The sequence below is a fragment of the Triturus cristatus genome, chromosome 11 (assembly GCF_964204655.1).
Source record: "Triturus cristatus chromosome 11, aTriCri1.1, whole genome shotgun sequence".
NCBI classification, from domain to species: Eukaryota; Metazoa; Chordata; class Amphibia; order Caudata; family Salamandridae; genus Triturus; species Triturus cristatus.
The window spans coordinates 351,070,924-351,215,102 of NC_140594.1; positions in this window are offsets into that span (position 1 = coordinate 351,070,924).

The following is a 144,179-nucleotide window of genomic DNA, read 5'->3' on the forward strand; positions in this document are numbered from 1 at the left end:
CTTCTACATGTTGGTCCTGTCCCTGCTCTAATGCCGATTTAAATCACATGTTATTTGTGTGCCTCCCCATCCATCAGTTTTGGCAGTTGGTTTGGATCCAAATGCGGAAGATTTGCAAATTTAATTTACCCTTTTTTCTAACCAATATATTCCTAGGCACCTTGTCACCCCAATGGCCATAGTCATCATTGAGTTTTAAGCTGTTCGATCTATTTTTAGCTGTTGCTTTTCATTTATTAACCTCCAATTGGTATAAGCTGATAAAGTCACTTTTAGATCTTGGTGGAATGCTGTAATGTTTCCATCATAGATTAGACCCTAATTATGTTTCCCCTATATCTCTAGCAATTAAAAGAGATCTCTCATGGCTTCCATTAACTATGTACTTATCTTTAGCTGCCTCTTGTGCTGTTGAAGTCATTACAGTAGCAGATGAAGTACGGAAACCACCTTAACTCCATCCTTTGTCTCTCTATCAAATGATTAGTAGATATGTTTACCATGCTATTTAGTTTTTATTATCGTTCTGCTTACAGTGTTAAATTATTTATTATGTATGTTTCTTATTCTTAATGTCATAAAGTATTATATATTGTTTTTTTCCCCTTATCCCTTTTCTTTATATTTCTTTTAGTGTGCATTCTTTCTGTAGCTACAGCTTGATAGTTATAACCTTCATATATTCTTGTTTCCCTTATAATAATTATGTTAAATAGGACTTGCTGTATTCATTGCTTTGCTGTTCTTTTTCTTGATGTTCTCAATAAAATAAAAAAATGTTTAAAAAAAGATATAAGGATTCCTAGACTATCTCCTGAGGTCAAGTCAACGTTAGACACTAACATCAAAACTGAAGACATAGCGACAACAATACGTGAAATGAAGTCGGGCAAGTCGGCGGTCCAACTGGTCTGCCAATAGAAATATACAAGACCATGGCCAGTAGGCTAGAGGAATCTATGCTAAATATGTTTAAAGATGCAGGAGACAGGGGAAATCTATCATGCGACCTGAGGCTGGCCACGATCGGGTCATACCTAAGGAGAGTAAACAACCTGATAAGTGTACCTCATCATTACTAACCGTGGAAGTAAAGGTCCTGGCCAAGGTGCTGGTGACGAGGTTAAGCCGTGTGATTAAAACCTTAATTCTGCCCAATAGGGGAATGTGATTCATCCTATAGTAACTCTATGCGCATATGGAATGTACACGGATGGTCCAGGAGCCGGTCATGGTGATGTCTCTAGATGCCAAAATGGTATTCAACACGCTACAATTGACTTATTTATTTGAGGTACTGGAGAGAATGGGGTTTAGGCCAGAGTTCAGAAAGCAAGAAGAATTTCTCAATAACACACCAATGGCAAGGGTGCAGGGGAATGGTACCTTGTGGTCCCCATTGTAGCTGGGGAGAGGGAGTGGGCAGGGGTGCCCACTGTTGACCCTGCTGTTGCTGTTGACATTAAAGCCTCAAGCGTCATAGGTGAGGGTTCAAGGTCTCCACTAAAAAAGCTCTTAGGAAGAAATAATGTAATTATATGCTGGCATATTACTATATGTGGCCAAGTCTGAATGCACCTTTCCAAGAATTTCCCATATTTTTTATGTCTTCTGGAAATACTCCAGCTACACCATAAAGTGGGGCAAATCAGTTTTATATGCATTGACAGGGGTGCTACTGAGTTTACCGATCACCTGCATGCTACAGGTTGTGACTGAAGGCTGCCACTGCCTAGGTATTTTTGTAACAAGGAACACTGATGCTTTTCTCGCTAGTAACCATTACACCTTCCTGGTCTCATTTAGATTGGATATGAATCATTGGAGGACTCTGTCACTCTGATTCATGGGAAGGGCGGCCATATTCAAAATGATGCCCCTTCCTAAGCTCCTTTACGCACTGCAGGACACTCCTGGTAGGATGCCCAAGGGGTTATTCATGAAAGTGGAGGCACTGTTGCTCTGGAATTGGAAAGCGCCCCATGTCACCCTTAACAAGTTGACATGGGGGTGTACGATGGAGGCATAGCACTACCAGACATAACAAAATACTATTGGGCTGCTCAGCTGCAGGCTGTTAATGACTTGGTGTTCGCACCACAAGGCGAGCCCTATTTACGAATTGGTAGACACGTCATGGGCAGCAAAGAGTACCGATCTGCACTGCACAGAAATACCCTACCAAAACCACTGCCAGTACACCGCAACACAGTGGTGGCCATATGAAGGGTGGCCACAAAATTTCTAGGCTGGAAGGGGCAACTCATGGAGAAGACACCCCTGTTGGATAGTGACTCCCTATCCAAATTGGTGAAACTGAAAGGTTTCAGGAGTTGGGATCTTATTGGTATAGAAATCTGGGAGATAAATGGCCTGGGGAGGAAATGGTCACACTAGACACACTACCGAGGGAAACCGCATGGCAGACACTTAGGCACTTAAGCATGCCCTGGCAACCCACATCACACAGGGCACAGTGCTCCCACAGTCCTCTCCATTGAAAGACAGAATCTTATTTGAGCCATACCACAAGAAAGCAGGATCTCTAATATATAAAAAGAAAAAAAAATACTCCCTGGACACTATGATCAATTGAAAAAAACATGGAAGGCAGAATTGGGGGTCTTGGTGGGCAATGAATGGTAGGAGGCATTACAAGCCCCTCAAGGTGTGATGGTAAGATCTGGCTTTTAGCTAATCCAACTGCGTATTTTACACAGGTCCTACTACAGTCGAGTGCTTTTACACCACCGCATTTTCATTTTTTTTTATTTATCGATGCATTTCACAGATTACAAGGTGGAGCAGCTTCCAATATACACTGGTCAACTGTGAATCCAATCTTGGATAACAATAATGACTCTTCTCAATTTTCCAGAACTATAGTGGACAGACACAAGCTACTCCAAGCTCCATTCTTATGTGAGGAGGTGATTTCATCTTCCTGAATCACACATATTATGCAGATTCTTGCTATTACCCAGCAGGGACTCGCAATTAATTTTAATGTGGGAGGAAGTTAAACTATTGTGGAGACATGAATTTGTACCAAAACGAATGGCAGTAATTCAAGGAAAGAACACAAAAATGACTAGATGTATTAAACGACAGTGGATTTGCACAAACTTTACAAGGAGTAATAAGGAATCAGGGGCCATATGTACAGAATTTAGGGATTGTGAATTCCTAATTGGAATTCTTACTGAATATCAATTAGAAAATCGCAATTCCTAATGTACAAAAATGTACACCTTTAAAATATTGATTCCTAGTTGGTCGAAAATCAGCCTACCTCACGAATATTATTGAGGTAGGTTGCAGTTTGAGATCCATTAAGAATTGCAGCCATCACAGGGATGGTGACCTGCTGGGGTCAGCAGACCACAATGTCTGTGATTGCATTCTGGCAGGCCAGTCCGTGGCCTGAAAAAGATGACACTGCCCAAAGGAAGGCAAAAAGCATGGCATTTGCGGACACCAGCAACACACTAAATTTGTTTTTTTATCACCCATCATCCGCACAGCCAGAAGCACTCTAGGCCCAGGAATAGCATCTGATTAGCCAGAGATCATCTACTGTGAATGGAATTTCACAGAGAATATCACAAGATATCTCCCATCATCATGAATTCTGTAACAATGAACATTTTATGTGATTCCTCAACCACATGCAACTTGATGCAACACAAAGACCGTGGGACTTGGATTTGGTTCATGTTTATGTGCAGCTTAGTCACTGAGTGTCTGTTTTGCCAGACCAACTCACCCACAACTTTTGGACATAAGATGTTGATTGAGACTTGCACATCAGTTCCCTTTTGACTCCTTTGGAATTCTGAAAACCAGCAGAATTTGACGAAGACAAACCTTAGGAGAAGTGAATGCTGCAATCTAAAGTCATATCCAGCAATACCCTATTGAAGGTAAGATGCTTTGTTATTTGAGAAGTGCAATGTTTTGGGGTCCTCTATCTACCCTTACTCTGTGTCTTCATCTCCATTCCCTAAATCAGTTTCCATCTCACTGTTGCGGCAATCCAAAGAAGGCATGACCACAACCAACTACACTGATTTCCACTTGCACAGGCCTACGCGCAATTATCTTCTATCACCGCAAACCCTGTCACACACTAATCTCCATTTAGAGCCACAAGACTCACACAACAAGCCCAAGTAAGAGTATATCAACAGCCTAATTCTACTCATATCCTACTCACTCACTTGACATTCAAACAAGAAATGCATGCAAAAGACAAGCAAAGCAGCTCTCCCACTCAGGTTTTATGCACAAAGAAGAAGAAAGAGCATACAAAACTTCTGGACCTTCTCATCCCTAAATACCCTAGGTCCCAAAATATCACTCTCATACTTTACTTCCAAACCCAGTTGTACATTAAAGTTGTATCCCTCTCAAAATAAAAAGCAATGACTTGATAGTCAAGTTATATGGCATTAGATATGTCTCAGATGTATTTCAGATTCTAACTGTGCATCCTTCTTCAGGAGAACGTCTTAGTTCATTGACCTTGCAACCCTCTTTCAGAGTGAAACCTCATTATGAAGGTTCTTGGGATGTCAGGGAGGTGGTCATCAATATTTATCCTCTAGGGAGCTTCTCTGTGTCCTAAGTCATGGAGAGCTACAGCCCCAGACTGACCTTTTATTCCATCAGGCAGTTTCCCAGTGGAATGGATCCATTGGAGGCTGGTTCTGAAAGACCATGGCTGCTCCAGGTGCTCTATCCCTTTTACCAAATGCAAAAAGAACGGTTGATGGACATAATGCAAAACAAATGTCATGCATTCACCCCAGTACAGAGATCTGGGCCTAAATCCATCATTTTTTTGCTCACCGTTCCATTCCAGTTTGGACCCAGCCATATGCAAATCAGTCTTGCCCCTGTGCCCAATGGGACCAGTCCAGCCCGAACTGCCAGGCCAGGTCCTCCCTGGACGGGAAACAAGCATCCTAGGACCGGTTTCGGGGTTTCACCCCTCTTCAGCCAGGATAGCTTGATTCCAGTGGCATGGAGAGCCCGGGACTCACATCTGAGCATACACGTCCCACTCGGGGTGACAAATGCAAAAAGAACGGTTGATGAACAGAATGCAGAACAATGTCATACATTCACCCCAGTACAGAGATCTGGGCCTAAATCCATCATTTTTTTGCTCGACATGTTTCGCGCTTTGTGTGGGTCCCTACCCGTTCTCCAAGTCCACCGGCGGACTTGGAGAACGGGTAGGTTTCCCGTACATGAAGGAAGGGTGACAATAGCCTCCTTTTGCCCACGGTACCGCTGAAGAAGTCCATCTTCATTGTGGGGAGGGCTGTGAACAGGACATAAGTATAAGAATGTGTCCCGAAGACAGTACTTGTCTCTTAGAACCTATAAGAAGGTTACATGGGAATATAGGGCGTCTTTTCCCTGATTCCCATATTTTTAGTTTCTCTTATTGGTCCTGATGAAGCGCTCTAGGATCCACTAGGGACCCACACAAAGCGCGAAACATGTCGACCCCTTCGTACACCTAACACTTTAGATACTCACTACACGGGTTGAGAGCAGCGGGATCTTATTTGTTTGATTTCCCCTCTCATTGTGGCATTATTGTGCGTCTCCATCCCCGTGATATTTTTATTCTGATCCAGAGGACCTCCCAATAAAATTGTCTAGGCCCCCTGGGTTATTTTATCTCTCACTCACTATCACTTCCCATCCCACACACCCTCATGCACAAATGCGGCAACTCCTAGAAGATCTCCGCCAGAGAGCCCTCGAATAGGGCCCGTGAGGGACTGCAGCGCCACCCCAACGAGGAGCTTTTGCCCAATGATGATGCTATACACTCGCAAGGGTGTGTGAGGGCACCACGAGTTACATATAGGAGTACCCTCTCTCCTCTCTGCACACTCATATCTACCTTGGAGACATCGTACGTCGCCTACAGCTTACTTGGTTGCTGTATATTTCCCCCCTCCTTTTTGAGGAACTGATACCACCCACATTGGTTATGTACTACCTTTAGGAGCATTGGTTCAGGACCTGTCTCAAATTAGCTCCTTCTCCCCCCTCTCACATTTTGGTCTATGAAGGAAATTAGCCATCATCCAGGAGGCATTCTTTATCATGCAGTTCCTAAATTTGTGTCTAGTGGATTCTGGGATTGGCCCCAGGGTGATGACAAGTTGTGTGTCATCTGCATCTGAAAGTACATCAAAGCCACATGACCTAATAAACTTCCCCAGGGAAGCCACATAAACATTGAAAAGGGTGGGACTCAAGATGGATGCCAGCAGAACCCCTTTATCTAAGTCCATAGTTCTGGAATTGTAGAGGTCCATCTGTACCATATGTGTCCATGCCGACAGAAAGTTCCTGCCATCCTAGTGCTTCATCTCTGGCACCAATCTCCCCCAATCTCTGGATTAGGGTTACATGCGAGATGGTATTGAAAGCTGGCGATAGTTCCATGAGAACCAGCATCGATGAGTCCCCCTGGTCTAAGGAAACCCTGTTTGTGTCTGTGGCTTCCACCACGGCTGTCTCCGGGTTATAGGATGCTTGGAAGCCTGACTGGGAGGGGTCTAATAGGGAATGGGTTTCTAAAACAGAGACTAGTTGTTGATTAACTAGGGTCTCTGTGACCTTTCCAAGAAAGGGAAGCAATGATATAGGTCTGTAATTGACTAGATCTATAGGGTCAGCCATAGGTTTTTTGAGAATCGGTCTGACCAATGCAGCTTTCCATTTAGTTGGAAGAGCTTCCAAATTTAGACAGAAGTTACACAAGTCCTTGATTGGAGCAAGAAGTACTGGAACCAGAGTAGCCATAATGTGAGGAGGGGGGGCAGGATCCTCTGGTGATCCAGATTTTATCCTGTTGAGCCAGACCAGCACTTACTCAGGAGTAACAGGATTAAACATTTCAAGAGATGTAGAAAGGAATATGGATGAGGATTTAGATGGAGATTACCTTACCGGTACTGCATTTTTTGGAAAGGATTGGTAAATTTTAACGATTTTATGTTCAAAATGAACTGCAAGATCATCACAGAATGCCTGGGATGCTGGAATGGTAGATGGACGTGTAGCAGGTTTGGCAAATTATTTTAGGATTCTGAAGAGCTCTTTAAAGGGATTACCCGCATTATTTAATCTTTCGGCAATTTGATTCATTCTCGCCCTTTTAATGTTTCTATGATACTTTCTAATACAGATTTATAGATGAGTTTGTTTTCAGTGGATTTAGAAGTCCTCCACCTTCTCTCAAGCTGTTGCTAGTTGGTAGGTAAACAGAACACATTGAACTAGAAGGCCAGAGATAAATAGATGCAAAAATCAATATTACATGTAGAAGAGGATAAAGTAAGAAGGAAAAAAACAGGAAAGGCGAGGCAGTCCTGAGGGTGTTGATCAAGGAAAAACGTAGGGCCTAATTCACAAGGAAAGGTGTAAACGTGTGCATGGAGTCCAACCGCTCCGCCTGACTGTACTGTTCCACATTTTTGTCCACAAAACAGGTGTAAGTACGTTCAGGAAGCATCGCCAGGCAGAAGGTTTCCAGGGATACTATTGCCTCTGTAATGTGACTTAAATAGTTGTTTATTCCTCCTGCGCAGCCCTGTATGCAGTGAACAATTCCATATAGTGGGGAGTGTAGCCAAACGGGTAAAAACACTTTTATTCCTTTTGTTTTCTTTCTTTTTTCCCTCATGGGGAAACTTTTTTCTCAATGCAATAAGCCCTTCCCCTCCACTTCAACTTAATCTGTGGGGGACCTTTCCCATTTCCCATCCTGAAAGAGGGGTTATTCCAGCCAATTTGGTGGAGTAAATTCCAAACATTTTGGAGGTGTGAAAGGATCGTATTTCAGTTAGTGAATGCCCACAAAGATATACATGAGTGAGCATTCACAAACTTACAAGGCTAACCGCACCTTACTCTGCCCACTTTCCTCCTGTTGCATAGGGCTTACTTCACACATAAATCTGTAGTGGTAACAGCATTTACACCTAACATTATTCCTTTTTTGGTCTCGCCTGGCATGGGCTGCGCACATGCACAGTCATGCTGGTGAGATTTAACGTTTTGTGGTATTTTCTGTAAAGGGCTTTAAGCCCCGCCCCTCTTTTCCATTGGCTGGCGTCACCGTTTATGCTAAACGGTGGCCAGCCATTGGAAAAGAGCTGTTCATGACGTTTTCGTTTGGCTTTTTTAGCCATCCCATTTGGACGGGCACGTCTGCCTTCCGTGCGTCGCGAAAGGTTTCTTATCTTTATGGGGCCATGTGTTTCAAACACATGGCCCCATAAAGACAATAAAGCTTTCACAACGGACGAAAGTGAAAGCGAACTGTGCTTGCTGTTTTTGTTGATACGCTTGTTCCATTTCCAGCACTGCCCTGGGATAGTCCCTTGACTGAACACTCCCTTCTGAGGATCTCTTGTACAGTGTCAAGAACGAAACATATGGGCGCTCTCTGAATGCAATTGTATTTATTTATGTATTATTATTTTATGCAGTTTTATGTAGCGGGGATCAGGCCTGAGGGCAAGAAAAAAGAACCAGATTATGTTAAACATGTTTTAAGGCGTGGTGAGATTCAGCGATTTGTCAAGAGTCACGGGATGCTGAGCCGACTCCGGGATTCAAGTCTGGCCTCCTCCTTCCAAAAAGGCAGCTCAGGCAGTAGGGCCACATCTCCTCCCAACAGCTGCGTGATTTGAATGAAGGAATGCACACGGCACCAAGACCAATCTGAGGGAAGCGCACACGCTAACGCTGCCCACGAGGGATATTCTAAAATGAGCCGAATAGGCAGAGAGCTTGGAGGGCCACTTGTATCTCCAAGCTCCTCTCAGAGAGGAAGTCATTAGCTCTCCGCTGAACCATAACTCATCAGAATAATGAAAAAGCGCTCACGAGAGTCCCTCTCTGGCGCACGGCGGAGAGGGCCCAGGTTCCTCCCCCGCGCACATGCACCCAGAAGGCCACCTTATGCGGGCGACAGAGCCGTGCTTCTCGGAGCGAAAGCACATCCTCATTGGCAATTACAGCACTTGGCCGTAAATGGCAGCCTCGTTAGGAGTGCCATCTCGTCAGCCCCGTTCTCTGTACCCCATTATGCCGATGGCGGCGCCGCACTGACCCGTTCCACATGGAGCGTCGACGCAGGAGCACCTTCCCACGCTCGACAGCTTAATGGCGTGCCATCATCCAGGACCTCCCATCCCTGATATGGGAGAGATGTACGAGTGTGGAAGGCAACAGAAGAGATGTGTGTATGTGTGTGTGAGAGAAATAAGTGGAGAGAGAGATGAGAACCTATGAAAAAAGCGAGAAAGAGAGCGTCAGTGGAAGAGCGGGGTGAGAAATGAAGGAACGAGGACCGTGTGAGGAGAGGGCACATTTGGAATTGCCTGAGAAAGAGAGCAGTGGGTCAGCAATGTGAATCACCAGAGAGATGTGTGAGAAAGAGCTGTGGAGGAGTGGCAAGAAATAGGGAGATTGAGACACTTCGAGAACCCCCCCCCAAAAAAAAAACTCACTAGAGTCCTGTGTGAGAAAGAAAGCAGCACGGAGCTGTGTGAGAAAAAAAGAATGAAAACCCTTTTTATGAAAAAAACAAGCATTGAAAATGCAATAGGTCTCGCCTTTGATTAAGTTAAAGCCATTTCCTTTGCTAATGGTATTGTAGAGCAAAGCAAATGGCTTTGACTTAATTAAATGAGAGACCTATTGCATTGTCAATGCTTGTTTAAAATCGTGACAGGCATAAATGATGCTAATTCTGGCCACAAACGTACATTTACAGCCAGAAATACCTTTGTGGACCGGCCATTACTTTCCATCTTGGTGGATTTAAGCTGGAGATTGAGAATATATCCAAAGAGTTGCTCAAGTGTTTTTCAAACTGTATTTTGACCAATACCACTGCATGTGATTCATTTCAAGAATGGTACATATCTAGAGCCCCCAAGGATGCAGCATTCATCCACATCAAAAAGGGCCAGTGTATCAGTGAAACAATTTTTTGGTGGTGTTTTTTGGCTTTGCACAGAGCACTTTTTAAGATAACTTGATTTATGCATTCTCACATCCCTATCACAGAAACATGTTTTTTGCTGATTATTGACATCAGCCTACCTAGGTTGCATCTGTTCTGAGCATTTCTACTTGCTACATCTTGCTTGGCCCTCCTCCTTAGACACCAGTTTCACAATAAAGAAATAAAGGGACCAGCACTGCCATAGGGCCCTTCATATCACATTCTCTCAGATAACTTGATCATCCGTGAACATCATCACACGGGTATCAACTTTACAACCTTTACAGAGTCCTTGACTTTCTTGACATCAACAATACATTTCCAGCCACATTGGTGAACATCAACCCGCTATGACACTGACCTAACTACTTTACTATTCTCTAACTCCAGTCTCTGCATTTGGTCGAGGCCACGGTAGTATGGAAAATTAATATTTCGGCTTTGGATGATGTCATGGATGTCGAAGTGAAGGATGTTTGCGGACAAGTGTTGCGCCATCCGGCATCCTCCTTCCACTACAGATGGGTCGCGCCTGACCCACTGAGCACTGTGAGAATCAATCCTTTTTTTCTGTTGCTCCAGGTTTAAAAGATACATATTTTCTAGTAATTTGCAACAGTAGTCAGTTTATTCTCACTTTTCAATATAATGCTATTTGGTCTCCAGCTGGTTACCTGACCAGGTGATGAAACTCCACTGGCACCAATTGCAGGCTTAAACCATCTTCAAAACCATCTGTCTCCTCTACAAAGCCACCAACCCTCACATTTATCTGGCAGACAAACTAACCATCACAAGCGAACACAATGCCCAAAGGCTTAACATTGCTAGACTCGAGACAAAGAAATGTAAGAAATTAGTAATTAGGAAACAGCCCTTTTATATTTACACACCTACGATCTAGACATGGGTACTCACAAACATTTTCCAGGGCTGAAAAGTTTGATCTTTGGTGTGACTGAGCACCGCATTGATGCCAGCAGGGTGGTGGTGCGGCAACAAGTGGATGTAGGGGAAGCATGTACATCTAATGGCTGAACTTAATTGCACAGTTTGGAATAAATCCAGAATTCCCCACCTGACCAGATTGTGTGATCCTGGGCAATCATTTTATTTCAATTTTCATCCTTTTAAGGTCGAGCCTAGGCAGTGCATGCGCAGTCTATCGTCATGTGGTTATCTGCTCTGGGGGATTTTACCAGGTCTATTTGTTTTCATTGGTTCCTAAGTCTGCCTTTCAAAACTCTTTCTGTTCCTTTGGTGAATAGTTCACATTTGTCCCACCTTTTGGCTGTTTTGTTCCGCCCTAGAGACTGACCCTGTTACATAAATCAATTCCCTTCTGGCCATTTATTGTGGGTTTAGTCACTACTTTTTCTTTGGCCTTGGCTTGCAGTGATGTCCTCCCACCACCTTTCATGATGGATGCTTCATCCAACACATCCCTTTTTGAACTTCCTATACAGTGCTGTGAAGAGGATTGGGTATTCACACGCAGATCGAGAACAGCCAGCAGGAGCAGAGTTTCAGAGTGCTGCTGTCCTGCAGTCAAATTGAGTGGTTTGAAAACCAACCTTGAGGGAGCACATTGTCAGCTGGCATTTTCTTTCTTTTAAGTGGTCCTATGACAGATTGATTCAAAAGTAAATTTTTTGTAAGGAGTGATACGAAAAAGGTGCATCTCCACCCAGCTCTTCAAAGTAGGAAATGAATGAACTGTTAGCAGAGTAAAACTCTTTTCATTTTGAAAAATTAGTATTTTGGATGAAAACGCCCATTCTTTTGCATGTACTAAGCCCACAAGCAAAACATGTTTTCATTATTATACAGTCTACCCAGGTTACAGCCAGGGAAGAAGTATTGGAGAGCCCTCTGGTGCTGTTAATACTATTTATACTAAAAACATAACAGAGACACAGTTTTGCAGTCAGGGCACTGCCCTGTTAACCCTCATTTTTTTTGAAGAAGACCGAACACTGCCTAATTTTTGGGAATGAATACATATTAGAACAAACGCCCTTTAGGCAAGTTGCTCCTGGTGTTCTATCCCATTTTACGAGAAGTAATTTTGTTTTACACTCTCCGTAGATGATTAGGACCTGGCTTCAAACTTTATGAGACTTACATCCCGGCTCCTCACTTTACCAAATAGTGTGATTGTGAGTAAATCACACATTTTCTTTTTGTTCCTCTGTACATTTACTTAATAAATTTTATTTTGAAGCTCTTGAAATGAGCCAACCCAAAGTATAGGATTAATATAATATAGTCGACATGTATAGTACAGACAACACATCTTTGGTGATGTGACCACACTGGTCCTCTCTTGTCATGTGTTATTAATTCCTCACAGTGCATGCTGGGATTCAGCTCCATGTTTTTGTTTGAGCACACAACAGACCTGCCTCTTTTTTTGGGGGGTGGGAGAGGGTGTAAGAGGATGCCTCTTGGTGCCAGTGCACCTGGGCTCCTTGGTGGAAATTCCAGTTCACCAGTCACAAGTAGTTTCAACGGGGTTCAGTTGCTGGCATATAGGTTTTGTTCCATCGCACACAATGAACAAACGTGAATAAATTAGTTCCTTCTAGTTAACGACTGGAACTAGTTATTGACACCCAAGGTGTCGGTTGATTCAGTAGGTGTTTTCTTGTACCCTTTCAGCTTAAATACAGGTGTCACACCCTCCAGTGTCCAAAAACAAATGTCCTGCAAATGCATGCAATAGAAACGGTTTGCAATGGTTTAATAGGTGCTATACTGGCGCTACAGCCCACCAGGCATGCACACAGGCACAATGCTCCCCCTGCAGCAACAACAGCACTATGTTCACCCATGCATTGACACAAGTAAAATGCTCACTCTGCTCTCATACAGGCACAATGCTCACCTATGCATTCGCACAGGTACAATGCTCACGCTACACTTACACTCCACATACAACCACCCAGCACCACATAATTCAACTCCACCTAATTACGCGCTACTCAATAACACACAAATACACCCCACATAAATCTACTCTATGCCACATAATAATCCACACAAATACACTCCACACCACCATGCCATATTATTACACTCCACATAATTTCACTCAATGCCATCCTGTTCCATGCCACACTATTCAACTCCACACAAATCGATTTCACATCACATAATTCCACACCAAACCACATAATTCCACAACACAATTCCACTACACACCACATAGATCCAAAGCACAACACAACATTAATCATACCACAAAATGTAACAGCACACCACATAATTAAACTCCACTACATAATCAATCAATCAATCAATCAATCAGGGGCTTGTAAAGGGTGGCTACTCACCCATGAGGGTCTCAAGGTGCTGAGGGTTAGGGGGACTGCTGGACGTACTGTAAGGCGGATCTTTCGAAGAGCCAGGTCTTGATGTCTTTCCTGAATTGGGTCGGTGACACTGATTGCCTGAGGTGCAAGGCCACGGAGTTCAATGTCTTGGCGGTGAGGAAGGAGAATGATCTTCCTCCGCTACTGGTCTTGTGGATCCTGGGGATCGAGACGAGGGTGGGATGTACGGATCGGAGTTTTCTGGTGGGTACGTGGAATGTAAGGAGGTGGTTCAGGTAAGCTGGTCCTTCGTTGTGTCGGGCTTTGTAGGCGTGAGTGAGGAGCTTGAAAGTGACTCTTTTGTTGACTGGGAGCCAGTGGAGTTATCAGAGTTGTTGTATGATGTGGCTGGGGCGGGGGATGGGACCAGTCTGCCAGCGGTGTTTTGGACGTACTGTAGTTTATTGAGCTGTTTCTGGGTGGCACTGGCGTAGAGTGCATTGCCATAGTCGAGTCTGCTGGTGATGAATACGTGGGTGACTGTCCTTCTGGACTCCATAGGGATCCATCTGAAAGTCTTTCAGAGCAGGTTGAGTGTGTGGAATCAGATTGAGAAAAATGCTTTGATTTGGCGGTACATCATTAGCGCAGAGTCCAGTATGATGCCAAGGTTCCGTGCGTGGTCCGTCGGGATGAGGGGGAGCACCCAGATCAGCTGGCCACCAGGAGTCGTCCAGGCTAACACGGTGGGTCTTAGTATGAGGACTTCGGTCTTGTCCGAGTTGAGCTTGATCTGTGGGACCTGAGTGGAGAAGAGATCGGATTGGTCAAAGGTGTAGATCCAGTGAAGATACAGGTCAAGCCGAATGTAGAATTCCCTAGGACGCCCCAGTACAATTTGTCACCTGAGACAATTGCAGGGATCAAACCTGTAATTGAGTCTATGATCAAGCAGGGAATTCTGAACGAGATCATGGGTAGCCTATGTAATTCACCTATCATGGGACTACAGAAACCGAGTGGGAAATTCAGGATTGTGCAAGACCTGTGAAAATCGATGATATAGTTGTTCCATGTGGTCCAGTGGTACCGAATCCATCTGTGATCCTGTTTCAAATCCCAGGTGAAGCTGAATGGTTTACCGTGATTGACCTGTGTCAAGCATTCTTCTCGATCCCACTCCATGAGGAAAGCCAATTTCTTTTTGCTTTCCGGCAGGAGAATCGTGTGTTAACATGGTGTCGTATCCCACAGGGGTACACAGAGAGACCATCGATCTTTAATCAGATCTTGAAGAAGAATCTTGAAAGTCTTGTGTTACCGCAAAACTCCGTTCTGGTGCAATACATTGATGACCTGCTCATTGCTTCAGAAACTGAAGACTCTTGCAGGACCGATACCATTGCCTTACTGAATCATTTGGCAGAAAATGGACACAAGGTGTCTCCGAACAAATTGCAGTACTGTCTGAGTGAAGTGCAGTATTTGGGTCACAGGATTGAGAAGGGCAAGAGAAAGGTGCCACCAGATCACATTGAGGCCATTATGAATATGCCTGTGCCCACCACTCAAAGGGAAGTCAGGATGTTCTTGGGGATGGTTGGTTACTGTCACCAATGGATTCCTAACTTCTCCTTTGAAGCGAAGCCTTTGCAACGGCTGACGCATAAGGATGTGAATGATCTGGTACCATGGGACAATGACTGTTTGATGTCATTTTTGAGGCTGAGAGAAGCCCTGTGTCGTGCTTCAGCTTTGGGGATGCCTGATTACAACAAGGCATTCACATTGTTCTGTTGCGAGAGAGAAGGTTGTGCATTGTCGGTCCTGACTCAGAATCATGGAGGTGTCCATAGACCTGTTGCCTACTTTTCAGCTACTTTAGATCCAGTAGCTTCTGCGTTGCCCGGAAGTCTTAAATCCGTTGCTGCAACAGGTGTCATTATTGAAAGATGTGAGAGCATTGTAATGGGACATCCACTTATAGTTTATGTGCCACACTCTGTTGAACTGTTGATGACTAGGACTAAAACACAGCACCTCACAAACAACATGTTGACACGTTACGAGCAAGTTATACTTGCTGCAGAAAATGTAACATTGAAGAGGTGTTCTGTTTTAAATCCGGCAACATTGATGCCTATTCCAAATGTAGATGTAGAATATTGTGAGGATCACGACTGTCTCGATGTGACTGAACTGTGCACCATACCGAGACCAGACATTGTTGATGAACCGCTCTTTGACCCTGATGAAATTTTCTTTGTGGACGGTTCATGTCTAAGAGACGATGTTGGTCGATTGAGAGCAGCATTTGCTGTATGTACCATCACAGGGATGGTTGAAGCTGCTTGTTTAGAGGGAGTACACTCCGCACAGGTAGCTGAAATCATTGCTGTGACCCGTGCCTGTTTGGCTGCTGATCAGATTTGGATAACGATTTATACCGATAGTCAGTACGAGTTTTGTGTTGTTCATGATTTCGGACAGTTATGGTCACATCTTCAGGTTCGCCCATCAGAAATGGGGAATATGTGAGACAGTTGTTGGAAGCATTACAATGTCCGAAAGAGATTGCTGTTGTCAAATGTTCTGCCCATTCTAAAGGAAGTGACTTTGGGTCTATGGGGAACAACTATGCCGACGAAGTTGCCCGATTCTGTGCAGAACAAGGATGCATATTTACTGGAGCGTATACTGGAGAAAGCCAAGAAAGAACCGATCTCAGCATGATGTTAGCCATGGCCGACACATGGGAGGAATTAAAATGATTACAGGATGAGGTTCCTGAGCAAGAAAGGGATGGCTGGATAAGATTGGGATGTGAAAAGGGAGATGTGGATGTGTGGGTTTCGAGTGATGGACGAGCTGTGCTACCAGAATGTCTGCTGAGTCCAATGGCAAGATTGATACATGGTGCAGTACATCTTGGCAGAGATGCGATGGTGCGAGCGTTCAGACAGACATGGTACAATCCGAAGTTTCATGCAGTTGCCGAAGCTGTATGTCAGAGGTGTGTTACATGTCAGCAGATGAATGCAGAAAAGAGAACTGCCGTGACTTTAAGTCACATTGGGAGGTCGGGAGGGCCTTTCAATAGGATGCAGTTGGACTTTATTGAGATGCCGAAGTGTAATGGGTTGAGGTACATCTTAGTTGTGGTATGTGTCTTTTCAAGATGGGTGGAGGCTTACCCAACACATAGATGTGACACACTCACTGTAGCTAAACTGTTGCTGAGAGAGCTTATCCCGAGGTTCGGTTTTCCGACCTCTTTGGAGTCAGACAGAGGGACACACTTCAATAGCAAAATCATGAAATTGCTCTGTGCTGCCTTGAATGTGGATCAGAGATTGCATTGCAGTTATTGACCAGAGGCTTCTGGGATTGTGGAACAAGTTAATGGGACTTTGAAAGCGCGGATGGCAAAAGTGTGTTCTTCGACAACCCTGAAATGGTCTGACGCACTGCCCTTGGTCCTCATGAGCCTTCGTAGTGTTCCTGATAGGAGAACGGGGTTGTCACCACATGAGATCTTAATGGGGAGGGCAATGCGAGTACCAGCGATACCTGCCACTGCTTTGATTAACATCACCGATGACTTGATTCTCGACTACTGTAAGGGACTGGCTGACTTCGTCCATTCTGTGTCCCAGCAGGTGCAAGCAGCAACTGTTCCAGCCGCAAGTGACCTGTGCCACGACTTGTGCCCGGGAGCCTGGGTGCTTGTGCGTAAACACGTGAGGAAGAGTTGCCTGGATGTTCGTTGGCCTGGTCCGTACCAGGTAATACTGGTCACGAACACGGCAGTGAAGTGTGGAGTGTTGCCGAACTGGATGCATGGCTCCCATACCCGCAGAGTTCCAGCACCCTTGGAAGATACAGCCCCTCTCGTAAATGAAAATCCAGCTGAGGTGGCAGGGTCATATGAGAGGGCAAGCCAAGCTGTGAGGGTTGCTGATGCAGTTGGTTGTGCACTAGATCGAGCTGAAAGAGGTTGTGCAAATCAAAGCCCCGAATTTGACTCAGACGGAGAAAGTGTTGCTGTGGGTGGAGTAGAGTCAAATTCTGCTGAAGAAGGAAGTAGTGCACAGGGTACCCGAAGGGAGAGCAGAAGTGACACAGAAGCAGAGAGAGTTTGGCCCGTGAGTCAGAGGTGGCTGAACTTGAGATTGGCACCTGAAAGAGATCTTGCCCCAGTTTCTGAAACGTCTGAATCTGAACAAAGTGACGAAGAGCAAGCTCAAGCTAATCTGAGATGGTGAAGGAGAACAAGAGTGCTGTGTCAAAGGTACGCCTCACCAGAGTGGACATACGCCAGGTGTATTGAGCACGGGGAGGCTGAGGTCCTTGACGCTGGTCAGCAATTCTCCGATCCTGAAAATAGACATGCTGTTACTGGTTCCAGGGGTGGAAATCGAAGGAATACTGACTCTCAATATTCCGAATCCACCACTTCTGAGCAAGATTTGTGAATTGATTCTGGAGACGCTGGTTTTTCCGACTTTTGGTATTGTACCACCGCATCAAGAGTTAGTGGTGCTTCATCTTGAACTTTTGCAAGGTGTCTTAGAGATTTTGGGAGCTGATCTTGTTCTGGACTGAAGGTAAAAACTTTGTTGTATATAAAAGTCCAAAGAAGAAGATAACCTAGGCCCGAGTGGAAGAAGAATAAAGTTAGGGACTTTCCGTCAAAACGACGAAAGAGGGCTAGGGAAATCTTTTTGTGGACTGTGTAAATAAGGAACTGAAAATTGCAAGGGGATTTCCAGCTTTTGAAGTGTTGTCTGAACTGGTTGACAAGTGATATCTGGAGGAGAAAGAGACTCTCACTTGTTGCTGTCGAGCCAAGAACTTTGAGAACTTTGCAAAGATGGCAGATGCTGGAAATACTCACCGTAGGGCTAAATTAGTGATAGGTACACTCTTAGGGTTGGTGATAGTCTCTATAGTTGTAATAGTTGTAGCCGCATATATCGTTTCACATGAGCAGGAGGGGGAGGTACAGGGGACACCTACACCTACCACCTCTAGCCAGAAGGAGGTTACTATAGAAGCTAAAAGAGCTTTGCTACTCGAAGAGAGTCGTAGATTTCACATAGATATATCTTGAAGTGATTTTAAGCTTAATGCGTATGCAAAATTGTTGTACGAATATGTGAATGTGATGGATGCAAAGGACTGCTATGTGTGCATGCAGTTACCTTCTTCTGTAGATGAGGGTATTAGATACCATCACCTTCCACTACCATATGGAATTTCTTGTAGTTCGTTGCTTAGTATCTTTTATGAGAGAAAACAGTTTGAGTATTTCTTTTCCAATTACGATGCAGTACTTCCTGAAGTCCCAGCTTATAAGCATTTGAATAAATACGATTATTACAAGTCAGAGGACAGACTCCGGAAGTATTTCATACCGTCTTTGGAACTGGATACGGCTTATGCTCACCGACATAATTTGACATGTTCATTGTCAGATACAGAGAAGAAGCTTGTAGGTCAAGTAGAGGATAAATATAGAAAACTAACACAGACACGAAACACAGGAGATAGTCCAGTAGATTGGACTGATTAGGAGAGATTACACAGATCTAAGGAGAGTTATGGTCCCATAGCATTGGACCAGGTGCAAAAGGGGAAGTTGTGTGTGAGAGTGACGTCCTCAGACCTACTATGAAAAGGTTTCGGTAGGACAAAGTACGTGTGACCATATCTTTACAATGGAAGATTCTGCTAAGAACTTTTTGCAAGGTTCGGTGCAAGTGATTCCAACTGTTTATTATGTGTGTGGAAGGAATGCCTATGTGAGGTTGCCTGCAAATTGGTATGGTACATGTTACTTGGCTATTATCTTTCCGAAAATCTATCATACGGAAGATTTGGAGCTTTTGGAGACTGGACATCATTCTAACGTACGGAGAGCTGTGAGTGCGGGAGCAGTGATTGGTGATGTTTTTGGAGCAATGATACCAAGTTTGGGTGTGGTTCTGAATGATGTGAAGATAAGAAGGTTGGCAACTGTGGTTGATGAGTTGTCAATGAATACCGCGAGGTCATTGATATTGGTGGATGGAGAGATGTTATCGATAAGGACAATGGTTTTGCAGAATCGCCTTGCTTTAAACGTATTATTGGCAAAAGAGGGAGGAGTCTGTAAATTATTGAAAGTTCAGGAATGTTGTACGTATATTCCAGACAATAGCAAGGATCTGGAGAGATATATAGACAACATTACCACGATTCATCAAGAGATTGAGGATTTGACTGAAGAAGGTGCGTGGGAAAAGGTTGGTAAAGGATTTGGTCGTGTGGGAAGTTGGTTTGTGAATTTGGGAAAAGGTTTTTTTGGATTTGTGCTCAAGCCTCTCATCATTGTTTTGGTTTGTTTGATCTGCTTGTGGGGTCTCATCAGAGCTTATAAGTGGTACAGAGGAAACAGAATTGAAAGAGCTCTCAGAGCGAGTGAAGTGCGGATGGCTAGACTGCAGGACAGTCAATATCAGAATATCAAGAATATGGAGAGGTTCCGACAGGGGAGGATGGCAACAAGTACTGTTTAGGTCGGTTCTTTCTCCAAGGGAATTAATTTTGTGTTGGTGTGATGACATTTGTCATCAAAGGGGGGAACTGATAGAGCGTCATGTTGTTCTAAAATTTGTAGGGGTGCATCATATTCACCGTTAGTCAGCACCCGCATATTAATCGATGTAGGTTAAGTGTGCCTAGAATCGTTTAATGTAGAGGTGATTAGAAATGTAATAATGCTTTTCGTGAAGAGTAACGCTGCAGATTATCGTGAATGTATTTAGTAAACGCATAATGTTTGATTTTATGTACTGCAATGTATTAGGTTAAACGCGTGCCATGTTAAAGTTACACGCGCAAGTTGCTTATTCACGTATACAAGAATATTGAACTAATGCTTAGAGTGTGATTTAGTAATGTGTTTAACAGTGTAAAGGCCTGATCGCATATACGTTTTAAGAGAAAGGCCTGTTTATTTTCTTATGTTAGCTAAACGTTGTAGGCCGAAAATGATTTCCCTTGATAAAGGCTTTGGGTTGCAGAACAATACAAAATCTTAGAGAAGAGAGAACGCTTTCGTTCCCATGTTTCTGTTGCAGGTGCAAGGACATTTAGCTCGTTAGTGAGACTAGGTCTTTGTTTTAGGAGTTAGGATGCTACTAGAAGCCAACAGGGGAGTACCTTGGAATGTGAGGATGATACTTTCAGTGGAGAAGGTGCCTGGGGCCCAAGGTCAAGCTAACCGTCATTGGATGAGAGACAATTTTCGCTGGAAAAGTCCTGGAAGAAGACCTGGCTGAAGAGGTGTGCCGAAGGGCGTGTTCTAAGTTTTTGGGGTTTTGTATTAGGGACAGTGCCCCGTGGGTTGAGCAGTTGAGGTTTAGACGGGAAGCTAGAAAGAACATCTAAGAACGAGCTCTGACTAAGTGAATGTACTGCTTAGGAAGTCTTCACTTCTAACACCTTATATTCTCTTGCCTGGGAAGGGAATTGTTAAGTAGGGATGTCACCTTAGAGATAGAGTAGGGAAAGACTAACTATTTTCTTTTAGACTAATGGTTCCTAATGTAGACATTGGATTGACCATTGCATTTCTTATGCTTTTAGAGCTTGTCATTCTTTTTGTTCTAAGTCGTATGAGACTCTTGCGTAGACTTGCGTTTGTGTTAGTGCCCATTTATCTTCTTCACCTTGTGCTAAGGTGTTTGTATGTGCAGTTATTTTTGGTTGTAATAAAATCCTACAAATTTGAGATTCAGAGTCAGTGGTTCTTCCTAAATGAGATTTGATTCTGGTGATTATGTTTAATAATTAGATTTCCTCCCCTCTACACTGTTTAGCAGAGAAAAAGATCCTGGCGACCTGAGAGGATTCTTGGAGAGAATCAGGTAAACAAGAATCCGGTCCTATTAGAACCACCTCCCTCGATGCACACAAGTGTCTATTTTGCACCAGTCAAGTGGGGTCAAAGGTTGGTTCTGACTCCCTGATTAAATAGATTGTTGGACTTTCTCTTGAGACAGGTAGAAATGACAGCCATTATTATGGTCTTTTGAGTGAAGTGGTCAACTTACAAAAGAAACTGTACTAACCCTAAAACTCATTTCAGATAAAGCACGTTTGTGCGAATGGAACTCTGTGATCCTAAGACAGATTTGAACAAAAGGGTTTGCAAAGGTTGTAGATGTGATTTACTCACTACAAAGTGTGTTTTAGACACATACCCAGTCAATCGACCCCCCCCTCCCTTCGCAGGTCATTATGCAAGAGCATCCACTTTTAAAGAAGCGTACACTTTGGGGTGTATTTACAAGTGGATATCGCTACCAGAATGTCACTTTTAACGACATTCTGGTGGGGATATCCCCTTCTTGATATTTACCAATAAGGCCCCTTTTCATGCTTCACTTAGCGTGAAAGGGGTGCTCAATGGGTGTTGCAATGGGCGTTCCGCCGCAACACCCTTTGCTTTTTGTCACTGCCCCATATTTATAAGGCTGGGGCAGCACCAAAAACAAAGACTACAGAAATACCTGGTCTTAGAAGTGCAATACGAGGATAAATTATTTATTTCTCCTCGTTTTTTGCTCTTTCTGCAGCACACATGGAAAGAGCAAATCACCTTTCAAGATTGTTTATGTGCAGGAAGATGTCCCTTTCTGCACATAAACAATTGCCCCTGCAGCGCAGGCACTCTTGCAACATGGTGCAAGGGTGCCTGCCCTGGCGCTAGGCAGCTTCATCAGCGCCAGCGCTAGGGGAAACACAGGGGTGCGCCATATTTTTGTAAATACTGCTCATCCCTGCATTTTAAAAATGTCATAAAACGGCGTTACCTATTTTGGCGTAACACCGCGCTCCTTCATTTTGTTGTATATATCCCCCTAAGGGTCTATTTGAATAGGTCCTCAACCATTCCTTTGCGTTTCGGTTTAATGTATCTAAACTTTTTGGGCACATGTATGCCACAATAGAAAGTGACAAAATATTAACCAGCAACAATACTGACAGTAGAATATTGACTAGTGTAGTTTACAATTATTAACTCCACATCTTTTTACGTTGAAGATCTAGGTATATTGTTAAGGTGCATAGATGTGAAGGTAAAAATTGTAAAAGTATACTATAGCCTTACAGCCTGTTGTCGAGGGCTAATCTGGTTGTTAATGGCCCTGAACCTGCGTTATTGGCTGAGCCATAGAAGAGGGCCAACAGCAAGAGAGAGGTCCTTTAGGAATCAGTATAGCCAAGGCACAAGAGCAGTAAGGCTATTAGAACACTCCACCTGCAGCGGTTAGAATGTTCTAAATTAAAAAGCGAGAAACAGAAAGCCCCATATTGGAATGTTAGAGCCTTTATTTGCATGGGACCCTTCATTTTCTTTAGTGGAGGTCCCAGCATTACAAAATCTTCTATTTGCATATATATACACACTGGCAATTTAGTTCTAGCCACTATTCTGGAATGAATATTGTGGAAGATCAATATTTAGCACTTGACACTGTGGTAGAACACCTCAGCAAGGTCATTCATGTCAAACCACCCAACCCCAAGCCTTGGTCAAGGGGTATTTCAGGGAGGACAACCAGTCCTTCTAAAAAACACAGTTATAAGACTTATGCAACTTTAAATGCTGTATTTCACTTATGTAACCACTTGTTATTTAATTGTGTATTTCATATCGAGATCCACATCTCAGCGCTTAGCTTCACACATTATAACTGGGTCATCACCGTGTTAGAGGTGCCCGCAGCAGTTTATGGAACTGGCAGGGGGATTCAAAAGATAATTTGCATGGACAGAAATTGCGTTCTGCAGACACCAGGGACTGCTGAAGGCACCAGCTACCCAGAGCTGCTTTTCTGCAAATCCAGTGACCTGGTAAATGCAAGAGGGTAAGGAAAGACTTATAGGCACTTGCATTGTCATTGAATAGTAAAGGGATTATGAATGTTGCAATATTTAATTTTACTCCTCATGATCCCTCATGAAGCGGTGCTGAATGGAAGAGTGGGTAATCTGGATAACGCGCAGTCTCTGGTGACCAATCGCGCAGAACTTCAGCTCCTATCATGCTTCATGGGCTGCGGACTCAGCAGCATGCTGAAGTTACAGGCTCTAGTCCTTCCTCAGGCAAATTTCCCCTGGATAGTCTGTTGGCAATTGACAGGCGAAGCAATTTATTTAATGAGCGGCCCAGCTTCCAGTGGTGCATGTGATAGGTGAAAATGGACTACACAGAAGAAATACAGCTGATTAGCCATAATATAATGCACAGCACAGGAGGTCCTCGTGCCCAGATTTCCCACAGTTCACGAAGTGAAGGGGGTTAAGGTTGCAGGAGCCCCCTCACGAAAGCATGAGCCTTGCTACAGGCTTACATCCCACTCTTTTAAATGGGACTGGACCTCGGGTGAAGACGATTGGGTGGAGCTCCCCTTCATTTCTCCCTGGACTTCATTTAGGGGTCGTTAGGGTCACAGCTGTGACCCCTGGCTTGCCCGTTGCAACCCCTGGCACTGCCTGTGACCCCTGACCTCAGATGCGGCAAAGTCAGCGCCAGGAACACTGGGGCAGCTCGTCCTTATGGGCGTTGGTTGGGGCACCACTTTTATTCATTTTAGTCCGTTTTCTTTATTACACTAACAGTGAATAATATCAGATTATTCACTATAAGTTCAGTTAGCTGGAATATGACCCTATCTGGCAGCTGAGATAAGTAAAAATGCTTTGAAATGTATGTTCTGTGCGTGCTTGCAGGTAAGAGGGTGTTTATGTAAGAAAGAGTGGGTATAAGTGAATGTGTGTGTAAGCATGTGTGTTTGAGCAAAAGTAAAGGTCAAATGATGTTTGATGTCACTTCTGCTACCTCAAGACATTTTGGTGGATTGATGCCCATGCATTTCTGCTCTTCTCCCTTTCTTCTGGCTGCATTACTTCCCCCTTCACAACATCTGACAGAAATGACTGGAAGAGGTATGCCCTGGCGGCCCAATGTGCAGAGTATTGGTTTACACCCACACTCAGATGAGTAGCTACCTGTGGTGCAGCTGCAGCTTAGGCACCGAGGGCCAAAATGAGAGAGGGCCCCAGCCAGCCCTGCATCAGCTACAGTTATGTTAGAGGCTGCCCTTTTACATGTCTTGCACACAGAGCCCACCTAAGCCTGCCTTTTGTTTATTCTTTGAGGAGTATGGGAGGGGATCAGAGGTAGTAGAAGATGAGGGGGAAATAGAGGAGATGAAAGGCATTAAAGAAGATGAGAGGTTGAAAGAAAGGGGCAGACAGGAGGGAAACCTAAAAGAATGGGACAAGGAGTTGAGGATCAGAGACAGAGAGAAAGGAGGTAAGAACGAGCAAAAGGGGCTAGGGAAGAGTAAAAGAAAGGTGCCAGACACAAGATGTTGATATAGATAAGGAGGTGTAAGAGACAGAAGAGGGGGGGGGGGAACGAAGGAATGCAATTAGGATGAGAGCATGAAAGGGAAGAAGGATATGCAAGTTAGGATGGAAATAGGGAGGAGAGACGAAAATAGAGGTAGAATGGGAATCTTGGAGACCTATAAGTAGAGAGACAGCTATCATTATTGCAGCAGGTGCAGTCATACTGGCCACCGCATCCCAATTATACTTTATTTTAATACCGACCCTTTGTCCATTTTCCTTACTTGCATTAAGACCCAAAGCACTCATGCTATGTCACTGCCTTCTCTCCCAACCAGAATCCCTATTGGCTAAACATGATACTGTGTTTATCTAAGTGTTGCATGGAAAGTGTCCTTGGTGAAATTCCTCCACTACATAGGATGGGTAGAAGGGGCAGAAGCAGTTCAAGTACCCTCATCCATACAAAGGAATTACATGGAAGATTGTAGTTGAATGTCACATATTTTATTTATTTGTATTTGTTTGGGGGATTTATATAGTACAGTGGAGCAGTGGAGCAGTGGAGAAACAAATGGCCTGATTTAGTGTTTGGCAGAGGGGGTGCTCCATCACAAGCGTGAAGGAGTACCCTGTCGCCAAACTTTCGGTCCTCCCACTCTATTTTAACTCGAGAGGACTGCCGGTGTTTTGGAGGCGGTTCCCCATTTGGCCGCATCATCAGCAAACTTACTCTGACAGCAAACGGAGTAGGATCCTCTGAGTAAGGGCACCAGACCAGCTGCTCTAACTAGAAAGGTCAGTCTGATGCCCTTTTTTTGTCTGTCTAGCAAATCCTGGTGATCATGAACAGAAACAAATAATTACCCCCCACAACCAGTGTGTGCGGGGACCATTCGCTTTTTTATTTTTCTTGCGACCATGCACCAACCTTTCAGTGCCCTCACAGATGCAGTCATGACAGTGGCTCCTATATATGCAGAGATCACAGCCGATCTGCAGTTTCTGTATATCTGGGTGGTGGACGTATTGTCCTGTGCCACCCTGAGGGACAGAGTAAAGGCCGCCAAGGGTTAAATCAGCCCCAAAGACTGGATATCAAAATCAACCTTTGCACCAATATTCAAACCAGCCTCTTGGTCCATGGAGTCACTGTTGCATGGTTGGGTCATTGCAGTCTATCCAATTCTGAAAGCCACTACTCTGCAGCCTACGGGGGAAATCACAGAGTGACAGAATGGCAAGTCTGGTCATGTCTATTGAGATGATAAATCAGTTGATAGAAATGTAGGCATTGGTACAGTATGCCCACTTACAATATGTCGCGAGCTGAACAAACACAATTGGGATAAATTAATTTCTCAAAAAAGTATGGTTTGGCTAAATTATCAGAGTGTTCAGTTTTCTGCTGCACTAGGTGATAATGCTTCTGCAATTCATGTCTGATTCGGGCATGACTGCTGCTGGTAAAAACTGTTGGTGGTAAATACCCCAAGAGAAAAATATACCACCAGTGAAGCAAATTGTTTTCTGTCTTTTACCAGGTAAGGCAGCAGAGTTTTTATTTCCAGTGGGAAATGCTTTTCTTGCCTGAAACAATTCCACAACCCAGAAATATAAGTTTAGAGCGGTTATTACTTTGGTGATAAGCAGGAATTCTAGTAAGTTTTATTTTTTTTGTCAGAAATCTGGTGGCAATTCACTTACCTTGAGAGGTAATCCATCAAGTTAGTTTTTGGTGGTGGTGGAATGGCATACATATCTGTCTGCATAGACCCACATTTACATTGTTGTGAAAAGTACCAGCTTTTGAAGAATGAGGCCTGTGAAAAAATACAGAATGGCCGGTATGAGCATTCCCCTTACGTACATGCACAAGACTACATGTTATACCTGGGTAAATATTTTATTATGGTAGTGAAATACCCAAAATGTGCAAATTTTGAGTTAGGCAAAATTTGTGAAATATTTTGAAATTGCATATTATAATATTTTGAAAAATATTTGCACAGGAAATATATCTATGAGAGCCATTTGCTACTCTAATCTTTAACCTGTTGGAATCTTGAAAGACTTATGACCTGATTAAGAGTTTGGCGGTGTGGGAGTAGGCAGCCATGCCACCGCCCCGCACCTACACCACCAAATGTGACCGCCGACCACCCACCTGCCAGATTACGAGTTAATTCGTGGTCTGGCGGGCAGGTGGCATGGCGGTCCCGCGGAGGCGCAGTTTAAAGGCTCATAAGTGAGCCTTAGAACTGCACCGCCATGGGGTCGCCAATGCATGTTCCTGTATGGCATGAACAGAGCAGTCCATGCCATGCAGGAACAGGGGTGCATACACACAGGGGTGACACAGCATGTGCCCCATTGCATACACCCCCATGCACAGGGGCAACAGTGTTGTCTCACCTCCAGCAGTTTCATGGCGTGAGAACCGCCATGGGGCTGGTGGTGGTGAGGAAAGTCCTAATATGCTTGGCAGTGTCGCTGCAGCATCACCAAGCATATTGCAGCCTCAAGACCGCTGCGCAAACACCAGGGATTGAAGATCTCTGGCGGTTAGGGGGGTCCCATGGAGGTCTGACCGCTGTACTCGTAATACAGCGGTCAGACGGTTGATGCGGTGGTTCCTTACCGCCACTGCAAGTATGGGTTTCCTATGGACCACCAAACTCGTAATTAGGCCCTTAGTCCTCATGTAAAAAAGTTCAAGCAAGATACTGGTAAACCATATTGTGCATAGAATGCCAAATTTGCATTTTTTTCACAAAATTACACACAGAATTTAACGGTACTCTGTAGACACCATATTCAGGAATAGAAAGAAAAGTCCTCTTCATACATGATAAAACTACCAACGGAGTGAGAGTTGGAAGATGCTGTCTTTGTAATGTGGATGGTGATATGCTCGAAATGAATGCCCCCTCCCGCAAATCATGTTAGCCTTGAAAATGAATAGGCATGTGATAATCACGTCCCTGCACAAGGGAAAAAACAATAATCTAGATGAACGGTTCTTCATCTATTCTCTGGTCTAATCAACCAACTCAATTAGCCCCAAAGTCACAAAGTCAGAGTGCAAACGTGACCCTTTTTTGTAAGTGACTCTGTTAACAATGTATCGTGCTAATTAAAAGATGCCTTTAAACACATTAAAATGCACAACCCACTCTAATATCTGTTGTAGCATCATTCCTATTATGAGAACATATTGCTCGAGGTACCTTTGCCTTGGCTGGTGGATTAGCAGGTTAGAAGTAAATCCCTTTAAAAGAATCAGTACCACACGTCCCTTTGTGGTCCACTCCATCAGGATCACTGTCACTAATATAGAGACACTGGAATCCTAATAATATTCTTCATAAGCTGTAGCATGCCTATTTAGTAAAGTACAGATTATGACATTAATTTACAATATGATATATATCTATATACATATATATATATATATATATATATATATATATATATATATATATATATATATATATATATATATATATGACAAAACGTCGATCAGAAGAAAGACCAGAGGACACAGCGGGGTACTCAGTGGCAGACCTTTATTCACCGTGGCTTGCTGGCATAATGCATTTCGGCTACATGCCTTCCTCAGATGCCTTTTTCCACAGGGAATCACTTAGTCCCACCTTTATAATTCATGCTGCGTTTCTATTGGCTGGAACGACGCAGGCTCCGCTTCGCAGCTGTTGTCCGATTTTGAGGACTTCGAATTCCAGCATGCATCTGTCAGGTAAGTGTCCTGGGCGGAGCTGCGTTGAAGATGTGCCAATTAAGGGAGGGAAGGGGTAAATACGTGCCAAGTTGATCCCCCAATTCATGTGCTGAAGGCTGCCTCGGGTCCCCAACGCCACAACCACCAGAGCCAGAACCAAACCGGGTCGTGACATGCAGGTACAATGATCCTGCGTCCCCATACAATGACGGACTGCGGCTTGCAGCGGCCCCTTGCTCAGTCAAGTTCTGGGGCGGGCCCTTGAAAATCCAATACCTTGGAGCATCTACAAGTTTTGCCAATTTTATCTTGGGCCACTTGTATGGCGGGTCCTCTGTGAACGCGCTACTGGCCAGCACGTGAAGAAATGCGAAAACGTCGATCAGAAGAAAGAGCTGAGGACACAGCGGGGTACTCAGTGGCAGAACTTTATTCACCGTGGCTTGCTGGCATAATGCATTTCGGCCATATGCCTTCCTCAGATGCCTTTTTCCACAGGGAATCACTTAGTCCCACCTTTATAATTCATGCTAAGTTCCTATTGGCTGGAACGACGCAGGCTCCGCTTCGCAGCTGTTGTCCGATTTTGAGGACTTCGAATCCCAGCATGCATCAGTCAAGTAAGTGTCCTGGGGGCCCACTGGGGTGGCGGTGCGTGTATGGAAGATGGCGACTGACTCTCTGGGCTGGAAGGATAGGCTCACCCTAGCAGCCCCGTTGTTCGAATCTGAAAGGTTGGGTAGGCTTTGGCATACGAAAGGGTTTGACAAATGGGACTTGATCGGCATCTCCAGGGTTGGAGATATGCTGATTAAGGGTAGGGTGAAGTCCTTTGAAGAGTTGCAGAAGGAGTACGAGTTGGGGGCGTCTGAGTTTTTCCGATATGTTCAGGTGCGTCATGCCCTGCGGTCAGTCCTCGTGGAGGGTGAGAAGGTGCCTGAGTCCTCTCCTTTGGAGGACCGGATCCTTGATGGCCATATACCGGAGAGCACGATCTCGCTCATCTACAAGAAACTGATAAATGTTCGGGCTGATTTGCTACTGGGGCTGCGGGACCAGTGGACTAGGGACGGACTCGAGTTGGATGATGAGGACTGGCAGTCTGCTGTTTCCTCTCCTAAGGAGGTTGCGATCCTGTCGCGTCTGAGGCTGGTGCAGCTCAAGATCCTGCATCGAGTGTATGTGACGGGGCCGCGACTGGTCCATATGGGATACTCTGAGGAAGGCCTATGTAGGAGGGGATGCGGTATGGTGGGTACTTTCCCACATATCATCTGGGAATGTGGTGTCATCACGGAATTTTGGAGGCGAGTCCATGCGGTGATGGGGGAGGTGACGGGCATTGCTATGCAGCCGGAAGCGCGGTGTTGTCTCCTGAATGTCTGGGGGCCTACTGACCATGATGAGGCACAGACCCAGTGGGTGACCCTGGGTAACATGGTTGCTAAGAGGGACATCGCGCGCTTGTGGGGTTCCGGGGGGCCCTCCACGTTAACTGCGTGGAAAGAAAATATGGACTGGAGTATGCTCAGGGAGAAGACAGTCTATTGCGCCAGAGGCCGCCCTCGGAAGTGGCATGCCATCTGGGGGCGGTGGAATCAATACAGGGGGGGAATATGTCTTGCCCCTGACCTGGATCCTCCCGAGGAATAGCTTTCTTCTTGACCTTTCCAGCTCAGTATGCAGATGTGATGGTTAATTGACTTCTTGGGCTTCTGCTTTTCCCCCTTTTTCCTCTTATTATAGTACTGTGACTGTTAGACGATTGGGGTCCGGCTCCCCCTGAGGGGCTACCACCGTGGGCATTCAGTGTTGTTGCCTTGCTGGGGTTTGTTGTGTGTTTGTAATTATTAAAAATGGAACCTTCTCACTGCTCCGTCAATGTACTGTGGACGATTCTTTGTATTCTCCTATCGAAGCTGCCGAACCTCCGGGTTGTCGGCTGAATAGCTGTGTCCAGACTCTTGAAGAAATAAAGGTTTTAAAAAAAAAAAAAAAAAAAAAGAAAAAAAAAAAAAGAAAATGTTTTAAGTGCTATTGACTTTTAAGCACAATATTGCAGTTTATTCTTTAAAAATTAATCTCTCTACTTCTACTGATTCGATTTTTGTCATTTTGTTCTTGTTTTCCGCAGATAAATAATCTCAATTTAAAAAAAAAAAAAAAAAAAAAAAAGTAAGTGTCCTGGGCGGAGCTGCGTTGAAGATGTGCCAATTAAGGGAGGGAAGGGGCAAATACGTGCCAAGTTGATCCCCCAATTCATGTGCTGAAGGCTGCCTCAGGTCCCCAACTCCACAACCACCAGAGCGAGAACCAAACCGGGTCGTGACATGCAGGTACAATGATCCTGCGTTCCCATACAATGACGGACTGCGGCTTGCAGCGGCCCCTTGCTCGGTCAAGTTCTGGGGCGGGCCCTTGAAAATCCAATACCTTGGAGCATCTACGAGTTTTGGCAATTTTATCTTGGGCCACTTGTATGGCGGGTCCTCTGTGAACACGCTACTGGCCAGCACGTGAAGAAATGCGAAAACGTCGATCAGAAGAAAGACCAGAGGACACAGCGGGTACTCAGTGTCAGACCTTTATTCACCGTGGCTTGCTGGCATAATGCATTTCGGCTACATGCCTTCCTCAGATGCCTTTTTCCACAGGGAATCACTTAGTCCCACCTTTATAATTCATGCTGCGTTCCTATTGGCTGGAACGACGCAGGCTCCACTTCGCAGCTGTTGTCCGATTTTGAGGACTTCGAAACCCAGCATGCATCTGTCAGGTAAGTGTCCTGGGCGGAGCTGCATTGAAGATGTGCCAATTAAGGGTGGGAAGGGGCAAATACGTGCCAAGTTGATCCCCCAATTCATGTGCTGAAGGCTGCCTTGGGTCCCCAACGCCACAACCACCAGAGCGAGAACCAAACCGGGTCGTGACATGCAGGTACAATGATCCTGCGTCCCCATACAATGACGGACTGCGGCTTGCAGCGGCCCCTTGCTCGCTCAAGTTCTGGGGCAGGCCCTTGAAAATCCAATACCTTGGAGCATCTACGAGTTTTGCCAATTTTATCTTGGGCCACTTGTATGGCAGGTCCTCTGTGAACGCGCTACTGGCCAGCACGTGAAGAAATGCGAAAACGTCGATCAGAAGAAAGACCTGAGGACACAGCGGGGTACTCAGTGGCAGACCTTTATTCACCGTGGCTTGCTGGCATAATGCATTTCGGCTACATGCCTTCCTCAGATGCCTTTTTCCACAGGGAATCACTTAGTCCCACCTTTATAATTCATGCTGCGTTCCTATTGGCTGGAACGACGCAGGCTCCGCTTCGCAGCTGTTGTCCAATTTTGAGGACTTTGAGTCCCAGCATGCATCTGTCAGGTAAGTGTCCTGCTCCATAGGTTTTCCACCTGGTGAGTAGCACTCGATCAGTGGCTTTATTTATGATAGACAGGGACGAGGATCCGCTCTTCAGCAGAATATATATATATATATATTCACTGAAAAAAACCATAGGTTTCAGTCACGTTATAGTTAAGAATTAGCATTTAAAAAACCTTAGAAATTCACTGAAAAAACCATAGGTTTCAGGGGCGTTATATTTAGCTGGACTTTTCACTCGTACAAAACCATTGAAATTCCCCCGTTATAGTTAGTTCAGCTAACTATAACTCTCGTGCCCGCAATGCACTGCTGATGACGTCACATATTACATCACTAATGACATGGTCAGTGACATCACTCATGACATCACTGGTGATATCTCAAATGACATCACTGATGAAATGACTGATGACATCATCCAGTGAATGTGTGTTTTTCTGAAAATTACATATGTTTTATATATGTATATCTCAAGGTCGATGGAAGAATAAATGGGTATATAAGTGTCTAAATGGATGATTTGTTTCTGAAAAATTGATTGTATAACTGACTTATTAAGTGTATCTTAGTTAATACATGGCTTAGTGAGTAATGTTTAAATATGTAAATATCTGTATCAGTCTCTCACTTTGTGTATAAGTGGCTGCATGGGTTGGTGAGTAGCTACTTGAGTGTCTATATAGGTTATTAGTTGTTTTTCTGAGTATCAGTATGAGTGTCTGAGTGTCTGTACGGTTCGGTGGGAGGTATTACGTAGTGCATAGGTGCATGAATGAATGACTCACTGTTTGTATGTTTTGAAGACAGCATGTGTGCATGACTGTATGGATGGATGAGTGTGTGCATGGGTGTGTTAGTGAGTGAATGACTGTCTCAATAGTGTCTTTATGAGTAACTACATATGTTTTAAACAAGTATATGTGACTATTGGTGTATATAAGTGAGTATATGTGAGAGTGAGGTATTGAAAGAGTTTCTGTATGAATAAGAATGTGTTTCTATACGTGATTGTTTAAAAGACTAAGTATGTGTAAGTTTCTGCAGAAGTAAGTGTGGTGGTGTGTATATAAGTGTCTATGCAAGTAAATGGATGTTTGATTCTTTATTAGCATGAGTGACTATGTGTGTGAGTAACTCTATGGATGAGTGGTGTTGTGTAACAGGATGTATAGGTGTATGAGTACATATGATGAGTGAGTACATGTATGAGTGACTGTATAGCACTGTTGGTGAATGAGTGGATGTGTATGTGGATCTTAGAATTACTGAATAGGTTGTTGTAGCTGGTATTGGTATGACCATTGTTTTGAAAATTTTAGTTTCTATTTTTGAATGTGTGTATCAAATGTTATATTAGTGGGAGAGGAGGTCTGCCACTCTATCACAAGGATGATGTCATCAGTGATGTCATCAATGATGTCATTTGAGATGTCATCAGTGATGTCATGAGTGATGTCACTGACCATGTCATGAGTGATGTAATATGTGACGTCATAAGCAGTGCATTGCGGGCGCGCGAGTTATAGTTAGATGAACTAACTATAACGGGGGAATTTCAATGGTTTTGTACGAGTGAAAAGTCCAGCTAAATATAACCCCCCTGAAACCTATGGTTTTTTCAGTAAATTTCTAAGGTTTTTAAATGCTAATTTCTAACTATGTCTACAGGGATAGGACATGTGAAGAAAGAAGAAAAAACGCACAGAAAGAAACAAAAGAAATGCAGAAAGAAGCAACAGAAGTCCTCAAAGACGAAGAAAAGTGCAGGAAGAAGGATAACGTGCAGAAAGAACAAACAGAAGAGCGGAAAGAAGCCTTGTTGCAAAATCAACCTGTACCCTTAACTTTTTCAGACATATACTGGTGGTAACTGAGTCTGACTAACCAGTCCTAGAGCCAGTGCAATGTTAAAAGACACTCAGAATACAGTGGAAACACCTACATACATTAGGGAACACTATGCGTTGGGGTCCCCCTGTGATTAGCATGACCTCCTCTGTAAGCCCCTAGTATATAATAGGGCAGGGGATTAAAACTACCTCTTAAAACGAGCCACAGGGTGTGTTTGCACACGTCACCTCAGGCCCCGCCCCTCCCTTCCCCACTGTGTGAACACGCCCTGTGGCCGTTTTAAGTTGGGAGATTAAGTCCCCTTGAATCCTGAGGGTCCCTAGGGTCCAACTAGACCACTAGGTACCTCCAGTAAGCGCCACAGAGCTGCGTTGCAGAGAGATGTAAAAAGGGGCACAGCCTAGAGCACCTCTCTGCAACGCAGCGCAGTGGTGCTTACTGGAAGCACCTGGTGGGCTAGTTGGCCCCCAGGGGCCCTCAGGCTTGAAGGGGAATTATTTCCCCAACTTAAAACGCGCCATAGGGCGTGTTTGCACACGTCACCTCAGGTCCCGTCCCCTCCCTTCCCCACTGTGTAAACATGCCCTGTGGCCGTTTTTTAAGTAGGGAGATTAAGTCCCTTTGAATCCTGAGGGTCCCTAGGGGCAAAATAGCCCACTAGGTACGTCCAGTAAGCGCCATTGCAGAGAGGTGTAAAAAGGGGCATGGCCTGCACCACCTCTCTGCAACGCAGAGCAGTGGCGCTTACTGAAAGCACCTGGTGGGCTAGTTGGCCCCCAGGATCCCTCAGGATTGAAAGGGAATTATTTCCCCAACTTAAAACGCGCCACAGGGCGTGTTTGCACACGTCACCTCAGGCCCCGTCCTCTCCCTTCACCACTGTGTAAACGCACCCTGTGGCCGTTCTAAGTTGAGAGATTAAGTCCCCTTGAATCCTTGGGGTTCCTAGGGTCAAACTAGCCCACTAGGTACCTCCAGTAAGCGCTACAGAGCTGCGTTGCATAGAGGTGTAAAAAGGGGTGTGGCCTCAGAACACCTGTCTGCAACGCAGCTCCCTGGCACATACTGGAGATACCTGTTGGGCTAGTTGGCCATCAGGGATCCTCAGTATTGAAGAGGAATTAATTCCCCAACTTACAACTTGCCAGGGGGCGCGTTTGCAGAGTGTTGCAATGAGGGGGCATGGCTTCTGGCGCGATGCCGGTCTTTTATTTATTTTATTTTTTTAAGAAGGAGGGCTGTGTGGCCCCCCTTCTTTTTCTAATTTATTGGCCCTGGGGTCCCCATCCCCCAAGGCCTGCACCCTCATTTTTTTTGTTGAAAAAAATTAATTTGGCCCTCCCAAGGCCTTAATCGGCCCCGGGGACCCCAACCCCCGGGTGATGGCCTTTTTTAAAAAAAAAATCTTTAAAGGGGGGCTGCGTTGCCCCCCTCCTCAGGCACTTATGGACCAGGGGACCCCTTTCCCCGGAGCCGGCCTTTGTTTTTTATTATTTAAAAAAAATATATATTTATAGAAACACCTAGGACATGCTGGACAAACCGTATGTACCTATCACCATGACGATTTGCATGATATTCATTAAAAGGTGACTATGCATACAATGAATCCACGTGGAATGTATTTACACCGCTAGTGAAGCTCTGACGTGTCTGACGCCCTAACGTGCTTAATCCCGGCACCCCCGCTGGTGGGTACTCTCCAAGTAGACACCCTTGTCGTTTATTTATACAAACATGGGTAGCTATTGACGGGCACATTTAATACACACGCACACCAAGCCATTCAAAGGGGATTCGACAAAAATTCGACCAAACTATGCAAGAAACCCCCCTCACGGTTAATAAAACACACATCCACCGCCGGATGTATAATACTTTTTATATTACTCTCTGGAAAGGAGACGAACCTCACTTGAGAGCCACAGCGTGCTCCTGGCTGAGCCCAATGCTGTGTTACACCCATCAGTGCCCGCCGAGTGCCACACACCTCTGTGTTGGATTCCACCAGCTAGTGTGTATGCTATGACACTCTCTAGACCATGTGCACTGTAACACCACCCCGTGAATATGTCATGCCACACTTGCCTTCGCACGGGTTATATTGCCCCATCTAACGTGCCTTCCTCGATGCCTATGTTATAACGCACAGCGCTATGCCATACATATTACAATCTGGGATCCATATCTTTGTCACAGTGCATATGCAACGTTACACTCCCCAGCACATATTTTATATTACAACTTTAGAGACTAGTTAGGTTACACAACACTGCCCTGTGCATATTACACTCCAAGGCGCAAATTGCATAGCACGCGCTAGTGCCTGTGCTATCTCGCGCTCTCCAATGAATCTGTCATTGCGCACAATGTATTGCATATTATATTTTACGACCCGGTTCATCTTATATCACACTTTTTGGTGCATAGTTTATGCCATATACTATATCTAGTTTTCATTTTCAATCGTGCTCTCAGGACTATGTTCTATATAACACTGTGTCCACCTACCCTTTTCACGGGCATTACATTTTGCGATGGGGGGTGGAGGGTCAGGGGGTGTTTCTGCCAAGTGAGCCAGGAGTCACAGTTACAAACGTCCTCTTCTTCCTGAATAAAAGTGAGATTATGCTGCATACTTGTTCATATTTTAAGTAGTTCGCACAGACACACATTTTAAAAACATTAAAGTTCCTAATACCCACCTTCTCTGAACAGTTAGCTTGCTGCCCATCCACCTCCTCCCTATCCTCTGTTGTCTGAATCCATGGACTAGCCTCCTCCCTCCTGCCATGCATGGTCTGATGTGCTGTCACTGCCCTCCATTTAGCATGATGTAGCAGTCCACTCCTCCTGCCCTCCATTTCCCAATTCTATGGCCCATCATTGACCTCCTGCTTAGCCTCTGTGCTTAGCTTGCTGCCCCTATTCTCCTTCCCCCTGCCCTCCGATGTCTTTGTGCATGCCCCTGCTCCATCATTTTTGCCCACCATGTTCCATGGACCTGCCACTCCTATCTACTCTGAGTGTTCTGTTGAGCTGCCACTCCCCTCCCACCTGCCTAGCATTGTCAGATGACTGTAACCTGTCCCTGCCACCTCCACCCTGTCTGTCCACATGCCATGCCCCTATCCCCTTCCTCCTGACCTCCAAGGTCCATTTTACTGCCACAACCTTCTGCCCTCCCTGGTCTGTTGTGCTGCAACTGCTCCTCCTGCCTGCCCCATGCGGTCTGTTGTGAGGCCCCTTCCCCTGAACTCTCTTGTCTGTGCCCAGGTCCTGACCCTCCCTTCTATCCTCCATGGTCCATTGTGCATGCCCCTGTACCCTCCTTCTTGCCCATCATAGCCATTGTGCTGCCAATAACCCTCCTGCTTGCCATGCATGGTCTTCTGTGCTGCCATGGCCCCTCCCACCTTCCCTGTGTGGTCTGCTAGCTGCCACTGACCCCCTCCCACCTTCCCTCCATGGTCTGTGTGTATGCCATCATAGTCTCATTGTTGCTCTCCATGGTGTCTTGTTTCTAGTGCCCATCCTGCCTGGCCTCCATGGTCATCTTGCTGCTCCTGCACTGCCCCCTTGCCCCCAGCCCTCTGTTTCCATGTGCAGACCCCTATTCCCTCCCTCCTGGCTTGTCTGTTCCATTGCAATGCCCCTGATCCGTCCCTCCTGCCCTTTATGGTCTGTTATGCTGCAACTTTCTCTCCTGTCTGTCCATTATGGTCAGCTAGCTACCATTGCCTCTTTCCCCTCTGTTCTCTGTTGTCCATGTGCATGGTCCTGTCCCCTCCCTATTGCTTTCTATGGATTGTTGTGCTGCACTCTCGTCCCACATGCCCTGTGTGGTGTATTGTGTTGCTGCAAACCCTGATGCCTGCCCTGTAGGGTCAGTTTGGTGCACCTCTCCATGTCCCTCCTGTCCTCTGTTATCCGAGTTAATGTCCCTACCCCAATTTCTCCTGCCTACCATGATCCAATGTACCATACTTGCGAACATTTTGAACTTGGTAAGAGGGAGATTTTGAAAAAAAACTGGGGTATTGATTTTCCCCTTTGAGTTACATTGACAAAGAGGAGATTGTAGACAGGAGACAGATCAAAGAAAGCCCATTTGAGCTTAAAAACATTGGACGTTTCCTGGCTGAAACGGGTCTGTTGGCATGTATGGTTGTACTACCACTGCCTCTTCCTTCTGCACACAATGGTCTATTATATTGCCACAGCCTCTCTTGCCAGTCCTGTATTGTTGGTTTGTTGCCCCTGCCCCCCTTTCCACTGCCCTCCATAGTCTGTTTTGCTGCCACTGCCCTTCCTGCCTGCCCAGTGTGGTCAAATTGTTGCTTCTGCACTCTCCTACCTGCCTTAAATTTTCAGAGTCCATGCCCCTGGCCTCTGCCTCTCAACAGTGTACCCAATAAACAACTAGATTGCTAACATTCTATATTTATTACAAAAGTGTGTAACACCTGACGTCATCTTGATGTAATCAAAATTGTAATACCTAGAGCATTTCCTTTAGAAATTACATATATGAGAGGGTCTTATTTGCATCAAAAGTATGGTTAGTGCTCTAAAAAACTAAAATGAGGACATATTTTCTGAGTTGTTTTTTATCCAGTTGACCACTTGATTAAATGTTGCACCTAGGGGAGAGGATGTGGTGTTACTTCCAGAGCTGCAGACTTTGCAACTGGGGAACCAGGTTGGAGTTTCAGCTTCAGCTCAACATTCTGTGATTCTGGTCAAATCACTTAATCTCCCCATGTCTACAACCAAAATGAATTTGATCTTGTGTGATGTAACAAATGCTCATGTAAAGCACTGCAATACCTGACAAGTCAGCACTATATAAAACTGCAAATACACAAAAATAAGTGTTTTGCACACTTCTGTCATTGGGCTACATGTGGGCTACATTATTTGTGCTGCATTTGGCTTTTTTGTTGGCCATCTTGGGAGATTTATTTGTTAAGAAGTTTCCTAATTTCCTCATCTACTGCAGTCTCCTCAGTAGGAAATGCTTTCAGTTTTTTACTTTGATTCCATCAAGAAGGTATTCAGATATGTCACACATTTGCCATAAATTCTGAATGTTAGCACTCTAGTTGCTCATTAGATCACTGTAGTAAAGCTACTGCTCACCACGGAAGTCTGCTGCTGGTATTAAAAGTGCATGTTTCAGTCTGCATATCAGAATATTTTAATGAAATAGAAGAGGATTTGAGAAGTCATTCAAAATGTGCCCTAATTTTTCTTTCTTCGTCACTAATCATAATTTCTATGGCAAAATGAAACCCCTCATTGTGTTCCTTTTTAAATTAAATGTTTTAAGTGTTACCAGTTTATTCCAATCAAGATGGCTTCAGGTGTGCCATACTTTTGTCATAAGTAAGACAGTAAGCGCTCTAGTTGTTCTTAAGAACACTCTGGGACATTTTGTCATTGGGCTATACTTGGGCTATATCTGGGTGATATTTGGGCTACATTTGGGCTCTTTTGTCTCTGGTGGCCATCTTGGGAGATTTATTTGTTATGAAGTTTCCTAATTTCCTCATTTACTGCAGTCTCCTCAGTAGGAAATACTTTCAGTTTATTATTTTGGTTCCAAGAAGAAGGCATTCAGATGTGTCACACATTTGCCATAAATTCTGAATGTTAGCACTCTAGTTGCTCATTAGATCACTGTAATAAAGCTACTGCTCACCAGGGAAGTCTGCTGCTGGTATTCAAAGTGCATGTTTCAGTCTTCATGTCAGATTTTTTTTATGAAATCGAAGAGGATTTGAGAAGTCAAAATGTGTCCTAATTTTTCTTTCTGCAGCACTAATCATAATTTCTATGGCAAAATGAACACCCTCATTTTGTTCCTTTGTAAATTAAATGTTTTAAGTGTTACCACTTTATTCCAATCAAGATGTCATCAGGTGTGCCATACTTTTGTCATAAGTAAGACTGTTAGCACTCTAGTTGTTCTTTAGAACACTCTGGGAAGCTGCAGTAGAACACAAAGGAATAACCTGACAGTCTCTGCCCTTGTTGGATGTGCATGTTTTACTGAGAATGTCAGACTTCATTCTCACATGACTGAGGAAGATAATGTGAATTTACAGAAAATATGCTCTCAGTTTAGCTTATAGACCACCTTCCAAACCTCCGTGGGAAAAGCATGAGAAAATAGTTTTCTCTCAAACATGATTCATGATATCACAGCAGAAGGCTTTTTCACATGGTAAAATCACCTTAGAACACACCACAATTCCTAAAATGAGTATGGTACCATCAACAAATGATTTATAATGTAACTAAAGTCTTAAAACCGTCTATTAACTGCAATGCTTTTTAATGAGGTGCTATCATGTATATTGGTCCCAAGTTGGCTGCCAACACTTCTTGGATGAAGTACTGACAGCCAATCAGATCTCACGATGAGATGTGTGGTTAGTCTCCGCCCAGATATATCTATCTTTTTAACTGTAATTTTCTCAGGAACTACTGAACGGATTTACACCATTTCAGCAAAAGGCACGAGTCTGAACTGAGGACTACCTCTTTGCCAAATTTGGTGTAATTCCATTCAGCAGTTCAGGCTGTATCTGCGTCAACAGGTCCTATGGGAAATGCATGGGGAAAACGTGTTTTGGGACCCCCCTTTTTTCTCGGCCCCCGCTTGACGAATCACCGTGACGTTTTCAGGATAGGAGCGGACCGGAGCTCGCCAAAAGTTTGGAAAATTTCACGAAGATTCGTCAATCGGCGCCAACGTTATTCCAAATAGAATGTTGCGGATTTCCTATGGCAAATAGGTCCTAACTATAACTACCGGCGACTGCCAGTAGGTAGTATATATATATATATCCCCAAACAAATCGTAATTTACTCGTTCCTGAAAAAACGATGCCACAGCCACAGATCCCTATCACAGCGTGTTTAATTAATTTTTAGTTGGCCAGTCACTCGACGCATTTCGGAGTACAACTCCTTTGTCACAAGCAAGATTACATTGCAAATCATCGTATTTAAACAAATTCAAAGTGTCACACCCATTTACAAATGAACACTGAAAACAGACCTCGCGGCATATCATGGTGCAAGGAGCTAAAGAAAAACAGACTTTTTTTCATATTAAATAAAATTCATTTAACCTTTCCTTAGCATTTGTATATCAAAAGTAATTCATTTTGACCGGCATCATATGATTAATATATATTATATCAACAGACATTCTTAATTCGTTTTTTTTCTTTTTCTTGTCAAAATGAATTACTTTTGATTTACAAATGCTAAGGAAAGGTTAAATGAATTTTATTTAATATGAAAAAAAGTCTGTTTTTCTTTAGCTCCTTGCACCATGATATGCCGCGAGGTCTGTTTTCAGTGTTCATTTGTAAATGGGTGTGACACTTTGAATTTGTTTAAATACAATGATTTGCAATGTAATCTTGCTCGTGACAAAGGAGTTGTACTCCGAAACGCGTTGAGTGACTGGCCAACTAAAAATTAATTAAACACGCTGTGATAAGGATCTGTGGCATCGTTTTTTCAGGAACGAGTAAATTACGATTTGTTTGGAGATTTGGGGTTCGCGTCCCCGCCACAGCCCACCGCTGTAAGAGGCTCGGGTTTCTTCGCGAAAGCTGTTTTGGATATATATATATATATATATATATATATATATATATATATATATATATATATATATATATATATCCTCCCAGGTGGTTCCGTTTTACTTTGCTTCGGGCGCTGCTCGGCGGGTGCGTTGCCTCGCGGTTGAACCAAACCGCCAATATTGAAACAAATTCTCCTTGCGGAAGAAGTAGGTCGCACTCCAACAGCTTTCCAATTACTTGTCTTTATTTTCAAAATTCCATAGATTTAGCAAAACCAATAGATTGACCAACGCGTTTCGGTAAACTCCGCTACCTTGCTCACGGTCGTCGTTTTAACCAATGTTACACAAACTATTTTAAATAAAGATATTTGAAGGAAGTCCTTTGACACCAATTTCCTGTTCCCACCCTAATGATGCCCCACAGGTTTATGGATCTTGTAGTTAGCATTAGAACATTCAATGAAGGTACATTTTTACATTTAATTATTGTAAAAATGTAAATATATGCATATCGAACGTGTATTTCCATAAATCACAAACAATTGTGGTGTCTATTGAGCTATTTGCTAAACAAATGAAGTATGACTATAATCTGTAAAATTTAAAAACGTTGATTTTGGACTTTCCAATATGTCTGCCGCACTAAAACATCCGAATTGACTAACTAAAGGGATAGTCCCATTTCTATTACCATACTTTGGGTGAATTCACTTCAAAGAACTTTATTTAAATCTATTCAAAATGTTCGTAGATTCGTGTGATCAAGACACTCTCTGTGTCGAAACGCGTAGCGAAGAATAAACTACTGCCACTTTGGAATACCCGTGACTCTGAGTGTGCTTTGTTTACGTGCAATTGGATTGATATTGATTTGCCGGTTTTCTGGTTTACCGGCATCTGTGCACCAACTGACAACGGGCTCGGATCCTAAACAAACCCGTCTGAAGAAAGTAATATATATATATATATATATATAAAAAAATATAAGTATATAAATATTATTTATTAAATTGATGTTAGTATTTAATATATTTTATTTTTAATATTTTAATCTTTACAAATTTAAAAATTGATATCTAATACAACTATATTATTGTAAGCTATATATATTTTTTTATATTTTTGTACTTCCCTTTTTAAGTATAGGTACTTGATATTTTTGTAGTCAACATTCTTGTCTCAATATTTTTGTAGGTCGATGTTTTACTTGTTGTTACTTTGTAAGTCAACCGGTAGACGGCAAGAAACAGCATACAATCCCTGTGTTTGCATTCCCAAATGCCTTTTTTTTATAAAGCAGCCCTTGTTCTTTAAAGGAACCAGTGATGCTTTAAAATAAAACACAATCTTGTTTGGAAAAACATCATTGGGAGCAGGCCGTGGTCCCCTGGACCATGCTTATTTCCACAAAGGTAAACCTGACTGCATTTGCAAAGGAAAAGGTGTCCTAAGGGGACACCATCCTTTTCCAAGTCACTTACCATCACCTTTGAGGGGCTGGTAAGGGATCAATAGTTTATGACACAATTGTGCTTAGAAATCATTGATGCATAACATTACAAAATTGCAATTAGGAGAGGACTCCCCTTTCACGCCCCTTCCTGTTTGTAAGCTAGTATTTGTCACTAAACCCCGTTATGAAAGATGGAAAGGCTTTTCTCACTCACAAATGTGGTGTAATATATACCTATAAGTAGAATCACAGGGTTTGTGAATATGAAATGCCTTCTTTGTACATCTGACCCTAAGTCCCATTTTATGCTGAGCTCTCTTGATTATATAATCACCCTTAAGGGAACTCCCATTTCGCTTATATACGTAGCCACCTTCTAAATCCTATGCATTATCCAAAATTATGATATTCAATGTATATTTATCTTAATAGTTCTGCTGTGCAATGCACCGCTCTCCTCTGGGGTTAATGAGCTTACTTACTTACGTATGCCTCCTACCCCTCCTGGGTTATAGGCCATTGACCAGGAATCTGCATCCATCTCTGTCCTGAGCTTTTCTTTCAATTTAAAACAAGGTGGATCAGCTTTGTGGCTTCCAGGGATTTCTGGCTTTCAACACAAGGTGTAACAACACAAAAAAGACGATGGACGGAATGCTGAACATTGTCAAACATTCACCCCCCGTACTGAGAATTGGGTATCAATCCATGTTTTTTCCTCTCACCATGCCATTGAGTTAGGACCCAGCCATATGCAAATCATTCTTGACCCTGCTTCTCATGGGAACAGTCCCTGTCAGGCAAGGTTCTCCATGGACCAGAAACAAGCATCCTGGGACTGGTTTCGGGGTATCACTCCCCATCAGCCATGTTAGCTTGAATCCAGTGGCACTGTGAGTACGGGACCCACGTCTCGGCATACCCTTCCCGTTTTAGGTGACTATAGCAACACAAAAAGATGACGGAAGGAGAGCTAAACATTGTCGACCATTTACCCCAGTACAGAGATCTGGGCCTAAATCTTTAATGTTTTGCTAGCCATGCCATTCCAGTTGGGACCCAGCCAAATGGAAATCAGCCTCGACTCTGCTTCCCATGGGAACAGTTCAGCCCAAACTGCCGAGCCAGGTCTTCCCTGGACCAGAAACAAGCATCATGGGACCGGTTTCGGGTACCACCCCTCATCAACCAGGCTCGATTGAATCCAAGGGCTTAGTGTGCACAGGACTCACGTCTGGGCATACCCTTCGCACTTTTGGTGACTATAGCAACACAAAAATATGATAGACAGAATGATAAACATTGTCAAACATTCATTCCCAGTACAGAGATCTGGCCCTATATCCCTCATTTTTGTGCTTTCAATGCCATTCCAGTTTGGACCTAGCCGTATGCAAATCAGTCTTGCCCCTACCCCTTATGGGAACAGTCTAGTCCGAACTGCCAAGGCAGGTCCTGCCTGGACCAGAAACAAGCATTCTGGGACCTTTTTTGGGGTATCACCCATCATCAGCCAGGGTGTCATAGCTCTCTGTGAAGGATTTATAACTTAGTGAGGCAGCTAACCCCACGCACAACCCTCCTCCTTTTGCAGTTGGCTCAGGATCGGCCATGGCGGAGTTAATGAGCACTTAAAATGTAATATAAATAAATTAATACATAAGTAAATTGTACAGCACAGCACAGCTGTGAGGCCATGTCAGAATGCTGAAGGTGAGGACAGATGGAAGTTGAAATCAAATACTGAGTATCTGTTTCATAAAACATATCACAAATGCCTACACTTAAAGTTTTTCTACGGCACATGGGTGCAGATTTTCAATTATTTTGGAATGAACAAATATTTCCCAGGTCAGTCCTGGAAATCAGCAGCAGTCACCTGTTCCAAGGCTTACTTCTTCAACACTTTACTGAATCTATATTTTTTTACTTGCTGAGGCATTTCCACAAGCACGAGTGTGCATAGTGTACAACTGTGCATAAGGAAATGCCTTCCAATGTGTGACACATGTTTTTGCTTTTGCTATAGAATTTTTTTTACCTCCGCCCTTGGCTTAATTAAATATCTCACTAACAAAGGTGTACATTTGCGGTTGTGGTCATTCTTTCATGTTATCTTAGCCCCAGAGCACTCGTTCCCCATCCACCCAGTCTCAGTCTCAGAGAGTATATCACCTCCCACGATAATCTCAGCATTTTATGAGTGTACAGTTAACTTTTGTAAATTGCAAAAGTGGTTTCACGTTTGTAAAAAATTCCATTTGTGCTTGTAAGCTAAACTTTTATGTGAAAATCATTGTATAAATCGGTAGACAAGATTGGGGTTTATTGAGGTTAACAGGGCGAGTATAATTTACGCTGAATGAGAGCTAAAAGGCAATTCAAAAGTGTGAGGTCTTGGGTGCAAAAGGATCGTTTCCTATAATGCATCTACCTTATTCTACCTGTGAACTGAATGTTCAAGGACAATGATATTAAATTTATGGTCAACTGGAATTATAGGCGCACTTTGGAGAGATAGGGCTAGTTTATGGTCTGCTTGTTGCTCATGCGCGTCACTATAAAATCTTATTTTTTTAATTAATAAACAGTGCAGGCAGTTTGTGTGAATGGGGCTTTTCTCATGAGGATTATATAAACAACAATGTTTGGACCTTATCGAGTTTTGAGGAGGAACTTAATAGACGATGTTGAAGTAATTGATATTGGAGGTCATTACTCCATAGATCAGTGCAAACCTTTGCTTAGGAGTAGCAGGAAAGTCATACAAGAACATGCAGGACTTAAAAGGTACATGATTTTATAAGGTCAAAGATGTTTTTCAGCCTGTGGTCCTTCTACAACAGTGATGGTGGAGTTCTCAAGGAGGATGGACAGCAGAACGGGAATGTGGGATGATCCACTGGGCCAAGGATTTGGGTCTCCATCTTGAATGGGGGAGGCACAACTAGTTCAACTACAACTAGCTCCAGAAGTGCTTTTGATTCTTTTTAGGTGCTTAGAGTCGTTCAGCGGTTTCCACCAAGGACTCATCTCTACGACATCTTATTTATATATATATATATATATATATATATATATATATATATATATATATATATATATATATATATATATATATATATATATATATATATATATATATATATATATATTGAAACAAATTCTCCTTGCGGAAGAAGTAGGTCGCACTCCAACAGCTTTCCAATTACTTGTCTTTATTTTCAAAATTCCATAGTTTTAGCAAAACCAATAGATTGACCAACGCGTTTCGGTAAACTCCGCTACCTTGCTCACGGTCGTCGTTTTAACCAATGTTACACAAACTATTTTAAATAAAGATATTTGAAGGAAGTCCTTTGACACCAATTTCCTGTTCCCACCCTAATGATGCCCCACAGGTTTATGGGTCTTGTAGTTAGCATTAGAACATTCAATGAAGGTACATTTTTACATTTAATTATTGTCCATCTGTTTCTTTTGCCAGTTGAAAGATGTTACTCGTTGTTTACAACGGATTTTCTCTAGCCCAATGGTGGGCATTGCAACAATTCTTTTTCGTATTTTCAGTGCTTAATTCACTTGATTAACGAGCCCTCCAGTGGGCTTTCCAGTTCACCGTGTTTTCGGTGTTCAATTAACTTTATTGACAAGCCCTCCAGTGGGCCATCCTGTACAAACATATTCCGTTGTTGCAACCGTGTTTAACATGCTCCATGTCTAGGAACTCCACTTCCCTTTCACTTTCAAATTCGATCAAATCCATCCCTCACGAAATATTTTGAGTCAGTGGCAGTATGGCTCAGGTATATCGACGATTTATTTATTGTCTGGAGTGGTGACAAACAAGAAGCTGTCGAGTTCATCAATGAACTCAACACAAATCCATACAATATTAGACTGACATCTACCATCAGTGAAAGGGAAGTGGAGTTCCTAGACACCCATATTGAGGTCATTGATGGGAAACTTGTTACAAGTTTATATAGGAAAGACACAGCTGGGAATAGCCTGCTCCATGCCCTGAGTGGCCACCCAGAACCTCTGAAGTGGAGTATTCCATATGGGGAACTACTCAGGGCAAGGAGAAATTGCAGCACAGACCACAAATTTTCGGAAGAAAAAAATAACATGCTTGAAAGATTTCGCCAGAGAGGCTACCCTGAATGGGTCCTCAATAATGCAGTACATAAAATTGAAGGTGTAAGTAGAACTAAGGCACTGGAACAAAAAACTAATGACCCTGAAAACACAGATAGCCACATCAGACTTGTGACTACATACACCAACAGATCAGGAAAAGTGTGTAAATTGCTTACCGAGAATTGGAAAATTCTCCAGACTGATGCCATTATAGGGAAAGATATAGGAAAAAGACCCCTGATCACCTATAAGAGGGGCAAAAGTCTGAAAGATATATTGGTAAGAGGGGATATCACTGAACACAAAAGCCATCATTTCCATGATCTTAAAGGGTTTTTCCCTTGCGGGCATTGCAGAGCCTGCAAATTTAGTCACTCTGTGAAAGAATTTGACATCCCGGGAAGAAACAAAAAGTGGAAAATTAACCAGTTTCTAACATGTAGCAGTAATTGTATTGTATATGTACTTGAATGTCCCTGCAAACGCAGGTATGTGGGGAGTACAATTTGCATGGTTAAGAAACGTGTGATGGAACATCTCCGTGCAATTACCAACGTAAATGTCCAATACCCAATCGCTAGGCATTTTTTGGATTTTCATCAATCCAATAACTCCTTGTTACGGTACTTTGCCATCGAACAAATAGTCTCTAATCCACGAGGTGGCAATAGAGACCTCAGATTGAGACAACAGGAGTCCAAATGGATACTTGAGTTGGAGACTAGATTCCCTGGAGGGCATAATCTGGATGAGGAACTAGCCTCTCATCTTCATATAGATTAAACAACAATCTAATATTACAACTGCATTATGAGAAATCTAATGAATATGCTGTTTTCGTTTCTCTTTTGGATACTTTTGTCCCCTTGTTTCTCTTCGAGAATGTAATGGCTATATATCTCTTATTTGTGTTTTTTACAGGAGGAAAGGAAGGGGCCCACTACGTGTCTGACTTCTCACGGGTTCCCTAACCTTTTCTTCCCCGGGCTCGGAACTGCACTGTACACAGATAAGAGAATTTTATGAATTTCTATCTATTTTGGAAATAGAATTGGTTATGTTGTTTTGTTTTGGTTTCCTTTGTTTATTTTGCACATTGGACGGTGTCATGGATTGAGTTGGGACAGTAACCTGCAATCTATTTTTAGTCTTGTATGATGTTGCAAATAATATTTGATTAATGCCAAATCAATGTCACGTTTAGATACATAGTCTCCTTTCGGCACTAGACCGACAGAATGCATGATCAATAGACCCTTCATTTACTTTGTTTGCCACTAGAGCGATTGAATATAAATGCGTGTAAAGGACACACTGCAAATTAACACTTGTACCATAATGTGTCGATTGCATATTGTCAAATGGAATGATTACTATATCAACAATGGCTATTCAGCCTTGAAATAGGATATAAACAAAATTGAAACTAATATACGGCAATGTATTCGCTAATGTAAATATTGTAAAAATGTAAATATATGCATATCGAACGTGTATTTCCATAAATCACAAACAATTGTGGTGTCTATTGAGCTATTTGCTAAACAAATGAAGTATGACTATAATCTGTAAAATTTAAAAACGTTGATTTTGGACTTTCCAATATGTCTGCCGCACTAAAACATCCGAATTGACTAACTAAAGGGATAGTCCCATTTCTATTACCATACTTTGGGTGAATTCACTTCAATGAACTTTATTTAAATCTATTCAAAATGTTCGTAGATTCGTGTGATCAAGACACTCTGTGTGTCGAAACGCGTAGCGAAGAATAAACTACTGCCACTTTGGAATACCCGTGACTCTGAGTGTGCTTTGTTTACGTGCAATTGTATTGATATATATATATATATATATATATTTTCACAGAAAAAAACATAGGTTTCAGGCACGTTATAGTTAGAAATTAGCATTTAAAAAACCTTAGCAATTCACTGAAAAAAACACAGGTTTCAGGGACGTCATAGTTAGTTGGACATTTCACTCGTCCAAAACCAGAGAAATCCCCCCGTTATAGTTAGTTCAGCTAACAATAACTCGCTCCCCTGCAATGCACTGCTGATAACATCACATATTACATCATTCATGACATGGTCAGTGACATCACTGATGACATCATTGATGACATCTCAAATGACATCACTGATGAAATCATCCAGTGACTGTGTTTTTCTTTAAAGTTTAAATATTTATTATGTATATGCCATGGTGTATTGAAGAATGAGTGGGTGTATAAGTGTCTGAATGGAGGATTTAGTAGGTGCGTGACTGACTGTTTAAGTGAGTGATCAAACGTGTCTTACTAAATGTATGGGTTAGTGACTAAACTGCGTGAATGTCTGCACCAGTCTGTCTGTTGTTGTATAAGCTGCTGCATGGGTTGGTCAGTAGCTACATGAGTGTCTATATGGGTTATCGATTAGTTGCCTGAGTATTTGTATGGGTGCCTGGGTGTATGTGTGGGTGGGCGGGAAGTGTGTGAGTCTGTGCATAGATGTTTGAGTGTTTGATTCACTGTGTGCATGGGTTCAAGAGTGCATGTGGAAACCACTGTATGGGTGGGTAAGAGTGTGTATGGGTGTGTTGGTGAGTGAATGGATGTCTCCATGGTACATGTCCAAGTAACTACAAATGTAAGAGGCAGTGTATGTGAAAGTTGAAGTATATAAATGACTATACGCGAGAGTCAGTGATTGTGAGAGTGGCTGTATGGTTAAGTGTGTACATGTATCAGTGATTGTAGAAGAGAGTAAGTATGCATTTGTTTCTGTTTTAATAAGTGATGTGGTGTGTGTATAATTGTTTAGGTCAGTAAATGGAAGTGTGATTGATTCTTTGCATGACTGACTAGGTGTGAGAGTAACTCTGGATGGGTGGTGGTGTGTGAGTGTCTGTATAGGTTTATGAGTGCATATGATAGTGTTCTATTGATGAGTAACTGCATGTTTGAGTGATTGTATGGGTGAATGAATGGATATGTTTGGCGACCTAGGAATCAGTGAGTGCGTATGTAGTAACTGGTATTGGTGTGTTGATGCTTTCGAAAATGGTAGCCTGTATTTTACAGTGGGTGTATCAAAGGTTATATTAGAGTGTGAGGAGGTGGATCAGATTTTCACGTGGATGATGTCATCAGTGATTTCATAAGTGATGTCATTTGAGATGTCATCAGTGATGTCACTGACCATGTCATGAATGATGTCATATGTGACGTCATCAGCAGTGCATTGCGGGGCGCGAGTTATAGTTTGCAGAACTAACTATAACAGGGGAATTTCTCTGGTTTTGTACGAGTGAAATGTCCAACTAACTATAACGTCCCTGAAACCTGTGTTTTTTTCAGTGAATCCTAAGGTTTTTTAAATGCTAATTTCTAACTATAATGTGCGTGAAACCTATAGTTTTTTCACTGAATTTCAAAGGTTTTTTAAATGCTAATTTCAAATTATAATGTTCATTAAAGCTATGGTTTTTACAGTAATTTTGAAAAAGAAATTGGTGATATTTTGTAACTTTAATATCCAAAAAATAGTTTTTGCATTTTTTTTGTTTGTTATTAAAATAATATAATGTCTTCTGTTTTCTTAAATATTAATATATATATATATATATATATATATATATATATATATATATATATATATATATATATATATATTTATTTTTTTTTTCTTAAAAAAAGTGGAGTTGCGCACCCATCTTGTACCTATCTCGCTGGGTGTGCGGATTCAAACCGCCATATTGGTAAAGCCGTGAAGGATGTGCGTTTCAGGCAGCCCACGCCGCTTACGCTTACAGGGAGGGAACTACAACGTTACATGTCCCAGGTCTTCCCTGTAGTGATCTGCTGATCACAGGTCTAGTTGTCAGCATGCCACAGCCACTCCCTCATGGCTACTTTACACCCACACCACACCCATGCAGCACTGGCGTCACAGGACATGTGACCCAGCCAATGAAAAGGACCGGGCGCACGTCCTCGATTCCATTTCCACTCTCTATATGGGTGTATCTGTGTGCTTATTATGTTGGTGGCAGTCGAGGCACTTTGACCGACACGGGCCTGCCACAACGTTGCGATGAGTTGAGGTGCACAGAGATGGTGGCAGCCAAAGCACTTTGCTGGACACTGGCCTCCAGCCACGTGATGATGACTTGAGGTACACAGAGTTGGTGGCAGCAGAGGCATTTTGGCCGACACGGGCCTCCTGCCAAGTGGCAATGACTTGAGCCGCACTGAGTTAGTGCCACTAGAGCTGAGCGGGTGTGCAGCCTGCAATGATGCGTAGCCTCGATACGCTATCCTGGCAATCAAGACCCAATTTGAATTGTGAGCTCGGCTGGATCGCGTGTACGCCAAAAGCAGCTGTCTGTACAGACATGACTCCTCGGTCCAGTGCAGCAGGATGCGCTGGGGGCCTGTGCTGCTGAATTCAGTGATGGCTGAGGAGGTTGCTCCGGCAAGTGGTGGGCCCTCTTGGAGACACGCCGGTGGCGGTAGGTGAGCATTGAGGTCTGGGTGCTTAGGGTCGGGCAATCATGCACACTGCCTGAAAAGTTTGCGACGACATTACTATACAGGCCCCGGTGGCCCAGTTTTGCCTGCACATTGTTGGAATGCATGTGGTTTCTGTTGCGGTGATTGGATGCAGTGTCGGCAGGGGGCACACATAGTACATGTGTGCAGTCAGTTGCCCCCAACACATGCAGGAAGGCTGCTATGGCGTGGTTCCCTTGCTTGGTCTCCAGTTGTTTCTGCGCAGTTTAGGTGACGTGAACATGCATGTGTATCAAGCTGAAACGAACCCGGATGCTTACAGGTGTGATAAATCCATAATGAGACCGTAACAGAAGTTCGTGTGGCTGTAACATTCCTTTTCTTTCCTACGAAGGTTACGACCACACAAACTTCTGTAGCGGTCTTTTTGTGCAGGATTGATCATACCTGTAAGCATTCCGGTTTGTCCAAATGCAATACATTGTACCATATTACGTTTGTGACCATACTAATGCTTGACCATTATCTTAATTTATCCAACAGGTTTCTGAATACGAACTTTTGGGATTTCCAGGACGATCTGCAGTTATTTCGATCCACAAGTTGATATTCCCCATTGGCAATGTCACTTGTTGTTTGATGTTTTTGTGTTGTTAATTTATGTTTTTCTAATAAAGTACTGTTTTTCCACTACTGTTGACTACTAGACTTCATGACCTGGCGCCCCCACCTTTTTAGTGACTACAATCTTGGATCTGGAGCACAGAGGCGTCAAGCAATGGCTGGGGTTGGGGTTGGTTGTGCAGAAATACTATGAATTGGGACGAGCGGGTGGTGCGGATGCAGGGGCCCTAAGTTGCTTTTGTAGACATGCATCCAAGACGTGTGAGGAAGTTTAATAGGGCTGGCTGTGAGATTCCTCCGACTCTCGCAGTTGTTAGTTGGACGATACCAGAGGCCAACAGGTGCAGCACAGCCAGCAGCTTTGTCTGCGTAACGATGTTGATTGTCTGCTATGTTGGTACTGTCAGCCTGTGGGCAATGTGGCAGTGTGCACCAACTTGAGAATGGAGCGATAATTCTTTCTCCATTTTTGCTGCGCTAAACTGCAGATAACTTAGCAATAAGTCCCAAGTGTTGGGTTATAGGGTGACTCTAAAATGAGCCCTGGTGTTTATTACGACTTTGTTGTAGCTACATGCGAATCACAAGAAAAAAGATGAAAAAACAAGAAAAGTAGGCAGGGTACAAACAACCTGACCCCTAAGCCTGCTCAGGGGATCCCACAAAAAGCCCCAGAGCCCAAAAATTCTTTCTTTTTTTTTTAAACAAAGAGGCTGGGTGCACGAATCCAGACGATAAAATAAAAAAAAAACGATGGGGTGTATTCTCAAGAACTTATCGCTGAGTTATCGGCACTTAACCGCAGCAAAATAATTATCATCCCATTCTCAACCTGGAGAAAACTGCCGATATCGCCAGTTTTCCAGCGATAACTTCCTAAAGAAAACATCGCCACCAATGAGAGCGACAACTAACGCTAATGATATGCAGAATAGGCGTTCCCGTGCAAAAAAACAAAACATGAAAACATGAAAACACCACTTCCCGATATGTTCAACAACCAGCGAAATCTGTGATGCGATCCAAAAACAGGCGATAAGCCGCGTTAGCAGTAGGATTTTAACATCTGCCTTTAACTGGTGTAAAGTAAGCCTGGGCGTAGTGGGGCTACGTGAAGCAGCGCGTAGTGTGGCAAAATCTACGCACACTCGCGCGCTCTGCGTAGCCCCACTACGCGCCGCCCGCCTCTTGCCCGCCCTCATTTTAAAATAATTTAAAGAAGGTTAAAGGTAAATAAACTACCTTACCTTCAGTGCGACGTCCCGGGGCTCCCTCTTCTTGCTGGACGGTAACTTCTTCACGCAAATGCGCATGCGTGGATGCCCGCACATGCACATTTCTCGCGCCAAATGCTCATGCGCGGGCGTCCACGCATGCGCATTTGCGTGAAGAAGTTACCGTCCAGCAAGAAGAGGGAGCCCCGGGACGCCGCACTGAAGGTAAGGTGGTTTATTTACCTTTAACCTTCTTTAAATTATTTTAAAATGAGGATGGGCGGGAGGAGGGTGGCGGGCAGCTCTGCTTTGCTGCGGCGTGTGCGCAGCTCTGCCTGCTACGCCTACTTCATAAATGGCGAAGCAGGCAGCTCTACGTGCACTCCGTGGGCGAAGCGGAGCACGACGCCCAGGGTTAGTGTAAAGCAGGACAACTACCTACAGTATGAAAGGGAGCCCAAAACCACATCTGAAGACCAACACATGTCATAGAGCTACTGACCATGCAGCTCCGACACCCCAGAAGGCCACAACACCCACCACCACCACTCCAAGGACCTCCCCCTCGGATCCCCCCTACTACCACTGAGGCAGCGCAGAACAGAACAGCGGACCTTCTCAAAACGGCATGGCCACTCAGCCACACAATAGCTGAATGTTTGGAGACGTGGGAACCAAGTATGTGTGAAGGAGGCAAGTCACCCATCAATAACAATGCACACAATGCCAAGTGTAGCGGTAATGTGCTGGACAGACCTCACTATGCAGAGCATAGACCTCTCCATGTGTACATATACTGCTGGTGCTTGTACTGTTGTGGACAGTAGACGCAACTATGTTACCTCAGGCAGTAGGGAAGATCTCGGTCATGTAACTGTGTCGTCCCCCACTGTAAGCAGAACCGGAACCGGAGTGGGGAGGTCAACGTATGCCACTCCAGCGTAGGAGCGTGAATAAATAGGCCGTGGCTCTGGGCGTGGTTCACTTCTGGGAATGCCAACGTGTCTGCCAGAGTTGCGGCCCTCACCCTGCCATGAGACCACCGCCGTGACTGCCGGCCTCCTCGACATAGGTCCCCTGCGAACCCAGCGGTACAGCACCGCAGAGTTATGTCTGTACAGACTACTGCCTTCGATGTACACTGCGGACAGGAGGGATCACAATTCAGATCGAGTTGCGATTGCAGATGACGCAGTCCAGTAGGCAAGAGACATTGCTCCCATTGTGGCTCGCCCAGACCACGCATCATCACAGGCTGCACACACGCTGAGTGCTTATGGTATCACTAACTCTGTGCAGCTCAAGTGAACGCCACATTGCTGTTGGCCCTTCCTGTCCGCTACCTCCAGCCTACACTGTGGTTAGCAGGGCTGACAATTCAGATAGAGTCGCGATTGCAGATGACGCAGTCCAGTAGGCAACAGACATTTCATCCAGTGCGCCCACCTGGACCACGCATCATCGTTGGCTGCGCACACGCTGAGTGCTTCATGTACCATTAACTCTGTGCAGCTCAAGTGAACGCCACATGGCTGTTGGCCCTTCCTGTCCGCTACCTCCAGCCTACACTGTGGTTAGCAGGGCTGACAATTCAGAAAAAGTCGCGATTGCAGATGACGCAGTCCAGTAGGCAACAGACATTGCATCCAGTGCGGCCTGCCCGTACCACGCATCATCGCTGGCTGCGAACACCCTGAGTGCTTCAGGTACCACTAACTCTGTGCAGCTCATGTCAATGCCATGTGGCTGTGGGCACTTGCTGACCGCTGCCTCCGGCCCACACTGCGATCATCAGGGCTCAGAGTTAAAATTGAGTATTGATTCATTAATTTCAGAATCCAGTAGACAACTAACTATAACGTCCCTGAAACCTACATATTTCAACAATATATTCCATACATATTTCATCTTTTGTTCTATACTCCTACACTGCAGCCAGCAGGGCTCACAATTTGAATTCAGTATTGATTTATTAATTGCAGAGAGAATTGTACTCTATGTTCTCGGATTTTGTCAAGAAGAAGTGACAAGAAGCATTCCTCGATGTCTGTGCTGACTACTGCCTTCCATCTATACTGCGGACAGCAGGACTCACAATTCAGATTCGCAATTGCAGATGGCGCAGCCCAGTAGGCAACAGACATTGCTCCCAGTACGGCCCGCCCGCACCACGCATCATCGCTGGCTGCGCACCTGCTGGATGCTTCTGATGCCACTAACTCAGTGCGCCACAAGTCAACGCCACATGGCCTTATTGATGCAGAATTCAGTAGGCAAAAGACATTACTCCCAGTGCAGCCCGCCTGAACTACGCACCGCTGTTGCCACTAACTCAGTGCACCACAAGTCCACACCACGTAGTTGTAGGCCTTTGCTGACCGCTGCCTCCGGCCTACACTGCGGTCAGCAGGTCTCACACATATGCAATCCAATCCTGTCCTGCTGAGCTTTTCAGGTGCTACTAACTCTGTGCATCACAACTCATGGACCCTTTATGATTGACTTTCATGCTGTAGACACCGGATGCAACAATGTCATCTCATGCAGCAGGAATATCCCAAAAGGACATTAACAATTTCTTCACATCAGCACGTTCATCTCTGGTGCCCCTACCTCAGTGCACCACAAGTCATGGACCCTTTACGATACAATCTTTTTGTGTGTGATTTAAGATCTGGTACCCCTACCTTAGTGCACAACAAGTCATGGACCCATTATGATTGAATCTCTGTGTGTGATCGGATTATCACTGTTGTAGTTGTTGCCAGCCCCAACCATTCCCTGAGGGCTGGCTTACACTCTCCCCACACGCATCCAGCACAGACATCACCGGACATGTGACCCTGGTAATAAAATGGGGCAGAGCACACGTGCCTGTAGTCAGTTCCACTATCTATCTAACTGTGTTCGTGTGTTCATTATGTATGCATGATGGCCCTGGTCCCTAACACATTACATTGTGCTGTTGACTGGGCACGCAACCATGTTACCTCTGGCAGTAGGGAAGATCTTGGTTATGTAACTTTGTCTGGGTCATTCTATGAGTACATGGGTAGAGACTGGATGATTAGAGAACTGCAGGGAGAGTGTATAGTGAATTTATAAGTGCTTGGGGATTAGCGGAGTGGTTGGATAAGTACATATGTTGGCAGAGCCTTACCCCCGAGCACTAGCTTGGCTCTAATTGGATGCCAACCAGTGGCATCCTCGGCGGAGCATCAGGATTGCAAGCCAAGCTTCGGGAAAGGCCCAGAATCCTGTCTGCAAGATATTCCCAGCCCCACAGCTGGATCATTGACATACGGCGGATAGAACCTACAGAATTCTGTAAGCGTATGCGGAGTGGGCTGAGCCGGCGTACGCCAGTCAGGGGCGCAACTAGAACCACATTTCGGGGGAGGCTGATAAAAACTTTTTGGGGGTGGGCTAATTCTTCCAGTCATAGGCTGAGTGGAGAGGCAGGGGCTCTAAGTTGAGGTGAAATCACAACAAAGCCTCATATACAGGTAAATGGTCTTTTAAAGACCTTTGAATTACTCGGGTGCCACGCAGAGAGCTGCGCACCCAGTGCGTTCACACTAGGGGGTCGCGCTTAGGGCCGCGCACCCAGCGCGTTCACACTAGGAGGTTGTGCTGAGCGCCGCCTTAGGATCGCCACTCCAAACTTTTCTTTAAAAAAAACAGTCCACTTCCATTAATTCATATTCGCCCCAAGGACCCCATCCCCGGGGCATGCCCAATTACTGAATGGTTTTATTAATCATTAGGAAGGGGAGGCCACGTGGTCCCCCTTCCCTTGTCCACTTCTGGCCCCGGGGGCCCCATCCCCTGGGGCCTGGTCTCTTCGTTGGGGACCCTTGGGGAGCCCCAATGCCCCCAAACACCCGCAGGCTCCCCGTCTCCTGCGGCAACCGGCATTGCTTTTGGGCAAGGAGAGCTGCTAACATACAGCTCCCCTTGCCCAAAAGCAAACCTGCTTTACTTCATTGAAGCGCGAGCAGGTGTTCCTCCTCTCGCTTCAACGAATCAAACCAGGGTTTGCTATGACAGTGTGCTAGGCATGATTCCACCCTGTCACAGCAAACAACAATGTTCTGGGAGTGGGCGCCAGGGGTGTTGGACTTGGCCATTCTGGCAGGTTCACCCCTGAAACTTTTTGTTTTTAATTATGACCTGGTGTTAGTGATTTTTGGCTTCTGCGCACTTTACCACTGTGTCCCAGGGTAAAGTGCGTGCGTGTAGTGAGGTTGGCCTGCCCTCCCATAGGAATGCATGGGGAATGTATGTGTCCCTGGTAGTTCCTGATGCGTGGGGAGTGCAGGTGCGAGTTTGGTATGTGCGGACTCGTGTGATGAAATGCTGCGTGATGATGTGTGCGGTGTCCATGTAGCTAGTGTGGAAGTGCCACTTCTAGACGCTGGCATAAATGTGCAGTGACTGCCTGGCGCGTGATTGGCTGGCTGAGGTCATGTGACGGGCTAGGGAATCCCCAGAGTCAGGAGGAGTCACCCAGTTGTGAATAGGGAGATCAGCAGCCAGATGGGTGGGAGGAGTACACCTAGGACCTGAATAGGGCTGGGCTTTCCCCATACAATGCTGGCTCCGCCCCCTGTGGTGCGACTGATGACCCTGGCCTGTTCTCTGAATAGGGAGAGGGGCTGAGCAAAACAAAGTGCTCAAGAACCAGTTGCATCTGGTTCGCCCCTCCCCTGCACCTTGAAACAAAGGTAAACCTGTGTATAAAATGGGGCTGTGACCCCAAGTAAAATGTTCTTCTTCTGATCCTACTTTGAGGGCGGCCTGCTGCTGCTGGGCGCCAGGAGAGACCGCCACTAGGGACTGCCTCCCTGCTGGAGGGCCCTGTGAGCTGGCCCCTGGGCCCAGTCTTTGCCCCCTGCATCTAGAGCCTTCCTCTGGACCTTCCCCATCCTAGCGCCTTGAAAGCGCTTCCTTTGTGGTGCAGAGCACTGTGGTTGGGCCAAGGAGGACTGCTAGGGGCCTGCAGCGCGAAGCAGCACAGTGTGGGGACCCCCCGATTTGGATTGCTTTTAAGCGGGTGCCCACCCCGCATCTGTGTTGTTTTGTTGGCAGATTGATTATTCGCGGGTGCCCACCCCGCATTGCCGCCGTTAAGGACTTAATTCCGATAGCGGGTGCCCACCCCGCATTGTGGTGCCCGTTGGCGGGTGCCCACCCCGCTTATGCCATAGTTCGACGGGAGCCTACCCCGAATCACCGCCGCTGCTGAAGAGCCCTGGGCTGCCGCGCTGCCTGCGGCGACCTGGAAGTAAAATATGGCCCGCCTTGGTGTGGGTGGGGCGCTCCCCGAACCAGGAAGCGGACGGGAGCCTACCCCGCGCTCCTGGGATCGCCGAGAAGAGAAGCGGACGGGAGCCTACCCCGCGCTCCAGTGAAGACGTGCGGCGGCTTCCCCTGCAGGGCTCCCGCGAGTGGTGAGAGCCCTGCAAAGTCCAGAAGCCCCGTGCCGAGAAGAGAAGCGCCACCGGAGGGGAGCAGAGAGCCTCCCGCCGTGACCGGAGCAGCCGCCAGAGTCTCGGTGAGTGGGGGCTGCATGGTGATAGAGCGCCTGACGCTCCGACGACGGGGCGCATTGTTTGTTTAGAGCCTCCCTCGGCTCTACAACGTGTGGGGGCAGTATTGTGAAAAAATCCCCCGAGTGGGGCTCCAACGTTACGGGGGCAAATTTCTTTGTCTAAGAGCCTAGAGAGGGTTCCAACGTGCACCACATTGTTTATTTCAGAGCGCGAGGATGCTCCAACACGGGGCACATTACTTTACGAACCTAGAGGGCTCCAACACCCCCCCCTGCATTGTTCATTTTAGAGCACTAGTGCGCTCCCATGTGACTGGGGCATTATTCTTGTGGAGCTTGCACGCTCCCACGGGTGGCATTATTATGCCCAAAGCCTAGGTGGCTCCAGCCCAGCATAGTGTGTCCTAGAGCTTGCGCTCCAACATGTGGCATAGTTCATTTTTCCTAGCGCCCAGCACTTAGTGGGCAGCTGCAACGTTTAGGTGGTGGCCTGTGAGCTTTGCCTTGACTGCCTGCACTTTCTTGCCCTGACTCTGTGGCCAAAGGTGGTTTGAGCCCCTGAGAGGCCAAGTTGGCCTGGGGACAGTTTCCCTGTGTTGTGCCCTTCCCTAAGGTACCTGGTGACTTATGTGAGTTTGGCGCAATTGTGTTTTCCTGCACCTCTGAATGTGTTGTGATGCATCATGTGTAATACTTAGGTGGTTGTTTTTCTCCTAGTACAGGTGGTGCTAGTGAGGTCCTGGTTCCCTGCGCAATATTCTCCTAAGGTGGTTAGGGTTGCGTAGGTGGTACTTAACATTTACCAGTAGTTACTGGTTGTGTGCTACAGTGATTTACATTCTATGTTCTAAGTGATATTCTAAGTGCTAGTTCTAAAAGTGATGATTCCTGACAGTGGTCCAGGTGGCCCTGTCTTGTACATATCCCCTGTAAATTCTGCCCGTGCCTGTTGGCACATTGTAAAGTGTGTGTTTTTATCCAATGTGTTTTGGTATAATACAAAGGCTATTTTTATATATAACCTTGTGTGGAGTTTCTTTTGTGGTGGGCCTTGGGTGTTGTTGCTGGGTGCGCGTGCAAACGCTTTACACATTGCCTCCAGGATAAGCCTGACTACTCGTGCCAAGCTACCAAGGGGGTGAGCAGGGGTTATCTTTGGCTTGTAACTCACCAGCCCTGACTAGAGTGGTGGTTTCTGCCTGGCTTTGGCGCAAGCCCCAGCCAACCAGAAATCCCATTTCTAACATTAATCAAACCAGGGTTTGCTATGACAGTGTGCTAGGCATGATTCCACCCTGTCACAGCAAACAACAATGTTCTGGGAGTGGGCTCCAGGGGACATTGCAGGAGCTGGTCCTGGATGGTGGTGGTCCCCAGGGCTACCAAGGGCTCCAGGAGGGGGGCCACGTCGCCCCCCTCCCTCTATTTCCAAAGCCCAGGGAAGGTGGTGGTCCCCGGGGCTTCGGGGGGCCCGCGACGCCCCCCTGCATATTTAATTAGAGCCCCGGGGAGTGGCGATCTCCGGGACTTGGGGGGGCCTCAGAGGCCCCACAACAATTACAAAACAAGCCCCAGGGAGGTGGCGGTCCCCGGGGCTGAGGAAGGGCCGTGTGCCCTCCCGTACCTAATTTACATAGCCTCGGGGAGGTGGCGGTCCCCGGGGCATCGGAGGCCCCGCAGGCCCCTGCAATATAATTTTCGGATTGCCCCCAGAACCTGGCCCACCCGGGGGCTCATTTAAATGAAGTGGGGGAGCCCCCCGCTTCATTTTTTATTTAATTTTTTCGTCCGGATTCACGCACCCAGCGTGCATTCGGACGTTTAAAAAAATATATATATATATATTTTTGGGCCTGGTTACCTTGTTGGACCCCCTGAGCAGGACTAGGGGGTCAGGGTGTTTCTACCCTGCCCCCTTTTCTTAATTTTTTATCTTTTTTTGACTATTTTCTTGTGACTCGGTTCTAACGAGTCACAAGATGGCTGCCAACACTACCTGGAGTGTTGGCAACCAATCACAGTGAAGCCCGTGGTCATGGCAGCCAATCACAGTGAAGCATGTGGTCGGGAGGGTGCGCAAACCCACCGCTTTCCCAGATATCGAAACTTTTATTTTTTTAATTTCTCAGCAACTACTGGACGGATTTACACCATTATTCTCCTAAATACGGTGCAGCCCTGCGTTTCAGAAGTGGCAGGGCGCGGCTTTAAGCCAACAAGGCCAACACCGCGATCCGTCACTTCTTGTGTAAATAAGCCACCCAGATTCCTTGCCTGCTGTACTGGAGTTGGTAGTGAACCAAGCTTAGATGGCCACCAGGCAGTACTCCAGAAGGTATTGTTGTTACCAAACATTAGCACCTCCGTTTTATGACAGTTAAGCTTAAGAGAGTTCAGTTGCATCCACTGCGCAATACTGCTCATGCCTGTCCTGAACTGCAAAGACACTCTTTCTCGATTATATGAGACTGTTACCACTAACTGTGTATCATCTGCATATGAAAAGACTGTAAATTTTACACTCTGTTACGTAAGAAATTTATTTGCCCAATTTTTAGGAACTGCCACTTTGACCAAGTAAGGCCCGCCTTGGTATTTCTGCAAATGCTGGGCTCTCCTTTTGTCTGTTTTGGAGTTGCCAGTTACCTTTCAGGGGCTATTCGAAGTAGAAATCGAATGTAACCTAATATATTTTAGCTCTATCCTTTTTATAATGTTCGAGAGACCGAGACCAGGCCTTTTTATCTTCTTTCTTTTGAAATCATGAAATAGTCGTTTAAATTTTGGCCTGTTTTAATCTTTTAACGTTCACTTTCGCCAGTTTTCTGTTTAAACTTATTTTTATGTATATTTGTGTATTTTGCACTGTTTGAATTTTCTTTGTTAATTATCTTTATTTGTAACTATTTGCAAATGAAATTTTCTGTATGCTTTGATGGTTTTAATTATTAACCGAATAAAGCTATAAAAAAAAAAAATAAAAAAAAAAAAAAAAAAGACTGGAAAACCATATGCTGTAATCAACTGAATAATTGGGGTGATGTATGCATTAAAAAGAGTCGGACTTCAAGAGGACCCTTGCTGGACCCTACAGGAAAGTTTAAAAAGGAGTGGAGATATTTCCTTTGAGCATCACTGCTTGCTCTCTATTGGTAAGAAAGGATGAGATCAGTCTGAGAGCCACCCCTTTTATGCCTACTTTCCCAAGGCAATTAATTAGTGAAAGGTGGTCCACTGTGTCGAATGCAGCCGATAGGTCTAGTAAGACTACTTCAGCTCTCTCTCCTTTATCAAGTATAGATCTGATCTTTTTTTTGTAGCTGCCAAAAAGGCCGACTCTGTACTATGTCTTGGCCTAAAACTGTGTTGTGTGGAATCAAAAGTGTTATTGCAGTCCAGAAAAGAAATAACCTTTTTATTCATTGCTTTCTCCAATATTTTTGCCGGTAAAGGTAGGAGAGAGATGGGCCTATAGCTTTTTACATCGGAGAAATCAGGAGATGATTTTTTTAATCAACTGTAGAATGGATGCTTTTTTCCATATTGTTGGGAAATAGCCTGAATCCAGTATCTTATTTATGATGCTGGTAAGGTGGGCAGCGATTGTATTTGAGACAGGATATAGTACCCCTGGGGACAGGGATTGGTCATTTGTTCTACTGTAAGATGAGAAAATGAGGTGGAAACTGGAGAAGGAAGGGAGCAATTTTTGTATGAAATTTCATTATCCAGGATATTAACTGGAATATGACCTTGACCGGTTACTGGCTACTTGGTCACAAAATTCTTCACTAGGTGTGACCTTGTTTCTATCTCCAAAGGTTGAGAGGACACACACTGTTCTAAATAGCTCTATAGAGGAGTTGATAGCTGCTTTTATTTTAACTGTGAAGAAATTTGTTTTAGATATTTTAATCAGCTTTTAATATTACTTTATAAAATGTTTATATTTTAATCTATCGTCTTGCATATACTGCGTTCTCCATATCTGTTCTTGGTGCCTGCATTTTTTCTGAAGTTCCCTAAGGTCTTGTAAAAACCATGGGGCAGAAGGCATTTTCTGATGTTATTCTAATTTTCTGGGGGGCTAGCTGAGACACCGCATCGTTGATCCATAAATCATATATGATTGAGGCTTGTTCTAAATCATCAGTGGCTGCTGGTAGGGGTTTTTTTCAAATAAATTATCAAATTTAAATGTTTCCATTATTTTCCATTCCCTATTATTGCTCACCACTTGGGTTTTGGCTTGGTCGGTCTGGCAAGTAGGGATGTTAAGTTTAAACAGAATAAAAATGAATCAAGAACAGGATCCAGCCCTCGTATATATATGAAGGGCCTAAAGTCTAGGTCCCAAGTCCAAACGCCACAGTAGGGAGCTGAAACCACACTCACATGTGCACAAAATATAAAACGAACGAGAAGAAGTTAAACATATTGGTTTGATATGAAAAATAAATTTCTAGTTTATTTGATTGTTTTTTTGGTTGTAAATACACATAATATACATTTTGGTATTAACTGTTTTTTATACATTTTGTTTGGTAAAAATATTTTAGTGCAATTCAGTGATATAGGGAACAACAATACATAGTATTGATATATCAAACAATGACATGTCCCACTCAGCATTCAACGCATACATACCCACAATCATTCATCACAACTCAATAACAATAAAACAATTGGAATGGTGAGATTCCAATGAGGACAAATGTATCATACAAACAAACAAATAATATATACAGGTGTCAGGAGTACAAACGCCAGATGAAATGAAAACAGATGGACGTTACAGGTGTCAGGAGTATAAGCGCCAACGCGCGTTTCGGTGTACGACCCGGGCAAGGGTCACACCTTCATCAGGGCGCAGAAAGATAGGTAGAGGGGGACATGTACGATACCTAGATATAATCAAAGGGAAAAAATTATATGAGACTCACATATACAAAATCAACCAATAATAACCTTTTAGGTTAACATTCTAATTTATCAAATACAGTGTATACTTAGTGAGGATCAGCTCCAAAATATTGTACATAAATAGGCGTAATATTTTCTTTATAATATATCTGGGGTCCGTTCGGTACCCAAACAAGAGCAGTATTAGGACAGTACCTCTAATCACACATACATAAATCCTTTCAAAAACACAAAAGTAATTATCTAGTGGAAACAGGATAGAGAAGAAGTGGAAAAAACAGGAGAGAGAATATAACAAGATAAACAGGCTAATTCCATGATGCAAGAACTGCATGATATCAGTGTTAGCAAAAAATTGTGGTAGACAAGGGCGGCCTTACGTAATTTGGAGGGGACGTGCCCTTGGTGGTTTAAGTTAAGGGGTACATCAATCAAAAGAACAAGTTCCACCATTCACTGGCTCTTCGCAAGACCAGTTAGTCTGAGAGGGGCAGAAAGCAAAATGAAATCATTACGGAGAACACATAGGTTTTACAAGGTTGTACGGGGGGGCTAACAAAGTGAACGGAGAGTGAAAACAGGTGACCTACCGTAGGGATGCTTGGTGAACAAGGGGTTTACATAGCCATACAATAGGAAATATCAGATATGTAGGGATGGCAGACTTGGACTACAGCTTCCAAGGAAAGTAATTGCTGGCCTGCAAAAAATGAATGTGAAAATGCTAGATCAGGCTAGGGGGTCTGAGGAAAGAATATCAGAGCATGGACAAAGATAGCCAATAAAGAGAGAAGACTTTCTAATCAGCCAGCTAAGGGAAACAAATGCTAAAACCAACCTGTGGCAGACGCGCGTCGTGGAGACATAAGAGTAGATAATCAACGTCTTCAAAGGAGCCCCGTTGGGATCAGTGAATCGAATACGGATATGGGGGGATATACACAGCTAGGGCTGCTGGTTTCCACAAGATTTCATGCTGAAGGAAAAGCAGGGTATAAATAAGAAGGGGAAACGGTCTAAAACAAATAGCGAGCAGAACTTTGACGTCCTACTGTGGGGAGAGACTGGATGTATTTTAGCTTAATGCACTACTTTAAAATTACTCTAAGTGCGGGAAGGGAGTTTACAAGGTAAATGAACAGTCCATTACGCGGCTGGTAGGTGAGATCGAAGCGTATACGGTGAAGGGGGATGCAACAGAGGTTAACGGGCAGAGTACTTACAAGCGCGTTCTACAACAGTTCATCCGATAGCCATGGTCCTGTCGGGCGTACATCCGGGATCAGTTTCAACAGGTGAAATTGATCAGGTTTAAATGGTGGAGCAAAAGTCGTTCACCAATGGGGGAGCGAGTCCCGAGAATGCATGTGGAGATAGAAAGGGGACTAAACCATGGTTGAGATAATTATAGGTGAAAACGGCGCGGCCATGTTGGAGGAGGAAATTAAAGGGGCAGGTGGAAAAGCGAAGCTGAATAAACCGAATGCTCAAAGGCCAGGGTGGAAAAGCGGAGAATGATGAATGGGGGGGAAAAAAAGGGGAACATATGGAGGGAGAGCTGGGTACAGGTGGGTAAAGATGAAGGGGTTGTGGCCGGGAAAAAATCCCTTTCTCCCAAGCGCGGAAACAACAAGAGGGGGGGGGGGGTTTGAATCAAACAAGTGGTAGGCCTATTCCCTCATGTAGGTATATTCATTCCCAAGAGGTGGGTGGCAAGGTGGGGCTCAAAGGTCTCCATCTTGTCTAATAGGTGAAAATAAGATCTCTTAGGTGATGGCATTTTCCCATTGGATGATTTCATTCAATCCATGGCGGACGGCATCAAGGTAAAAAATCCAGAAAGTCTCTCTTTTCTTTCTGATGGCATTGGGGTCTCTGCCAGGGGGGGAATGAATCTTTTCAAGAATGGACCATTTGAGGTCCTTGTCATTATGGTTGGCACTAAGCCAGTGGTTAACCAAAGGTGCAGTAGATTTCTTCAACCTAATGTTGGATTTGTGCTCACACATCCTGATTCTGCACTCACGGCTCGTCTCCCCGATATATATCAAACCACAGGGGCATGTGATGATGTAAATCACATTGGCAGAACGGCAGTTTGTCATTTCTAAGAGGCGAATAGATCGACCGTTGATGGTGATGTTGTCCCCTACGATAGCATTAGGGCAAGCCTGGCAGTGCCCACAACGGTGGTTCCCTCTGACAGGTTCCAATCCAAAGATGGCCGTTTGCACAGGATTTTACTTCTCAATGGTTTTCGCTTTTACAAGGAAATTTTTCAGATTTTTATTGCGGCGAAAGGCAAATAAGGGTTTGGGAATAGTGTTTTCATCATTGCCCATATTGAGGAGATGCCATGATGAATGTATGGTTTGTCTAATCCGGTGATTGATACTGGAATGTTTGATAACGCAAACCAGTTTGTCAAGGGCGTTAGTCTCCCTGGGTTCAAACATAGCATCCCTATTGAAGTACCTTGCTCTCTTGAAGGAATCTTTGACCAACTTATATGGGTAGCCTCGGTTTAGAAGTTTAGCTTTTAGGATATCACCCTGGATGAGAAAATCTTGTAGTTGGGAGCAATTTCTCCGGATGCGGAGAAATTGGCTGAATGGTATACTGTCCCTTTGGCTCCTGGGGTGGTAGCTACCATATTGTAATAGCGTGTTTCTGGCAGTTGGTTTAACATAGAGTGACACACAGATTTTGTCGTGATTGTGTTGAATCCACACATCCAAGAATTCCACCTTTAGGTTGCTGTAGTGGACCGTGAATTTCAGGTTACTGTTGGCGGCATTGAGCCACGAAACAAATTCATCGAGAAGGATATTATCACCGGTCCAGATGAAAAAAATGTCATCGATGGACCGTGACCATACTCGCACATTTTCATAGAAGGGAGCAAGCTCGTTGTAGATGTTAATTTGTTCAAACCTTCCCATGTAGAGGCATGCCACACTGGGTGCACAGGAGGCCCCCATGCTAACGCCCTGTATTTGCTGAAAATAGTTGTTGTCAAATTCAAAGTAGTTTTCGTTCAGGACCATTTTAAGGCATTGGATGATAAAGGGGCCATTGGTGATCTCCGCTTTTTGGGAGAGAAGCTCCTGGATCACTAAAAGTGCTTCGCCTTGCGGGATGTTAGTATATAAGGCTTCCAGGTCCAGTGTGACTAAAAGCTCTCTCTCTGGGTCAAATGGGATGTTTTCGATTTTAGAAATGAGGTGGCCCGTGTCTTTAACAAATGACGTAAGCTTACTGACCAGTGGTTTCAGGAAGCAATCAACGTATTTAGCCAGAGGTTCCAGGGCGGAGCCAATGGTAGATACGATAGGTCTTAGTGGGGGGTCACAGATATCTTTGTGAGTCTTCGGCACCCCATAGATGATGGGCATGCGGGTAAAGCGTGGGGTTAGGTATTCTGCTTCTTTAGTGCAGATGAAGTTCTCCTCAACTGCAGTTTCAACCAAAGTGAGGATACGTTGTTTTAGGTTGGGTTCGGGGTTCCTCAGAATCCGCTTGTAGTGATTGGTGGAGGATAGGAGGTGGTTCATCTTCTCGATATAGTTGGGGGTATTAAGGATGACAATGCCACCCCCCTTGTCACAGGGTTTAATTGTGAGTTGTTTGTTCTCTTGTAGGGATTTAAGGGCATTCTGCTCAGAAGAGGATAAATTATTGTCGGGTTTGGCGACATATTTAATGATTTTAGCAATTTTCATGATGACCGTTTTCTCAAAAATGCCGACCTCAGGTCCAACCAGGTCAAGGCTAGGTGTGAAATCGGAGGGAGGCCTTAACCCAGACCGATTCTCACTAGAGTCAGGGGGTGGTCTATTGAGGAAGAACTTTTTCAACCTAATCTTCCTGAAGAAAGAATGAAGGTCTTTCATGAACTCGAACTTGTTGAATGAAGTGGAGGGAACGAAAGATAGGCCCCGAGATAGGAGGGTCATTGATTCAGGGTCAACCTTGGATTTAGATAGATCAAAGACCGGGATGTTATTTAGGTTTTCCAGTATTGGTTGTGTCTTGTCTGGATATACATTTGAGGTTGGCCCCGACCCGGACCCTGATGGTAGTTCCTCATTCGGGGTGTCCGGGTTCTTGGGCGGTAGTTCCCCCTGCGGTTGCCTAAAAAATGGTGGTCAGGCATGGGCGGTCGGTCGAATGATTCATGACGCGATTGAAAATTAGGGTCATAGTTCGAATCATAGTCGGTGGGTCCTTCGCCCTCCGAGTCAGTAGTGTCCGAGAAGGTTGTTATTTTCTTGTTATTTCCCCATCTGTTGTTGCCATAGGGTGGTCCATTGGGGTCTGGCATGTTGTAGAAATTAGCAGTGAGATATGGATAGGTTTTTTCTTGGGAGAAAAGCCTAATGTCCTTTCTCAGTTTCTCCGTTTTCCTTTTCAGGAGGTAAACAGAAAAGGACTCAAGTTCTTGTGCAATTTCTTCCATTTTTTTCTTTGCTAGTTCAAGAGAGTTATCTTTTTTAAGTTTTTCTTCAAGTTCTAAGATTTCCTTGTTCATCAGGCATAGAACTTCTCTAGCCGTTTCAATGATAAGCATCATCCAATCGCGTGAGCAACGATTGGATATTAGTGCCCACTTCTCAAGAAATTGCCTAATTTCGATGAATAAGCCAGGAATGTTACGGACTCGTAGACCAAAGGGGATAATACCAGCTTTGAGATATTCGAGCATAAAGTTAGCGTGTGCCTCAGTTCGTATTGATTTTTTCTTCAGGTTGAATAGTTTTGTCCATTCACCTTCTAGACCTTTGGATAGTGGGAATTGATTATCACTACCAGCCACTGCCCCAATCAGTTTAGCAAAATCCTCGTCTGAAAAACCAAAGGTTTTAATGCTCTCCATAGTGGAACCAATAGAGGGTACAGGGGAATCTCTAGTATCCACGGTAAAGGGGCACTTATATTCAAAGGGTGAGGGGGACAAGCAATCGACACGGGTCCGCAAAAAATGGAAATAAGCAGGACTCTCGTATTAATAAGAATGTGACAGACAAAGTGATACAAATAAGAAAGGAAAGGGAGAAACACGGGTACAACCAAAGGTACTCAAAACACAACTGCTCAGGAGAAAAAGCACCCCCCCACAGCGGCCAGGCTGTGAAGAAATAACCAATTAAGGAGGGGGACCCCAAAGAATAGATGGAGGGCCGGAACAGCGGGGTATGAGAGTCAAAATGAATCAAGAACAGGATCCAGCCCTCGTATATATATGAAGGGCCTAAAGTCTAGGTCCCAAGTCCAAACGCCACAGTAGGGAGCTGAAACCACACTCACATGTGCACAAAATATAAAACGAACGACAAGAAGTTAAACATATTGGTTTGATATGAAAAATAAATTTCTAGTTTATTTGATTGTTTTTTTGGTTGTAAATACACATAATATACATTTTGGTATTAACTGTTTTTTATACATTTTGTTTGGTAAAAATATTTTAGTGCAATTCAGTGATATAGGGAACAACAATACATAGTATTGATATATCAAACAATGACATGTCCCACTCAGCATTCAACGCATACATACCCACAATCATTCATCACAACTCAATAACAATAAAACAATTGGAATGGTGAGATTCCAATGAGGACAAATGTATCATACAAACAAACAAATAATATATACAGGTGTCAGGAGTACAAACGCCAGATGAAATGAAAACAGATGGACGTTACAGGTGTCAGGAGTATAAGCGCCAACGCGCGTTTCGGTGTACGACCCGGGCAAGGGTCACACCTTCATCAGGGCACAGAAAGATAGGTAGAGGGGGACATGTACGATACCTAGATATAATCAAAGGGAAAAAATTATATGAGACTCACATATACAAAATCAACCAATAACAACCTTTTAGGTTAACATTCTAATTTATCAAATACAGTGTATACTTAGTGAGGATCAGCTCCAAAATATTGTACATAAATAGGCGTAATATTTTCTTTATAATATATCTGGGGTCCGTTCGGTACCCAAACAAGAGCAGTATTAGGACAGTACCTCTAATCACACATACATAAATCCTTTCAAAAACACAAAAGTAATTATCTAGTGGAAACAGGATAGAGAAGAAGTGGAAAAAACAGGAGAGAGAATATAACAAGATAAATAGGCTAATTCCATGATGCAAGAACTGCATGATATCAGTGTTAGCAAAAAATTGTGGTAGACAAGGGCGGCCTTACGTAATTTGGAGGGGACGTGCCCTTGGTGGTTTAAGTTAAGGGGTACATCAATCAAAAGAACAAGTTCCACCATTCACTGGCTCTTCGCAAGACCAGGTAGTCTGAGAGGGGCAGAAAGCAAAATGAAATCATTACGGAGAACACATAGGTTTTACAAGGTTGTACGGGGGGGCTAACAAAGTGAACGGAGAGTGAAAACAGGTGACCTACCGTAGGGATGCTTGGTGAACAAGGGGTTTACATAGCCATACAATAGGAAATATCAGATATGTAGGGATGGCAGACTTGGACTACAGCTTCCAAGGAAAGTAATTGCTGGCCTGCAAAAAATGAATGTGAAAATGCTAGATCAGGCTAGGGGGTCTGAGGAAAGAATATCAGAGCATGGACAAAGATAGCCAATAAAGAGAGAAGACTTTCTAATCAGCCAGCTAAGGGAAACAAATGCTAAAACCAACCTGTGGCAGACGCGCGTCGTGGAGACATAAGAGTAGATAATCAACGTCTTCAAAGGAGCCCCGTTGGGATCAGTGAATCGAATACGGATATGGGGGGATATACACAGCTAGGGCTGCTGGTTTCCACAAGATTTCATGCTGAAGGAAAAGCAGGGTATAAATAAGAAGGGGAAACGGTCTAAAACAAATAGCGAGCAGAACTTTGACGTCCTACTGTGGGGAGAGACTGGATGTATTTTAGCTTAATGCACTACTTTAAAATTACTCTAAGTGCGGGAAGGGAGTTTACAAGGTAAATGAACAGTCCATTACGCGGCTGGTAGGTGAGATCGAAGCGTATATGGTGAAGGGGGATGCAACAGAGGTTAACGGGCAGAGTACTTACAAGCGCGTTCTACAACAGTTCATCCGATAGCCATGTTCCTGTCGGGCGTACGTCCGGGATCAGTTTCAACAGGTGAAATTGATCAGGTTTAAATGGTGAAGCAAAAGTCGTTCACCAATGGGGGAGCGAGTCCCGAGAATGCATGTGGAGATAGAAAGGGGACTAAACCCTGGTTGAGATAATTATAGGTGAAAACGGCGCGGCCATGTTGGAGGAGGAAATTAAAGGGGCAGGTGGAAAAGCGAAGCTGAATAAACCGAATGCTCAAAGGCCAGGGTGGAAAAGCGGAGAATGATGAATGGGGGGGAAAAAAAGGGGAACATATGGAGGGAGAGCTGGGTACAGGTGGGTAAAGATGAAGGGGTTGTGGGCGGGAAAAAATCCCTTTCTCCCAAGCGCGGAAACAACAAGAGGGGGGGGGGGGGTTTGAATCAAACAAGTGGTAGGCCTATTCCCTCATGTAGGTATATTCATTCCCAAGAGGTGGGTGGCAAGGTGGGGCTCAAAGGTCTCCATCTTGTCTAATAGGTGAAAATAAGATCTCTTAGGTGATGGCATTTTCCCATTGGATGATTTCATTCAATCCATGGCGGACGGCATCAAGGTAAAAAATCCAGAAAGTCTCTCTTTTCTTTCTGATGGCATTGGGGTCTCTGCCAGGGGGGGAATGAATCTTTTCAAGAATGGACCATTTGAGGTCCTTGTCATTATGGTTGGCACTAAGCCAGTGGTTAACCAAAGGTGCAGTAGATTTCTTCAACCTAATGTTGGATTTGTGCTCACACATCCTGATTCTGCACTCACGGCTCGTCTCCCCGATATATATCAAACCACAGGGGCATGTGATGATGTAAATCACATTGGCAGAACGGCAGTTTGTCATTTCTAAGAGGCGAATAGATCGACCGTTGATGGTGATGTTGTCCCCTACGATAGCATTAGGGCAAGCCTGGCAGTGCCCACAACGGTGGTTCCCTCTGACAGGTTCCAATCCAAAGATGGCCGTTTGCACAGGATTTTTCTTCTCAATGGTTTTCGCTTTTACAAGGAAATTTTTCAGATTTTTATTGCGGCGAAAGGCAAATAAGGGTTTGGGAATAGTGTTTTCATCATTGCCCATATTGAGGAGATGCCATGATGAATTTATGGTTTGTCTAATCCGGTGATTGATACTGGAATGTTTGATAACGCAAACCAGTTTGTCAAGGGCGTTAGTCTCCCTGGGTTCAAACATAGCATCCCTATTGAAGTACCTTGCTCTCTTGAAGGAATCTTTGACCAACTTATATGGGTAGCCTCGGTTTAGAAGTTTAGCTTTTAGGATATCACCCTGGATGAGAAAATCTTGTAGTTGGGAGCAATTTCTCCGGATGCGGAGAAATTGGCTGAATGGTATACTGTCCCTTTGGCTCCTGGGGTGGTAGCTACCATATTATAATAGCGTGTTTCTGGCAGTTGGTTTAACATAGAGTGACACACAGATTTTGTCGTGATTGTGTTGAATCCACACATCCAAGAATTCCACCTTTAGGTTGCTGTAGTGGACCGTGAATTTCAGGTTACTGTTGGCGGCATTGAGCCACGAAACAAATTCATCGAGAAGGATATTATCACCGGTCCAGATGAAAAAAATGTCATCGATGAACCGTGACCATACTCGCACATTTTCATAGAAGGGAGCAAGCTCGTTGTAGAGGTTAATTTGCTCAAACCTTCCCATGTAGAGGCATGCCACACTGGGTGCACAGGAGGCCCCCATGCTAACGCCCTGTATTTGCTGAAAATAGTTGTTGTCAAATTCAAAGTAGTTTTCGTTCAGGACCATTTTAAGGCATTGGATGATAAAGGGGCCATTGGTGATCTCCGCTTCTTGGGAGAGAAGCTCCTGGATCACTAAAAGTGTTTCGCCTTGCGGGATGTTAGTATATAAGGCTTCCAGGTCCAGTGTGACTAAAAGCTCTCTCTCTGGGTCAAATGGGATGTTTTCGATTTTAGAAATGAGGTGGCCCGTGTCTTTAACAAATGACGTAAGCTTACTGACCAGTGGTTTCAGGAAGCAATCAACGTATTTAGCCAGAGGTTCCAGGGCGGAGCCAATGGTAGATACGATAGGTCTTAGTGGGGGGTCACAGATATCTTTGTGAGTCTTCGGCACCCCATAGATGATGGGCATGCGGGTAAAGCGTGGGGTTAGGTATTCTGCTTCTTTAGTGCAGATGAAGTTCTCCTCAACTGCAGTTTCAACCAAAGTGAGGATACGTTGTTTTAGGTTGGGTTCGGGGTTCCTCAGAATCCGCTTGTAGTGATTGGTGGAGGATAGGAGGTGGTTCATCTTCTCGATATAGTTGGGGGTATTAAGGATGACAATGCCACCCCCCTTGTCACAGGGTTTAATTGTGAGTTGTTTGTTCTCTTGTAGGGATTTAAGGGCATTCTGCTCAGAAGAGGATAAATTATTGTCGGGTTTGGCGACATATTTAATGATTTTAGCAATTTTCATGATGACCGTTTTCTCAAAAATGCCGACCTCAGGTCCAACCAGGTCAAGGCTAGGTGTGAAATCGGAGGGAGGCCTTAACCCAGACCGATTCTCACTAGAGTCAGGGGGTGGTCTATTGAGGAAGAACTTTTTCAACCTAATCTTCCTGAAGAAAGAATGAAGGTCTTTCATGAACTCGAACTTGTTGAATGAAGTGGAGGGAACGAAAGATAGGCCCCGAGATAGGAGGGTCATTGATTCAGGGTCAACCTTGGATTTAGATAGATCAAAGACCGGGATGTTAGTTAGGTTTTCCAGTATTGGTTGTGTCTTGTCTGGATATACATTTGAGGTTGGCCCCGACCCGGACCCTGATGGTAGTTCCTCATTCGGGGTGTCCGGGTTCTTGGGCGGTAGTTCCCCCTGCGGTTGCCTAAAAAATGGTGGTCAGGCATGGGCGGTCGGTCGAATGATTCATGACGCGATTGAAAATTAGGGTCATAGTTCGAATCATAGTCGGTGGGTCCTTCGCCCTCCGAGTCAGTAGTGTCCGAGAAGGTTGTTATTTTCTTGTTATTTCCCCATCTGTTGTTGCCATAGGGTGGTCCATTGGGGTCTGGCATGTTGTAGAAATTAGCAGTGAGATATGGATAGGTTTTTTCTTGGGAGAAAAGCCTAATGTCCTTTCTCAGTTTCTCCGTTTTCCTTTTCAGGAGGTAAACAGAAAAGGACTCAAGTTCTTGTGCAATTTCTTCCATTTTTTTCTTTGCTAGTTCAAGAGAGTTATCTTTTTTAAGTTTTTCTTCAAGTTCTAAGATTTCCTTGTTCATCAGGCATAGAACTTCTCTAGCCGTTTCAATGATAAGCATCATCCAATCGCGTGAGCAACGATTGGATATTAGTGCCCACTTCTCAAGAAATTGCCTAATTTCGATGAATAAGCCAGGAATGTTACGGACTCGTAGACCAAAGGGGATAATACCAGCTTTGAGATATTCGAGCATAAAGTTAGCGTGTGCCTCAGTTCGTATTGATTTTTTCTTCAGGTTGAATAGTTTTGTCCATTCACCTTCTAGACCTTTGGATAGTGGGAATTGATTATCACTACCAGCCACTGCCCCAATCAGTTTAGCAAAATCCTCGTCTGAAAAACCAAAGGTTTTAATGCTCTCCATAGTGGAACCAATAGAGGGTACAGGGGAATCTCTAGTATCCACGGTAAAGGGGCACTTATATTCAAAGGGTGAGGGGGACAAGCAATCGACACGGGTCCGCAAAAAATGGAAATAAGCAGGACTCTCGTATTAATAAGAATGTGACAGACAAAGTGATACAAATAAGAAAGGAAAGGGAGAAACACGGGTACAACCAAAGGTACTCAAAACACAACTGCTCAGGAGAAAAAGCACCCCCCCACAGCGGCCAGGCTGTGAAGAAATAACCAATTAAGGAGGGGGACCCCAAAGAATAGATGGAGGGCCGGAACAGCGGGGTATGAGAGTCAAAATGAATCAAGAACAGGATCCAGCCCTCGTATATATATGAAGGGCCTAAAGTCTAGGTCCCAAGTCCAAACGCCACAGTAGGGAGCTGAAACCACACTCACATGTGCACAAAATATAAAACGAACGACAAGAAGTTAAACATATTGGTTTGATATGAAAAATAAATTTCTAGTTTATTTGATTGTTTTTTTGGTTGTAAATACACATAATATACATTTTGGTATTAACTGTTTTTTATACATTTTGTTTGGTAAAAATATTTTAGTGCAATTCAGTGATATAGGGAACAACAATACATAGTATTGATATATCAAACAATGACATGTCCCACTCAGCATTCAACGCATACATACCCACAATCATTCATCACAACTCAATAACAATAAAACAATTGGAATGGTGAGATTCCAATGAGGACAAATGTATCATACAAACAAACAAATAATATATACAGGTGTCAGGAGTACAAACGCCAGATGAAATGAAAACAGATGGACGTTACAGGTGTCAGGAGTATAAGCGCCAACGCGCGTTTCGGTGTACACCTTCATCAGGGCGCAGAAAGATAGGTAGAGGAGGTTTACCTTGATGCCGTCCGCCATGGATTGAATGAAATCATCCAATGGGAAAATGCCATCACCTAAGAGATCTTATTTTCACCTATTAGACAAGATGGAGACCTTTGAGCCCCACCTTGCCACCCACCTCTTGGGAATGAATATACCTACATGAGGGAATAGGCCTACCACTTGTTTGATTCAAACCCCCCCCCCCCCTCTTGTTGTTTCCGCGCTTGGGAGAAAGGGATTTTTTCCCGCCCACAACCCCTTCATCTTTACCCACCTGTACCCAGCTCTCCCTCCATATGTTCCCCTTTTTTTCCCCCCCATTCATCATTCTCCGCTTTTCCACCCTGGCCTTTGAGCATTCGGTTTATTCAGCTTCGCTTTTCCACCTGCCCCTTTAATTTCCTCCTCCAACATGGCCGCGCCGTTTTCACCTATAATTATCTCAACCATGGTTTAGTCCCCTTTCTATCTCCACATGCATTCTCGGGACTCGCTCCCCCATTGGTGAACGACTTTTGCTTCACCATTTAAACCTGATCAATTTCACCTGTTGAAACTGATCCCGGACGTACGCCCGACAGGACCATGGCTATCGGATGAACTGTTGTAGAACGCGCTTGTAAGTACTCTGCCCGTTAACCTCTGTTGCATCCCCCTTCACCGTATACGCTTCGATCTCACCTACCAGCCGCGTAATGGACTGTTCATTTACCTTGTAAACTCCCTTCCCGCACTTAGAGTAATTTTAAAGTAGTGCATTAAGCTAAAATACATCCAGTCTCTCCCCACAGTAGGACGTCAAAGTTCTGCTCGCTATTTGTTTTAGACCGTTTCCCCTTCTTATTTATACCCTGCTTTTCCTTCAGCATGAAATCTTGTGGAAACCAGCAGCCCTAGCTGTGTATATCCCCCCATATCCGTATTCGATTCACTGATCCCAACGGGGCTCCTTTGAAGACGTTGATTATCTACTCTTATGTCTCCACGACGCGCGTCTGCCACAGGTTGGTTTTAGCATTTGTTTCCCTTAGCTGGCTGATTAGAAAGTCTTCTCTCTTTATTGGCTATCTTTGTCCATGCTCTGATATTCTTTCCTCAGACCCCCTAGCCTGATCTAGCATTTTCACATTCATTTTTTGCAGGCCAGCAATTACTTTCCTTGGAAGCTGTAGTCCAAGTCTGCCATCCCTACATATCTGATATTTCCTATTGTATGGCTATGTAAACCCCTTGTTCACCAAGCATCCCTACGGTAGGTCACCTGTTTTCACTCTCCGTTCACTTTGTTAGCCCCCCCGTACAACCTTGTAAAACCTATGTGTTCTCCGTAATGATTTCATTTTGCTTTCTGCCCCTCTCAGACTACCTGGTCTTGCGAAGAGCCAGTGAATGGTGGAACTTGTTCTTTTGATTGATGTACCCCTTAACTTAAACCACCAAGGGCACGTCCCCTCCAAATTACGTAAGGCCGCCCTTGTCTATCACAATTTTTTGCTAACACTGATATCATGCAGTTCTTGCATCATGGAATTAGCCTGTTTATCTTGTTATATTCTCTCTCCTGTTTTTTCCACTTCTTCTCTATCCTGTTTCCACTAGATAATTACTTTTGTGTTTTTGAAAGGATTTATGTATGTGTGATTAGAGGTACTGTCCTAATACTGCTCTTGTTTGGGTACCGAACGGACCCCAGATATATTATAAAGAAAATATTACGCCTATTTATGTACAATATTTTGGAGCTGATCCTCACTAAGTATACACTGTATTTGATAAATTAGAATGTTAACCTAAAAGGTTGTTATTGGTTGATTTTGTATATGTGAGTCTCATATAATTTTTTCCCTTTGATTATATCTAGGTATCGTACATGTCCCCCTCTACCTATCTTTCTGCGCCCTGATGAAGGTGTGACCCTTGCCCGGGTCGTACACCGAAACGCGCGTTGGCGCTTATACTCCTGACACCTGTAACGTCCATCTGTTTTCATTTCATCTGGCGTTTGTACTCCTGACACCTGTATATATTATTTGTTTGTTTGTATGATACATTTGTCCTCATTGGAATCTCACCATTCCAATTGTTTTATTGTTATTGAGTTGTGATGAATGATTGTGGGTATGTATGCGTTGAATGCTGAGTGGGACATGTCATTGTTTGATATATCAATACTATGTATTGTTGTTCCCTATATCACTGAATTGCACTAAAATATTTTTACCAAACAAAATGTATAAAAAACAGTTAATACCAAAATGTATATTATGTGTATTTACAACCAAAAAAACAATCAAATAAACTAGAAATTTATTTTTCATATCAAACCAATATGTTTAACTTCTTGTCGTTCGTTTTATATTTTGTGCACATGTGAGTGTGGTTTCAGCTCCCTACTGTGGCGTTTGGACTTGGGACCTAGACTTTAGGCCCTTCATATATATACGAGGGCTGGATCCTGTTCTTGATTCATTTTGACTCTCATACCCCGCTGTTCCGGCCCTCCATCTATTCTTTGGGGTCCCCCTCCTTAATTGGTTTTTTTTTTTTTTAAGTTTAAACAGAATAACCTTGTAATTCCTTTCCTCCCAGGACTACATTCCTGCATCCCAATCCAAAATTCCAATACATATTTGAATCAACACCCATTAGTTACGTGAATGAAAAACCCAATTTTGTCAGTAAAAAAACACTATATGAGTTTACGAAGGGCAGAAAAATGTTATAGAGTTGGTCTATGGAATCTTAGTTTGGTAACAACACAACATCTTCAGCAAATGAGGTATTCCATCTCGCAGCTAAATGGTTTTGAACAGTAGAGGGACTAAAAGAGAAGGGAGAGGGTCCTGTGATCTATGAAGATGAAAACAAAACTGATTAGTGCCTTTAAATCCTTCAGTAGCTCTTGTCATTGCCCGGGCAACTAAGACCAATGCTATCCAAATGACTGTTATTACGGAAGTGATACAATATGCTCCAACGTTGAAGGATTTAGGGTTTTTCCATGTAACTCATCAAATAAAGGGTGCACCTATTTATTTATTTATTTGTGGGTTTGTATAGCGCTAGAATCGACTCCAGCTGGAGTATCTCTGCGCTTTCTGGAGCCGGTAGAAACAGAGGAATAATAGGAGCTAGATCTCGTTTCTGAATAACACAGTCTTCAGGAGTTTCCTGAAAGTGAGATGTTCTTTGCACTGTCTCAGATGAAGAGGAAGTCTATTCCATAGGGTAGGGCCTACGATAGATAGCGCTTTACCACCGTGTCTAGATTTCTTTGCACGGGGAGTCACCAGAAGAAGACAGTTACTGGACCTAAGTGAACGACTTGGAACATAAGGAACAAATTTGTTCTGAAGATAAATAGGCCCTTGTCCATTTAAACATTTATGGATCAAGCAGCATATCTTGAACTTAGATCTCTGGCGAATGGAAAGCCAGTGCAGTTTCTCCAGAAGAGGTTTGGACGCAGTTCTTGGAGGAACATTAAGGACAAGACGAGCCGCGGTGTTTTGAATGACCTGAAGCTTGGCGAGCACATTTTCATTGGCAGAAAGCAACAGGCCATTGCAGTAGTCAGTACGACTCAGAACCAATGTCTGGACCAGAGTTCTTCTAAAAGAGTCCGGTAGTAAGGGAAAGACTCTGCGTAGCAGGCCAATCGTATGGAAGCAAATTCCAGCAGTATGGTTAACATGCTGTCCAAATGACAGGTCTTGATCCATCCGAATCCCTAAACTCTTCACAACCTGTTTAGATTCTGGAGCTACTCCCAAATCGGGAGGCCACCAATCAGGAGTCCACCATAGTTTGGCTTCTCCAAACAACATTAGTTCTGTCTTACTGACATTGCATTGCAGGAAGTTGGAAGACATCCAATTAGCCACCGCCTTCATGCCCGCAGAAAAGGAGTTTTTAATTTCTGCGGACATGGTCTTAAAAGGGAAGAGGAGCTGCGTGTCATCAGCATAGGATACTGGAATGAATCCATAGCTGCGCATCACTCTTGCCAGGGGTGCCACATAGATGTTAAATAAGGTAGGGCTTAAACAAGAGCCCTGTGGCACCCCTTTAGATATCTCCACCTCCGCTGATCGATACGTGTCCATGATCACTCTCTGGGAACGCCCTGATAGGAAGCTCTTTAGCCAATCAATGGCTTTATCCTCAATACCAGCGTTCGACAACCGGTCAATAAGAATGGTATGGGACACGGTGTCGAACGCTGCTCAAAGATCTAAAAGGACTAGGATTACTGAGAAACCCTTGTCCTGATACATATGTAAGTCGTCCATAACAGACAGCAAGGTAGACTCTGTGCTGTGTTTCGGCCTGAACCCTGATTGTGAATAGTCCAGGCCGCCAACAAGTTCGATATGATTGGACAGATGACCGTTAACATATTTTTCGATCAGTTTCCCTAAGAATGGTAAAAGGGATATGGGCCTGAGATTTGTTAGATCGGACCATGGGATAGCAGTATTCTTCCTAATAGGCCTGATAAGAGCACGTTTCCACTCTCTTGGGACAGTGCCTGAGCCCAGAGAAAGATTCACCAACCTTTGGATCATGGGGCACAGCTCGTCAGTCAGGACAGGCATAATCCTGGCTGGGATAATATCGTCAGGGCTACCACTTTTAATCCGTGATACTAGTGCAGATGTCTCTTGTAAAGAAATGGGTGGAAAAAAGCGTAACATAAATTTATTCAGGTTGGGGTCAGCATCTATTTCCAAAGGTGCCATATCTGTGGTCAGTTTGTTATTAGTGCAAACTATTTTGTCATAGATAGTATCTATCTTGTTCGTAAAAAAGCAAGAGATGTCGTCACACAGCTGTTGGGATGCAAGATCCAAAGATTCACATGCTGCCGGTTTAACAAAGGATTGTAGAACTTGGTACAAAATCCTTGAGGAGTTTCCTGCAGCTGTAATTTGCGATGCTATGTGAGTTTTGCGGGCAACACGAATGGCTTTGTGGTATATAGATAGTGAGTCCCAATATATATTTTTGTCCTCGATCAAATGAGAGGTTCTCCATCTCTTTTCAAGTTTCCTAGCATGCACTTTTAACGTCCTAAGTTGATCAGTGAACCAAATTTCTTGTTTCTTTGTAGGTCTGGGTTTAAATTGTTTAAAAGGGGCAATCTTGTCAATAGTTTCCACAATAGCTTTTTCACAATTTTTAACGTCCGTATCAATATTTTCGTTAGAAACAAAAGGTGGGCAATAAAAATTATTTTTAAAAATGGTGTCGGTAATTTTATGCCACTGTCTACGTGTCCTCGGTAACTGTTTAGTTCGAGAGGAGATACGTTTCGGGTAGGGAGTAAGGAATTCCACAACATAGTGGTCTGTCCAATTGACCTGCCTTGCTGGTGGACAAGAGACCAGCATAAAATTGGAAAATACCAGGTCAAGGGTATGGCCCGCCTGATGTGTGGGCCCAGAGTTGCGTTTCATAAGGCCCAATGAGGACAAGTCAAGAAGTAGGGATTGGGCCTCGCAACAGTCCGACTTATCACAGTGTACATTAAAGTCTCCGACTAAAATAAACTCGCTGTCACTATTGACATATGGGGCAAGTAGTTCAATCAATAAGCTAGAGAAATTATTGTACGATCCAGGGGGTCGATATACTAATGCACCCTTTTGAGTATCATTAGATGGCAGTATTATTTTAAAAATTATTAATTCAATTTCTGGGGTACTTATTTCATCTAAAACAGATATACCAATTTCCTGTTTATGTACAATTGCGATCCCCCCACCAATTTTAGTGGGGCGATCCAGCCTAACTATTTTATAGTCACTAGGGACTCCCAAGGTTATGGCAGGAGTGGAATGTGGTTTCAACCACGTTTCTGTGAGGTAGCATAAATCTGGTTGTTTGGAAGAGATTAGGTCCCAAACTTCAGCACTATGTTTCGAGAGCGACCTAATGTTACACAGGATGTTTTTCTTCCCAGAAAGAGTATGGTTGCTTCCTGAAACCCCACTGATATCTGGGTCGACAAAAATAGAACAATCCATATCAAGCGGATCTTGTGAGGAAATGGTGCTCTTAGTGCGCCGTTGTTTGATTGGCAGAAGCCCATCTACCTCAGGGTGTTCATTTACCCTACCACCATTTGTTGATTGTATGTTATATCCCTTTAGTATATGTGAGCCATAAGTGAGCCTCACCGATGGACGCCTTTGTGTGTGGGTCCTGGCAGTCCCCATGGTGGCCCCTGGCCCCGTCCTGTCGCGGACGGGCGCAGACGGGCAGGTCTTTGGCTTGTCTTCGGCGCCGTCAATGGCGCCCCTCTGCGTGCAACCGCTGCGCGCTTTGGCCGACCTAAGATTAAATATTCGGAATGTAGCAAAAGTAGCACAGCCAAATTGCTGAGATGTGCCAAAACTTGGACAATGAACAAAACCCTTGTCCCTCCACTCTTCAAAACACTGCTTTGCTGTAAAATGTTGCAGTCCATCTCACATATATTAACATGCAGTTCTGGAAAGTAATCCTACTCAGATATTCCCATCTGGGGTCAATAAGGTGACTAGGATCCAGGCACAGGAAGTTATTGTAAAGGCTGAACACTCTTGGAGCACCAAGCTGATTGGTTACCCCCTAACAAAAAGAATTAACACAATGAAGTGTTGAACATTGTCAATCTGGACATATGGAGGGCGAAGCTGCAGAGACCAATCACAGATTGGATTACAGTCTGGTGTTGTGACCCACAACATTTATCCCTCGTTCCATGTTGCTACAAACTTAATCGACTGCAGAGCCTATTAACAGGTTATTTGTGTTTTTTCCATAATGTTGTTAACTGAGTGCACCAGTCTCTAAATTCCTAAGCACCCTTGTTACTGGTTTTGGATGCTTACACCAAAGCGTATCTTAAAGACTGATTGCGGTGGCATCAACTCTGATATGGAGGACACCAGCATTCTTTTCTTAAGCAATCTCAAAAGGACTAACCGAAACTTGATTGATGTTTGCATAAATTCGCCTCTGATGACAAAAGAAACCTTGTTTCACAGAAACATTGACGAATGAAGAAAAAGAATGAATAACTCTCCATGTGACATCAGTCACAGGCAAAACAAATCTCTACAATCTAGCACCAATGCTACTAAACGCTAAAACTCCCCAAAAACTTCATAGCTGAGTATTCTCAGGGGGATATTCACAAGGACTTATCTCCGATTTACCCCCACCTTAACGTATCAAAAGTGGAGATAGATGTAACACCCCATTCACAAGCAGGTGCAAACTGCAGATATCGCCAGTATTGCCGTGATAACTGCCCCAAAATTTACCACCACGGCGGACACCACCAACTAACCCTAATGAGAGGCAGAATAGGCGTTCCCATGCAAAAACACATGGAAAAAAACACAAAACCACTTTCACAACGTACTGCCTGATCTGCGATGCGAACCAAAAACAGGCGATAAGCCGCGGTAGCAGCAGGGAATTAACACCTGCCTTTTGCTGGTGTTATGCAGGACGACTACCTGCAGCATAAAAGGAAGCCCAGCCAAGAGCCACACCGGAAGACCCACAGATGCCATGGTGACAATGATCATGCAATGCGGATACCCATGAGGGCCACAACACCCACCGCAACCACCCCCAGCCCCCCCAGACATACACATACCTTGCACGACACAAGAGCCACAAAAAGTGCATAATGAAGCACATTGCCAAAAAAATACACACGTTGGCCCAGAAGAACGAGAAACAGTCACACAGCACTGAAGTAACAACCAAAAACTTTATTGAAATACAACACAAAAACCCAATGCGGAAGACTCCTGTCGGGTCTGTCAGGGACAGTATCGACGTCACAGCCTGGAAAATAAAGCACAAAATCAGGGCGTGTGTAATGCGCACATGAAAGGAGCGAGACACAGAGAAACAGAGAAGGAAAGAAAGCCAGAGAGAGAAAGAGAGGTAAGGAAAGGAAGGGAGAGAGAGAGAGAGAGAGAGAGAGAGAGAGAGAGAGAGATTGAAGGGAGAGGGAGAGAGACACCAACGCCCCTGCGCACCCAGGCCACACTGCTCATCTGCTGCCAACGGTGTGTCCATCAGTGGGCACACCACGTGCCCGTGCAAGCTCCAGGCCCCGGTCCTGCCACCATGGCATGGCCCGCATCCTGCGGACCCGCCCCCTGGGCCAGCAGGTCCCACATACGACGCTGAGTCCTGAGTAATCAATGGCGGAGACCACATCAGTGCACACGTCATCATCGCAGGCTGCATACCCGCTCAGTTATTCCAGGGCCACTGACCCTGTGCAACCCCAGTCAGCGCCACATGGTGGTAGGCCCGTGACGGCCACAAGGATTCGGGTGCTGCTAACCCTGTGCGCAACTACTCATGGGCCCATTATGATTGAGAACCCTGGAGCGTCCGTCATCCAGTCACCACCGGCAGAGGGGAATGTGACGTTGTCAGCCCTTTATATTTGCTGGGTCACATGGCCTGTGACGCCTGTGCCGGATGGGTGTGGTGTGTGTGCATACTTGCCCTCAGGGAGTGGCCGTGACATGCTGACAACTAGACCAGTGACCTGCACACCACCAGTGAGTACACCTGCGACAGTCAGCAATGTGGGCTCCCCCTCGGAGCGTAAGGGAAGTGGGCTGGCATGGTGTACGCCGGACCAGCGCAGGGCTTGCAACAATGACTCGGGGGCTCTGGGCTTGGTTCAGTCCATGTCCGGACAAGAAAGTGACTAATGGGTGTGTCCCTGTTGTAGTGTCCACGGCACCCGGAACACAATAGGCAATGTAGCACACTGTGACTGGCATCCCACTAGATGAGCATCATTGACGTAAGGGCAATCACTGTCCCTACATCCATCCACGCATTCATACATAAATGATGAAATACATGACACCGCAGTGCGTTACTGGAGGTTTATTGCACATCCAGTGGAGTTCTGCAGCTGGAGTGGTACAGAGCCATGCCAAGCACACCACACAATATGGGCCCATGGAGAGCCAGCCAGAGTCCATCCGGGATGACAAGTACTGCAGAAGAGGAAGGGTACAGTCCGCAGTCTGGTCGCCATGTCACTGGTCATCAAACAGGAAATGGCAGTCCATGTCGCGGTCCAAGGTGAGTGCAGCGGAGTGTATCGGGGGTCTTTGGAAGGTCATGGGGCCATGTGCGGCACCAAGCAGAAACAGGCCAGGTGGTGGAAATGAATGCAGTGCCTCCTTCTGAAGTCAAGCCCATCCAAATCCTCGTCCTCGGACGTGTGCTCTGCCCCATCTGTGGGTGTTGCAGCACCGGCTGCGGCACTTTGTGCCACTGACACATCACGGGCTGGAGGAGGATTGCCGGCCGCACTGTGTGGCAATGACACATCAGGTGCCAGAGTGGATATGCCTGCCGCACTGTGGGGCACTGACACACCAGGGGGCAGAGATGTGGATGGTGTGGAGGCAGCAGCATTTGTCAACACCATGCCTTGTGGCAGCAATGCCATGATGAGGATCTGCAGGGCATGGTAGATCCCAGCTACATTTTGCTAATGTGCAGTGGTGGCTGCCATCCTTTCCACTTCCATCCATACCATGTCCTCCATGAGCCTCCGCATGTGTGCCAGCTCATGGCTGGCATCGCTGGAGCCACTCTGAGCGGACAGGTGTTCTTCTCTTCGCGTCATGACTCCAGTGATGTCAGTCAGGGCTCGTTGGAGACCATGGAGCGAGCCTAGACACCCATGGATGGTGTCCAGTTTGGTAGCCATGGTCTGGAACCCCACCTGCACCTGCTCAGCCATCTCCATCTGGCCCTCTAGCACACGGCGCTGGAAGGCCGTGTGTTGTTCCTGGGGATCTTGGGAGACTGCTGGGGTTGTGGGTGCCTCCTGCTGGGTGGTTTGGGTAGTGGGTGGGGTCTCCTGGATGCAGCTGGGCTGCCCTGATCCTGGAGGTGAGTTGCGGATGATGTCTATGATGTCTTGGAGGGATTGGGTGTCGATACTGGGGGTGTCCTCCTTGTCATCAGTGAAGAGTGGCTGGGACTGCTCTGCAGGAGGTGTCGACGGTGCCCCTGTAATGTGAAGGGGAGATGGTGTATTACAATGTGTCCACATGTATGTAGCCGCATGATACATGTTGACATTCAAACAGCATGGCACTGTACATTGTGACAGTCTGTAGTTCAGGGCCATGATCCAGAGTCATTGTGGGTGTGCACTGTGCTCTGCTTGATTGTGCATGTGTGCCATTGTGGCCATCTCCACCCGCCCCCCCAGTACCTGGTGGTCACTCACCCTGTTGTGGTTGTGTTGTGTCCTGTCGAGCAGTGTCTGGTCCCCCGACTGCGGCCATAGTCTCCACACTGATGACTGTTGACACCAGCTCCTCCATGTCATACAGCACGAGCTGTGGCACTGGGCTCCCACCTCCAGTCTGCATTGCTTCCTTCTGGTTGGCAGCGAGTTTATCCTTGGTCTTCCGCTTGATGTCAGTCCATCACCTCTTGACCTCGTCCATTGACCTCTTGTGCTCCCCGATGGCATTCACCTTGTACACGATGTTCCGCCATATTCCATTTTTGGTGCCCAATGACACGTTGGAGGTGACGAACAGTTGTTGATGGCGTTCCATCACCTTCGTGACTAGGATCCTGTTTTCCTGCGGACTGAACTTTTTCTTCCTCTTCTTCTTGTCCCTGCCCTTCCCTGAGGTCCCAGGCTGGTCGTCCGGGGTGCTTGTGGGGTTGCGCTTGTCCTCTGCGCCTGCTCCAGCTGCCTCCATGGTGCTTGGGTGTTGGTCAGTTTGTGTTTGAGTGTTTTTTCTACTTTTATAGTGATTTTTCCCGCCTGCCATATGTGTATTGCAGGCCTGGCGCTGTTTATCGCTGGTTTCCTCTTCGCGCATTGGTCCATCACATGTTTTTTTGCGTTGGGGTTTGTGTTTTTATCGCCATCGAGGTGCTTGTATCGCGGACATTGTCCTCGTTTTGGGCGGACTATCGCATGGCACCGCCGTGTTCTAAATTCCACATTGACAGGGGTTATTTTCCCACGATAGGCTGCGATGTGTAAAGTTTTGTTAACATTTTTTGGAGGTGTTTAGCACGGGTTCTTGAAAATATACCCCTCAGTATATGGACAATACTTAAAAACTGTGACAAACAATGAGAGAAACAAACAACAAACACAAGCCTTGGAACACCTGGTGAGCCTTAGCACCAAAAGAAACCAGATAGAAATGTGATACTAAACTTTGAAGACAGCCTCTTTCAGACCACACACTTTTTATACAACCATAAAAAGACATAATAAAAAGTCATCTACATATGCTCTTTGTCCCTTTTTGCTGATGCACTCACTCCTTCTGCTATTATGCTATACGATGTACGCACTACCAACACTGAGATTTTTAAATCTTTAAGGAAACATTGAGGCTCCCTACAGCATACCTATAATAATTTATTTATTCAGTTAGTTAAAACTATTATAAGTAAACACATTTTTTTTCAAGTAAAAAATATTAAATCCATAATTTTCTACATCAACATAATAAACAAACAATCTCATAAAAATAGCCAGTCCGTATATCTCTACATACTCAATGTGGGTTTTGGTCCCAAGAAAGTGCTATACTCTAGTTGGGGTCTACTTTCAGTCGTGTAAGTCAATGATTATGTTTTCAACTGTTATTTACTTCGATTGCAATCAAATCGGGGCTCAGCCTTTCCATGAGGTTACATTACGTTATGTGCAAATTTGGAATTATAATCATCTAACGGCAAGAATAAACCATTCAGACCGAGGTGTAATCTCTTGTACTTAAGTAATCCAAAAGCTGTTACTTTTGAGCGTGTTCCTTTAGTGGGGCCTTTTTTGCTTGTTCAGGGCCTTTGCCGCATAACTCAGGAATGTCACGGTAATACAGTTAAACAGAGTGTGCATGCCGTTCCAACACTGAATTACCGCTTGCCTTGAGGTGCGTATTTGTAATATGTTAAGGTGTTTTTTTTTAGCAGTTTCCTTCTCTTCTTCACGCTGCAGTGAAAGTTGGACATATCCACCTAATCTGCAAGACTGTGTCGGCCAGGTTTGATCACTTAAGAAAGGAAATCCTTTGTTGGGTGATCCCATTATCTGTATGAAAGTCATGTTAGTTTACCATGAGCTGAGAATGGGATTTTCGAATACTGTTGTTTGAGGGGTTGGTTATAAGAATTAATTATTGTCCAAGAATAACCCCTGTTCGCTATTTGGTCTATATCTTGCATGAATGAGTCTCTTAACTACTTTGTTAACTGATCCTTTAAAAGTAATTTAAGGGACTGAAGTTTGCCATAGATTATTAAGACTTAGGTTGTCCAAGGATTTCGCTAAATATACTGACTATGGGTTTTGCTCTTTTTCCAGGTTTATTTCTGTCCATAGCAGACAGAAGAGTGTACTGCAGTCGATGGAAGATCCCGCATCTTTTTGCAATTTTTTATGAAGATTCCTTGGTGAGCTAAGGAGCTTGCTTAAGGAGACCACACTCAAGAAGAATCTGTGCTTGTGGTGTATTCTGTGGGAGGTAAAAAACCTCTCTATAACGTCTTGTGTGGAGAATATCTAGCAACGTAGGGCCTCTTTTATGAAAAGTGAGGCATCGGTGCGTGAAAACAGCAGTGTGTCACTTTTCATTGCGCCCTCCTTGCGACAGGCTGGATGCGTCATTTTTACAGTGTGACGCATCATGTCGCAAGGAGTTACAGATACGTCAGTATTTCTGACGTATCTGTAGGCGCAAAAATGACGCATTGCTGGAGTGTGTCACATAAGTGACGCAACTCCAGCAATAGGTCATTACACATGGGCAAGTCCCATGTTAAATGGGCCTGCGTCAGTCTTACGCCTGCCTTGAGGCAGGCGTAAGATATTGACGCATTTGCATCCTAGAAGTGACGCAGTGAAATCTCTCAGATTTCACTTCGTCACTTCTACAACACTTTCTTGCGTCGGAACGCCCCCCTTCATACATTATACCTGGCGCAGGTATGATGTGGCGCAGGGGTTTACAAAGTGACGCATCTACATAGATGCGTCACTTTGTAAATATGACACAACATGGCGCATTTTTTACAATGCTGGTGCGTCACAAAAAGTGACACACCGGCAGTGTAAAAGTGACGCAAGGCCTCATAAATAAGGCCCGTAGAGTCTTTTCGTCTCAAAATTTCAGATCCATTGCATAGCGTAGCTGTTAATTTACTCTGCAATTCGTTTAGATTGGCTCTAGGCAGTGGGAAAGTAGTTTGTTGATTAGTGAGGTACAGGTGAATAAAATAGATTATACCTTTGCTTTTCTAGAGTCGAGGTGTGAACTGAAATTTTAGTGTGTGTTAAATTGAGCCCCAAATATGTAGAGGTGATCACCTTGCTCAATTCCTGTCTATGGAACCACTTTGGGTTCTTTTTTTACCTGGCTTTATAGCCAAAAGCTAGTACTTTTTTTTTTTTTTAGTATTTGATTCCACGGCATGTTTGCTTATATAGCCAGATAATGCACTTGTGGTGTATCACATGTTTTGGCACATCCTTATACAATGTCAAAACTTTTCATTACGTTACCAGGAACACTGATCATAGGAGACTGTGGGGCTACTGCTTAGCAACATACTGCTGATACCCACTAATCTGGAGGTTACATCCCGGTCACATTTGATGGTTAAAACCTTTCATTCAACCTACAAAATTAGGTGGCTGTCTTTACTCTAAAAACTCAACTCAAGCAAAACGTATTTTGAATTACACAGAGTAAGAAAATCCCCACCAAATATTCATCAATGACAGGCTACTTGTAAACAACTTTTTCAAAATCATTGAGTACTATTTAGTAGTGGGCGTAACTCACATAATTGTTTGTAGTGGAATCACATGGAATTACCCAAATATTCTGCGAGATTACACAGAATTACGCAAGAAGAGTAATTCTGCATTTGGCCCTATTTTCTTACCTTTTCGAAATTACTCCAATTACTAAGGTATAATTGAAATTCTGCCCAAGCCTAGAAATATTCTCAACTGAAATGCAAATACTCAAGCTCATATTTCCAAAATCACAGAAACATCTAATACTAACAACTCTCTTTTAAGAAAATTAACCTGGGCATCCCAGTAGTGAAGAGGCCAATTATTGAAGAGGACCAGGCATCTTGATATAAGTAATGGTCTCTTTCTTAGTCTGACCAATTTTTAGATAGCAAAGCATAAATTAATTGACTTTTCTAGTAACAAGAACAAAAAAATGAGCATCCCTCCACTGTCCTAAATAATTTATTTTAAATGCATCCAGAATACAGATGTTTATAAATCCTCTGTCTCCGACAGTGTTGTACACAAATACAAGTTATCACAATTAAAAAGTGACCATTGTAAGAAGAGATCACTTGCGAAGGATATACTCATACATGATGATTGCAATTTAAAAAAGCCTGCACATTGAAATCCATAAATGAGGAGATGTAATGCTTGGCCTGGAATTGTGGAATTTCATTACTGCAGAACATCACTCTCACTTTTACTTCTTACCTTTGGAATGACACAGATGTTCAAGTACTCACTCCTAAAAGATCAAAGCTAACTGTGCACCATGTGGCAATTTGGGAGGAGATGTAGCCTAGAAGCTAGAATTGCAACCTTTGGGACCTGGGAACCCAGGTTCAACTCCCTGCCTTGTCGCTTAGCTGTACGTGGTGTGATTCTGGACAAATCAGTTAATCAACCTGTGTTTAAACTGTGCAAAGTAAAGTGCAGAAAATGTATGTGTGTAATCCTTCCCTGAAGTGCAAGATCTTGTTGATTGTCTCCCAAACCCCCCATGTAATGTACAGCACTCTGTTGCTTCATACCTGGGAATGCACTATATAAATATTTTCTCTGAATGTTATTGCAATTTTCAGTTCAAATGTGCAGGATTTTAATGCTTTCAAGTCAGGTTATAGCAAAAAGCAATATAAAAATATTATGTAACATTTCATTATTGCTCTTCCTGACTCAATAATGCTTCAGACTAACCGAGGGAACTCTTTGTGGTCTCGGTATTGTTTCCAGGTGCAAGCTCTGCAGTGTGGAACAACACTGTGAAATCACTGTAGACTTCTTTGAGACAAAATATTTAATAATCGGGTCACTCGCGGCTCTTCTAACCCCCTCAGCTCCTCCCAACTCTTAGTAAACTCAGCCTACTCCAGATCGACCGGCAAGTTCAAAACTGCAAACTAACCAGTCAACTTCTTACCAGAAGGAATATGTAAAGTACTTATCAAGATATTGCCTACCTACACAGTGCCTTGTGTCCACCGGGCTTGAGTCTGATCATTCCCAATGTGCCTTAAGATCCAGAGACGCAACTGCCCCAGCAACATTCTTGACACTTGGGTTACCAACCATCCACAGCAATACATAGAAGTAATGTTGTAACAGAGCAGGAGTGTTTGTAGAGTGCACGTTCACCACCTAAGGAGGTCTCTTGGTCAATTAAAAGATACTGTTGTACATTCTGACCCATCTAGCTAATTGAGTGCACACCTGGAGAAGGAGGGCTCATTATTTGATTTTAGAACATTGGAATGTTGGGAGCTCCATTAAAGACAATGGAGGGCTCCGGGCTTCCTATGGCTGGTCTAAGCCCGGAGCATCAACATTCCAAGGTTTGTTCACAGCTGTACTGTGAACAAAAGCCTCACGGAGTCAGAGGGGATTTCAACCCCCTCGGACTCCATAAGACCTTTGTTTTACAAATGAGAACATACTGCCCTCTGGGGTGCAATGTTCTAATAGCCTTAGAGTTCGACGTAGTAGATTCTACTGGCCCTTAAAAGCCCGCTCCCTGCTCGGGCCATTAACACTTTTTAACGCTGGAGCAGGCCTTTAATTGCCAGTAGATCCTGCTTCATCAGGCTCTAAGGCTGTAGTTGATTTGGAGAAGAGGCACTTTATTCTTTCTAACTTTCCTGCAGCGTACAACAAAGCCAACAGTACAATACATCTCAACAACCTGTGAGACTTGGTACGTGTTTCACCTGCAATGCATATGTTTAGTATGTTAAGTATGTTAATTCAATCTTGTATAGCGCATATATACCGACAGGTCTCATAGCGCTCTGACAGAGGAAAAAACATAATCCACGGAGCGGGCCAGGTCCTCAGGTACAACCATGTCAAAAGCTTCTCTGAAAAGGAAAGTTTTTAGTTTTTTTCGGAAGGGTAAAAGTCTGGGTTCTTTCCGTAGCTCTCCGGGCAGCTGATTCCAAAGTTGTGGCAGTAGAACCGAGAAAGCTCTCCCTCCTTTGGCTGTGGAGTTGAAACGTGGGCAGATTAGTCTGCTGGCTTCCGCTGAGCGCAGCACGCGTCCTGGCACATATTTGAGTACCCGTTCTGTTATGTACTCGGGGGCGTGTCCATAAAGGGCTTTGTGGGTGATACACAAACCCTTGAACTTTGCTCTTTGCCTAATGGGTAGCCAGTGTAATTCCCTCAGCAGGGGGGTGGCATGAGTTCTTCTGGGCAATCTAAAAATAAGCCTGGCTGCGTCATTCAGTACTATCTGCAGTTTATTGGTAAGTTTCTGGGGTAACCCAACATATAGCGCATTACCATAGTCGAGTCTAGAGACTATAGTAGCTGCTACGATCGTCTTCATAGTCGAGACCGAAAAAAGGGGAACCAATTTCCTCAACTGTCGTAGAAGACCTATATAAGTTCCGACCACCGAATTAACTTGATTGGTCATAGAGAGCTCTGAGTCGATCTTTATACCCAGGCTTTTCACCACAGGTACTGGATTGGGGGGGACTCCTAGCTCCTGGGGCCAGAATTGGTCGCTCCAGGGGTTGTTTTTAGTTGAAATTGCGAGGACTTCTGTCTTGTCTGGGTTGATTTTTAAGGAGTTGGCCGTCATCCAGTTAACTGTGAGCCTAAGTATGCTCTGAGCAGACTGTTGGGCGTAGGCTGAATTATCGATCCTTAGGATAAGCTGAGTATCATCTGCATAATTGAATACTCTGCAGTCCATTTTGGCTAGCGCAGCCACCAAGGGCTGTAGGTATATATAAAAGAGAAGGGGGGACAGTGCGGCTCGTTGAGGGACCCCGCAGGAGATGTTACCCTTGTCCGATATCTGCTCAGCCAATTGGATCATCTGCATTCTTCCTGATGGGAAGCATTCTAGCCATTTGTGGACCTGTCCTTGAATGCCCAGGTCTGCCAACCGGGAGAGTAGTTTTTGGTGGCAGACCGTATCATTGTCTGATGAGAAAAAATGAGTGCGGTTTGGTGCCACCGACTCAATTAAGCATTGTCACTATGCTAGTAATGCTGCCTTACTGTACAGTGCTGAACTATTTGCTGGCATTAGATGTAGACAACATAGAAAACAGTAGAAGAAATGTTATGTGCCCTGTTAATCCTTCACGGGAATCTGAACTTTTACATTATGATTTATTGTGAAGAAAAAATCAATTGTAAAAACATTACCAAAAGGCTGCATGCCATAGCTTGTATTTCCAGGAGACTGCTTTCTCCCTTCTCGTTCTATTGAACGTGACATAAACATCTGTATCTTGAGATTAAACATCTTTGCTAGTTCTTTATCCAGCGATGACCACGACCCTAACCCTTCTATGTAGGGGATGGTTTCTAACCACATGATTTCTCACTGCCCAAGAAAAGAGTGTATAGTAACCAGAGTCTAAATCAAAGGGTGTAGGGCAGAACTCATCCTATAAGCTCTCTTGAAAAAAGAAAAAGAAAATTGGAGCTCAGAATCAGGCCAGGTGGTAATGCCATGTCTCAGCGGAGGTTCCTATTTGATGGAAGATGTTATGATATGCCTCTGGTACATGCAAGTTCTGCTGTATAATTTATACCCGATAAATTCCCTTACCAATTTTTATGCAACTTTTGTGCAGAAACTTACTGAATTCCAGTGTAGCATCCCATTTTCTGAATGAGTGCGTGGAAAACTTTTCCTTTTTAGTTGTATTTAGCCGTGTACCCTACACTTCTGAAAGAAAGTCCTAGCTAAAACGAGAGGCCACTTCAGCGTGCACTGGTGCAACTTGACAATACCTTCTCTCTATTGAATACACAAGTTCAGTTCATACGAATTTCATTAGAGAGCCATTGTTGTGTGGATAGTTTAGGCTCCTGAACAAGACACGTTTGTGAATGGGAAAATAACATAAAGTTCTGTGGTGAGCCAAAACTGAAGAAAAATGGGGCAGATTCACTAGAAGCCTGGCAGAGACAATTTGATCCGAATAATGATCAAGGGAAGACCGAAATATGAGGTATATGTGTCATCAATTCTCGACCATACAACAGAGTGAATGACATTAAAATGAATGCCACGGTGAGAAAAGGAAGAATTCTCCTTGAGATTTTCAGAAGAAAGAAAGAAAGCGAGGTCGCTTTCTTAATGTGAGGCTTGAAGGATAAAGTGTGATGGAAATATATTCCTGTGATTTTTGCTCCAGAAGATGGAGATGGACAAGGCCACCAATGTGCAGACCAAGCTGAGTGGTAAAGGGCATCCAGAATCACTACCTCAATCTTGTCGGCATTGAGCTTTAAAATTTGAACTCTGATGGGATGCTGTGTGAATGATAAAACTTAAAAAGGGCTAAAATTGTTTGAGGATAGGCTACTTATCGGAGAGATTTTTTTTCATGCCACCATCCATCCACAAGACTAAAGAAAAGACGGGACTGTGTGCAAGCCCTCCATGTCACACTTGTCAACATGTTTCCAGGCCTCCTATCAATGTATCATCTTCATCAGGACAGATTTCCGTCACTGGATAAAGATACAATGGTCCACAACTCCCAAAATGTGGAATGACCATGGTGTTCCCAGCAGTGTAAAAGCCAGGCTGATGCAGATCCCCAGAGGTTCAGAGCTGGGGAGTGATGCCAGTTGTCCAACAAATATTCCCAGAATATATACCTTCTGTCTCCTAATTCTTCAAATGTCACTGTTTTCACCAGTACTTTTTGATCTGTCTTTGCTTTCCTCAACTTAATATAACTTATATTTGTATATTTGTAAATCGCACTACTACCCGCTAGGACATTCTGGGTGCGGGAGCAGGTGTGTGTGCCTAGTCCTGCCTATTATAGTTTGGTTAATGGAAACGCCAGGCCTTCAGTTTTTTTCTGATTTCAATAAGAGAGGAGGAGGCTCTGATGTGGAGTGGGTGGTTGCTCCATGCTTTAGGAGAGATAGAAGAGAATGCCTGTCCTCCTGATCTGGTTCTGTGTGTGTGTGGGATGTGTGCGAGTAGGAGTCCTTCAGAGTGGAAGTGTCTGAGTGATTGGTGGAAAGGGATTCAACTGTTCAGCTAGGTGGACCTGAGTTGTGTAGTGCATTGAATGTGTGTGTGTGTGTGTGTGAGAGGGATTGAATTGAGCATGTTTATGTATTCGGTACCAGTGTAATTTCCTGAGGTGCTGTGTGATGCGAGATCTCTGTGGGAGATTGCAGATGAGTCTGGCTGCTGAGTTCTGGCTGGGTGGTTTGAAGTTGTCTAGTGAGTTGCTTGATGATCCCGTCGTAGAGGGAGTTCCCATAGTCCAGCTTGCTGTTGATTAGGATGAGTAGCAGTTTTTGTAGTGTTGTTTGTGAGCTATTTGAAGATCTTCCTCAGCATCTTAAGTGTGGAATCAAGATGCAGTGATGGCATTGATTTGTGTGGTCATGTCTAGTTTGCTGTCGATGATTATTCTGAGTTTCCTGGCATGGGTACTGAGTGTGGGTTTGGGTATGAGTTCATCCGACCACCAGTTGAAGTCCCATGGTGAGTTGTTTTTGCCGAAGATCCCTACTTCTGTCTTGCCTGTGTTAAGCTTTAGACAGTTGGTTTTCATCCAGTTAGCTACTTCAGCCATGCAGGAAGTGAACTTGTTTCTTGTGTTGTGGGTCTTGTCCGGGAGGGAGAATATGAGTTGTGGGTCATCTGCGTAGGAGATGATGTTCATGTTGTGTGTGTGGATGACTACTGTGTCTCCTCTGTTAAGGATCATGAAGATGTCATCTGTGCAGTGATGAGTGCTGTTTCTGTACTGTGTTTGGGCTTGAATCTGGATTGCGTAGTGTCGAGGAGTTGGAAGTTGCTGAGGTGGACAGTGAGATGTTGGTTTATCAATTTCTCCAAGACCGAAGACCCCTTACATGCCTTATACTTAAGACTTAAACAACCCAGAATTAGACTTTGCAAGTTTAGAGGCTTACTCAAGGGAGTTCAATTACTTTTCTTCTGAAAGGGATGGGGGATTTGCAAACGTTTTTCTTCTCAAATCCATTTTATTTTTGCTGCAAATACCCTTTGTGTTCCTTGATTTGTAGATAGGCCCTTGTTAAATACGTAATTCAGTACAGATTGTCATTCCCCTGCTTGTAAAATTTTTCTCATGTATTCTTATACAAGGATTTTTCCACATTTGATGCACACAATTCGTCCTAGACATACAATGCTATCAGCATGCATTGCTGAAGGAAGGCTCGCCGCACACATTTTCCTACAAGGGTTTTGAAGAATGGCTAACATTATGAAATGAAGTCGCACGGTTCCATCTCATTGATACAGGCTCTGGCAAGCACAATGAGCCTGGAATAAGCGACAGTGGGCCAGATAATTACAAAACACACACGGACAGCAATACAGAGGGAGATGAGGCGGACTTAAAGTGCCTCCATTTCTCATTCCATGGCGCCTTCCTTTCTCGCCCGCTCGCAGAGGTCGAAGGCGGCTTTTAGACAAGCATGTGTTTCTATAATCCTTTAAGAAGCCCGTGATCACTTGAGAATCAAATAGAGCTCTGTGGTCCAATCAAATGCGAATGACCGTGGAGTGTTTTACCCAAGGGTTCCAGTACGGAGTGTAAACACATCATTTTTAAAGGGAAGCCGCTGTTATTTTGAAAGAGAGTGTGCTGGTGTACTTTAATTGTCAAGCTTATTCCCCAGTGCTGCTGAATTCTTTTGAAATAATCCTCAAAATGAGTTCAAGATCACATTGAAAATCTTTTGCCTCCAATTGTGGAGAGATGCTTATATGTTCTGAATCATAGGGCTGCAGCATCAAGGCTGACCTCCGGGAACGAAGACTCAGCAAATTGGTGTAAGTGATGATACTGATGTCACACACCCATTGTCTCCTTGTTTGACCATTGCCCCATGATAAGTCTCTCAACAGCCTCCTTTTTGCTGTTGAGTGGCAGGAGGAAGAGCAAAATGTGAGAACTACAGAAAGAAAAGCTAGCTCTAGAGCCCTGTTTACAGACCTGCCAATGTAGAAAATGATTGTCTTGTGTGAGGAGGGAGCAGGGCCTCGAACCCTGTACTGGATCATCAGGTGGAATGGGTACTCTTAGAGCAGGGTCTTCAACCTTTTCTGTACTGAGAGCTACTTATGTTCAATGAAACACATTGAGAGCTACTAAAATTATTACTGTAGCATAATTAAAATTTTTCTATATGTATGATGATTCAACCTAGCAAAATCGTTCTAATTTAATAAGCTGGGCTGCACACAAGTGAGCAGCTCAGCGGTAACTGGAGAGCTACAGTAGCTCATGAGCTGCTGGTTGGAGATCACTGTCTTAGAGGGAGGGACTAAGGAGAAGGGTGGGTTTATACCACACATGGCCTAATAGTCACTTCTATCCCCCCACTAAAAACCCAAAGCTTCTCAGGCTGCAACTGATGTCCTAAGGAGGTTGCAAATCTCCTAAGCACATCAGTTGTGCAGAGCCTCCCCGCAAGACCTGGAACCCACTCTGTGGGGCTTCCCGGCTCATTTTGTCTCTCACCATGTGATATTGGCGCTCAACTTTTTGACTGTGTGACAGAAGCTGATATTGTGTGACCATACGAGTTGGCAGCTTTGTGTTTACCTTTTGTCTGTTTTCGTTACCTCCAGCAAATTGGTGGAGAAATGTTAGTGCCAAATGTAGCAAAGAGCAAGCTAGGGTAGTCTTTCCACTGGGTCCATGCAGCTCCCTAAACTTTTGTATGAAATGGAACCAGGTGATCTTTGGCTCTCAAATAAAGGTCAAGTGGAAGCCCCTGCTTGCAGCTTCCTATGGCCAGAGAAGATACAAAAATTCCAGTGATACATCAATCTAGCTCGAAAAAGAAGCAAACAGTCCCACTGAGTTTATGCAGGTAACATTTCTCAGTATTAAAAAAATTAATCCCGGATATTTCATCACCACATTGAGCAACCAAATTATTGCAATACCTCTTGGATTACCTCATTTGAATGTTGGCACCCACCTTTGACACATTATCACTCTCCAAATGAGCAAAGTGCCCCCTAAAGACTTAAATGGGATAAAACCTTTACCTCACCCTACAAAATATGTTCCTGTCTCCAGATTTCGATGAGATCGCCATCTTAAAAGACTGCTGTAGGAAACTGGGTTACTGATGGAGCGTGGGTGAACCCCTACTGAAGCATCAACATCAATCCCTTTCAGGGTGAAGTCACAAGAAACCCCAAATTAACCTTTGCTTAACCCTGTGGTTGCTTGGCACAAAAGCAGTCAGGCTTAATTTAGAGGCAATATGTAAAGTAATTATGCAGCACTTCAACCAGTAATAAAGTGAAAACACAACACAAGAAAAATCCCACATCAATTTCGAAAATAGTGTAAACTTTAATGAAATATGTGAGACCAAAATAACAAAAAGCGAGGATGCATCATGCAGGGGCCGTTCCAAAGAGCTGTGGGGATGAGATGTGAGGTCTTGCATTGATGATGCGTCACGCAGCGGCGTTTCTGAGGAGCTGCGAGTCTGTGATACAAAGTTCAGCATTGAGACTGCATCGAGCAGGGGCAGTTCTGAAGAGCTGTAGGTTCTTGCATCAGGGATGCATCTTGCTGCGGCAGTTCCAATGCGAGGCTGTGATGCATCGTGCTGCATCAGTTCTGCCCATAAGATAGCACCTGGGCTGGCAGAGCACTCTCAGGGCCACTTCCAAGGGTCTAGGACTGCTGGGGCACCACTTGGGGGAAAAGACACACAACAGTCATAATTCATGTGCTAAGATCAAGGCGAATGGGGCCTTATCTGTCCCGGATGGTCTAATCAGGAGGCAAGCTAGCTAGCACTGGCAGTTACTCTGGTGGTCCTGGGTTCAAGATGCAGGTACAATCCTTCTCACTCGGAACCGCCAAGTGGTGTGCATCACCCTTTAGCACACGAGGTGAACAACCCTTTTGTGCGCCGCTACGGACCCCCGGAATGCAGACAATTCTATCAACTTCACGTGGAGAGTCTGCTCTATTTATACTTTGCTAGGGCGCTACATTGTCCCTGCGCGTTTTGTTCTGTCTTTTGCATCTAAATTACAGATATAGAGTTTTCGGCATCTTACTATCCTCATGTGGTGAGTCTGCTTTATCTATACTTCGCCAGCACGCCACGTTGTCTCTGCGCGCTTCGTTTTGTCTTTTGCATTTAAACTATGCAGAGAGAGCTCTCGGCAGTGGGTTTTCAGATATTCAAATGTATCCACCTCATGTCAGCGCCTTATTTTATGTTTGAGCGGGTCGTTTGACTCCTGACCGTTTACCTAGAATTACTGATTTCTGAAATGTGGTATGCTTTTACCATGATTTGCCATAGAAAGAATTTTCATAGTTTTATTTGTCTTTTTCGCGTTGTTACAGACATCGTGTTTTTGAACCTGATAGCCTCCATTTTTTTACATTTCCTTTTTCTGTCCAGCATTGTGATCCTTACCTACTGTTTGGACACTGGCTTTAGCAGGGTCTGGTGGCTAATTGAACTAATGTGTCTACTGCAGGGGCTTGTGTTCGACCTCATGGTCACAGGTTCAAATCCTGGCGGGTCCACTTAGGCTTTCATCCACCTGAGGTCAAAAAAAGGAGTACCATTGAGTTGGGTAACAACAAAAATGTGTTCTTCAGTGCCAAGATACCCGTAGTGGTGATCGTGCACTTTTACAAATACACATGGTATGTTATGTTATGTTATGTTATCGCTTAGCATAACACCATTTGATGAACTCAGATATTCTAATGAGGTGACCTTTCATAGCGTCATGCCATGATCTATTTTCATGTCCTTACATATATGCAGGAATCCATCCTTTGGGTTCTGAACTTCAAGCATAAAGAGAAGAAAAACATCACCGGCCATTGTGCTTCTGCATTTACAACAAACTAGAGGTATATGTTTAACCATCAATACTGAGGCTCTCCCTTACAAGCGGTTAGATACCATCTTAGAGAAAATATGCGCTCGCATACCCAAATAATTTTCTGACCGGTATTATGTCTATATCATATTTAGACGACTCTGTGACGTTCTGTCTAAGAACAAGATGCCTGTATTTCTGCGTTTGGTCTTGCTGGACTTTTTACAGAATCATAGGTAACTAGTGTATACATAGAAGAGTATCACTCCTTGGAATACCGCAGGATGGCTTCATGCATGGGCCACATTCACGATCGCATCAGCATGTATATAGATCTTTGTATAGTCACGATCACCGGCATGAGTAGGTGATGTTAGCACTCTGGTGTCATTTGGGTCTCTTCCAATTATTCTTCACACAGGTCTCATTTGGCCTCTGTCTATCTCTTGTGTTCCTTTACTTCAATTCTTTCTTTGTTTATTATTTTGAACAATCTTCACAAGGCTGATGGACTTCAAATACAGAGCTTGGTATAATTTTAAATTGTATTTTAAAAATTGTATATTTCAACCAAGAGTAATACTATCAAATGGAAGAGACGGTATATACTAGTGGTTTGTTTAATTTTTCAGATAGTACCTGTATCTAAGGTGGCTTTTCTTGAAGAAGGCATTTCATTGTGAAACCCGCGTAGAAACCACCCGGGAATGGCAGTCACTTCACGACATTGATACATGTTTTATATAAAAAAAACTAAAGATGAGACTCAGTTCTGAAAAATGTTAAAAAATGAATAAGTGCTGTTATAAAAATCAAATGCAACAGAATATGTATAGACTATGTTGACAGACAAGGTCTTAAATATTGAATATACCTGTATATGTATATATTCCGTGCATGTATGCAGGTTGGTTACATATTACATGTGGGTGGAAAAAAGAATATATTACTATCAATAAATAACCAATTTTGTATTTTTTCATTACACTGGCCTCTCCTAGTATTTACTTGTTGGTTTTGGATTTTGTCTTTGTTGAAGTTGCCCTAGGAATTTACAGTATGTATCCGTTTCAAGGGTGCATAGATATTCACAAAAAGGCAGTTAAATATCTCTGGGGTAAGACGTGGGAGGGCTACCACCCAGAATGTGTCATATTCTGTTCCATGCCCAACAAGTCATGGACACAGTCTGGACATGTTGGCATCCAATGGAATGCCCCTTGGCAATAGCTGTGAATGGAGAAGTCTATCCAACTGATCCCATTCAGATCTAAAATGTGGAACCCGGGCATCTGGGTGATACCATTGATGGGTATTTGGCACTGAGCAGTGAGACAATATAGATAACTATCAGGAACCCCAAATCCACTGCAGTTGTAAGGGAGAATATCCCAGCGGACACAAGGACAGCTCCAAGCCCACATCAGACATAAAAGGGTACTGCACAATGAGTGGAAGAATGTCTCTGAGAGGGAGATGGGAATATTTAGGAAAAGGTATGGGAAGCGGGGAAGTACTACCATTTTAATAGCCACACCCCCGGCCATAGAGATGGGCAATTTAACCCAGCGGTCCACTTTAGTAGAAAGACCCGTCACTGTAGGACTGTAACTAAGCTGTATATTTTGGTCCTTGTCTCTATGGAGTTGGATGCCAAGGTACTTGGTACCGTCTGCAGCCCACCTAAGAGGATAGTCTTCAGGTGCTGGTTGAGGAGAATCCATCAATGGGAAGAGCTTCGACGTAGCTTAATTAATCCAGAGCCCAGAAAGCATACCATATTGAACAATCTCCTGCATGAGAGGGGAGAGATTGATGTGTGAGTGGTGAATGAACAACAGAATATCATCAACATATAAAGAGAGCAATATGTGGCCATGAGTAAGCGGCAGTCCCTGATGTCTGTAGTGATCTTGTAAATAATGGAAAAGGGAGTCCTTTGCAATAATGAAAAGGAGGGGGGATAGTGGGCAACCCTGGCAAGTTCCACGCATAATAGGGAATGCTTCAGTAATCGAGAAATTGATCCGAATTTGGGCCACAGGGTTAGAATATAAAAGCTTAATCAGACATATAAAAGAAAAGGGGATACCGAGCTTACCAAGGACAGTTCTCAAAAAGGGCCACTTGAGGGAATCAATTGCTTTTTAGGCATCCAACAAGGCCGTAACTGCAGGTGTACATGGAGATATCTTATTGAATACTGCAAAAATGGTACGTACATTGAGAGAGGTTGACCGAAGAGGAACCGGATTGAACAGGAGTGGGATGCTCCATCAAGAGAGACAGTCTGGCGGCGAGGACTTTAGCCAACATTTTATTGTCCAGGTTCAAAAGGAAAAGGGGTAAACAGGAAGCCCATTGGCAGGGGTCTTTACCAGGTTTTAACAATACAGTAAGAAAAGCCTCTCGAAGTGTAGGGGGTAATTTACCAAAGGCCAAAGATTAGTTGTACAAAGCCAGGAGATCGGGAGACAGTTGTTGCTTGAAAGTCTTATAGAAGGCCCTAGTTAGCCCATCCAGTCCCATGCCTTAGAACCATTGAGGGTGTCGATATCCTGTGCCACCTCCTCTGCAGTCAGTGGTTCACTAAGAAATTGTCGTTGACTATCTGTAAGCCAGACCATCGCGACTTCCTCAAGAAATGAGATCTCAGAAGGGATGTCTGATATACGAGAAGCATAGAGACACTGAAAATAACATTGAAACTCATCCAGTGGAAAACAGCCTTTACTACACAGCCAGAACTAACCAGTACCATTACAAAGTGGGCAGTACAACAAACGCGTTGTTACCACGCGTTCCATCACAACGCGCTCCATTACCATGCAAGACGTTTTAACGATTTGCATTAGGGAACGTGTTTTACGGTTTCACAGACTGGAGTTGGAATAGTAATATATACTATTCCAAAGTCCAGCACTTTGCAAAGGCAAGTCGTTGTGACGACTTGCGTGGTAATGGAACATGTGGTAATAATGTGTTCGTTGTATTGCCCGTGTTGTAATGACATGCACTGTAAAAGCATGCATGTTGGTGTCATACATCCCATAAAGTACTTCCTCTCCACCCACAATATGCGCTCCCGAATCCATTCGTAGTTCAATCACATAATTGTGTAGTCAATTCGGGAGCAGTAGTTGTACAAGGGTACGACCAGGGCATTCGCCTTCTCCATAACGGCAGGCCCTAGTGTATTTTCCAAATATGCAACTTCCATATCAGCAAGATCTCAGAACTCCGCCAACATTACGGAGCGCAGGTGTAATCGAGTTGCTCCACCAGCCATGGCAGCACAATCTATGTCCCGTAGAGTAGTTTCAACACGTTTTAGTTAAGTATGAATTTCACAAATACCAGTTTGTTTGGAGATAAATACTCTGCGAATAAGAGGCTATTTAAGACCTACCAAAAGATGGCCTGTGTCGAGACCCTTTCCATGTTTAAGGCAAAATATTCAATAATAGTTTAAAAAATTTCACTACAGAATACCGGACTATTGAGGGCTTCACCGTGGAACCTCCAGGTGTGCCCCAAGCCACATCCATATGGGATCTGCAGCTGAAGAAGGATAAGACTGTGGTCAGACAGTGTCCGCGGGAGGACAACGACATCAGAGACAGTTAAGCACTACCTGAGAGGAACCAGTAGGGGGGCAGAGTAAAATGTGAATCCTGGAATGGACGGATAATGTATGCGCCAAACGTCCCACAGTGCGTATGTGTCAATGATGTGTCAGAATGGGGTCATGAACAGGTAGTGTCAGTGTGTAAACATTGCGGCATATTGAGTATTACATGATCAATCTCCAACCAATCCATATGGGTATGGAGATCCTGAAAGAAATCAGGGTCATCCATGTTCTGGACTCGAATGTTAATTAATAGAACTCTTTTATCTGCGAGAGTACCCCGAAGGAGAACATGTCGAAGCGGTAAGGTCTGCTTCAGTTGCTGCGGCTCCCGCATGTTTTCTTGTTACATTACCTGCGTGTAGCTATTTGATAGTTTTAGTTAATTTTAATTGTATTTTATACTCTCTGTGGTTTTAATAAAAACATTTTTATAAACCATTTCTCACTGTACTGTACATTGCTCACTGTGCCTCTAACCGCGCCTCTAAACATACAGCTATTGGGAGTTAGGCCATTACCAGGGGCTTGGTCGGTTCCCCCGTCCTTGGCTGACTGACATTCCTGCTCCTTGCTCTCCCATTTTCACCCTGGTCCGTCGCGGCAAGTGCCGTTTGAACGGAGGGCGTCTCTCTAGGCTTCTGACTATTTTTCCTACTTCCGGGCTTTTCAGTCATTTTCAGGCAGTGAGCAGGCTAGTCTTTGCCGCCGCACACTCTACAAAGCCCGGTGATGGAGCGGACGCGTGCAGTGGGTGTGCCAAAGGCAAGCCCGTCTGCACCAGCCCACGCCTGGACCGCGCCTAGAGCCAGAACCCCTGTTCATTTTTCCCCAAGAAACAAAGTCTATTTCCTACACAAGGGATGAAAAACTTGGGCAGAATACAAACTTTAGTAATACTAGTTGCCCACAAATAGACTTTCAAAAGGAGCCCAAGCAGAGCCCGCACTGTAAATTACAGCTGAGTTTCTGCAAAGTTAAGGCTCATGCACCCCTTCAAAAACCATCACACAAAAAAGTATCCAAAACCTGTCGGGTTATGTTCATTAATACACAGTCCTTGCTGAAACATAACACAGAGGCTGCTGAATAGATTAGTGTACATAACCTAGACCTAGCCTTCATTACTGAAACTTGGGTGGATGAGTCGTCAGACCCTGATCTGGCATTAGCACTACCAGCGAGATATACTATCATCAGGGGGGTGGATTAGCTATCATCCTTAGAGAAGACAAACCTGCGACGGGATCCCCAGCTGGAACTTCACAGGACTGTGAAACCTTAACATTTCAGATCTCCTTTAGTAACAATTACACATTAAAAGGCCTACTTCTATATAGGCCACAAGGAACATGGACCTCCTTCTTGAATATTATCAGCCCCTTCCTCGAATCTAGTCTAGACGTATCTGATGTCACAATACTAGGAGACTTTAATTATCATCTAGAAAAGTTGGCTGAGCGTGACACAGCTTTATTAGTCGACTCAATGGCTAATATCTCATGAACGCAAATCATCAAGCACGACACCCACGCCGCTAGACATACCCTAGATGGGATTTTCACTTCAAATTTATCGTTTAAAATATTAGAAGTGATTCCCATTCCCTGGTCTGACCATAAAGCGATATTGTTTACTTTAAATGCAAACACACCGGTCTCGGTCACCCGTCGACACTGGGCCAATATTGACCCTCCAACGCTACAATCGCTACTGTCAAGCACCACCCCAGACCTTTCAGCAGATATTAACACCTCTGTCCATAGGTTATCCCCTTGGATTAAATAAGCAGTGAAGACTTTAACACCCACAAAGAGTTGTCACTCTCGGCGTAAAAGTCCCTCTGAAGCTTGGTTTGCAGATATTCTCAGAGCACAAAAGCAAGTATGTAGGAGGCTAGAAAGAAAATGGAGAGTAAATTACGGTCTGGAGGAGAAAGCCAAGTATTTCCAAGCTTTGGCAGCCTACAAGAAAATGATTGTAGAGAAAAAATGTAAATACTTTACGGCAAAGATCCGTGAAGCAAGGAAATCCTGCAGGGAGCTTTTTTCCATAGCTAAGAACTTAACTAAATTACTGGTAACGGCTCAGACAGAAAGTAGTGCAGAATTCTCCAATCTACTGGGTCAGTCATTTATTGATTTGATAAGGGTGAGACGGTGTATAATTCCTTTAGGAACAGTGCCAGCTCAGTCCCTAAGATTGCTCCGAAAGCTTTAGATCCTACGGCCACCATTCCAGCTTTCTCCTTCTCCTACCCCACACCAGAACAAATCAGTCAGGTGATAAAAACCACTAGATCAGGAGCCCCTGCCCTCCGAAAAAATTTCATTTGTTTCCGGAATTGTTAAGCGAATCCCGAAGTTTGGTGTTCAATAAGATAATTCAGACATGCATCTTTCCAGACTCTTGGAAAATAGCTTCACTTTTTCCTGCGCTAAAAAACAACAAACCTCGATCATAAGGACCCCAGCACCTATCGTCCTATTTCTAGGATCCCATTCCCCACAAAAGTACTTGAGAAACTTCTCAACGCACTACTTACAGCACATATTTCCTCACAAAATCTTTTGGATCACTCACAATATGGGTTTCGGTAAGGACATGGAACCGAGACAGCTTTGGTTATGGCAGCAGAAGAACTTAGGACAATACTGGACTCAGGGGGCAAGGCTGCCTTAATTCTGTTAGACCTATCGGCTGCCTTTGATACAGTGAACCACAAAATATTAGCCGGTAGACCTATTGGCGGGCTTTGATACGGTGAACCACGAAATATTAGCCGGTAGACTTGCGGAGTTGGGGATCCGAGATTCTGTCCTTTCACTGGTATTATCCTATCTTGCCAACAGAACCTTCTCCGTTGAATTGGGAGCCTTCTCATCCAAGCCTTTCAAACTGCCTTGTGGGGTGCCTCAGGGCTCACCTCTGAGCCTTACACTATTTAATGTATATGCGGCTCCTCTTGCTTTGACTATACGGCCATCTGGATTTTTGGTCGTCTCTTACACAGACGACACACAGTTGGTGGTGTAAGTCTCAAGCAATGTGGAGGAGACCGCCGACTTATTTAAGAGCTGTATGTCACATGTCAACCAATGGATGCACACTAACTGCTTGAAATTGAACGGTGGAAAGACTGAGGGCTTGCTGCTGGACCCCGACACAACCTTTTGGTCACCCAGGTGGAGGCCTGCCAATCTGGGAGATTGTCCTACCCCAGTGCCTAACGTTAAAAACCTTGGAGTCATCTTCGATGACAAATTAACATTTAGTAATCAGATGAACAAACTCTCTTCCACTATCAGGTTTATTCTAAAAATGATTAGAAAAATCCGCCATGCATTCCTCTCGATGCAATTAAAACTCTGATCACAGCATTGGCACTTTCGCAATTGGACTATGGGAATGCACTATACCTGGGAATTCAATCCCAGCATCTACTAAAACTGCAGCGTCTGCAGAACGTCGCTGCCAGATTGGTACTAGACATCCCTAGGTTTGAATCAGTCTCTCACGGTTTAAGAGCCCTCCATTGGCTCCCGATGAAAAAATAGGATTGAGTTTAAATCTCAATGTCTGGCCTTAAAGCTTTACAGGGTATAGGGCTGCAGTTTCTGAAGATGTACCTGAAATGGTATGCGCCGGCCAGAAGCCTAAGATCAGCCCATACAAAGTTTCTGCAGACACATAAATGGAAGAAGGCCCGATGGGGTGGCAGAAGTTTTCTGTTAGGGACAATTAAGATCTGGAACCAGCTCCCCATTTCCATTAACAGCAGCCCATCACTCTGGTCCTTCAGAAACGCACTGAAAACTTGGCTCTGTAATCTATCGTTTCTAGCGCCAAGATGCCCATGGGCATTCGTTGCGCTTTACAAATACATAAATCAAATCAAGGGACTGCAGGAATCGAGCTGTATCATGAGAAATCACAATGTATATCCCAGGTTTTGACAAAAGTGTGATCAGTGCTAGGTGGGAAATGAGTCTCCTGCAGAAAGGTAATCTTAACATTTCTATCCAATTATGACAGTACCTGCTTCCCTTTTCGTGGGTTATTAACTCTACGTATATTCCACAAGATGAACGATAGATCAAGTGCCATATGTATGTTGGAAAATAGTGATTTAGAAGGTATAATGTGTTTAGGCGGGGCATGCAGTATGTGATGATATATGAATAGAGGGATGTTTCACAGCAAGCAAACATTATTTGACAATATAACATCAACAAAAACAAGACATTAATACCGTCATCGATACCAGATAACAAGACATCCAGCGAATCCCAAAAAGAGAAAACAAGAAAGAAAATAATCCCTCTAGGTAGAAGTTGGTGTTCACTATGGAGGCATAACAACAACTCGACTGACAACGGCTCAATTATGAAAAGAATCATGCAACATAGGTGATCATCAACCGCAGATATAAAATAGTAGCATGCACAGAAATATCATGGAATAATTGGTCGTGCCAAATAACAAAGAACCTGGTAGGGGTATCATGTATATGTGGCTCACAGACAGGAGTATGATAGTCACGTCAGTTCAGAGTGGCCTTGGAAGGGCGAACAACAATTAAGGAGTGTTTACTAGGAGTGATATGTAAGCCAGAGAGCTTACTGAGAGACAGAAATTTGCTATGTTGGACACTATGCACACCAAGCAATGTGTAGCTATTTATTAGCTATGGGTTAAGTGACCATGGATGCAGTTCTGGGTCATATATATCGTGGAGTTGGCAATAACAGAGGAAGGGCAAATAAAAGCAGCACAAAAGATAATAAATTAAAAGAATGTGCAACAATGCAACACTGACACAAAAGCTACTGGTCCACCAGATGATGCACCTTTTGAGGAGAAGCATTAAGAAATAACCATATATGGTGCATGCTCAGTTCTTAATTTGTAAAAAAAAAAATAAGTGCCAGGGCTCTAGTCAGGAGGCCTCTGCAGGTTGCACCACCCATTGCCACTGCTGTCATTGCCAATGACAGTACCTACACAACTACTACTAACCACTACAAGTGTGACAATTCTGCCCATTCCAGGCCTTCAAAAGCTATCAAAATAACTTGGGCGGCAGGTTTTAGTTGTTTTTAATGCATACTGAATTAATAAACAATTGCTGTTCTGCTCATCTCTAATTTATACAACCAGCGCCACCATGTGGCAGCTGTTATAAATGCCAGTGTCCACAATTAAGTGCCTGAGCCGACAATTAAGTGACCACTGGCTCAAATTAAGCACTGTGCATGCTGGAGTAGCGAATGGGAGGACCCAGATAATAAGATGAAGATGTTCAGAAGTGGATGCAGGGTGCTCACAATGGGGGTGATTTACTTAAACTTGAGGGACACAAGAGGTGATCCTGCTATGAAACGATGTGTGATGATCTTTACATCGGTGGAATGTGCACCCTATTCAGATAGTATCACACACCATTAATTGATAATGTTGCACCATGAGGTGGTGCGATTTAAATTCTTAGCTATTCATAATTTTACGCTTCTCCTATATGTGTACCATTTAAACAATTTGAGTGAAATGCGTAATATAAAAACTCCTATGATTCCACTCAGGATGAAAAGAAAAGGAACATATTTTTTATTTCTAGTCAAAGATATCTCTCAAGACTGCACTTTACTTCACAGCTCCCGGAAAAAATATGACAATGTAATTCACTATAATCCAGAATTACAAAAGAAGGTTTTCGAAAGAGAAAATATTTTGATATATTTTACCACCTTCCATTTTATAGCTGTTCATTTTATCAATGCACGTAATATCTGTGCTAAATTAATTCTAGAAGAGTGTTCTGTATTACAATGGAACACGCTTAGCAGTTGTTAAAATGGATAAACAAGATATCTTTGTTGAGAAGATAGAATAACCAAGGAATAAGTCAAAAGTAGATAAATAAGAGACCTCCAGAAATCAGGGGTCTTGGGAACTGGCGGAAGCCTTAGAAAGACTATTTATTTTTTAAGTGGACCTGACAGATCAATTAATACAGCCAAGGTAATTTTGGTCTCCTGGCCTGTAGTCTCGGCCATAGGGCAAGGCACAGGTCACTAGACTTTATTTGGACTAAAAACAAAGGCAGTAGAATATTGTGGGAGTAGATTAATCTCAATGGAGGTGAGAAGAACAAAGAGGCTATTTATGAGAAAGAATAGGGTGCACCCCTGAGTTTTCCCTAGCACTGGCTCTAAATTTAGCTGGCTAGCACCAACGCAGGCACCCTTGCACCATAGTGCGAGGGTGGCTGCATTGCAGGGAATGATTGTTTATGTGCTGGAAGGTGTCCCTTCCTGCACATAAACAATCAGTAATAGGAATGTGTTACTTCTATGTGTGCTTCAGAATGCTGCACACATCGAAGTAGCAAATCATGCAAGGAACACGTTCCTGCACAGAAGCAATCATTAATGGCATTTTCCTCTTTCGATGTGTGCTGCAGATTGCAGCACACATAGAAAAAGCAAAAATTAGGAGAAATAAAAGCATTTCTCATTGTTTCGCCTTTCTAATGCCTGCTCTTGCGTGGCATACGTTTTTTGGCACTGCCTCAGATATGCACATCTTTGTAAATCTGGGGCATGGACCACCCACAGCAACACCTATTGCACGCCCCTTTGATGCTAAGTGATGCTTGTAAAAGGGTCTTATTTACAAGGCGGCGTTAAGCCACAAAAAGTGGCTTAATGTCGCTTTGTAAATTTGGAGAAGGCCACCAGATTGCTAAAAGTGATGTTCTGGTTGCAATATCCTCTTGTAAATATGCCCCAAATTCTTTTAAGTGTCTTTAAGGGCACTGATTTATAGGGTGGAAAATACTGCTGGTTCTAGGACTTTTCACCACAGGGATCTCACTGATGCACGTATTACACTTGTGAGCCCCCCTCCCATGTTTTACCTGTCAGTGGCCACTGCTTACTAATTCCTACTACAGTGTCCAAGGATCCAGTTTCTTCTTTATATGTCAGTGAAACTCTTTCTTAAAAACTCTTCTGTCCAATCCTTGGAAAGATTATGAGGTAGCGTTAAGGCTGGTGGAGGTGTAGGCATGGAGAATGGCCTCAAAACAGACATAAAACCACGTTTGGTTTTGCTGGCCCATATCCATAATAAACCATATCCCTTTTACCTACTCTCTATCTTTTTTACTTGGGTGGTGCCCCGGTACAACTGCGTTTCAATCTTATGTTCTTTAACAGGGGTATCCCGTACCCCACTTCTTTGCAAGGCTCTCAGTTCTGTGTTCCATCCCCTGCCTGCAGCAGCAGTCATGCATATTCCAAGGCTGGGTTACAGCTGGTAACAAACCTGTGGGTGGAAGAGGCAGTGAATAGGTGTGGCCTGCTAACTCCAGGAAAGGAAAGAAGAGAGGGTGCTACCCTGTGATAAGAGGGAAAAGAAAATGCATTCTTCACTAAATGAGCTATAAAAGACAAAAGTATTAAGCAGATTCTTGTTCTTATATGTAAAGACTATCAATGAAGGTTTGGAAGTTTAAAGTCGAGGGGTAGCTGTGTAAATAGTCCAGGTCCTAAACGATTTGATGGTAGAATTTAATTGCAAAATGTAGGTGCAGAGCAACACTCAAACAGCTTGAGTAAAAGTTGAAAAATCATGAATTCGCCCTTAGGAAGAATGATGTTGTGATTAAACATTTTAGAGCAAAAGTGGAGAATTTGGAGGCAGATAGGAGAAATAATCTGTGTTATTGTATTACAATTTGCCCGTTTTCTCAGTATCAGACATACTCCTAATTACTTCATTACAGAAAAGCAGTTTAACTACATTTTATTCCCAACATCTGTATTAGTGATGCTAGCTTCCATTGTTTGGGCAACAGTCATGTGTAAAGACTTTTTGAAGCTTGCTCAGCTCACTAATCAGACATTTTTATTTATTTATTTTAATATGTTTAATTAAATTTATCACAAACCACGACAAGTAAAAAGTTACATTAATTTAAATAAACCCCTCAGGTTGCTGCGGCTCTACTATACAAAGAGAGCATCTTGTGGCAGAGTCTTCCAAAATCAAGCTGCAAACCACAAAGTGAGAATACTCAGTCCACACAGTCCAAGGGGCCTAGCGCAGACCCGCTCGGATGGCCACCCCTCCAGTTACTTAAACGCCTCTCTCCATTCGGCATCCTCAATGCCTGCGTATTTCTAAGCAGCGTAGATTAAATTTGCTAGACCACATGTTGGCAAAGTGGGGTGGCCATTGCCCGATACTCCAACGGGCTTTCATCCTCCAGGTCCCGCAGGCAAGAAATCCTCGGTCTCAAGATAACCCTAACTTGCAGGTAACACAAAAACCTCCCCCTGGCATCTCGTAATGGTCCTGGAAGTCCACAAATGTCAGCCAATCCTGTCCGCCCTAAAGAACACCTAACCTGAGCTTCAATTGAAATTCCATAGAGCATATTATCAAGCCCATTATCGCCGTTTTAGCGGCAGTTTTCTGCCGCTAAATCGGCGATAATTTTTTCGCCTGTCTTGATAATATACCCCTAGCGGAGATAAATCATCTTATACAGGGTTGTCCTACCCAATTAGAACAGGGTAGCCACCACCAGTGCATTCTTCTTGTAGAACAAATTGCGCTTATCAGTCGCATATATCCTCGGGTAGATGAACCCAAGGTCAAATCACACCGGCTGCTGAGGCCAATCCCACCATGACTTCCACCTGGATAACAGGTATGCCATAGATTTACCCCAATTAACCATGATGCCAGAGAATAGCTCAAAAATATGCAACAAGAAGCCTTGCAATGGAGCAGTCCTGCCCCACCAAATAGAGCAAAAATCATCAGTGTACAGGAGATCACGTCCATCCAGTCCTCATCCCCGCAACCACAAATCCCAGCAGAACCAGGTCACCAGTTGTTCTCAGCCAGGGTACCTGACCAAGCTCCAACTCCTCCAACAACACCCTCTTGTGCCTCACCCTTGCCCCATGATATAGGAGTCACACCCAAAACCCGAGATCCCAGGCCAAAGTCCATATGCTCGAGAAGAGCCCACAAATAAGTCCAGTCCACTGAATGAAATGCCATCTTGTCATCTAGTGCCAAAATAAGGGCCAGCTCCTTAATACGAAGTCTCTGACCAGGCAATCAAAAAGCCACCAGAGGTTGGGGCAGGTAGACCTACATGGCATGAATCCCAACTGACCAAAAGCTACCAACTCCTCTATTACCTGCAAGAGTTGATTAGCTAAAACCTTGGCATGCATCTTAGACTCCAACTTCAGAAGGAAAATTGGCTGAAACGAGGCACATTCCTCCAGAGGCTTCACAGATTTATGGATCAATACTACCTGCACCTGCCAGAGATCCATACAAAAGGCCCCCCACAGGCTTCACAGAACAGAGCGTGCAGGGACTTTAGCACCTTGCACGCCAACCACTTAAAAAATACAGTTGAGAAATTGTGGGGACCCAGGGCCTCCCCATTCTTGAGATGGGGCATAGCATTGCAATTTCCCTCTCTGCGAGTTCCTCTTCGAGCGATTCTCAAGCCTCCCTATCCAACCAAGGCATCAGGAGGTCACGCACAAACCTCTGCGTGGCCTCTCTCACCTCCTGCAACAGACGGGAGGTGTAAAGAGTTCAAAGATATTTAAAAAAAGCCTGGGCTATAGCGACAGGCGATTGCGCTCTCTCCCTCATCTACGTACGAACTAACAAAACCCACCTTTGAGCCAACCATACCAGAATCTTCCCGGCCTTATATCCTGCCTCATATAGCCTACTCTCCTACGCCCGGTACAGGGTCCTCACCTCATGGTCCACCAGTCACCCATAGCCCTCCCACAGCTGGGTCAAACACTGAGGCCTCTCTTGGTCCAGCTGCTCCATATAGCCAGCCTCCTTTTCTGATAGTTCTCTCTCCTGTTCCATCACCTTACGGTGCCGTTCTCTATTTTTACCCTCCACATGCACAATCAATTGACCTCGGAACACAGTCATGTACACCTACCAAAGTACCACTCCTGAGGACACACACCTCTCATTCTCCCAGAAGTGCCTCTCCCCCGGGTGTGGCACCCTCCACAGATCCTCCATCCCCATAGACCAAGAAAAGTCCTGGGTCATCTCTAGGGGCCCGCACCATGAGGTCTTCCCCCCATGCAGGATCAAGTGGGGATCCCCCCACCAGCAGCACTGCCTTTGGGTGGGCTGCAATCCATGTCCCCATGTTCTCCAGGCCAGGCCCTTGAAGTACGGGGAGACAGTACCAAGAAATCACGATCTGAGGCTCCCTATTCTACCAGCCACCCACCACCGCCCAAAAACATGACTCATTGGCCCATGTATGTGTCACCTGGAATGGCGTGGAACTACAAACCAAAAATGCTGCGCCCCAGCTGAGTAGCCCACCTGAACCATTGACCAAATCCTGCCCCTTCACAGAAAAACGTAGTGGGAACCCTTGAGGTGTGTTTCTTACAGTAGGAACAGGTCCAGGGCCAGCCTCGCCGAGTACTGCTACCCAATCCCCACTTTATCCATTACCAACCCCATTCACATTCCAGGAGAGGATTAAAAGGGATATTCCTCCGACTATGTTTTGGGAACCCATCCCTGCCATGTGCTGTACATGCTCTGCTCCACTCTCCCACTTCCCCATCTGCCACTTGGTCTCTAATACAATGAAGTCCACCACAGCCCCTTAAACTGGTGTAGAACTACCCACCCTCGAAAATCCGAGGCCTCCCCAACTGAGCGTACTCCTTACCACCATGTGCTCCAAGTTCAGAAGGGGCGATGTGGGCCACCCCTTGGTTCAAGGACCTCCAGAAGAAATCTCTCCATCAAAACTGCTCCAGGAGATATGATCTCTCAGAGGACCTCATTTGCAATCATGGGGGTAACCTTCGGGAGGTCCAGATCCTCCGCCTCCACCCCAGAGGTCGCCGGCCTATCCTCAGATGGCCTGAGCCTGAAGTCAGCACTTCCCAACTATTTACCGAAGGCTGTAGGAGTCCCCGCTGTATGTTCGCGACCACCTTGGCCAGTTCTTTATGGGCCTCGTGTTGCTAAGGGTCAACACTCATCCCCTGGCGTGGGCACCTCTGCAACTTCTGAGACTGCCATTCTGGGAACCTCTCACCAGTCTCATCCTGCGGCAGCGGATGGCCCTGACATTCCAGCCAGCGCCACACCTCCTTTGCCTATGTAAAGAAGTGAACCATCACCCGAAGCCGAGCCGGAAACAGCAAGGCATATTTAAGATGGAGACACCTCAAGTGTCTGTTGACAACTAAGAGACACTCATGCTTGAACTGGGCCATTGTTATGTAGTCCAGGTAAATACTCACTGGACTGTTTCCAATCTGCCACGGCCCATGTGCTCGCACCAACTGAAAGATATGGTCACGATCCCTGAACTGAAGTAAGTGAGTCACAATAGGTCTTGGCTGTGCTCCAGGTGCCCATGGCCCTATGCAACCTCTCCACTGAAAACGTTGGCATTGTTTTTCCCCCCAGTTCCTCAGAGGCCAACCATTGCTCAATTAATAGTTCCATCGAGGGGCATGCCGCTTTCTCTGAGATGCCCCATCAGGCATACACTGTTCTGGCGAGACCTCCCCTCACCATCCTCCACCTTTGCTGAGAGGACCTCCACTTCCTTCTGCAACCAGGCTACGTGGGCCTCATGATCCACCACCGCAGGGTGTAGCCGCTCCACAGTTCCATGTCCGTCACCCTCTCAGCCCATTTGGAGTAGTCTGCCTGCAGAAGGCCTGCGTCAATTACCATTGTCTCAATTATGCATGCCAAGGCGTCTTTTGTATCACGAATAGCGGGCAGTATTGTGGCCGTGTGGACCTCTAGATCTATAGTTGAGCTGCGTGTTTCATAGGCTCCCACTGCCACTACACCCTTCACTGGCACGGGCCACCCTGTTTAATGCACACCATCACCAAGGGTAATCAGTCCAGGCCCACACAACACCACCAGCAACAGTCCCCCACATTCTCAAACTATCTCTCTGGGGGAGGAGGCTTCCCCCATCACGCCAAGCAAGAAACAGGGGCCTAGTTCCCCTAAGTCAAAGACGGCCCCCTCAACTGCTCACTACTCCTCCATGTGGGGGCAACCAGGCCAGTCTGGGAGAAGACCCTCCAACACCTTCCAGCTCCTTCTCGCAAACACACCTGTCACCAGGTCTGCTGCGACTCCAGCCGCACTCCTAGCCTCTCGAGCCACTGCCACAGCCTGATATCAGCACGCCACCACCAGGTCCCACCCTCCGACTGCTTCCCAGTGAACCATCTTGTCTGGGCCAATTAAGGCCAATCATCCTGCAGTCATGTAGCACCCCTTTGTGTTTGCACTCCTCTCCCACGGGGTGGCCAGGCCAGTCCGGAGATTACCCCCAAACTCCAGGACAGTGCCCTCTGTCTTGCTCATCGTGTCCTTCAGGGTCGCTCTGACACAAGTCCGCACTCCCCATCTCTAAAACCACCATGGAGGTACCTCTGGGCCTGGCCTGCCACCTCAGGCCTCCAGGCACTCTCAAGTCAGCCCACACCACGCCGAGTCACAGTACTAAACTCCGACCGAAGGCTCTCCCGGTGGACCCCAGGTGGCCCCCAGGTGGCCCCCAGTCCTCAAGTGATACACTGTGGTGGGAAAGAACCCAGCAGCTTCAAGCAGAGGCAAGGCATGGCACTCCCCTCCGATGATCAAACAAAAAGGCGGCAGCAAGCTCGGCGCAGCCCAGTCTTTTTCCCCTCATCAGCCAATGCTCTTTCCGCACCACTGTTTTCCAGGCTGTGGTCGGCCTGTCCAGCCTCACCTCACGCTGCGGGCCTGCACTCAACACTTATGGCAGCAGCAGCTGGTCAGGGTCCAACACAGCCCAGCTCCTTATGCTGGCCATTTTTGCAGCTTTCCACCGGTCCGTACACGATCCTGCTCTAGGTGCCAAAAAAGGGCACAGCAGATCTCCCACCTCCACCAAAACCAAACCCCTGTTACCCCCTGACCACCTGTCAGTGACGGGGTACAAGGTAGGGGCAGATGCAGCAGGATAATTACACCAGTGGGCTGGTGGTTTGGATGCTGCAGGTTAAGCATCCATCTCCATTGCCGCCGTGGCCAAGCCCCCGCCAATCAGACATTGTTTGAAATGAATGCATGTCCTCATTCCTAATATTCAATGAACTTATAATCACAGCAACAGCAAATTGGTTGATGTTCACTCAAGGCTAGGACAATCCCTTTATCAACTTTTAAAAATGATTTTCCACAGATCTTCATGTCTCCTCCAGCTGCATTAAGCTTGTTATTGTCCATCTTTGTACTTCAACATATTTGTCTATGTGGGGTTTTTCATTTGTGCCACCATATTTCAGACCACATGGACCATCACTGACCCCTGTCATAAACATAAAGATTGATGAGGTCATTTGGAGTTTTAAAAGCAGCATGTGCCCTATCCATCAAACTCATGGACCCTATACTACCCATTTAAAGGTGGGGGAATAAATGGGTTTTCCTTGGATATCACATATAGCTCCACTGATGGAAGTTCTTGATCTGTCGCTGTTGTGCTTGCCGTGCCTTATTTTGCCAATAGCTACTGTCATGTGGGTGCCATGTTCAAATGTTTAACAGTAATGAAAGTACATCTGGCACTACTGGATGCATTTTCATTATAGAAGTCCACAACAATCAAGTTGGGTTGGGTTCTCTAAATTAGTGAGGTAGGACTCCACCAGGGGAAAGAACTTCAATGTATCTACTGATGTGGTGGTCCATCTACCATAGTCTAAATGACTCAATGTCTCTATCTAGACCTTGCAGCTCTCTGAGTAGATTAGACCTATCCAATGCAAAAAACCTAAGGCTTTCTACTTACATCACATGCTCTTCTTTTCAGCATACAGCAGTTTCCATCTAAAGGGAAATGGCATTTACAGCATGGGCTGAGCCACACATGCACTGTCCCCGCAAGTAGAACCACACTTGCCTTAACCATGCATATGCTTTAACCAGGCATGTGCGTGGTCTAGATGCTGGCATGGGTGGGCACAGGATGAGGAAGGATCGGTAGAGGACGCAATCAGGTAGGTGGGGCTGCGTTTTGAGGCGATGAGGGGTAGTTTGTAAGGGTTGGGGTAGATTTTAGGCCTCAGGGTTGAGGATAGGTTGTAGGGCTCAGGGGGGCTTGTGGGTAGTTTTTAGAGCTCAGCGGGTTGGGATAGTTTTCAGGGCTCCGGGTTGGTTTTAGGGTTTGGGAGGGTTTGGTCGTTTTTAGGGCTCAGGGGGGTCGGGTAGTTTTTAGGGCTCAGGAGGGGCCGGTTGTTTTTAGGACTCTGGGGGTTGGGGTAGTTTGTAGGACTTGGGGGTTTGGGGTAGTGGGGCTGAGGGGGGGTCGGCGTAGTTTTTAGGGCTCAGGGCTGGGGGGCTGGAGTGTGATTGTTTCCTCATATAACCCTTTACCAGTCATGCCTCCACCACGAAAGGCATGAATAGTATAGGCATGCGTGGTAAGGAATGTGTGGTTCAGACGCATTTGTTATTCGGGCAGCACTATAGAGGCACGCATGGTTTAGCCATGCATGCTTTTGTCATACAACCCCATCTAAATGGTAAAATTATTAATTCAATGTCTTCTATGTGCCTTAAGATGAATCAATAAAATAATTAGTTCTTCATTCCATTCCAAGTAGTGGTGTGCAATAACTCAATTTGTTTTAAAAAGTTCGTAACATTTAATGAAAATTATATGAAATTACAAGAACTTTCCCTGAAACACATTTGCTGGTATCAAACATAAAAACTGAACTAGAAGGGATATCTGTCTGTTAGAACTTATTTTCTCTACCAGCAGGAGACTGGTTTGGGGCGGCAATATCCCCCAAAATTATAAAAAAAAACTAAAAAATTTGTACTTGAGCCAATATCATTTATACAGCGCAGATTCTAATGTCTCAGTACTCAAAGAAGTGTAGCGCGTCTTCATAACTAATTACTATTAATAAGGCCGCATCTGCAACTGCAAAGTGACAGTGCTTACTGCTCGTTCCTTGTTAACTATCAAAGCCATTATGAGAATCAGAGTAATGCAATTAGTATTCAGTACTATCTACATTAGCTCCTCTTCTTCTTTCTATATATAAGATATAACTTAGATCATTGTGCCACTTTTAAGATTAGGAGAAATCATTCATGCCACAAAGATTTTCAGTACACCTCTCAAACTACAATCATGCTTGCAGACATAACCCAGAAACCAGGCACCAAAGTCTCTCAAGAGGCTCCCAATTCCAACTTGTGGATAGTAACACAGGTGCAGGAGGAAGTCCACATTGGCATTCAACCAATGACAGGCACTTTGAGTCTGTCAAAAATATAAGTGCTGGTGATGCAGCGCGGAATGCAAAATCCCTCTTTTCGTCACAGATCATAGATCGCACAGACACACTCAATCACTACATTCGTTGGTGGGGCCCATAACACCAACTTTCATCCTCTATTAACCTGTTTCCAAAGAGGCGGTTGTTCCACTCGCTGTGATGGAAGGAAGTACTCATTTATCCCTAATAGATTTCCCTACCTTTCTCTATTTATTAAGGCCTAAACTTCACCTTTTAGTACTCCTCCCATGAATAGGCCATGAATCAGCTAGCTGCTGGTTGAAGTGATAACTAAATCTATAATTTATTTACATAAATACACTTTTCATAATAACGACCCAACAAAGTTCTTGTAATAAATCTTAAATCTTTATCTAAATAATTGAAAATCGAATCTTTTGTTTAATCAAGCAGTAGACCATCATATTTACCTATTCTGGCTAAAAGTCGTCCTCTAAGTCAAAATCTTGGTCATCAGTTCATACTGGCAGAGTCTTAGGAAACAGCTGTCCTGCAGTGTCACCGTCCTCTCCGTCAGCATAACGTCAAGAAATCGAAAATCCTCTGAAGGGTCTCGCGCTCACCTCTCTAATCTATGGTGTTTTATAGTGAAATGACATTCCAAAAGTAACAAGTAATATTTTAAAATGCTTCTGATTGGTCCGTTAAAATGGTTCAACAGCTTTCCCATGCGGAAAAATGTGTCTTTAGATATAGTTCATAATTTCTTCGGAAAAGTATCTTCTATTGTTTCTTTCAGAGCAGCTGGCTGATAGCCCGGAGTGTCCTTGAGTGGCACAGTTGAGTTAGGGTCGCGTTACGGCCACTGCTGCTGATGGTGACGCATGCGCACTTCACCCAGAGACCTTCACAATAGAGTTGTGTTCGTCAAATAGGGATGTCGGCCATTTTGTGGCCATCAAATGGTCAACTTAAGCAAAGAAACACAAAAACGTAATTAATACATGGAAATGACTAATAAAATGTTATCCTCTTACTAATACCCATATGTGTGTGTATTTATCTAGCAGAAGCAACACTTAATGCAGGTTATATTCACATTAATAAAGCACAAATCACGAATACATCACGAAAGCAACATATATTCAGGCAAAGTTCTAATTATCTATGATCAATATGCATTATACAATTTAGTTTATGTATTAGTTAGGCCATGCAAATGCAATTCCCATGTGTATTCTTATTAGTAAGGTTGGTTAAATTCCACAGCAATCCAATAATACAATTACGATTAGTTAATTATTCTTATTAATAGAAACATGCAAAATGGAGAGGGTATACAACATTTTTAAAATAAAACCCGCTCCAGCAATCCCCCCTTTGGTGATTTTATCACCACAACAACACTAATTTATTCACCCTTTTACGGATAATTGAAATGTATTCTTGCTCTTATTCATAATTCAGTTTCCTCTTCATCTCTTTTTGCCTTTTTATTCAAACTTTCTTTCCATTCTTCTAAAGTTATCTCTACTAAATCTCTCTCTGGATCCTTTTCTTTTCTTTTTAGTTTTTCTATTTTTATTTTATTCTTTGTTTTCTTATTTTTACAGCACATGCAACCTAATCTTAGTATTAATAACACAAAAATTACACATGTTAATGGAAATAATATCTTACCTATAAATGTACTACCTATTTTTACTAAAAAGTTTTTAATAGCAGCTATTTTCTTCCCAATCTTTTCCCAAACACCTTCAACCTCCAGTGGTAAAATTTTGTCATGTAATTCAGTAATATTTTTAATGTAAACTTTCAGATCTTTGCTTTCGTCTGGAATGTAAGTGCAACAATGTTGAACTTTCAGCATTCCACAGACTCCACCCTCTTTTGCCAATAATATATCAAGGGCAAGTCGATTTTGCATTACCATAGCACGCATGGCAACCATTTCAGTATTAACCAATAAGAATCCTCCAGCGGTGCTTGTTGACAAGCGATCCACTACTATTGATAATTTTCTAATATTATTTGCATTCAGAGATATTCCCACTGCTGGTATCAATGCTCCAAAAATGTCACCTACAATTTCTGCCCAAGATTCTCTTTTACTACGTACTAAATGATTACCGTAACTATGTACACCATCTTTACCTCTGTCCATGTGAAAGATTTTTGGAAAAACCAGGCCTACGTAACATGTGCCATACCAATGGTCTGGCAAATGATAATATGCCTTGTTCCCACAGATAAAATAAAGTCCAGGGAAAACTGGATCTCTTCCACCTTTAAATCCCCATCCACCCATGATTCGGTATGTATCATGGCACTCACTATTCCCTAGAAAAGGATTGTCATACGCCGTTTGATTCCATCTTATACACAGTTTCCCTTTCTGAGGCCAATCTAAAGCCAAAGTTGGATTAGACTCTCCCTTCATATGTTTTTCCATTTCTACATTTCAGACTGTTTTCTCCCCTTTTCCTTCAGATGCCTTTCTTCGCATTTTCAATCTCCTTTCCTCGACCATGTCTAGGAATGTCTTTTCGTCTTTCTTCAAACTGCATGTCAAATTATTTTTAAATATATACTCTAATGTTAACTCCTTAGTTTCTAAGAAAAATTCACCTAATACCTTAGCAAGTCTTACTTTGTTTAGTTTGTTATTAGCAGGCACTTGCGCAAAAATGTTATCTACATCTGAAAAATAATATTCTAATTTACCTGTCTCGTAAAATAAGCTAGCTATCACACTACATGCCAGTCAGTCAGTCAAGAATTACTTTATTCGGTTCATAGCAAAAACCATAAAAGCATATAAATATGACAAACATACCATATAAATAACAATGACAATAAACACTACAGTTGAGTTAAAAAGGTATACAAGACACTTGATTTCGATTCATAAGTTACCCATTGTTATATTAAATCCAGGAAATTTTTTTCCTTAATCTCATTGAGATTGCTAAAAAATTGGCAATGTTAAATATCTCCCAAGTGGAACCCAGCAGTTGTAAATATAGAAGAGCAGGTTTAACCTGCCAAAAACCTTTACCCTTAATAAGGGGGATAATAAATTTTTTACGAATAGGGGACAAGTGCTTACAGAAGAAGATAAAGTGCACCATATCTTTGATGGAAAATCCATCACAAGAACAGATCTCCAAATTACTCTCCTTCGTCCACCCAGGGGAGTCAGTGAGCAGGAGATGAAATTTATTCAGTCTGAACTTGGTCAATAAAAAACGATGGTTCATATTGTTGACAATGACCAAGTAGGGTTCAATACTATTTGAAGTAATTACCAACTGATGAGCCCTTACTGAAGGTTTAAGTAACTCTTTTTCTTCCCTTTCTAAAGTTGCCCGCAGTTTATGGGCAATTTTCACCCATTTCAGATCCCCCTTATTTAATTTGCCAGGTGAATCAAATAATTCGGGACGGCCTAATTCCCTGGATAAGTTTTTAACATATTTTAGCCAAGGGATGACATTGCCATACTCAAGAGATAAACAATCCTTTAAAATCACATGATTTAGTTCCAGATCTGGGTTTAACCAAGTTGTAATCCATTTAAGCAATGGGGCTAGAGCAATACGATCTAATAGATAATCCATCCCGCATTCCTGATGAACAATATAGGCGGGGGTTGACTGAGGTAGACATAAGATAGATTTTAAAAAATTGTCTTCTACTACTTGTAGGACCTTAACATCTTTGATACCCCATAAGTCAGCCCCATACATTGCTATGGATAGACATTTAGCAGCATATATATTCAACATAGCCTGTATTGGCTTCACCCCCAGTTTTTCGACCAAAATCCAGGACAGCTAAAGTAGACCTGACAAAAACATTACGTTTGGCTGCTAACTGCGGGGACCAAGTAAGCTTATCATCAAAAGTAACCCCCAAATAGGGAAATCTGGTAACACGGGATAAAACATGCCCTTCACAATGCATTGTTTTCACTTTTTTTGATTTACAGCCCAATATCATGACATGTGATTTAGCAAAATTCACGCTAAGATCAAGTGCTTTCATGAAACTAGCAAATGAATCCAACAAGTGTTGCAAACCCATGGCTGTGCGTGCTAGCAAGGCGGCATCATCTGCATATAGTAATGCCGGAATAGAATACTTGCCCGCTCTTGGGATATCCTTGCAAGACCCAGTTAAAGTAGCACCTAAATCATTAATATATAACGTAAAAAGCAGGGGGGCTAAAATACAGCCCTGTCTAACACCATTAATAATACCAATCCTGCCTGTACAGTTCCCCAGGCGATCGTATCTCACAGTGGCGGAGAGGTCCCTATGTAAATCAGCCAGGAAAAATACAATGTTTTCATCAATGCCGCACTTAAGGAGCAATTCCCACAGCTTCGACCGATTCACTCGGTCGAAGGCCGAGGACAAGTCCATAAAGGCAAGATATAACTTCCCTCTTTTGGCAATAATGTATTTACCTATTATTAAGTATAGGTTCAGACTTTGGTCTATTGTACCCCGACCTGCTCTGAACCCATATTGTAAACATGAGAGGGTATCAGTATCCTCCAACCATGATGTTAAAATAATTTCCCCAAAACTACGCGCCCCAGAACTTTGACTGCAGAATCGATAAGGGAGATAGGGCGGTAACAACTAGGATCCCCCCTGCAACCTTTTTTAAAAATGGGTATAATTACAGATTCGGACCAAGTGTCCGGAATACCTGAAACACATACCCTATTAAAAACATTAATTAAAACTGTAGACCAGGTCTCAAGGTCAGATTTGTAAAGGTCAACCGGAACGCCGTCCGGGCCTGGGGCCTTGTTACTCGTCATCTTTTCAATGGCCTCGAGAACCTCGATCTTAGAAACCGATAAAGTATATGGGTTTACAATAGGGGACAAATTCGATGCCCCATTGTTTGCCCCTTCATAGACTGATTTAAAATGAGAGCACCACATCTCTTCCCCTATACCACAATCTAATTGGCCATTACATGCATCACTGAAATAAGGTTTATTCACCACAGACCAGAACTTTGCACTGTTTCTAAGGACATCTATGGAAGATAATTCAGCCCAAGCATCCTCTCTGATCTTTTGCTTTCTGGTTTTTAAGGCTTTATCATATTCCTTCCTGAGCGTGACAATAGTTGCCCTGTTAATAGGTTTACAGCTTAGGGCGGCCTTCAGCCTTCTGTTCGCCAAAGAACAGTTTTTATCAAACCAACCCAAGTCGGTGTTATCTTTACTCTTAGCAGGGCATCTAAGGTCCGCAGAGATTTGGGAACAAATAGCCGAATATGCCTCTAAAACTTCCTTGTTCCCTGCATCCAAATCCAAACAAATGTTTATCTCCGGACCCACCTTCCTTCTTAGGTTAGTATGAAAATCGCCCGGAATTACTTTGTTCCATCTAATCCTGCGATTCTGGTCAGTAGGGCGAATATTGGATTTATCCGTCCTGTCCAAAGTTTTAGTGGGGGTTATAAGAATGGCCGAAATACTAAGGACCACAGGGTTATGGTCGCTAAAATGAGACCAAATAGCCCTATAGCCGTGGATCAAATCGCCGAGTGCAATACTAATAAAAATGTAATCAATTACCGAATGTTTACCATTCCCTTTGAAAGTAGGGATTTCCTCAGACGTCAAAGAAGGGAGTATCAAGCCATAATCTGCTAGGATTGACTCTAAAAAATCTCCCTGGGCAGAATGCTCAAAATGAGCCTCACCTTGTGCTGACGGACCTAACGGATCAGAAGACAGACATTTATTCAAACAGCCATGGATGTTAAAATCACCCAAGATTATGATAAAACAATCCTTTTGATTAGCCTCCTTATAATCCGCCAAAAAGCGTGTTAAAGTAACGAGATGATCAGTTGTGGTGACTCTATCATAAGAGTTATAAAAATGTACAATTAAAAGGACACCTCCCTCTCTCAGGGAGATTTGTACTGCTAAAATATTCCGCGAACCAGTCTCTATTTGGGTCTGTAAACCAGGTATACTAGCGGAAATTAGGGTAACCAACCCACCCTTTGCCCTCCCCATGTTTGATGATACTGCTGATACAAAAAAGCTACTGTACCCATCAATAGTTAGGGTATTCTCGATATCCCAAGTTTCTTGTAGACTTATGATTTGACTTAAGCCTATAAAAGCTCGCCAGGCTGGGTCATCAATTTTATTTTTCAGGCCAGCTATGTTCCAACTAACCAATCTTATTGAGTTGCCCACTGGTCCGGAAATTAGTTCAGAATGAGTTTCAACCAATGGTTTCAGTATAAGTTCATCAGGACCAGCAACTCGATTAACTAAAATAGTGTGCTCTGCCAATGACCCTAATCATTCATTATCGTCTAGGTTTGAAAGAGCATCAAATCTGTTGGAAACAGGGACGACATAATTATTAAAACCTTTACCCCTAGGAGGGTCACTTAACAATGACCCAACAGGAAGTGGGGGATAAAAAAAACCCAGAGGGAGGACATTGACGTAATCCGTCTGGATTCTCAGTGTCCCAGCCTGTCTCAATATATCATCAACCAGCCTTGGAGATCTAAAACTAACCACAATACAATCGCCCTGTAGGCTCTTGTTCATCCTACCCACCCAAGGGACCCTTCTAATCATCATGAAATTGCTGGCAAGATGTTGTCCCAGAACAGTTTTATTAGATAAGAAATGGATGGCCTTATTTTTCAGAGAGGTCCAGTGTTCCTTTTTGCCCCCCTCCAATTTTGGGACATTAGCTAAGATGATAGTATGTGGACAGGCCTCAACTGGTAGATGTAACGAGTCCCTCTTATCGTAATTGACTAGAACACCTGGCCTCCCCTCTGTGTTCTGTGAGCCCAAAACCACCCCTAGTGTTGGTCCCGTAACTTTTGGGGCTTGGGGTGGTAAGTTTGAACCAATGGCCGAGGTAGTAGAAAGAGGTGCAGGTTGTTGGAGTGGGGTAATTATGGAATCCAACAAATTGTTAACAGAGGCAGTTACTGTACTAAGGGGATCAGTTGCCTGGACACTTGGGCCAGAAATAGAAACCTTTGAGATAAGATACGGCTCAGTTACGTTCAACCGATCCTCGATGCGCTTCAAGGTAACCAATAAAGGTGCAGTGAATAGTTTAAGGCGCTCATCCAAAATATTTATGAAATCGGACATCGATTTTTGGCTAATACTATCAGTAGCCATATTAACACAATCATTCGCTGCCTCTCCCAGAGCCTTGCTAGCTGGGCGGGAAACATTAGTATTAACTTCACCCGATCCAGAAGCCGGATTGCTAGATTTGGATAGTTTAGCCGGTTTATGAGTGCCCAAAGGATTATTCCTCGCCTTTCTTTTCCCTGATACAATTTTACCCCTGTCTGCATTCAAATCAGGTCTTATCCTCAATTGTCTGGTACGAATAACCAGTGGGGGATGAGCAGGACTAGAAATAGGTGAGGAAAGTGAGACAACTGTGGGACTGACATTAACACAAGACCCATTAGTAGTCTCAAGTGGGTATACACCAACCAGAGGGACGTTGTCTGAGGTACACTCTGCTACGGGTAATAAGGGAGTTGGTAATCTAGTGGGATCCAAGGACAGTCTTCGTTCCACTGAGGCAATTTCTTTCACAATTGCAGATTCTGCCTGTTTTAGGTAACTATCCAAGGTCCCCATGCCCGCAGCCCTTGTGCACACTTTAGCTGACCCTTTAGACATGTTACTACCTTACAGTTGCAACAACAGTCCTTCAGAATGATGATAAACACAATAGCTTGTACGCAGAATAACACGTCACAAACACCCGTAGACCTCTTAAGATAGGTGTCCAAACCATGCGCGATCACTACACAGAGGGTAGTCCCGTCTGGAATGTAAGTGCAACAATGTTGAACTTTCAGCATTCCACAGACTCCACCCTCTTTTGCCAATAATATATCAAGGGCAAGTCGATTTGGCATTACCATAGCACGCATGGCAACCATTTCAGTATTAACCAATAAGAATCCTCCAGCGGTGCTTGTTGACAAGCGATCCACTACTATTGATAATTTTCCAATATTATTTGCATTCAGAGATATTCCCACTGCTGGTATCAATGCTCCAAAAATGTCACCTACAATTTCTGCCCAAGATTCTCTTTTACTACGTACTAAATGATTACCGTAACTATGTACACCATCTTTACCTCTGTCCATGTGAAAGATTTTTGGAAAAACCAGGCCTACGTAACATGTGCCATACCAATGGTCTGGCAAACGATAATATGCCTTGTTCCCACAGATAAAATAAAGTCCAGGGAAAACTGGATCTCTTCCACCTTTAAATCCCCATCCACCCATGATTCGGTATGTATCATGGCACTCACTATTCCCTAGAAAAGGATTGTCATACGCCGTTTGATTCCATCTTATACACAGTTTCCCTTTCTGAGGCCAATCTAAAGCCAAAGTTGGATTAGACTCTCCCTTCATATGTTTTTCCATTTCTACATTTCAGACTGTTTTCTCCCCTTTTCCTTCAGATGCCTTTCTTCGCATTTTCAATCTCCTTTCCTCGACCATGGCTAGGAATGTCTTTTCGTCTTTCTTCAAACTGCATGTCAAATTATTTTTAAATATATACTCTAATGTTAACTCCTTAGTTTCTAAGAAAAATTCACCTAATACCTTAGCAGGTCTTACTTTGTTTAGTTTGTTATTAGCAGGCACTTGCGCAAAAATGTTATCTACATCTGAAAAATAATATTCTAATTTACCAGTCTCGTAAAATAAGCTAGCTATCACACTACATGCTATTCCATACGTTGCTGGAAGGTGATGATAAGTCACTCCCTCTGACACAGATGCAGGTAACTGCATGCATACGTAGCAGTCCCTTACGTCCATAGTCTTTACATATTCATACAATAACTTTGAAAACACATTATTTGAAAAATCATTAATAGACCTATCTTTATGTAAATAATTATTATCTATTCTAGTCGGAACTACCTTTTGAATCTCCTTTATGTTAGTAATGTTTTCCGTGTGTCCTTCTAGTGTATCTATAGTAACCTTAAAAGAAATCAAAAGAGCAAGTATGCTCCATAGAAGCATTAATAATCCTGTACAACAACAACACATTTTACACCATCTCTTCATGAATGTACATCTATTTTTGCTACTATCTATGCTAGCCATCTTTGTTTATTTGGACTGTGTCTTTTGACTTAGCCTCTTTTACTTCACAACTAATTTTCTAACCTTAGGCTCTAAGGCCCTACTTGGTTCTACCAGTATCTATCGTTTGACTCAATTGTTATTCCTTCATCAGTAGTTTTCTAGATTTTATCAGTTTGGCATTTCATCGTTTTTCACTTCTTTCTGTTCATCCAAGTACAGAATTTCCTGATCTTCCGTTTCTTCTTCTCCAATGTCGGATGAGATAACTCTCAGGATTCCTGCTTCTTCTTCCTCTTCAACCACTTTCAGTACAGCCTCCTCTGGATTTCCTTGACTATCTGCCTCTTCTTCCTTTTCAGGCAGAGCCACGTACGTCCATTCTGGTGACTTATACTTCTGGTTAGGTTTCCTTGTTCTTTTTCCTTCTTCCTTATTTTGATTAGTCTCTTCTTCCTTCGATTTTTCTTGGCTTGTCACTTTATTCACCTGATCTGCCCTTGGTGATTTCACTCGTGTCAGTCGATATCTCAATCTCTTTATTTTGTTTGGCTACACTTCATCCTTTTTAACTCTTTTTTGTTTACCTTCTTTATTATTCTTTTCTTCTCTCCAAGCCCTTTTTCTTAGAACTCGACCTTCTGGTATTTCATTTTCACTCTCTTCAGATTCTGTTTCAACTTGATTTTCTTTTCAACAACTTCTTTTTCCACCACTTGTTTTGTTTTCCAAACTTCTGTCCCTCCTCGGGTCTACGACACGCAATCTTCCTGCTGGCTACTTGTCCCTTCACCTAGCTGGATGTTGCAGTTCCCTACACCTCCTCGGGGGTCTTCCGCAATCTGTCCCTCTCTCTCTGTACCTGTCCCTTTTTCACTTTGATCTATTATTTCAGGTGGAATTTCTCTTGGTCTTTCATCTGAAGCTTCCTTCTCTCGAATTTCTTTTACTGCTTCTTCGTTGTCTTTTCCTTTTTTCTTTCTGTGTTCTTTTCTGGGACCTTGTCTCCCTTGTTCGTCTTCAGAATCTGAACTGGTATCAGAAATCTGCAATCGTCTTCTCAGAGAGATACTTCTTGGGACTAATATTTGATCAGATTCTTTTTCCCCCCTTTCAGGATTTTCTTGTGTTTTTGGCTCTTCGTTATCTGATTCAGTACTTGACTCTGATTCGTCATAGTACTCTTTTCCTTTGCTGTCAACTGGATTTGGTATCCTCAAAGTATGGCTGGCATAGATCCAGTTTTTCACTCCAGCACACTTCACAGCTGTTGTTGTGTTCAGAATGACTTGTCTTGGTTTTCCCCACCTTGGAACCAAACTATTTCTTCTTCTGTGGACTTTTATCCTTACTCAGTCTCCTGGGCTCAGACCATGGAATTGCTTCCTTTCAAGAGTGGTGGCATCCGCTCCAACCTGATGAAACACAGAATGAACTGCGTCAGCCAGGCCTTTACAGTATTCCAACACCATGTCATCAGTTATTGTCATCAGCTTGTTGACTGGAATGTACACATGCCTCATCGCTCGTCCCATGACTATTTCATGAGGACTTAACCCTGTGGTTCTGTCTGGTATTGCTCGAATTGTCATTAATACTAGAGGCAAGACATCAGGCCATTTCATACCAGTGGCTAAACACATTTTCCCAATCCTGTTTTTGATTGTACCATTCATCTGTTCAACCACACCAGAAGCCTCTGGTCTGTAGGCACAATGTAGTTTCTGTTGTACATTCAATGCTTCACTAATCAATTTTACAATCTCGTTATGAAAATGTCCTCTGTATGATTCAAGAGTCACTGGAAACCCAAACCTGGGGATGAATTCTCTCAAAAGTAGCTTAGCCACTGTCATCCCATCATTTCTTCCTGTTGGGAATGCCTCCACCCACCTGGAAAATAGGCAGACTATAACCAAAACATACCTCAGTCTGTTACATGGAGGCATTTCAATGCAGTCAACCTGCATTCTGGTAAAAGGCCCTCCTTCTCGGCCTATGGTTCCTAGACTCACCATTGTCTTTCTCCCGGGATTGTATTGCTGACATATTAGGCATCTCTGACATAGACTTTCTGCTACAAGTCTGAATTTTTTATTGTACCAGGTCTGCTTAAAGGACCTAATCATGGCGTCTCTCCCTATGTGCCCCTGGCCATGATACATCCGTGCCATGGTAGACATCATGCTATCAGGCATCCCTGGTCTTCCATCTCGATAGACCCACACACGGTCCTTTTCTCTTGGTGCACACCCTGCTTTTATCCACTGTTTCATTTCCTCATCTCCTGACTCTTCCTGCAATTGTCTCACTTCTTCCCAAGTTCCCACAGCGTTAGTAAACATTACTGAGCAAGAAGACATTTTTCTTTCCTTGGCCCGATTGACCGAATTATGATTCCATGCACAATACTGTGCCATATCGTTGGCGTACTTATTTCCAGTAGTGATGTAATCACTACCTTGACTATGAGCAGCACATTTCACCACAGCCAATTGTCTAGGCAGCTGTATCGCCTCAATCAATTTTCCAACCATTTCAGCATTCTTAATAGGGGTTCCACTCGAGGTCAGGAAACCTCTTTGTTGCCAAAGTTGTCCAAAATCAGGGACAACCCCGAAGCCATACTGGCTGTCAGTTATCACAGTCACTCTCACACTTTTCCCGATTTTGCATGCTCTGGTCAAAGCAACAAGTTCAGCTACTTGGGCTGATCTCACACCTTTCAAATAAGATGCTTCCATCACTGCTGCAACCGTGCATACTGCATATGCTGCGCTTAGCACTCCTTCATCTGTTCTCAAACATGACCCATCAACGAACAACACAAAATGACTTTCTGGCAAAGGTACATCTTTTATATCTGGTCGTGGCTTTGTGCAATACTCAAGCACGTCCAAACAATCATGATTTGCTTCATCTCTCACGTCCACATTTTCAGCATCTGGTAACAATGTTGCAGGATTCACATTCAAACATCTCGCAAGGCTCACATTTGTTGCACCTAATATGACCTTTTCATACTTAGTCATCCGACTATGTGTCATATACTGAGTACGACTCCTTGTCAAGAGGATCGCCACATCATGAGGTACAAACACTTTCATTTTTTTTTTTTTTTTTTTTTTTTTTTTTGAAACCGTTTATTACAGGTCTTAAAAGTATACAAGTATGGGCCCACAACCTTCCGGCCGGCCGCTAGCAATGGTAGGAACATACGACATACATTTATGGAACACGTGGTATTACAGGAGGAGCATTTCTCCGTAGGTAACAATGTCAAAGCCACATCATCCAGGCCCCATTATGCGGTTTCATTTTAAATTAAGAACAACAAAAATTAAAACCACACTCACAAGGCAACCCACAATCAAAAATAGCAGCACGTGCTCCCCAAGATGGGGGATCCCAACTATACACAGAAGTGTGAGGAGGGGGAAGAGAACAAAGCGAGGACTGGGGGAACCCAATGCCCGGCAGCGGAGGAATGAGTCGGCTAAGGGGATGGGGCTGGCGAGGCATCAGGCAGCAGCGGTGGTGCGCAGATACCCCCTCGGTAGGCGTTCCAGGGGCCCCATACTTTCACCCATGTCCCAGGCTTACCCCTCGCCACATACACCACCTTTTCGCGAAACATGCACCAGTCCATGTGTTCTTTCCAGGCCGAGACCGTCGGGGGTACAAACACTTTCAACGGATATCCCATCACAATACCTTCACTCTGCTCCAAACTTCGACATGTTGCAGCCACTGCTTTCAGACACCCAGGTAAAGCTGCAGCCACTGGATCAAGCATTGATGAAAAATATGCAATTGGTCTTCTCAACCTTCCATGTTTCTGGATCAACACAGAGAGTGCACATCCATTTCTCTCACTGCAATACAACTCAAACTCTTTCTCATAATCAGGCATGCCCAGTGCTGGTGCTTCACACAAACCCTCTTTCAATCGTTTGAATGCTGCCAATTCTTCCTTGTTCAATTCAAGGGGATCTTTTACATCACTTCTGGTCAAACGTACCAAAGCTTTGCGATCAGGGAAAAATTACTTATCCACTGACGGCAATACCCCACCATTCCCAGAAACATTCTCACCTCTCTTTGGATCATGGGGATCTCATTCCTTTTATAATTCTGATTCTGTCTATTGTTATTTTTCTCAGTCTTTTCTCGATTTTATGTCCCAAATACTGTACTTCCTTCTTACAATACTGTAATTTTGCTGGTGACACTTTCAATCCTCCGTCTGCCAAATGATTCAGTAGTGCTATTGTGTCTACCTCGTGAGCTTCACGTGTTTTCGACACCCCCAACAGGTCATCGATATATTGCACTAGTACTGAACTTTCAGGCATTTGCAGACTTTCCAAAGATTTCTTCAACATTTGATTGAATATTGAGGGGCTTTCTGTATACCCCTGTGGGATTCGGCACCATGCCAAAATCCGCTCTCCAAAACTAAATGCAAAAATGTGCTGACTGTCATGATACAATGGGATAGAAAAGAAAGCATGGCATATATCAATTACTGTATACCACTCCGCATCATGGGGAATCTGATACAAAATCACTGATAGATTTGGTACAATGGGACAACATGATACCACAATTTTGTTTACCTTTCTCAAATCTTGCACTATCCTGAATTTCCCATTAGGCTTTTTCAGTCCCATTATCGGTGAGTTACATGGACTACTCATTATTTCTCTTAGAATTCCTTGCTTGATCATTTTCTCAATTATTGGGGTTACTCCTTCAACTATCTCAGGTGTCAATTTATATTGAGGGACATTTGGATAGCTTATTCCTTCCTTCACAGTTATTTTTACTGGATCTATATTTCTCATTAGTCCTACATCTTCTCCGGTAAAATCCCACACTTCTGCTTTCACAGACTGCTTCAGTTCTTTAGGTAATTCATCAGGGTTGAATATTGCATAAGTCTCAGTAACCTCATTTTCTCTGTTAGCTATGGTCATTTTATACAGTACATCCTCATCTGGTGTTTCAAATGCAATTCCATCTGGAGTACAGAATACAGTGCAATTCATTTTGCACAACAGGTCCCTACCTAATAAATTCACTGGACTGGTGTCGCACACAACAAAGCGGTGCATCTCTGAAAATTTCCCTATACTAACTTTCACTGGTTCTGTCAGAAATGTCTTTATCTGTCTGTTGGACACACCAACTACTTGCATTGTTTCATCCGAAAGAGGAAGATTCTTGACATCAGCTGATCTAACAGTTGATCGAGTAGCACCAGTGTCCACTAGAAAAGTAATATTTTCATCATTAACCTTCCCATCTACAAATGGTCCTGTCTTGTCTACTTCTAGAGTTGCGTCAAGTACGCACTCTTCTTCCTCCTTTCGGCACCGTCAATAGCTTTCTTCTGAGTCACTCTCATCGCGTTGCAGCCAATACTGTGAAACAGCGCGAGCGTGTGGCGGTTTATTTACCTGTTATTCATTGTAGAATCCCGATTCATTACTATACTTCTGAGTGTTTCTGCTCTGCGGGAAAGGTGGTTTTGGCACCTGATTCTGTGAGGTAACCACCTGCTGCTGTTGCTGCAGTTGACCAATCACCTCATTCTGCACCTGCGGATTTAATGATGCATTTTCATTATTAGTACTTGGAGGAAATTTACACTCGGATTTCCAATGCCCTAACCTACCGCAATTATGGCATGGGAACTTCTTTTTATCTATTTCTATATTACCTTTCCCTTTTCCTGGGCCAAATCTCGGTCTAGTTCCTGGGTTATTTGCTTGTTTGACCAACTGAGCTTCCTGCCTTTCAGCTACCTTTACTTGTGCCCACATTGCCTTTTCTTTAAATTTTTGCTGTTTGGCCTCAATTTCGTCACTGAAATATTTAGCATGTCTCAATACTTCATCTATCTTCTTATTCTGCCAATCAACCGTATGCTGTTTTATCATGTCACCAATTTCTGGGCGTAAACCATATACAAATCTGGATACGAAATGACTCAAATCCTTATCACTCAGGTTCACATCTCCACTGAACTGCTTAAAAGCTTGAATTAGCCTCTCATAGTATGCATGTACTGATTATTTTCCTTCCTGATGTGTTCGATCAATTTTTACCCAATCTGTCTCTTTAGGGGGCACTTTGTTTTTCAAAAATACCATAACCTGTTCATACTTCTTTATTACCTCAGGGTCCGGAGCTCTGTCTTAGGATCCCTAGGGTACTCTTGAGTTGGCCAGTTGATCATCAACTTGCACTCTGTCCACAAATCTGCCGGTACTATTATATCAAATACACTTTTCGAATCTATCCATAGTACTTTTGACAATTTTACAAATCTGTCTACCTGCCGGTACCACTCGACGGGCTTTTCGCATAGTCGAGGGAAATCATTCGTAAATGACAAAATGTCCTGTCTTGTCCATGGGACGTGTACATATCCTCCTCCTGGAATCTCCCTCATGGGTTATTCAGTTACTGCCTTTTCTTTCTCTCTAACAGGGAATGCCGAAACTGTCTTTTCTGAGGCATCATTACGTTTTCTATACCATTTACTTCTCCATTTATCCACATCTCCCCCTTTTCTCAATAAAATGATTATGTCCTTAATTTGACCTATCTGTCCTGGGGTGTTCAGATTTTCAATGTCTTTTTCAGTAAAATCAACTCTATAGGGTTTCTGTAAGGCTTTTACCTTATCAATATCTATACCCATTTCATTCACAACTTCTCCTAGTCTTTCATGCAGATTTTTCGCTCTCCATGTCACGCTTTTGCATAGGAATAACAACTCCTCATCCTGATAAATTTTCAATTTTTCTACGGGGATAGTCCCTACAATTAATTCTTCCAATACCATTCGTAATTGAGCCACATCTATTGACTGGGATTCTTTATCATGTTTCTGTAACCCTCTTAACCATTCACTTAGTTCTTCCACAGAAGGTCCTACCGGGTTTTCTATGCTATTATGTTCTGGATTTCTCTGGGGTTCCAACAAAGTTTCTACTGTTGTTCTACTCTTTTCAGCATAATTCTGATTTATAAAGGGATTATTTGAAACATTTGGTTCAAACATATTTATTGTCGGTCCCCATGGATTCTCAATTTGACTCCGTTCTGGACTCTCAACCAAATAATGGTTCCGGTATGGTACCGTCAAGCAATGCTCGCTATCCTTTTGCTTCTCAAAAATGGGCATTACTGGACCTATGGTCACTGGAACTGTTACAGCTTCTAGATTCTTAGTTAATTCTCTTATTTTCTCTGTTAATTCTAGAGTTGTTTTGGCCAATTCCGCTGAATTTTCACTATTTATTCTATTTTCCGACCTCTTTTCTACTTCTCTAATGGAGTTTCTCTTTTCTAAATGTGGTGACATAGTCTCAGTCTTGATAATTCGTAATGTTTCTCTCATTGGGGCGTTTGGTGTCAATATTTCTGGTTCTGGTCGGTACTGTGGTGGATTTTTATAAAACACATCATCCAGTACATCATCATCTGATTCATTTGCTCCGTAACCTCTTGATTCCACATTATTCCTTTTTTCCACACATTTTCTTCCTTCATTCTCTCCTACCGCTCTTACAGGAAACATACCCTCAGTCATACTTGCATTCCGCCATCTTTTCATTCGATCATCATGTGTTTCATGTCCATATGACCTGCCAAACAAATATCTGTAACTTCTACCATTTCTTTGCTTTTCTCGCTCATGCATTTCGTCTTCCCACTCCGTCAATGCTTCAAACTGCGTCGGTCTAGGTCTTGGTTCTAAATATATTGTTTTCTCTCGTAAATTCCTTAAAACTGCCATATTAAAGGAACCATGTTCTGGAAATGCCAGGACTCCATCGTCCTGGGTATATTTTACCCAATTATCTAACCAAATACAAGTATGATATCCATATTTCGCAATCATTAAAGATGCAGGAGTTTTCGGTGGAGGATGTAACTGTCCTTCCCTAGTTTTGACCTGTTTATCTTTCTTTCGTAAACCACTTCTTAATTGTACCAAACCAGGACTTCTTTTCCCCATCTGGTGGCTGGTAATACATTATCTTGATTTCCGTGTATCTCTAGTCTTTTACAACTGTACCGCTATTCTGTCCACTCACAGCGCGACTTAACGCTAACGCACCAATCAAGAGCGTCTACGTCACTGTCACAGTCCTCTAATCCCAGCGCTACTCACACTAACGCACCAATAAGGAGCGTCTACGTCACCCTGTTTCTTCTCCAATCCCAACACGGCGCACACCAACGCACCAATCCGGAGCGTTTCACAATTCTGACCGACTGTCCAATCCCAGCGCGGTCTTTTTGACATCAGCAGCCGCTGCGGCAGCTCTGCTCCTGTCCACCCCTCCTTTACAAGTGAACTTTTATTGCAACTTTTACAATTCTATTAGTAACAACACTAAAACATCTTCATTGTCCACTTCGCTAACCAAAGAATAGCAATAGACCTTTCTCACGAGAATTCCGTCTTTCCCGAGAGCAGCCCTACTACGGAATCGTTACTTCCGTTGATAAACTAGCACATCCCTCTACCTTACCCTTCTAACAAGCATCAACTAACCGCTTCTCTAGAATTAAGACACCTAATTAGAGACCCAATGCTCCTGAGAAATAACTCTAGAGTTTCGCCATTAATCGGAATGCCTTTTCCATACACACACTGTCATACAGGGAAAAATGTAGACCATTCACACAGACTTCTGTCTTTTCCGAGAGCAGCGCTTACCTCTGCCCTACTACAGAATCATGACATTCGTTAACAAAGCAGCGCTTCCCTCTACTTTGTCCTTCTAACAAGCTCAGAGAACACCTGCTACCTTTTCAGTGATAAGCGTCATCGGTATGCCATTTGGTTTCCTGGTACTTAAAGACCAAAATTTCACAGGTAACCTTCGCTATCATACACACTTCTCTCACACAGAGAATATTTCTAATGGCAACACACGACGATGCTGCCGAAACGAACCCAGACAATGCGTCATGCAACTTTACTTGTCACACGCTTCCCCTGTGTACCTACAGGGCAACAACAATTCCGTCTTTCCCGAGAGCAGCGCCTACCTCTGCTCTGCTACGGAACTGTTACAAACTTCCGACTTCCTACATTCCAGAAGCCGTGCTAACAACATATAACTCAACGTAACTCAACATATAGTGTTAGAACATAAATCAATACCAATGAATAATCAATAAGCTATTTACAAGCAATGATCACTAAACCAAAACAGTAGCTAACCATTTCTCTGCTACCAAGAAAACTGATGCAGCGCGGAATGCAAAATCCCTCTTTTCGTCACAGGTCACAGATCGCACAGACACACTCAATCACTACATTCGCTGGTGGGGCCCATAACACCAACATTCATCCTCTATTAACCTGTTTCCAAAGAGGCGGTTGTTCCACTCGCTGTGATGGAAGGAAGTACTCATTTATCCCTAATAGATTTCCCTACCTTTCTCTATTTATTAATGCCTAAACTTCACCTTTTAGTACTCCTCCCATGAATAGGCCATGAATCAGCTAGCTGCTGGTTGAAGTGATAACTAAATCTATAATTTATTTACATAAATACACTTTTCATAATAACGACCCAACACAGTTCTTGTAATAAATCTTAAATCTTTATCTAAATAATTGAAAATCGAATATTTTGTTTAATCAAGCAGTAGACCATCATATTTACCTATTCTGGCTAAAAGTCGTCCTCTAAGTCAAAATCTTGGTCATCAGTTCATACTGTCAGAGTCTTAGGAAACAGCTGTCCTGCAGTATCACCGTTCTCTCTGTCAGCATAACGTCAGGAAATCGAAAATCTTCTGAAGGGTCTCGCGCTCACCTCTCTATTCTATGGTGTTTTTTTATAGTAAAATTACATTCCAAAAGTAACGAGTAATATTTTAAAATGCTTCTGATTGGTCCGTTAAAATGGTTCAATAGCTTTCCCATGCGGAAAATGTGTCTTTAGATATAGTTCAGAATTTCTTCGGAAAAGTATCTTCTATTGTTTGTTTCAGAGCAGCTGACTGATAGCCCGGAGTGTCCTTGAGTGGCACAGTTGAGTTAGGGTCGCGTAGAGGCCACTGCTGCTGATGGTGACGCATGCGCACTTCACCCAGAGACTTTCACAATAGAGTTGTGTTTGTCAAATAGGGATGTCGGCCATTTTGTGGCCATCAAATTGTCAACTTAAGCAAAGAAACACAAAAATGTAATTAATACATGGAAATGACTAATAAAATGTTTTCCCCTTACTAATACCCATATGTGTGTGTATTTATCTAGCAGAAGCAACACTTAATGCGGGTTATATTCACATTAATAAAGCACAAATCACAAATACATCACGAAAGCAACATATATTCATGCAAAATTCTAATTATCTATGATCAATATGCAGTATACAATTTAGTTTACGTATTAGTTAGGCAATGCAAATGCAATTCCCACGTGTATTCTTATTAGTAAGGTTGGTTAAATTCCACAGCAATCCAATTAATACAATTACGATTAGTTCATTATTCTTATTAATAGAAACATGCAAAATGGAGAGGGTATACAAAGATTTTTAAATAAAACCCGCTCCAGCACTGGGGCCTAAGTGTTTCTTTAGAGTATGCTGCCAGCATTGCTCAGTGCTGGGTTTACTAAATACCAAGGGTATCTAGTTTTGTTTCCACCTCATGCCTCTTTCTCCCACCACCTTACACTTTTTGTCTAATTATCTCACTCTTATGAGTTCTTTTTCAGCGCGGCTTTCTCGCTTTTTGTCACTATTTTCTCATCTTTCTAGTTTTCCTTTGTTTACTATTTGTTGCTTTCTTTCTCTTGTTCTGGGTCGCAATATGATGATGATAAATAAATAAATCATGGTTCTCAAAAATGAGCGTATGTAGAGATCAATGAGAGAGCTAGGGAGACATGGGGTACGTCCGTATCCCCTGTGGTATAGATCAGTTTTATCAAAGCTGGACGAACCCGAGGGTGTTGGTACAATCACTGAGAAGCAGTGATAGGGAACCCACTAGGTTAGTTAAAAGGCCCCTCACACACCAACCTGGTTGGTGTCATGCTTCATCATGGGGGCCCCAACCGGGTGGCCGAGTGCCTCCCGGTTGTGCTGCGACGCCTGACTACAGCGGAGCTGGTGTGGTGCAGAAATGTGATGTTGTGAAGGCTTAAAAATATCTCTGAGAGTCCTTGCCGAGGTAAGTTTATTATTGGCGGCTCAGGATATATTAAAATCAGACTATGTGGTGCAACTACGAAAGAGATTAGTTTCTAATAGTTGTATGTGTGGTAGGTCTACATGTTTCAGCCCACTTAGGAGTGTCAGGGGCTTTCGTCAGGACCAGTGTGTGAAGTGAGTGGCAAAGTGAGGAGTGCCACGTGATTAGTGAAAAAGTAAAAAGGATTTAGTTACCTACACACTCGCTAAGGTGTGTGGAAGAGGTGTCTGCACAATGGCGGACACCGCAGCAAAAAACCTGTGGGAGAAAAGAACATAGCACAAAGACATATAAAGCAGTGGCATGTTGTGCTGAGTATCGCCGCAACTATAAAATGCAATCTTCTGTGCTGTGATGTATCCAACACTTGCAGTCGGTTGTGCCTGTGGCCACACACATACTGTACTGGTATGGCATTCTGCTATAGTCTCACACTGATCAATAATAATGAGAGGACGCTGTGTGTCCTGTGAACTCTATCATTAAAATGGTGAACAGCAAGACCGGCAACAAGACAGGCAGGAAGGGTAGTGAACTAATTTCATTGGGTGCCTGGTGGAGGCTGTGGGCACCTTGAACGGTGGTGCTCTGTGTCCACCGAGTGGTCAGACTTAGACGTAAATACCCAGTACGCACTGGCTAGGCTGGGCTAACCAAGTGACGGTGTGCAATATAGGTTAAGTGCTGGGTATAGGACGGGGAACTACCCCTGTGTGACGCGCTACAGGTAACAAAAGGAGGGGATGACAAACAGAAGAAATTAAAAATTAATAATTAAAAAAGGAATTACACTATGGCTGAGTAATGGATGCTGCTCAGGAAAGGGGAGGAGTATCTGTTTGTCATCCCCTCCTTTTGTTACCTGTAGCGCGTCACACAGGGGTAGTTCCCCGTCCTATACCCAGCACTTCACCTATATTGCACACCGTCACTTGGTTAGCCCAGCCTAGCCAGTGCGTACTGGGTATTTACGTCTAAGTCTGACCACTCGGTGGACACAGAGCACCACCGTTCAAGGTGCCCACAGCCTCCACCAGGCACCCAATGAAATTAGTTCACTACCCTTCCTGCCTGTCTTGTTGCCGGTCTTGCTGTTCACCATTTTAATGAGAGAGTTCACAGGACACACAGCGTCCTCTCATTATTATTGATCAGTGTGAGACTATAGCAGCATGCCATACCAGTACAGTATGTGTGTGGCCACAGGCACAACCGACTGCAAGTGTTGGATACATCACAGCACGGAAGATTGCATTTTATAGTTGCGGCGATACTCAGCACAACATGCCACTGCTTTATATGTCTTTGTGCTATGTTCTTTTCTCCCACAGGTTTTTTGCTGCAGTGTCCGCCATTGTGCAGACACCTCTTCCACACACTTTAGCGAGTGTGTAGGTAACTAAATCCTTTTTACTTTTTCACTAATCACGTGGCACTCCTCACTTTGCCACTCACTTCACACACTGGTCCTGACGAAAGCCCCTGACACTCCTAAGTGGGCTGAAACATGTAGACCTACCACACATACAACTATTAGAAACTAATCTCTTTCGTAGTTGCACCACATAGTCTGATTTTAATATATCCTGAGCCGCCAATAATAAACTTACCTCGGCAAGGACTCTCAGAGATATTTTTAAGCCTTCACAACATCACATTTCTGCACCACACCAGCTCCGCTGTAATCAGGCGTCGCAGCACAACCGGGAGGCACTCGGCCACCCGGTTGGGGCCCCTATGATGAAGCATGACACCAACCAGGTTGGTGTGTGAGGGGCCTTTTAACTAACCTAGTGGGTTCCCTATCACTGCTTCTCAGTGATTGTACCAACACCCTCGGGTCTCAAAAATGAGCGCCATCCTCTCTGAGGATAAGCATGAGACATGCCAAGAGGTGGCCAAATAATGCAAGCTATGCCTCACTGATGAGGTCTAATAAGGCCAAACCCGGTCTGGGGTTGCTTGTGTTCCTTTTTAGAGGGATCCATGCCTGGCAGTTCAGCAGATTGTTGCTAGGAGGAGCAGGGTCAGGACTGATTTGGTTCAGACAGGACTCTGTCTAGAGTGGCATAGTGAGCGTAAAACAATGAGTTGGTATGCCACTGTTTGGTGGTATTTCTCCCATCATCTTCTCCAAAAGGGAACCATTGTTAATACTTAAGGATTCTGGGAGGGAACAAGAAAAGAACAAAATAGACCCTTAAGAGCCAAGATGAGTAGAGGGCAGAGGCTGCACGTCCTATCAAATTGGAAAGCGGTGTAAAACATGGGATGCAAAGCATCTTTCAGGAAAGCAAAAAGAATAAGGACCAGAAGATTGAACCTCTGGGAGAAATCTTTGAAAATATCAGAAGGTAGGAGAGAAGCATGCAATAAGTTGAATCTTGACTCTAACTTTCTGCTTCACATTAGTGAACCATTGTGACCCGCTGCCATGGAGATCAGATACAGTGATGGGGGTCCCTCGAAGCTGACTCATAATAAACTCTTCAGAGCTGACCTAACGAATATATGATGTTACAATGCATGCAATTACAATGCATGCTTTTACAACGCAGTCTTTACGTCGCAACTAGGGGTGGGCGGAATTTGCGATATTAACTATCGCAATTTATTGCGAAAATGCTGAAAATCTCCGCAAACACACCGGAATTATCGCGAAGACGCAGAAGTTTTTTCCCCGCCTGTTCGCGGTATTTTTTGCGTGATCGCGGGTCGCCAACTTACCCATGCGGTTGCTCACGGGCGCGGCCATCTTGTTTTCACTTGTCCCGCCCTCTCGCGATGCTTACTTCCTGTTCCGGGTCGCGCAATGCATGTTTTTATTTCCTGTTCGCGACCGCTTTTACTTCATCGCGTTGCTTTTTGCTTGCTCGGGGAGAAAATATCACGCGAACTTGCGCACGTGGTCGCAATGGGCGTGGCCATCTTGTTTTTCACTCTATTGCATGGTTCTGGGGCCTGATTTTGAATCCTCCCAAAATCTTTTCAATCCTTTGTTTATAGCCACTTTTTTTTGGATCTTTCTTACTTATTATTTCTGTAACTATTTTCCTGCTTCTATATTTTTTGTTTTTGTCTACTTTTTTTTTTGTTTTTTAGCTACTTTTTCCCTCTTTCTATTGCCTGCTATTTATTTCCTTTACTCCTTTATTTTTTTTACCTTTTCTTTCCCGCCCTGTCCCCAGAACCATGTCTAAGGGTAGGGCTGTTCGACGTCGCAGGCAGAGCCGCGACCTCCTTCCTTGTGGAAGGCGGCGCCCACAAGGGGTGGAGGCACGGGCCTTATTTGGGGAGGTGGAGTTGGCTGCACTAATTTTCTTTGTGCAGCGCCACCTCCCCTCAACCCTGGCAGCAGGTGGCAGGCCTGGGTCCGGGTACGGCCTCCGGGAGCGTCGGCAGCGGTGGGGGAAGGTGCGCCGGGCAGTGTCGCGCTTCTCTGTGGTCCGGCGCACCCAGGCGCAGCTCACGCACCGGTGGTCCGACATCCTGGACCGTGAGCAGGACCTGCTGGACCTGCTAGGAGTGGAGGTCCCGGGGCTTGGTGAGTACCTATTTAATTATTACAACTTTGTGGCTGTTCTTCTGCTCTGTGTTATATATTGCGAATATCTTTTTTTCCTTCCAACCAGCTAGAATGTTGCTGCTTACAATACATTCCAGGTTAATAACGTTTAAAAGTCTTCTGTGATTATGACACAGGTGCTCTTCTGCGCTACTACTAATCTTACTTGTTTGCAGCTTTGCGTTTGCGCTTGCTTAGCGTGATTCTTTACGAGTTTATTTTAGAGAAATTAAGTTACGTAATGCTACAGTGACTCTAGTCCACTCCTTACTTTGTCCTGTCACTAATAGATAGGGGCGGATTGATACTTAGGTTTAGGTACTTTGTATGAGCTTCTAATTTGTTAGTGGTATGCGTGATGCCCCCTCACTCAGTTACGTGATGTCACGTGCTGCTAGTACGGCAGTCTTTATTAGACCCTTTTCTAGTTTGTTCAATGAGTGGTGGTAGGCTTAGCAGTTAGCACTAGCAGATCAGCATCAATCAATCAAACCAAAAATTTGGTGTATACAAAAAATGTAGTCATGTGTCCTCCATGATTTGACCATATGCATTGTTGAGGAATACAGTGGAAATGCATACTTAATGTACAATTGGCATGCCTGGAATAGGTGGGCTAGGTTGGGTGGTACGTTGTACTTAGGCTTAGTTGTAACTTAGTATTCTGGAATCAGAATGGAAGACTGGATTACTGTTGATAAATAGTATCTTAAGTAGTCGAATTGCGAATCTCCCGATATTACTTGTTGACCAGATGAGATCGGTCAATTTAGTTATTGCAATTGTTGTTTAAGTGTTTTTTGACCGTTGTTGAAAAATATTGTATTTTTTTGACACCATCCATCAATGTTTGTCTCTTTCTTATATCTTTCCTGTTCATCAGCACCCAGGGGCAGACAGACAGGGAGTGGGCAGTCGGCGGGACAGTCAGAACACCACCAGGAGGACACCGCTGAGGGCTCCTCTGCTGGCCCCAGTAAGTCTTCTTGTTTTTAATAATATTTCTTATTCCATAACTTTTACTGCCCCATATTTTTCACGAACTATTGTTTGTTTCCAAATGCTATTTTTTTACCACCAATTATCCTTTGATCTGTACGGTTTCAAAACTCTTATCCCTGCCTCCGCTATGATGAGTCTCAGTACTACTACTACTACATACTATCAGTGGAGAGGTGTGGCTCACTGGTTAGAGGCGGCAGATCCGCAAGCAGAGAATCGGCCAGGGACCAGGGTTCAATTCCCGACGCGGCAGGGTTGTGGACCAGGGTCAAAACGGACTCGATAATTCTCGCCTCGGTACCTACTCTAACCAGGAACACACTCGGCAACTCTGGGCATTAGCTTGCCTCATCTCCACAACGGCCCTCCACATTCGCCGGGGATGCCTGGTTTCACCTTGGAGATACCCAGGAGGGACCATCTCACAGGGATAGCCAGGACGGGTTCCCCAGCGGTCTACAGCGCCACGACGCCTCAGGGCAGCAGTGCGCTTTACAAGACACATACATTTACATTTTACATTTACATTTACATTTACTATCAGTCTGTCTGTACTGTAGTAGCTAGTCTTGCCCAGTTGGCCAGTGCCACTCTTTATGTGAAAGGTTGTAATATAAAACTCATATTCACCAGTAGCTCGAGCCATT